This window comes from Raphanus sativus, chromosome 9, assembly GCF_000801105.2.
Source record: "Raphanus sativus cultivar WK10039 chromosome 9, ASM80110v3, whole genome shotgun sequence".
NCBI classification, from domain to species: domain Eukaryota; kingdom Viridiplantae; phylum Streptophyta; class Magnoliopsida; order Brassicales; family Brassicaceae; genus Raphanus; species Raphanus sativus.
In genome coordinates, this window is record NC_079519.1 from 6,597,528 (window position 1) to 6,741,706 (window position 144,179).

General features: G+C 32.7%; 13 protein-coding genes, 4 long non-coding RNA genes and 1 pseudogene across 21 annotated transcripts; 11 read left to right on the top strand and 7 right to left on the bottom strand.

Annotated features, from left to right (window-relative positions):
- Positions 1-2,018: 2,018 nt before the first annotated feature.
- Positions 2,019-2,811, top strand: LOC108826384 (uncharacterized). The gene is made up of 2 exons (XM_056994686.1): positions 2,019-2,360; positions 2,662-2,811. The coding sequence occupies exons 1-2, from the start codon at positions 2,141-2,143 to the stop codon at positions 2,775-2,777; spliced, it is 336 nt and encodes a 111-aa protein (XP_056850666.1). The 5' UTR covers positions 2,019-2,140; the 3' UTR covers positions 2,778-2,811.
- A 271-nt stretch (positions 2,812-3,082) lies between these two features.
- LOC130499870 (uncharacterized) lies at positions 3,083-4,564 on the top strand. Its single transcript, XR_008938726.1, has 2 exons — positions 3,083-3,153; positions 3,330-4,564. It is a non-coding gene; the product is annotated as an uncharacterized LOC130499870 (long non-coding RNA).
- Positions 4,565-14,053: 9,489 nt separating this feature from the next.
- On the top strand, positions 14,054-14,756 carry LOC130499422 (uncharacterized). The gene has a single exon (XM_056993462.1). The coding sequence runs from the start codon at positions 14,322-14,324 to the stop codon at positions 14,541-14,543; it is 222 nt and encodes a 73-aa protein (XP_056849442.1). The 5' UTR covers positions 14,054-14,321; the 3' UTR covers positions 14,544-14,756.
- Positions 14,757-25,817: 11,061 nt separating this feature from the next.
- Positions 25,818-26,950, top strand: LOC108825715 (transcription factor IBH1-like 1). The gene is made up of 2 exons (XM_018599061.2): positions 25,818-26,047; positions 26,265-26,950. Exons 1-2 carry the CDS (start codon positions 25,833-25,835, stop codon positions 26,758-26,760), a joined length of 711 nt encoding a protein of 236 aa, XP_018454563.1. The 5' UTR covers positions 25,818-25,832; the 3' UTR covers positions 26,761-26,950.
- Positions 26,951-28,227: 1,277 nt separating this feature from the next.
- Positions 28,228-31,016, bottom strand: LOC130499999 (uncharacterized). Its single transcript, XM_056994687.1, has 9 exons — positions 30,865-31,016; positions 29,904-30,035; positions 29,480-29,604; positions 29,295-29,376; positions 29,108-29,225; positions 28,853-28,953; positions 28,660-28,774; positions 28,405-28,569; positions 28,228-28,329 (listed from the first exon to the last, which is right to left on the bottom strand). The coding sequence occupies exons 1-9, from the start codon at positions 31,014-31,016 to the stop codon at positions 28,228-28,230; spliced, it is 1,092 nt and encodes a 363-aa protein (XP_056850667.1).
- A 2,336-nt stretch (positions 31,017-33,352) lies between these two features.
- On the bottom strand, positions 33,353-36,192 carry LOC130500000 (uncharacterized). The gene is made up of 6 exons (XM_056994688.1): positions 35,663-36,192; positions 34,923-35,548; positions 34,287-34,830; positions 34,111-34,210; positions 33,868-34,033; positions 33,353-33,456 (listed from the first exon to the last, which is right to left on the bottom strand). Exons 1-6 carry the CDS (start codon positions 36,190-36,192, stop codon positions 33,353-33,355), a joined length of 2,070 nt encoding a protein of 689 aa, XP_056850668.1.
- Positions 36,193-41,598: 5,406 nt separating this feature from the next.
- LOC108825638 (VAN3-binding protein) lies at positions 41,599-44,044 on the top strand. 2 transcript variants are annotated; one of them, XM_056993723.1, is made up of 9 exons: positions 41,599-41,688; positions 41,833-42,029; positions 42,122-42,199; positions 42,562-42,630; positions 42,716-43,073; positions 43,163-43,333; positions 43,425-43,474; positions 43,552-43,600; positions 43,701-44,044. In XM_056993723.1, the coding sequence occupies exons 2-9, from the start codon at positions 41,889-41,891 to the stop codon at positions 43,934-43,936; spliced, it is 1,152 nt and encodes a 383-aa protein (XP_056849703.1). In that variant the 5' UTR covers positions 41,599-41,688; positions 41,833-41,888; the 3' UTR covers positions 43,937-44,044. The 2 variants fall into 2 exon arrangements, with proteins under 2 accessions (XP_056849703.1, XP_018454469.2); XM_018598967.2 differs by lacking the exon at positions 41,599-41,688 and having other exon boundaries at positions 41,702-42,029.
- LOC108825639 (uncharacterized) lies at positions 43,981-44,376 on the bottom strand. Its single transcript, XM_018598968.2, has one exon. It carries the CDS (start codon positions 44,284-44,286, stop codon positions 44,047-44,049), a length of 240 nt encoding a protein of 79 aa, XP_018454470.1. The 5' UTR covers positions 44,287-44,376; the 3' UTR covers positions 43,981-44,046.
- Positions 44,377-47,528: 3,152 nt separating this feature from the next.
- LOC108826567 (uncharacterized) lies at positions 47,529-49,214 on the top strand. Of its 4 annotated transcripts, none has more exons than XR_001945480.2 (6): positions 47,533-47,745; positions 47,843-47,956; positions 48,120-48,402; positions 48,475-48,567; positions 48,680-48,804; positions 48,995-49,214. It is a non-coding gene; the product is annotated as an uncharacterized LOC108826567 (long non-coding RNA). The 4 variants fall into 4 exon arrangements; XR_001945479.2 differs by having other exon boundaries at positions 47,843-47,907; XR_001945481.2 differs by having other exon boundaries at positions 47,529-47,745; positions 47,843-48,402; positions 49,003-49,214.
- Positions 49,215-49,639: 425 nt separating this feature from the next.
- Positions 49,640-60,348, bottom strand: LOC130500001 (uncharacterized). The gene is made up of 2 exons (XM_056994689.1): positions 59,641-60,348; positions 49,640-49,737 (listed from the first exon to the last, which is right to left on the bottom strand). Exons 1-2 carry the CDS (start codon positions 60,125-60,127, stop codon positions 49,640-49,642), a joined length of 585 nt encoding a protein of 194 aa, XP_056850669.1. The 5' UTR covers positions 60,128-60,348.
- A 283-nt stretch (positions 60,349-60,631) lies between these two features.
- On the bottom strand, positions 60,632-63,703 carry LOC130500002 (uncharacterized; the record flags this gene model as incomplete). Its single annotated transcript, XM_056994690.1, has 2 exons — positions 63,696-63,703; positions 60,632-61,442 (listed from the first exon to the last, which is right to left on the bottom strand). Coding segments are annotated over exons 1-2 (819 nt in total), but the record flags the coding sequence as incomplete, so codon positions are not given.
- Positions 63,704-63,807: 104 nt separating this feature from the next.
- Positions 63,808-66,676, top strand: LOC108823719 (E3 ubiquitin-protein ligase XBAT32). Its single transcript, XM_018596991.2, has 9 exons — positions 63,808-64,396; positions 64,500-64,559; positions 64,641-64,712; positions 64,788-64,960; positions 65,049-65,268; positions 65,344-65,390; positions 65,484-65,633; positions 65,776-65,867; positions 65,949-66,676. The coding sequence occupies exons 1-9, from the start codon at positions 64,202-64,204 to the stop codon at positions 66,497-66,499; spliced, it is 1,560 nt and encodes a 519-aa protein (XP_018452493.2). The 5' UTR covers positions 63,808-64,201; the 3' UTR covers positions 66,500-66,676.
- Positions 66,677-75,419: 8,743 nt separating this feature from the next.
- Positions 75,420-77,014, top strand: LOC108826023 (B3 domain-containing protein At5g57720-like; annotated as a pseudogene).
- A 3,909-nt stretch (positions 77,015-80,923) lies between these two features.
- LOC108826787 (uncharacterized) lies at positions 80,924-82,568 on the bottom strand. Its single transcript, XR_001945538.2, has 3 exons — positions 82,083-82,568; positions 81,921-81,977; positions 80,924-81,330 (listed from the first exon to the last, which is right to left on the bottom strand). It is a non-coding gene; the product is annotated as an uncharacterized LOC108826787 (long non-coding RNA).
- Positions 82,569-82,653: 85 nt separating this feature from the next.
- Positions 82,654-84,512, top strand: LOC108824618 (B3 domain-containing protein At5g57720-like). The gene is made up of 4 exons (XM_056993862.1): positions 82,654-82,798; positions 83,384-83,810; positions 83,901-84,013; positions 84,110-84,512. The coding sequence occupies exons 1-4, from the start codon at positions 82,727-82,729 to the stop codon at positions 84,353-84,355; spliced, it is 858 nt and encodes a 285-aa protein (XP_056849842.1). The 5' UTR covers positions 82,654-82,726; the 3' UTR covers positions 84,356-84,512.
- A 4,387-nt stretch (positions 84,513-88,899) lies between these two features.
- On the bottom strand, positions 88,900-92,665 carry LOC108827689 (protein SUPPRESSOR OF MAX2 1). The gene is made up of 3 exons (XM_018601152.2): positions 90,901-92,665; positions 90,520-90,819; positions 88,900-90,398 (listed from the first exon to the last, which is right to left on the bottom strand). The coding sequence occupies exons 1-3, from the start codon at positions 92,314-92,316 to the stop codon at positions 89,145-89,147; spliced, it is 2,970 nt and encodes a 989-aa protein (XP_018456654.2). The 5' UTR covers positions 92,317-92,665; the 3' UTR covers positions 88,900-89,144.
- A 40,873-nt stretch (positions 92,666-133,538) lies between these two features.
- Positions 133,539-134,293, top strand: LOC108825917 (protein GLUTAMINE DUMPER 3). Its single transcript, XM_018599276.2, has one exon. The coding sequence runs from the start codon at positions 133,629-133,631 to the stop codon at positions 134,055-134,057; it is 429 nt and encodes a 142-aa protein (XP_018454778.2). The 5' UTR covers positions 133,539-133,628; the 3' UTR covers positions 134,058-134,293.
- Positions 134,294-137,234: 2,941 nt separating this feature from the next.
- On the top strand, positions 137,235-138,048 carry LOC130499918 (uncharacterized). Its single transcript, XR_008938779.1, has 3 exons — positions 137,235-137,451; positions 137,612-137,664; positions 137,948-138,048. It is a non-coding gene; the product is annotated as an uncharacterized LOC130499918 (long non-coding RNA).
- Positions 138,049-144,179: the final 6,131 nt, after the last annotated feature.

The window sequence follows — 144,179 nt, forward strand, 5'->3', positions numbered from 1 at the left end:
AAATTAGAAACTATAATATAACTATATATAATGTGATTTAATATAAAAAGGAAAACTCAGAAAATAATCTTGATATTAAGAAAAGAAATCATCTTCCTTTTAAAACATAATTTGGCAATATAAAATATAATTAGAAAAGAATAATGTGGTTTCATGAAAAGGGAAATTTTTAAAAAATAATATTGATATTAATAAATAAAAACAATTCCCTTTAAGCACACAATTTTAAACAACATAGAATATAATTCAAAATAATATAAATATTTTATTTATATCTATTGATTTACTAATATGATTGCATAAAATAATTAAATAGCATAAAACTGAAATATATATATATATATATATTAAAGTAATTTATAATTCGTATTATTGAGATTTTTTATTTATTACTTGCATAGTCTTTAGTTGACTATATATATACATATATATCTTACAACTACAACAAAAATAAAATATCTATTAAAATATAATTTTTTCTTATTTATAAGATTTCTCAAAAGAAAACATAACTAAAATTTGGTATTTATTTTGTCAGTTATTAAAAAGGAAAATAAAATATTTTTTACTGTAACCATATTTTAATCAAATAATTACATATATTACAAAGGTATACTTAAACATCTAAGATAAGAACTAACCTAATGTTTTAAATAAAAATAATATGATTTTAATTAATTAGATTAAAATTTATTTTACTTTAACTTGACTTTGAATTTAAATGAATATATGTTACTCAATGTACTCACAAAATAAACAATTGAACTAAATTCAATTTCTTATATCTAAAATAGCAACATATTATTTTTATAATAGTAATATTTTTATACATATAAATTATGGGATTACTATATACATATATTAATTATAAAAATAAATATTAACCAATTGTTACAATTTAATTCTTTTTAAAATTATATATATTAATATTCTTGTTACATTCAATTATTAATTTTGAATCAAACATTTTAGTTTATCTTTTCTATTTCATCCTCAAAGATAATATATATTAAGTTACACATAACACTACTAAAATATATATTTACCTATCTAAAACAATAAAAAAACTAAATGTCTCTTAAAGAGTTTGGTTGAGTATGGAGACAATTACCAGACATATTTATAAATCCATTTATAATATGATTCCGCCTCTGAAGTATGCAGGGAACTATAAGCTAGCAGGTCTACTCTGAAGATGGTTTGAAGTATATTCAAGATGACAAGAATTGATCTTGAGGGTTTCTTTTATTCTTTGACCAAATAGTTTTTTCAGATTTTTAGCTACTTTACATTTCCTTGTAACTTCCCATTCATTTATAGATTAATAAATATAAAATTTAATCAAAAAATAAACAACATAAATGCAAATAAAAAAATTGATTATTCTTTTATCTATTTAGAAAAAATATTATAGTCAAGTTTGAAGAAGTAGATGCTATCAAATATACCAAAATAATACCAAACCAACTATTCATTTTATAAATTCAATTTTTTATAAAATATTTATTTTATAAATTCTTATATCCGTACATAAGCACGGAAATCTCCTAGTAATATTAATATTCTATGTGGAATTTAATATATAAAAAAATAGGAAGAAAATATTAACTTGAGGACATATGCAAAATATATTTTAAAATTATTTTATGTTTCTCAAATAATATATTTTGTCATTTTCTCTTCGCTGTTTCCAATTTATATTAGTTTTTACCATGAGAAACTTTAATTTTAGCAATATGCAAAGGAAATTATCCATTTTACTTTGTAATAATAGTTTCATTTCAGTATTAATAAAATTAAGCTCCATATATATAACTCTTTTCATGGGGTTCAAAATGAGAAGTGATAACAAAATAAATAGCTGAGAACAATAAACCAAATGTTTTTAATTATGGGCTTACCCTAGGCCCATAGAGATCCGAACACTTACAAAACATCTCTGTTTATTATATCCAGATAGTTCGGAAAGACACACGTCGCTTCGTTCAGCACCCATGTGTCAAAGAATCGTAAGACGTGACAACACGTGTAATGAGACGGCCTTTAAACCCTTACTCGTGAAACAAGTCCTCATCCTCTCTCGGTCGTTCGTCGGTGGTATCACTTTCGTTCATCGTTTTGCCGAAGCACAAGAGATTGAATGAACATGGAAGGCGCAAATAGAACTCTACTGGTCGCGAGAAAGAAACCCAAGAGAAAAATAAGCAAAAGACTTGTCAGGAGTATCGCCACCTACCTCAAGTCCGATGCATACTTGTATGCTCCTCCGTTTTCCGATTTGTCACCCCTCCCGCCGAAGATACATACGCTTCCACCGTGTCACTCCGAGTCTTCCAAGGCTGAAGACTTACCTTGTGCAGGTAATGTAAGATGGTCCTTGAGTTATTATTGTAGATTGTATAATGTGATGTTGATATGGTAGGACAATAACTGTTGATGGGTATCATCAATATTATGAATCTTTTATATGTACAGACCGATGATCTCACTTGGTAATTAGCCTAAAAATGTCAGAATTTTGTAACTAGGCAGAGAGAGTATAAAAACAACCACCGTAGTGTTAGTCTATAGATAGGAGGTATATATAAAATTCTGCATTGGCTCTTAGATAGATTAGACTGTGGAGCAGACCGAAAATCACGAACTTGGCTACGATGGAAGATAGCAGGAATCCCAGGTCAGACATTGCAGAGCATACATTGCATAACGGAAGGATCAGCTCTTCTAAACGATCACTTGTCATCTTAGACGGACAACGAACTGAAGTAAGCCGTTAAACTGGTCTTTCACCACCCTTTTCCTCTCTTACAGGTATGTTGTTCGATTACCCCAGTCATGTTATGTTAATGGAACTTTATACATATATAGGACTACTGCTTAGTAACACTCATAGTCTAATCATTCCCCAGTGAGACTTCTAGTGAAATATTTTATGTTCTGAAGACATATAAGCTTAGACTAGGATAAGACCTATGTAATTTCTCCAAATTTTGTTCCGCATCTAACTAGATAAAGCTGCTTGTCAAAAATTCTGTCAAGGCTAATGAGAGTAGCACTAAATTTTTTTTTCGTTGTTTATATGACAGAAGAAAAGACCGAAGCCAGATCCAAGGAGAGTTCCAATCGAGTGAATGTGTAAACATAATAATCAATGTAAGCATTGTAAAATCCAAATTTAATTAATTAGATGCAATATCACAACAGTTCTGAGGAGAGGAAAAGAAGAAGAATGGTTTTATTGTGTGATTTAGACCGGTTTTTTTTTTTTTTTTGTTTTTTCCTTTAAATTTTCTTTTATTTATAAACTAAATCCAACCTTACAAAACTAGTCCAACAGGACAAAGAAGCTAAACACAAACTAAAAATGAGTAAACCACGATGAGAGAAGCGATATTGGAGGAGCACGACCTGTAGCACGACGAGTAATAATATCCAACTTGGCTCTAATCTGGAGGGAGATGTCTGCAACCAGAGCAGAAGCTGGGCGAGTGTTATCAGAATGTATTCTTGTGTTCCTCTCTTTCCAAATGAAGTAAAGGGAAGCTTGGAACGCAAGCTTGATGATTAAGGCCATATTAGCACAAGGCGATGGCCGTTTGACCCAACGAAGCGCAGCTTCAAAGGATGGAGGAGGAGTTAAATGACATCGAGAGTAGAAGTAAGACCAGACCTGAGAGCTGTAGTTACAATCGAAGAACAGGTGCTGGTGAGACTATGTATCTTGATTGCACAGGACACACATATTTGGAACTTGAAGGCCCCATGAGAGCATTCTGTCTCGAGTTGGTAATCTGTTCCGAGCCGAAACCCAAGTAAGGAAAGCATGCTTAGGTATCCTACCTTTGAACCAGACCGCCTCATACCAATCCACCTCTGGTGCCTGATTATACAGATGATTCCACGTTCTAGAGGTGGAGAAGGTTTCAGTAGGTACCCCGTCTCCTAACCTCCATAAATATTTATCATCTTGATCAGAGTTTATGATAGGTTGGGAAGGAGGGAGACACTGCTTGAGCATCAATAGAACAGGATTCCTACTCCTTGAGCGCGCAGTTCTCCAATCCCCATGAGAAAAAGCGTCTCCAACCATTGTGTATTGACTGATTCCTGAGATCCTGGGACCACTCTCACCAACTATATCTATAAGAGGACCCAACAAAGTCCAATTATCCTCCCAGAAGCTTGCTGTAGTACCCGACCCTACATCACAAACCACAAATTGCCTCGCATCCACTCTGAGAGAGCACAAAGCTTTTCAAACCCAACTGTCACTCTGAGCAGGAACAAGAGACCAGAAGTTTTGATTACCTATAAGGTGTATCCTTACCCACGAGCGGTTTTTGTTGATAAGCTTTTTAGGAAGTGATCTATGAATGAGGATGACAAAGATGTGTTCTGTCTGAACATATTGCCATGTTTTGTTTTGTTTTTTTTTCTGACTAAAACATATTGCCATGTTGCCCTGTCTTTTCATGAGTCGTTGTATGTCAAGGAAACTGGAAGTTTGATTTTGGAACAGATGATTTTAAATATATATATATATATAACTAATCAGAGTAGTGCATTTTTTTTAATTCAAGAAACTTTAAACCGAAACCATAATTTTTTTGGAGCACAGCAAAAAAATCGATTGTTAGATCTCATTTTTGCAACTGAACCTGGTACATCTATCTTTAGGCCATCTCTAATCCAATCCTAAAAGTACCCAATTCTAAAATGCTATGATTTTACACTATATTTCTTCAATCCAACACTAAAAATTACACTTGGTACAAACTATAATTTTGAACAAAATGCAAATTTTATTGCTGGGTTGGAGAGATTTAATGTGAAAATCAGGATAAATTAATTAGGGTAAATTATATTAAAATGGTGTTTTGGGTTTGAGTTGGAAAATAACATTTTCTTTTGTATTGAAATCACACTAAATAATGTGATTTTGATACTAAAATAGTGTTATTTACTGGAAATACTTTTAAGCGAAGGTTTACCAACATATTTACGAGGTCCAGCTTACAATTGATATTGATCTACCAAACACACATCAAGTGGAAACTAACATTTTTGAAGATAGAATATAGCTTTCTATTCTTAGATTCTGTTACAAAAAAAAATTCTTAGATTTTGAATGGAAAAAACGGATGTAGCAGTACAAGTGTGGTGGTACAAATGTGGTTCAAGCGGATCTAACGGTTTAAAATATATGTTTGAGTGGTGAAAGTGAATAAAACGGTCCAAAATACTGTAAAAAAATAAAAATAAAAATGTTATATTATTTATTATTTTCATAGTTAAAAGTATTTTTAATAATTTATAAATGTAATAAAATTAAATTTTTATTCACATTATAATATTTGTATAAGTGTTATTTATAAAATTTTATTAAATTAATTTTTTTTTTTTGTTTCTTGTCATAAAAACATTCATTTAGTATGTAGTCATGTTATTTAGTTTTAAATACATTATAAAATATCGATTTATTATAAATTAAAATAATATAATATATAAAGACACTTGTACTACTCCAAATTTAATATAATATATAAAGACACTTGTACTACTCCAAATTTAAAAGTGTTTATTAGTGGTTCTTACTAAATACATAAAAATAGTTTATACTATTATTTGTCTTATGTAAATACTAAAACCATCTCTAATAGTTCACTTTATTTTTTTTAATAGAATAACTGTATAATATAGTTGGATTATATTCTAATAATAATCTGTTTTAGAGTAAAAAGTAAAGTGATAAACAAAAATATTATAGCATATTGCAAAAATTGAATTACTATATATATATATATATATATTTTAAATACTAAATAAATTATAAAATATTTTTGTTTTTCAAATAGTAATAAAAAGTAGATAATGGATATATGTTAGTTTAAATAAAAAACTATTTAACATTAACAAATCATGATATTTCAAATAGATTTTTTTAAAAAGTTTGGACTGTCTATTATACTTCATTTGTCTTGTAAAAACAGCCTCCATTTATTTTGGCTAAAAGACAAAAAAAGTTTTGATACACTAATGTATTTTTTCATAAAATTGACATGTTTAAATAATTTTGCTGAATGAGATTAAGAAGTGGATGATCTACTAGAGGTTTATGACACACCATTTATTTCATCTTCCATTCATTGCTTTAAAGCATTAACAACCATATATAATGAGTGAGTTTCTCAAAAATATTATTTTAATTAATTTTATATTTTATATTTTGTTAATAATAAATGAACCATTCACTTACAAGTCTAACATACATGTTCAAATATGTGCTCTCAAAACCAAATGAGCTGCTTTTGGCAGAGAAGTGACCCTCTCACTTACTTTTTAATTAGTTATCATTACTTTTATTCTAAGAATATGTTTGAGAACATACTGATGCTGATGCTCTTATCTTCTAAAGAGTTGAATCTAAAACAGTAGGATCCAGAAGTGATTTTGTGAAAATGGTGAAAAGGACCGAAGCTGGAGAAGAGGAAAGGGTTACAAGTAATAATCGTGTGCACGTGTGATTCATTCAATTTCAGTGTCCCACATCGCAGACCCACCCTTCCCATCTGTCAACTCCACACACGCATGCAAGAAGGCTTTGTACTACTTTTATATTATGGGTTCGAATGGAAGGGTAGAACAAAGTCAGTTCTTCCGCACAAACAGTTCTTCCACATTTAAATCACCATTCACGTTTTTTCTGTTTTAAAATACAGTTAGCGGAAAATCTGCATACAGTTTAATATTTTTCATCTTTTTATGGAAAAAGCGAGAGATCTAACATTTGATGGTGTTTGCGGGAGATCTGCAAATATTCAATTTTAAAATATTTTATTTGTTTTAATAAATACAATACTTTCATTATATTTTACTCACAACTTTATTAATACTAAAACTATCATTGATTATGTATTTATCTTCTATTTTCGTTATATAATTTTACATTTATTTAAATTATTATATTTACATAATGTGTGTTTAATTATATGTATTATGCAAATATAGTAATATAATTTAAATATATATACTAGTGAAAGATAATATATATATATATATATATATATATATATATCATTAATTTTAATATTTTCATAGTTGTAGTAACATGGATTTGGTGGAAGATTTATTTTGTTTATGTACTTTTTATATTATGTGTTTTGATATATTTTATTATAGTTTTTATTATTCAAACTTTTAATTTATTTTATTTGAACTATTTTTATCAATAAAAATTATAATAATTGTTTGATCTGCCAGCATGATCCATTTGATTTGCATCTCTCCTGCACGATTCGCTTGATCTGCACTTGTCCAGCTTGATCTGCATGATCTGCTTGTACTGCTTTTACTATTCAAAACCTATGTATGCGTTGCGTGTATGCATTACATTATTCATTACTGCAATCAAAATCAGAGTAACATCAGATCTGTCAATGTTACAAAGTCCCAGTCTAGCTAGTTTTGAAATTATGCAAAGCTAGTAGGCAGAGTAATCTGAATAGATAGGAAATATATCTATCTATTATAGCATCTCCGACTCATTATTATTTTCACCTCTATAACAATATCTAGAAGTAAAATTGCTCCAACTCACCTCTATTTCTTCCTCTATCATGGAGATCTCTATTTTCCTCTATTTATGGAAGAAGAAATAACATTAATCTATTTTTACTCTATAAAATAAGGATTTCTATTTAAAAGAAACACATTGGAGTATATCTCACATCTATTATATAGTTTCTCTATTTTAGAAGTGGAAATAGCAAAATACACTGGAGATAATCTTAGACGATTTCCAACTCATCTCTATAATAGCAATCTCTATTTGTAAACTAAAAAAATAGAAGAATGTTATTTCTTCCTCTACAAATAGATGAAAAAGAGATCTATATTTAAATGCTATTATAGAAGTGAAAATAGCATTCATTTATTTATAGAGACAAATATAGCATTCCTCTATTATAGAGAAACACATTGGAGCAAAAACCTCATCTCTATTTTTTCCTATATTTTATAGAGATCTCTATTATAGAGATAGGGGTGGGCACTTTAACCGATACCCGAAGTGGCATCCGAACCCGACCCAAAAAACCCGAACCAAAATCTGAACCGAAGTAGTAAAATATCCGAATGGATACTAAATTAGGAGAGATTGGATATCCGAACCCGAACGGGTAATACCCGAACCCGAATTGATATCCGAAAATAACCAAACATATGTATATTTACCCTTATTTTTCTAGTTTACACCTCTCATTTTATTTAAAATATTTATATTGATGTTACACATACTTTAATGTCATATAGTATATATATAATTATGAAGAAAATAATTTGATATTCATTTAAAATGCATGTCAAACTTTTTATTTCATGTATTAACAAAAGTTACATCCAAAGTTTAAATATAATAGCCAAATTAATATTTTTTTTTGAAATTTTATCTCCATATCTATTAATCATTCAATCTATAAAAAATAAAAAAATCAGTTAACTGAAATCTATATTTTTAAATATAAGAAACTTAAAAAATTGAAAATTTTATTTTTATTTCTTCTAAAATCTAAATATCCGAACCCGATCCAAAATATCCGAACCCGAACTAAAAATACCCGAACCCGACCCGAAGTACAAAAATACCCGAACGGGTTCTATATCCCTATACCGAAATACCCGAAAATCCGAAATATCCGATCCGAACCCGAACGGGTACCCGAACGCCGACCCCTATATAGAGATGAGTTGGAGATGCTCTTAGTACACTAACGGATCTTAAAGCATGGACTCATATCCGCATTAAATGAATAGAATAATAATGTGAATTAGTTTTGCGTATCAGAAAGATCGAACCTAAAACATATTAGTATTCTAGATCTGTCCACTGCCACTTGACCACAAACCCGTTATATTCCCCTATTATATTACACAATACAGGAATATGCCATGGTTAGGGGTCGAGCCTGAGCTGGCTTCGACTACAAGCTAGTCAAGCGTGTACTTGGAGTGATTTAACAATTTTTTTTATCAAAAGGAGAAATTTAACAATTTAAGGGTCAAAATTTTGACAAAAATACTTGTGATTCTACTGGTTGTTCTTTTTTTTCCTACTGGTTGTTGCATTACTTGACATGTTCGAAGGTCACCGATTCAATTTTATATGAACGGATTTTGAACTTTTTTCAAAAACTAATAAATAACCGACCAAAAACATTTTCTGTTTGGAGGCCCAAGAAAGTTAAGACCGGCTGTGGATCGATTCAGAATTTTTCGAGAGTTCTAAAATAATTTAGTGAAGAACTTAATACAAATTTCTTTTGATAATTTGGAAGCTTTATGTTTATAGATTTTTTTACTCACTAGGACATTTTTTGTCTTATGAATTACTCAGTAAGATACTTCATACTTGCCACACACATTATGGTTGTTGAAAGTCCTTCATGTCCTTATTTCTTACTAGACCACACTAACCTAGCCAAAGACAAATAACCATAGTTCTCTTTTTTTAATTAAAATTCATTTTCTGTCTCAAAACAAAACACGCCATTTCATAGATCCAGTTTCACTTTCCCAATTTCAAAACCTTATTTTTGTTTGCTAAGTTGTGATTTGACTCCCTTTCGATTCACGCCGGTGTTTGGCCACACGCCGGTAGCCTATTCTCCCTTCTCCTCCTCATCGTGGAATGTCGCCGGTGAGCCAGGCCATGGATTCCGAGCTCAAAAGTGTCGTGGATGTTGTGGAGGTGAAGAAGGAACTCGATCTCGTGCCTTCAAGTCTGCAACTTTTCACGTCTTGACATATGTACTCCCTTGAATGTGAAGCCACAGTGACTGAACAGATCAAGTAAGCTTCTTTTCAAATTTTCTCTGTTGTATGTCTTATGTAAGAAGCTTTATTATTTGATAAAGTTTGTGTTTTTCTGGGTTTGTTCCTCTGTTTCTTGTTCACCACAGCCACCATCTCAATGTTCTCCATCCTCAAGTCCACCTCCATCGTATCCACCACCACCTTTGTATCATGTCTTATGTAAGAAGCTTTATTATTTGATAAAGTTTGTGTTTTTCCCTTGATTACTCTGTTGATAAAGTTCTTTTCTTTTCTCTGTTGAGCAAGTTTGTTTTATTTATTTTCTTGAAGTTTTGTGGATGATGTGGTGTTTGCTGACTTTGATGTATATGGCTGTTGTATTAGCTTCTTGTTGCGTATATGGAGGTGATCCTTACCAGTTTCATGAGTAAAAGACGAAACCTTGTTGAGACATCGTAATTGGAACATCTGGTGGCATCAAGGTATGTCTTAAACCAAATAATTCGTTTTTTTTGTTTGTTTATGGACTCTCTTGACATTGTATTGTTATTCATTGTAGGATCATACTGAAAGACGAAACCTTGACTTGACTAATCTATAATTTCATGTTGTGGATGTTTTTTTTTAACATGAATTCATGTTTCTTCTCTTGTCCAAATAAGTCATTGTCCACAATAGTTTCTTGATGTTCTATCAGTTATCCACATCCACAAATGGCAACAGTGAACTTTCGTCCACATCCACAAATAACAACTATTTTCAGTATCCAACAAACATGTATACACATATGTATATCAGAGAGACTGTTTCAATACGGTAACTCATAGACATATTGTCTTTTGTCAAGGTTCAAATACTCAAAAAACGATCTTAGTTAATTTAGTTAATATGAAACCACATTTCTCAAATCAACACTAAGTCATGTTCAATTTTTGTATACATTTACGGTGTCCATGTCCACAATTTTTTCATATTCAAATTACAAAAATATACCAAAATAGATCTTAAAATGTAGAGAACAAAAAGACATAATTTATGATAACAAATTTATTTATTTATATATTTTAAATATGTTAAAATAATCACATAAAGAAATAGAAGAGATTGATAAAAAATATATTGTTATAATCACTAATTCAAGTCAACAATCGACTAACTCAAGAGGAGGGGTACGCGGGTAATAACAAAGGGGGTGAAATGGTGAGAAGTGTGCCTCATGTAGAAAGTGACTTATCATGTCAAAAAAAAGAAAATTGTGTCCCTTGGAGTAAGTCACTCATGTTTATATATCATTTCTTAAAATTTTGTAGGTCGTACAATATTTCACTTTTACATGTGCACATGAACGATCATGCACATGGTCCCAAGAAAACGGAGATTATTGTATTATGGGGGTTAGAGATATAGACGTGGACATAGCACACGTGTATGTACGCTCGCAAGATCGTAATCTCATATTATTATTATGAATGTGAGTGAGAAAGAGAGCGTGGAAACAACTCAGCCAAGAAAAAGACGTAATATGTCTTTTTATATGTAAAAGAGACATGCATGCATGGGCTTCACTTCACCCACCCTCTTCTCCTTTACAAACACGGCCGTATACGGCAGTTTTTGAATATGGTCATTATTAATAGAGTTATTAAGATCTAGGAAACTTTAAAACTAGCTAGATTTTGAAGAGCGGGATTTATTCCTTAAAAAAAAAATTATAAGAGATAAAGATATATGTATAAACGCACCTGGTTCAAGTATCTATTAACCCAATCGTTCCAGTTTGCTTAAGTTTTAAACCAAACTAAAATACCAAAATGATTTTAATTAGATTAATTATGTATACTAATAATATTAAATTTAATATATGCAAGCATTTAACCTAAATAACTAAATATAATTTATATATTTTACTTTAAATAAATAGAATAAACGCAACTAAACGGCAAAACCGAAATGATTTTATTTAGATTAATTATGTATACTAAATATTAAATTTAATATATTTAAGCATTTAACTTAAAACCTAAATATAATTTACACATAAAATTATCTATGATATTTATATTAGATTTGAAGATAATAACATAAGATTATTGGATTACATCTTCTACGATTTAATTGTGATGTTTAACTTTATATTTAAATATTAAAATAATGATTTCGTATCAAATGATTATTTGCTTATGTTTTTATAAATTATATTTTTGTAATTGAACTATAAAAAAATCAATTCAAATGAATTGACTCGAATGAACTGAACAAACACAAACAATATATTATTGTTTATAATTATATGCATAATTATTTGAAAAATTAAAATTAAAAATTAAAATTAAATATATTAATTATTTTGTGTATTTTCAGATAAAATATGATAGTTTGTATAGAAATACTCAAAAAATCGTGTCTAATGAGTAATTTTAGTTATTTTTGGTACATTTGGGTAGTTTGGATACAAAATATCCGAACCGAATTGGGTAATATAGTTACTTTGAGTATGAACCAGTTTCAGATATATTAGTTATTCGGTTATTTTAAGGTTCTTTTACATCAAACCGAACCTACTAGAATCTGGGAGGATTCGACTCGAATCCGACTCAGAATTTTGTAATACCCGAACGAGACTTAATTTTCAAATCCGAGAAACCTGATATCTGAAAGAACCGACGGATATCTGAATATTCATACCTATTAAAAAAAAAACAAAATCAATAATCTCATTCCGTGCGAGGCACGGATTATTACCTAATTATATATATTGAACGAACCATATTTGAGCATACAATTAAATTCGTTTTGTCTCTTGTAGGTTCATCCAAATTAGTTAGAGAAATAGTAGGTTCATCGAAATTAATCGCTAAAATCAACTATATATTCAAAAGATTCGTTTGCAAGCATTTACATTTTTGGTAAACAAAATCTAAAATGAAATTATGCTATAAAATAATAGAAAATAGTTAGAAAAATATAAGGTAAGGTCAAATATAATAATTAGCTAATGAAACGGTCCAACAGCCTTGTATAAATAGATTTTTTCAGAATATTTCCCTTTTAATAATATAAATTTGGGTAAATTAGACCAACACTAAATGAATGCATAGAGAAAATAACTTTACTTCACATTTCTACAGTGGCATTTACTTTAGATTATATTTAAGGTTTTTTGAAACGGGACTTTTAAAATGCATAAGGCAAATTATCTGCAGTGGACTAAGTTTAGTTGAGTAGACCCTAGAGCGGACGAATTATCTGCAGTTCTACCACGTATAAAACATCCAAACACAAGCCTTAAAGTTAATGACCAAATGGTCCACGCATTTGCTCGCAATAGTACAAAACTTAGGTTATAACAATTTACACATGTATCCATATATCTAAAACCCATTCAACAACGCATGATTAAACAATGGCTTAGATGTCTACATAAAGGCCTGGCATACTTAGATGTAATTAACATGATAAGATCGATACTGGACTTAAGCGTAGCTCTTTTATTTCTTAATAAATGTGATTAAGCCACTTTCAGATTAATTGCTGACTACATATTCCGAATGATCCATGAAGATTAGTGCAGCCACTTGTTGCAAAACTGTTCACATTCGGATGTTTTATGGTCCCTCTCAATTTCATTTATAATCATAAATATAAATAGCTTTCGGACAATGAAGAAAGAAGTCGAGTTTTGATTGGTTATGGGGATAAACCATTTAATTGCAATACTTTACAACGTTATCCGCTAGTCACTACTGACTACTACAGTCTCTACTATGCATACAATACTATTTGAAGAGAAATCTACCCATCAAACATAGTTTGTCGTTGAAATAATAATCAATAATGTGAGAATTTTATAGTCTATTAGAATTATTTGTTGGTTGGCCTGTGGAGGCAAAGCTTATAACGTGGATCGACTCATAGTCTTCCGAATTTGCTATCCACTTATGGATGTGTTTTGGTCAATACGGTTGCCTTGTTTGTCGTATATGTATGACCAATTAATTACCCATTAATTATTTCGTGTATTATTTGATCAGCCGAGCAACAACAATTTATACAATCAGCATTCACATGTTTCCAAGACACAACTTCATGTAGCTACCATCACCATTGTCTATATATAATAAAACTTCAATTCACATGCATATTTATATAGTTTTTGAGAAAATATTCTAGAATATACTATATAGATATGATCAGCCAGTGCCCTAGGTAATTTTATCTGCGTATACCATGGTGCGTTTAATTCCATCAATTTTGGTTATATCATCCGGGCTACGAATATAAATGTATAACTAATGTCTCACACGTGTACATACGAGGACTGATCGTATATCAAGCGTGAGAGAGTTGATCATGTCTTTTTTCGTTGAGAAAAAAGAAAAAAAAACATCAAATTTATCTATAAAAGCACATCGTCTCATGTTCTTTTAATCCACAGATAATTTCTCTAGCTCTCTCTCTAGTTTTGTTGGGATACAGTATACGTACGAAGACGACCGTTCGTGTGCAAAAAGATGAGGTGTAGAGCACTTCACGTTGGCAGAAGAAAGAGAGTAACGGTTAATGTGAGCTCGAGGAAGCTCATGAGCCGTCTCCGTCGGATGGTTGCTCCAGAAACGAGTTTTTCCGATGAATTTGACGGTGACACACTTTATCGTCTCACGGCTGATCACATTTTGCTTCTCCAAGCAAGAGTCCAACTTCTTCGTCGTATTTCTTCTCTATATGGTCTCTAGATCGAAGATCCATGGCCACCCACACACACACACGTGTGGCTAAAATAACCGAAGCACGGTATAATTGTGGAATAAACGTTTATGTTCTCTATTTATTTCTTCAATTAAACATATTGGTAAGTCATATATTAAGATGACGAAGCAGTAATTTAATGTAATGATGATGTGCATTTATGTTTGTGTTTATTTTATTGTGATTGGTCTTTTTAATTACATGCATGCAGCTTCAACAAAATCTTATATAACCCCGCTACACAATTCTTATTTTATATTAATTCGCATTTGGTGCATATCCAGATTTGATTAAACGTCCGACTAATTAAAAGATGAGCATTTGGTAAATCGTTTCCTACAAATCCTACACAGGTAAAGCACTCGAACAGAAAGCCAAGTCTTTTACACATGAAGTTTGCGACACAACTTCTTTCTCTTTATAGTTACTAATACATAGTTAATTATGAGGGTTGGTTTTTACCAAAAAAAAAAAATTATGAGGGTTGGTGGTTTTTTTTTTTTTTTGTCAACTTTAGTCACTTTGGACCTTTAATCCTCAAACTGAGGTAAGGAGGGGTCGAACCCCTCACGCCAGGGCCCGAAGACAGAGCTCAATAACCACTTGGCTACGAACGACCCGGGAAGGTTGGTGGTCATAATCGACTTGACTGACGGGTAATCTGTGTATGACACATATGGATGTATATGAGGTCCAATGGGTGAATCATATTCCATGTTTCTCTCAATCATATTAGATGTTATCTATATTATTATATATTTTTGATAAAACAATTTTGAAGGCATTTACCAACCAGTCTATAACAATAATAGCTAATTATAGGACAAGACATGTCCCTAATTATATATACTCAAATAAATAAGACTGCAACACTACTCCATACCACGGGCTTCATTTAATTTAAGACATGACTAGATTCTAATCCGCGCTGGGCAGCGTGGATATTGTTTTATCTATTTTAAATCAATTATTAGTAGTATATGATAAATTTGTATTGTATTTTTATGATTATGGATGGATAAATAATAAGTTAATAAACATATATTGAATTGTGACGTTGTTACATAATATTGTTTGTATGGTGTTTTTTCCAGTGTCCATAGATTTTTAATGTTGTAAATAGTGTTATTTTCCGTATAATGTTAGATGTTTTGTTTCTAATATTTGATAATAAAAATGTGATTGTTAATTTATTTTCTTATAAATATATTTATATCTTATTAAATATATATTATCAACATATTCCATTCAAATATTTTATGGATATATTTTAAGATAATAAGTTTGAGGGGGAAAATTAAGATATAGTTTCATATGTTTTTTAAATTAAAATCTTGCATATATTTTAAGATTAATATGGATAACCCACTAATAATTTTTGAATTATTATTTCCATTTAATAATTGTGGTTGGAAATTCTAACAACCATATTCTGTTGAAGTTGTATCAAACGCTAATATATGATAGATTATGAATGTAGATGGATTACTAGGTATTAGGGAGTTGCGAAAATAAAGAGGATATTCTTTTTGGAAAAGAAAATAAACTTTCAAATATATAGGAGATTTCGTCTATTTAATTATTGTGATTTATTAAAAAATTGCGCAAATTGTTATTGATTAACTGGTGTGCAAGTCAAGTTAGTATAGATTTGATTTTGGAAAATAAAATTAACTTTCAAATATATATATGAGATCTCGTCTATCTAATTATGGTGATTTTAAATTATATTTGCGCAAATTATAGTGATAATATCTTTTTAAAATTTCTTGTATTTAAAAATGATATATCAAAAACAATTGTTTTAATATTATTTAAACAAATGTAACATGTTGTTTCTAACTTCTACTCTATTTTAAAAAAAGAAATTTAGAAATCAATATAAAATTTTGTGCCCAATTGATATTATATGATCGGAGTTTATAAAATAACATATTATGTTCATAATGGCAGGTAGGGGTGGGACGTACCGGGTATCCGAGGTATATCAGGATACTCGGATCAGTAAAATTGATATCACAATCCGGATTCGAGCCTTCCGGATATCCGAGGTTCGGATATTCAGACTAAAATCCGAATACATGCGGATACCCGGATCCGACTTAAAAAAAAATTAAAAATTAAAAATTAGCTAATTAACCATTATTTAGTCTATTTAAAATTATTAAAAATAAATAAAATTGAAAAATTATTGAAATTTAATAAATTAAAAAATTTAGTTATTTTATATATAAACTATATATGATATACATATATATATAATTATATTTTAAATATTTTAAATATATAATAGGTCCGGATCTGGATTTCTGGACCTAAAATTTCACTACCCTGATTCGGATCTGGATCCACCGGATCTGTAGAAGCACTACCCGAACCTGGATACGAGCTCTCTGGATATCCGTTTTTCAGACTGGATCAGAGCGGATACCCGATCGAGTCGCGGATTCGGATTTTAATTCTGAGGCCTAATGACAGGTATTTACAAAACTGAGGTTTATAGAAAGAAAGAAGAAGAACCAAACTTATATAGTTTCTGTGTGTTCGATACAATGAAATAAAATTATTGTATAAGTGTATGTATACAATTGGTCTATTTCAATTGTAATAGACCTTAATTCAATATATTTTGTGACGTTTTGGTTTAATTAGAGTAGGTCTCATTTCATTGGTTTAATATAAGTGAACCGATATAAATTGAAATGTAGTGTCTATAATATTTATTTGATATGGCCCATAAAATATGTAATACACTAATAAAAATGAAATAGTCCAAAACTTAAATGAAAACATTTATGGTAGATAAAAATTAGGACTCTGTATTAATAGATTAGATATTTTGTTTTTATGAAGCATATATATATGGGGTTAATTGTAGAATAACCAAAAAAACAAAATTAGTTTTTTTTAGAGAAAGGGTACAGAGAGACATGAAGAAAAAATAGGACAGAGAATGAGATTTTGGTTAGTTTGTTGGTTTTATTTTTTTGGATCACTAAATGCAATTTCTGTATATACAGTAAAATCTTTGTAAATTAATATTCGATAAGTTAATAATTTCTATAAATTAATAATTTTTTTTGGTTTCCAAGTTGGGTTGGTTCAAAATATGACACAAATCGTTAAAACAATAAATTAATATTTTTTAAGAAAATTCTATGTAAATATATGGTCCCATTAAAATCATAAATTAATAATACATCTATATATATATTTCATATAAATACAAACTAAATATTATATTGTTGGTTTTATATTCACAACGAAAAACCTTTATTTTTTCTTAACATTTCAATATACTTTGATAATTTTTAGTAAAATTATATCGAAAAACTATATATAAGTTATATGAAACATAAAATATAAACCAATTAATATAATAAAATAATACGAAAGCTAAAATTTTAAAATCTTATAATCGTATATACAGTAAAATCAAATATATATATTTATTTTATAAATAAAAAATAGAAAAATAGAAAAATATCTTTAAAAAGAAACTTTATGTAAATTAATATTTCTATAAATTAATAAAATTTCAAAGTTTCAATATTATTAATTTATAAAGGTTCTACCATATTAGAGAGACTCTGGTAATTAATCATTTGTGCTGCATGAGTGTCATATCCTAATTGTAAGCGTGTGGTTCGAAGTCTTCCCCTTACTATTATAAAAAGAATAAGCATGTTAATAGTAAATACAACTATTTAAAATGAAAATAATACATTACAAAATGACCAAAATGTTGCTTTTTATTTGTGTTTAAAGTCAAAAACGAATTAATGATTAGCTTTCCTCCACATGCGATAGGTGGTGTTATACTGAGAGGGGAAAACATTTTGCTAATATATAAAAGGTGGAAAGGAATAAATAAGAGCACCTCTGACTAGGCCTAGAATTAAAATCTCGATCCGCGATTCGATTCGGTATTCAGTCCGATCCAGTCCAAAAAAACGGGTATCTGGGGAGCCCTGATCCGGATCCGGGTAATGTTTTTATAGATCCGTCGGATTCGGATACGGATCCGGATCCAGATAATGAAATTTTAGGTCCAGATACCCGGATCCAGATCTATTATATATTAAAAACATTTTAAATATAATTATATTTATATATGTACATCATATATAGTTTATATATAAAATAACGAAAATTTTAATTTTATTAAATTTTAATAACTTTTCAATTTTATTTTTTTTTAAATAGACTAAATAAATGGTTAATTAGTTAATTTTTAATTTTTTTAAAAAAAATTATTTTTAAAATGTTCGGATCCGGGTATATGCGGGTATTCGAATTTTAGTCCGGATATCCGAACCTCGGATATCCGAAAGGCACGAATCCGGATCCGAATAATAACTTTAAAGATCCGGCGGATCCGGATATCCTAATATACCCCAGATACCCGATCCGTCCCACCCATACCTCCGACTACTAAAATTAATTAGAATTCTGTACAATATAAAATTAATAATTTATTTAGTTTCCATCCAAAAAACAAGAGAGATAAAGAGAGAGAATTTTCTTTCTCTCTCCCGCAAACCCTTGTAACCTTAGCATCGTCAACATCTGACCTTTGCTCTGGTGGAGGAGATCGACAGCAAACTTGTTGTACTATTTTTCTTCGCCATCCCATATTTTCTTTCTTCTTCTCTTTTGCCTCTCTTTTGCATTCTTTTTCACTCCTCTGAATTTCTCTAACTTTCCGATGACTTAACAATAGAAAGGCTGGCGTTCGTCAAACCACTGGAGGAGAAACGAGGTGTAGCAAGCTGAAATGATTGGTAGAGTCAGTAGGAGATCTCTCGCAACATACAATCCTTTTTTAGATCTGGGTCATATTTAGGGGTTCATGCTTTGTCGGAACTGGAGAGTGTCGCCTCGCGTGGAGCCTTCTTTACCATCTTCCAGACCTTTTGTCGTCGATTTGCTATCTTCTGGTCTGTGTGAGTTCCTCTTCTCCGTTTCCCGCAGATACACAGTGTAAAGGTCATTGTGGATGTTTACTCTGTCGCTAGATCTGTCTCTTTGCACAGCAGTGCGTTGGATGCTTTCGGTTCGGTGAGCTCCTCCTCTTTGCAGATAGAGAAGATATCTCAGGATGTCCCATAGTTAAGCCGTCGTGGCGTCTGGAGTCTCTCACTTTCGTCTTAGCTCTGGCCTGTTTCGAGAACTCTGCCTCTCCCTGTCCTAAAACCATTTGATTGTTTATGGCTGCCTAAAGATGTTAGCTGCCTTTTTCTGAGTCTCGTGGAGCCTTCTGACTTGGTCTGTGGCCGGTTTCTGCTGTTTCCTTACCGCCTGCTTCCACACTGAAGCTCAAGAGTCTCTCAAGGTATGCTGTTGGTGAGTGACGTTGTTGATTATAATTATAGACAGAATTTAAAAAATAATTATTTGCAATGCATCACATAATAAAATCCACACAATACAATTATTTACCACATATTTATTCATATAATATGAAATTTATGTTACTGTAAAATAGTATGGAATTTATGTTAGTGTTGATAAACGTATAGTATACAAGATTAGTAAATTGGAACATTGTATACAAATGAAAATACAAATAAATTAAAGAATAATATATAATATATTACACTGTGTTCAGCAAATGTGTGGATAAAGATAGAAAACTCCTGCAATAATTGTTGTATTACATTTACTTCTCACAGTTAAACCGGAGTGTTCAATTTTATATCACCAAAATAGTGTAATACATCAAATCCATCTCAACCCCTAAATATTCAACCCTATTCAATCCCACCCCTAACCCTTAAATACTAAACCCTAAACCCTATTTACGAAATCCTAAACCCAAATATAAATCTTAGAAATTTATGTGAAATTTACACTATGGATGTGGTTGGTTAACTAAAATTTAAAATGGAATTTGTCAATGTTTATACATAAACCAATATACATAAACCAATATTCATATTAATGCTACACAACAGATAATGCATTCTTATATATTGTAGTATAGCATTTCTATTATACGTTCGTCAAATAGAATAGAAAAATAAATAAGTAGTACACTGCAATAATTAGGCAAAGAAATGTACGGGATCCAATCTATAATACTCACACAAATCAAGTTTCGTACATTTTTTGAATATTCCTAAATTTTTATTACAAATTTGAGAACTCTTAAATTTTAAGAGCACAACAAACTGATCTATTTCATAGATATAGTATATAAATATGTGATTTGATCAAAAAAAAATGTGGATAAAAGTAGACTATATTTTAAATAGTACAGTAACCTTACAAAAATATGTAAGTATTTCCTTCCTCGACCGCGATTGATCAATCATATTCCCCTTGACTTTGTTGTCCTCCTCGATTTCATCATCTTCTTCGTCTTCGTCAATATTGCTTCTTCATCCACTTCTTCATTTTCTTCATCCTTTGGAAAATATCTTCTCCTCCGCAAAGAAAGGCGGGAATAGGGACGGTGGGAAATGCAGTGATATAATTTGAGAAGAAGACAATTCACTTTCTACAAAATTACCAAGACAGAGTAAATATGAGACGATGTGTGATTTTTGAGAGGCCACAATTTATGTTTCATTGTTATTATTATTAATTTTATTTTGTTTTTCCCTGCAGGCTTTACTGGTTGTGTATGAGAATAATATAAAAATATTAAATTGAAGAAAAAAGTTGTATAGGTGATTTATGGCTTTTGGTTAGACCTTGAATTATAATTAGTTTGAAGGGTATACAATGCAATTTCCCTATATATATTATATCCTAGCTTTTTGTTTGATATGGTTATTTGATGAATTTTAGTTTTCTAATGGTTATAGGATCAAATTTCCAACATCTATTAACATTCCCTATAAGGCTGGGTATTTTTCCGGTAATTTTGTTTCCATATGATATGAAAATTCTGATATCAGTAAGTCTTTAAATCAAAGCAAATATTTAAAACCAATATACATTAAAACAAAATAAATCAAAAACTAAAAAATTTGGATTCAGATATCTGTTCTGTTCTGATTTTTATATAAATAGATATATATCTATAATTAAATATAGTATTTTAAATGTATAATTTATATAATTATTATTTTAACATATAATCTAATTTATAAAATTACTCATAAATATTAAATTAAGAAAGGAATATAAAATCTTTGTAGAATTACATTTTTCTAAACTTTTATGCTTTATAAAAGAGTTAAATATTTTTAAAATTTTATGGAACATATAGTTTCACTAATATTTATTTTTTATTTTATACTATGTAAAATATATTTTTGAAAACAAAATACAGTTTCTCTAATCTTGTGTTTTCTAAATTTTGTTTGTATTGAACAAAGTGGATAAAATATCTGTAAATATTCGCAAATGTGTATAATTTTTTGGATATCCAAAAATCGGATACCCGTACTTTTCGAAGCAAAAAAATACTGATAATCATGGTATTATTCGATATGTGTCCACCCCTGTTTCTCTACATTTTAAATATCTAACTTCCAAAAAAATCATACCTTCCTTAATTATGTGAGAGAGAGAGGGAGATTAATACAATTTGTTGAATCTAATTCACAATATAAAATATATGCATGGGTTTTGTTTTGATCTTTAATCACTACTTCTAATTTATTTTTGTTATTCATCAGAATATTCTCAGTATTCTCTTTTTATTATTCACGATATTCTCAATATTCTCAGAATCAAAATATTTGACGCTTTCATTTTTCACCTAATATTTTCCTATTCAACAATCAAACGAAAATATAGACAATCAATTTGAGTAAACATCCAAAATCTCATTTTATTTTAGGTACTATTGGAAAAGAGTAATCATAGAACGGAGGAAGCAGTGGGCTGACTAGTGAGAAAGAAGTAGGCTTTGAAAGAGTATTACGGGCCCATGCACGTGTCTATGGCCGCTTCGTCGGCCGGCGCGTGCTACATAATTCCTAAATCATATACTCCTTTGAAAACTACCCGATTAATAATTGGGGCCCTTAATAATTTTCATCTATCTTGTGCACAAAAAAAAAATTCATCTATTTACGAAGAAAATGATTTAGGGTTTAGGGGTAAACACTTTAGAACTTGTATCTTAAAATAACATGTTTTAAGAATCTCCTTAAATCTTAATAAGACATATGTCATGCTTTTAGTGATTAATTTTGTTGTAAAAATTTAAAAGTAAATACAATAATAGTAAATATTAAAGATAACAGTATGTTGTTGTTAAGTAAGATACTCAGATGACTATTCCCACCATTCTAAACTAAAAAAAAAAAACAACTAGATTCTGATCCGCCATTCAAAGAACGAATATATTTTTTGTTTTAAATTTTTAAAATTTATATTTATTTTCATATTTATGTATGTTATAATTATATTTTTATTTTTCTTTCTAATTATATTTGTGTAAAATAATTTTTTAAAATTATTAGTAAGAAATTTTAATAATTGTACTAAAAATAGTTGGAGTAAACCTATATTAATAGGTCATGTTCCTAATTTAATAGAATATATATCCTATAAACCTTGTTGACCAATAATCAGTGTGATATTTTTATGATACCTCTAAACTTCAAATTTTAAAGGTCTAGATAATCTCAAAATGCAATATAAAATCGGTTAGTGACGGTTTAACTGAATATCCAAAACAAGGAATTTAAACTGTATATTTTTAGTGAGCTGAGGTTGCGCCAAATTCAAGTAACATGTTTTCGTTTTCACAGAAAATAAAACTGTATATTAATCCAGTAATTATATACTACTATTATTATACCTTCTAATATAATAAAACATGATTTTCTTATGTAATGTGATAATACATGATTTTGAGAATCGTTTCATTTAGGGGCGTATCTAAAAAAACATTTAATGTGTGGCACTATAAATAATATATATATATAACAATAATAACATATATATATATATATATATATATATGTTAAATTATTAAGTGAGACTTTTTTAAATTACAATAGAAACTAAAATTTTACATTTTTTTTTAATGAACCATATAAAGAAATAATAATTTTCTTAATTTTATATCTACATTTTAAGTAAGTGTTATCAATTATATACTGCATACAATAGTTAAGAACCTTGATTCCTTTTAGTTTTATTATCTGAGTATTGAGAATTAAAATAATGGAAATAATTATTAGAGGGAATTAGAGTAAATTTATAATTTTATCATAGATAATTTAGTATTAAAAATAAATATTATGAAAAATAAGAATCATTTATGTAAAAAGAAAAGAGAAAAATATTTTATGAAATAGTAACTAAAAGTGTGTAGAAAATTCGAGAAAACAAGAAACAATTTTAGGTAACAAAAATAAGGGGAAAAGAAAAATATTTTATAGAATAGTATTTAAAAGTGTGTAGAAACAAATAATCCAAAAGACAGTTTACGAAGGATGAACTTAATTTGGGTGTGGCACAGTGTAGTCATTAAGACCAAAAGAGCTAAGTATTTTTGTTGGGAAAATCGCATAATTTTTTTTAAAGTGACAATCACTTACACTTTAGATCGTGAACTAATTTAACAAGCATTTAAAATTTTTAAAATGACACTTGTATCATAAAAAAAACTTTTGTTTTAATTTATTTGTACATTAAATCAAAACTGTAATCAATACTATTCAAATGATGTGTCGGTTCACTATATTTTTAATTAAATTATTTTATTAATAAATTAAGAATACACAAACTATGAAAATTCATTAAAAATAAAAAAAAAATCAGAAAAATAAACAAAATAAAAATCATAAAAATTTAGAAATATTAAAAATTACAAAATATTTATATTATTTTATTAATAAAATAAGTATAAAATGTAGAAAATACTAAAATATAAAAAACACAAAAATCTTAAAAATCATAAAATTGACAAAACTCAAAAAACTATTATATTATTTTATTTATTAAATAAAAATATAAAAAATTAAAAAACTCAAAACAAATCATATTATTTTATTCATAAAATAAATATAAAAATATAGAAAATAGAAAATTCATAAAAAATCAAAAGAAATCATAAAAATTGAAAAAAAAATTCAGCAAAATCAAGTATAAAAATTATATTTGTTTTATAAAAAATCGAAAAATTGTATTTTAGTGTTTATTAATTGGGGATTTTCTGGATTTTTACAGCTAGATTTATATAGCGTAAGAGGAATGCGTGCATTAGGGCCATAAAATGGATACTTTCAAGCTATCATTAGTATATATCCTTCCCTTTGTTTCACAAACCTGAACTTTCCCAAATCTAACCAACACACACAAAACATAACATATAAGAAAATCGTAATTTTCAAATGATTCTCGTGAACCAAATCAAAGCAAAGAAATTAAACTCCAAATCTAGCTATAAAAGTAAACCGATACATTATTAATTTTGGACAGTACTGGTTACAATTTTGATTTGTGTATAAATAAGTCAAATTGAAAGTTTAAAATGTTTCAATATTTTAAATGTAAATGGCTGCCACTTCGAGAGATTTTTATGCGATTTTCGCCATTTTATCTGTACTTATAGTAATAAGTTCTTTTCCAAGGTTGATCCGTCCCTGATTGCATTCGTCTTTTAATTTTTTAACTTGACGGGAGCCAATACGTCGCATTTTTGGCACCTATTTTCTCTCCATGTACTTCTCTACTAATAACAATCATTCATCGATTTGAAACAATATTATATTCATTAGGCAGTAAAACAAACAGTGTATACGTGCATTGGTAAAAATCTAGATATTATTCACACACCATACAGAAAGAAATGATCCAAGTATGAAGTCAACCGAATTGAATATAAATAGACGTCCATCGAAGCCACGTGCAGACTAATGACACGTATTTAAGTTGGATCACCGTTTTTCCTGAGAGTAGGTCCATTGTATGAAAAGTCTTGAGAGTTTACCACATATCCCGGGCTCATGCTCATTCGTGAAAAGCATGGAATTCAAACTCGTGGTAAGTATCTTAAATAATTTAACGTTACAATGATATATCGTTATCCAAAGATATCATCAAGTCACCAGCACTTTTGTTGTAATTATGGTCCGTTCTATGCAACTTTGATAGTCCATGTGATATAACCATATGTTGGACTTTTTTTTTTGTCACAAACCATATGTTGGACTAAACTACCGTTTTATGGGTTTGTGAATAGTGTACATATAAGATATGGAAAATGGCTATGAGTCTAAAAAGGGTCCAAAATAATTGAAGCTTAAATGATGGTGAGTATATATGGAATTTAGGGTTGGAGAGAAAGTGGGGTATGTTAAGCCATGTGCGTCCATGTGGTATGTCTTTCTCTCTTTAGCCCCACTCTTTACTTCTCTTCTTTTTCCTTTGATCTATTAAATGACTCCACACTCTCATTTCCTCTATTAATTCTCCACTTCATCAATCTAATCTCTTTCCCTCTCTCTCATTCCTTCCTAGCTAGGGTTTCAGATACAATCGAGCTACTTGGATATTCAAAAACAGAAACAAGCGTAAGGTAAGTATTTATTGCTAACATGCATTAAGGTATGACCGGTCATAAATCAGAAGTGTGACAGATGAAATATTCCGACGAAGCTAGGTGCAGTTATATATATATTTATAATATGCTGATGAGTGATGAATATACAACATATACTTTCTGTTTAGATCATGTTCTTGTTGTTCATTACTATACAATATACCATCCAATAATTTCTGTTTAAATATATTAGGATGAACACGTATGATATGGTAAAGCAAGAATTTATCAAGAAATGGATAACAACTCTCCACATGTTGGATTCTTCCGTTGAACATTCCATGAACGTAACCGAGAGGAAAAACGCGATAAGACTATCATCGGACATAGCAATAGCAGCCACAAGAAGCGGCGCAACCATATGGAGCCGTGCTCTCATTTCTAGGACCGGAAAGCACACGACAACCTGCAAACCCGTGGCTCATAGAATACTTAAGAAAGCTCGGAACCGGATTAAGAATCGTTGTACCACTATTACACGAAATGGCCAATTTGGGGCGAAAATGAGAGTGAGAAAACGTACGGAATTGCTCAAGAGTCTAGTACCAGGAGGCGAGTTGATAGACGGAAAAGACTGTTTGATAAGAGAGACACTTGATTACATTGTTTATCTCCAAGCACAAGTGGACGTTATGCGAACCGTTGCTGCCGTCGATTCAGTCACCATGGACTTGTCGAAAAACAAGTAAATGTGTGTATGTGCATGCATTTCGCACACTTGTAGTTATGAAGTAGCTAATGATTAATATGTAAGTCCATGTACATAAATAGGATAACAGACTATCATCTACAGCTTGTGTTCCAAAAAAAAAAAATCTACAGCTTTCGAAGTGTACATGTTTAAATCTATGGCTTAATCTCAAAAATATTTTGAAGGCCCTTGAATCCTGTAGAATCATTTTATTATCTTACAACATATGAATATCTCGTTCAAATCTCCCCAGCTTCATATTTTAGTGTATTCACGATTTTTTAAAATAAATGGGCCCAAAAAAATCCTCTAAAAAAACATATGGTATACCAATAGTACAACGGATATGTTTTTAGGTCATACAATAATTAGATTTACCGATTCGTAAAATTATACATCTAATATCTCGTTCAAATATTCGTTTTATAATTTTTTACAAACCAGCACCTCGTACATAATTGTTGTGTGAAAAGTCTCGTACATATATGTACTAGGGGCATAGCCCCCGCGCAAGCGCGGGGCTGGTTTCTTTTGTAATACGTTGTGTAATTTGCTTAACGGGGTGTTGTCTGACGGGTTTGTTCTTATTGCGGTGTGTCTATGGTCGTATGCGATGTTATTGTTTGTTGTTTTTAACGTTTGTATGAGCGGCTTCTCTTTAGTTGTGATGAAAAGAAAACTGGTTGTAACAGACATTCAATGGATGGGTAGAAGAATGAAGCGTGAATTCATATGGGTTGATATATATTTTTTGTATATTTTAATGAAACCATCGACCATTGGCATTATAAGCGGAATCGTATTCAAATATTATGGGGTTATGTAGTGAGTTAGTGTCAAATTTTAATTATATGAAGTTGACTATACGAACATTTATTTGACAGTATGAAAAGTTGGGAACTAAATTTAAATTATATGAAGTTAATTTTATGTCTTTGTCCTAAAGATGGAATTTTGGGTTTCTTAAAACAGACGTGCTGCTTGAGAGAAGAAGGATTTTTTAAAAGAGTTCCAACTGTAAAATAGTGTTTGCTTGTCAAGCACGTTACCTGCGTCACAATATTTATGCATAACGGTTGTGTTATTTCTTTTTTTTTTGGTAAATTACGATTGTGTTTAATCTTTGTAGGAAGTAAAAGGACATCTTTAATTTAATAAAAAATATGCCAAAATATGCGACTGAGATGATGTGCCAGAAAATATACGACATGTTACGGAATTATGAATCAAGTGTAACCCGTCAACGATTAATTAATAATTCAAAGCGCAGATAAAATATCTTTGGATATAAAAAGACATAAAAGGGAAGAAAACCAAGTCGCTACAGAGAAACAGCTATTAGAAGCTTTTGTAAAAACATAGATAGAGGTGTTGACGGGATGATAGGAATAGATTCTCCCATCTACTCACTGCCACGCTTGCATTTCTTCTGAGCGGTTGCATTCTCAGGAGGAGTTGCCGAATCTTATCCCTCACTAATCTTGTCTCCTATGATAGGAGGGCCAGAAGAAGAAGCTGCCAGTTCGACGTTGTCCTCACTGTTTGAAGGGAGCCCCTCAAAGTGTTCCTGAGTAACACAAACAGACAGTCTTTAAAAAGGATGTAATTAGCAAAAAAATATAACCATGTTTAGTTAGTGAACCTTGACATGGTTCGCTATGGTGACATCTTCAGTGATGGTGGAGACAGTGAAGGTACGGTGATTAGGAGTGAAGTTGAAAGGTGTGACTCGGATCTGGAACACAAACTCCTTCCCTTCTAGCTCTTCAAGGCAACCTGGGAGACGCTCCTCTCCACCCTCATGCACCTACAGCAAATTAGCAATACTCGGAAGTTATGACGCCTGGGGAAAAATTCTAAAACTAATCTAAATGTTCTTGCAAAGCAAAGAAAGTACCATATCGAGAGCAAGAACAGCAGCGTCCTGCTTGGTTAGTTTTGACATCTCCTTATCGAGGACAACAAATGTAACGCTATCTTTGCCATCATCAACAGCTAGCTCAACACGAAATCTAAGATTGTGAAATGAAAGTATTAGTAAACGTCTACTTGAAATGTTTTAACCATTCTTAAAGTGTAGAGAAACCTACCTGAGGACACCAGCCAGGTCAGAAGTCACACATCGGGTGCAGTTCAGGGAAGTTCCATGTCTCTCCAATTTTTTGTGGCAACCAGTGCATGACACAAATGACTACCCATTTTCTTGATTGACAGTTTGACAAAAACAATCTGGGCCTTGCAGAGGAAATCAGCCTCTTGGGTCTGCCACAACGTAATATTTTAGGCAGTCGAAACAAAAAAAAAACTAAAGAAACTATATTGGAGTAGTAAAATCAGACAACAACCTGCTCACTGGAGTTGGATATGAAGGTGTTGAGATCCCCTATCGAGACAAGTTCCTTTTTCTTGATCCCTTCGAGAGTGTCAATACATGTATAACCCTGAATGGCAGTGGCCCCGACACTGCGTATAATATGATGAAACATTAGATAACATATAATTCTGCAATAACTTCAGAATGATAATTTTTACCTGCTTACAAACTCTGCTACTTCAGGGATGTTGGTGTCAAAGAAGAACCTAGTTCCTTGTGTGGAGTTCAAATACAGGTTCCCTGATTAGGAAGAAACAATTGTGAGCGGAAAACAACAAATAAAAAGAGCAAAGCCAAAGACTATACGAAAACATCAACTGTTTCAGAGAGGAGATGATTTTACCTCCGAACACTTTAGGATTAACTGAGGTCACCAACAGCACGGACTGGGATCTATCCCCTGCATTCAGAAGTCCCCGAAAGGTTGATGCAGCCTCGTACCACAGAGACAGGTAAACGGTTACAGTCCTGTCAGAGGAGCGGAACCAATCATGTTTCAATCATAAAGTCAAACCTCACACAATATAATTATATACGGAGACATGTTTCACAGGGAAAAAATATAAAATCTCACAAGACAATTAATTTCCATTAAAACATGCTTCACTACTTGACCAATCAAGATTCGTAAATAGTTTTAACTATCTACAATCGAACCTGCGAAAGACTGGCAATGGTTTGAACCGTAGCGGTTTTGCTACACTGCACTTCGTGGGATCTGACTATGAACTTCTCCTTATACAATAAGCCATCCTCCATCAAGCTACCCAACATGATGCCTCTTTCCACGGCCAAATAGACATCTGTGGCGAGCATCCACCCTTAGAAAACGAATCCTCTGCTCCTCTGCCGTCACCACATCGCTCCACTGGTTCGTCTTCACCCTTCGATTCTTCAACCTGCAACTAAATCAAAGCCACACAGAGATGATGAGAGAATTAATTATTTGTAGACCTAAAATGGAGGAGATGGAGAGACATGAGATCTCAAGAAGGTGGAGATACATGGAGTAGAGATCTGAGAAAGAAAAAAACAGATTCGTATGAGGAAGCGTCTCGTCGCCAGAGACGTGCGTAGAGACTTTAAAGTTCGATCAAAACAGTTGAGAACGGGAAGAAGGATCACTACAAGAAAACATATTATTTACCAGGGCGCAATTCGTTGTAAATTCGTTGTAAAAAGGGAATTACGACGACTTTACCTCGAAACCCGATTCGTTGTTAATCGTCCGTCGTAAAAGAAGATTCGTCGTAAACGCCATGTAATGGTTACGAGTTAATGAATTCATCGTAAAGGAGAAAGAAAGAATTCGTCGTAATCTCCACGTAAAGCCTCGTTGTAAGTAACTCGTAAAGTTTCGTCGTAAAGGACTTGTAAATATTTCGATGTAAAATACACGTAAAATTTCGATGTAAATTCGTTGTAAAATTTACGACGACTTTACATCTCCGTCGTTGTAAACTCGATGTAATTGTTTACATCGTATTTACGAGTTCTTCGATGTAAATTCGTTGTAAACTTTACGACGAATTTACATCGTTGTTTTATTTATTATATTAATTATATTAATTTCATTCATTATTTTATTTTTATTTATAATAAAATTGGAAATTATAAAAATTAAAATTTCAAATAATAAAGAAACAATTGTTTAGAAAATAAATATTCCATAAATAAAATTTAAGTTTTAATATTTTACAAAACGAAATTATAAAAATAAAAATCTACGGGAGCGATACATCATCAAAGTAGTTGGTCTCGCTCGGTCCCTCTCCGCTCGTTCCCCCTCCCACTGGATCGGTAGAATCGGGATCCCGTTGTTGCATCCCGAGAGCTTGTCGTCTGGCCGCCAACGCTCTCTGCATGGTCGGGTTCCCCATCGCCATAATATCTAACAGGTTCTCGAGAGAGTCTAAACGCTCCTGCTGGGTATCCAATCGAGCCTGCATCTGAGAAGTCTCTTGGGCCCGTCTAGAAGAGTAAGACGAAGTCGCCCTTGCGACTTCGTTGACAGAACCGATTCCCACCGTCCGGCCCTTCTTTCTTGGAGCGACCTACAAAAAATAATATTAAATAATTAATATTGTTGAAATAATAAAATTAATTTAAACTAGCTTTTAAATTTTACCTCCTCGAAGATCCTGTCGACCTCTTCCGTCGTCAATTTGACGGGTAATCCATCCGGAGACTGCTGGGTGAGTTGCGTCTCCCGCTCATCGACCCGAGCAGCAACAGTGTTGAAGAGCTTCTCGGATGCAGGATCAACAAAAGTCCCGTCCGGTTTGGCGTGAGTTATCTTGAAAAGGTCGGACAAAGATGGCATGACTCCGGTCTTCTCAAACTACAAAAACCAATAATAAAATATTAAATATTGAAATTCAAATTTATTAATAAAATAAATATTACAACTAAAACTTACAGCGTCGAGACGGATCCCGGCATGAGGTTTTTGCCCGGTGGTATGAAGCATAGGCAAATTCCCGTCTTTATCCTTGGTCCTACGGGAAGCAGAGCAGGAGTTGGCCTTCCGGATTGAGCTGGGTAGCTTCCAAAAGGCGATGAGGCCATCCCATACATCCTTGGTGACCCCAGTGGGCTTCCCGTCATAGCCGTAGATCTCCCACTTATCCTTCCAATCCGAGACCGTGTTGGTAAGGCGAGTCTTCGCCTTTGCCTCGAATTCCTTCTTCACCATTTCGGTGATTCCTAAGGACCAATTCCACCTTTGCTGAAACAAACAAAATTATGAAACCATTAATAATTAATAATTAATAATTAATAAAAATAATAAAATTAAATATTAAAAAGAAAATTGAAAAATTACCGCAAACTGTTTAAACCAAGTGGTCTTGACGTGATCTGGAGTCAAGCTCCAGTTTGGATAAGCTCCGTCTAAGTATCCCTTCATCGTCCTTGAAACGCTCCGGGAAACACGGTTGTTGGCCCCAAACCTGCAAATTGAACCAACTTGTTAATAAAATATATAAAAATGATTTGAAAATTTTAAATTATAATTTTACTTACCAATAAGTACCCGGCGGTCTATCGGGGTCCAAAACGTCCATACCCTCCCGTCCAGGCGCGGAAAGCAAATCCTCCACCGTATATCTTGCGTATGGTGCATGAGGAGGCACCCGCAAGTCTGGATGAACTTCTGGCCCTGGAATGGGCTCCTGCGGAGCTGCTGGTGGAGGAGGTGGAGCCATCTGAGCTGCTGGTGGCGGAGGTGGAGCCATGTGAGGTGCGGGAGGAGGACTCCAAACTCTCTGAGATGTCTGAGAGTCCGGAATGGCATCAGAAGATGCTCGGCCGCCGGAAGAAGAAGACGTCCCGACACCGTCGCCAAACATCTCCTCATAAGTCGGTGGTGGTTTTTTCCTAGGAGCCATGATCTACATTATTTTAAAAAAAATAAAAATAAAAATCACAACACCATTAATTAATTATTTTTAAAAAATTTCTCTATACTAACCACCTAAACTAATTCCCTAAACTAATTCCCTAAACTAATTCTCTAAACTAATTCCCTATACTAACCACCTAAACTAATTATAAAAAAAAAAATTAACTAGAGAGAGAGAGAGGAGTTACCTTAGAGAGAGAGAGAGTTTTGTGAGGAATGAACGAGGAAGCCTCGTTCAGGTGTTGCATATATAAAGAAAACACGTTCCTCGTAAATTCGTCGTAATTTTACGAGGAATATACCAGGCCCGCGTTTTTGGGTTTACGAGGAAAGTACCAGGCCCGCTATTTTGGTTTACGAGGAAAGTACCAGGCCCGTGTTTCTGTTTACGACGAATTTACAAGGACACGTGCTTTCAGGAATTACGACGAAAGTACCAGGCCCGCGTTTTTTTCTTTACAACGTGTTTACAACGACTCTTTGAAACCACAAATCAAATCCCTAAACTCCGATTCATGGTTTACAACGAAGTTACGACGAACCTAAACTTTACGAGGAAAGTACCAGGCCCGCGTTTTTTTTACAACGAAATTACAACGAAATATGTGAAACCCCGAAAATCAAAATCCCTAAACCCAAAACTTACATATCTATACTATCATATCTTTTACACATTCAACCTCTTTTTTCAACTGAAACCATAAACTCCAATTTTTTTTTTTAAATGCATATTATATAGCAAATAGAATTTGATACACATATAAAAATAAGATCTTCTAATAAAAATCAACATTTGTTACATATTTTTTTACATCATGAAGAATCATTTGAGTTCTCATCAACATCACTACAATGATCATCATCGCTTCTATCGAACTCATCTTCACGTGCTTCATCCGTCACATCTTCGGGAAGATCTTCATATTGACGGTTATCCGGGTCGATCAAAAGAATTTCATCAGTTTGTTGATCAGGTACCTCAACTTCATTGATTGCATCTTCTTCTTGCAAAGGTGGTTCTTCTCCAGCAACAATCCGTCCACGAGGTGTTATTTTGATAGCAGTTAACCAATTTATCCCAGAACTTCGAAGGCGAGGGTATGGAAGGAAGCTAACTTGTTCGGCTTGGGAAGCTAAGATGAAAGGCTCGAATTTGTTATATCTTCTCCCAGAATGGATATCCACAACACCAAATTTGTTAAACCGAACACCACGGTTCTCCACGGGGTCGAACCACTCGCATTTGAAGAGGACACATTTTAGCTTCAACAACCCTGGAAATTCCACTTCAATAATCTCTTGCAAGATCCCGTAAAAGTCTGTTTCACCTTTCACACATATTCCGTAGTTGCTTGTTGCCCGACGTCTCCCATACTCATATGTATGAAAAGTGAAACCTCGTGTGAAGTACATAGATGATGTGGTGACCTTTGCTACTGGACCTTGGATCAAATCATGAAACCATACAGGATAATATGGATCGTCATAATCAACCTACAAATTAATACATCACTGTTAGAATTTACATTATCAATAATAGTACCAAAGATTACTTAATATGTTAATATTACCTGTCCTTTTAACCACTTGACAAAGTGCTTATCTTTCCTTGCATCCACCTCGGTTCCGGATATTCCTGGTATTGCTTCTTCAACTTGAGATACAAACAAGCTGCAAATTAAACAAATGCATCATATCATATAATTAATTAACATCATATCGTATAATACACACGAATATTATTTACCTTTCAAAAGAACGCATCACAACATCCTCGCAGTTGAGCAGAATATAAGTGTGGGCACTATGCTTATCCTCATCACTGGACCACCATACTTCTCTCAGTTTACCACCAAACCGTCCAATTTGGCAGAAAATGTCAGGAACACCGTCTACTGCATAAGATTGCGGTACTCCACCATCATCATATCTTCTAGGAACTCTTTTCCTCGTACGAACCGTTGAAGCAAAGTAGTATGATGTGAAGTTAGATGTTTCTGCTGTCAAACTTCCAGCCACAATCGAACCTTCCACCTTTGCAAGATTTCTTGCTTTCCCCTTCAAATGTTTCATAGAGCGCTCATATGGATACATCCATCCATTGTGAACAGGTCCGCGAAGTAATGCTTCGTACGGGAGGTGGACAACTAGATGTTCCATGACGTCAAAAAATGATGGAGGAAATATCTTCTCTAGGTTGCACACTATGATCGGGATGTTCTCATGAAGTTGTTCGATGACTTCTTCCTTGAACGTACGTGTGCTAAGGTCTCTGAAGAAAGCTCCGATCGCTGTATATTGCAAATATAACTCAAATTAGTAACATTTCATAATATATATATATATATATATATATATATGTATATTATTAATTAATATTTACCTGCAAGTGCTTCATGTACATTTGTTGGAAGGAGCTCAGCAAAAGCGAATGGAAGTAGTCGTTGCATAAACACATGACAATCATGACTCTTCATTCCTGAGAACTTTTGACCTCGTTCAACACATCTTGACAGATTTGAAACGTAACCATCAGGAAACTTCACTTCTGATGCAACCCAGTCAAACAAAGTTGACTTCGCTTCTGATGACAATCGAAAGATGGGAACAGGAACATTTCCATTGCTCTTGATATGTAACTCACTTCTTGAGCAAATATCGGGTAAGTCCATCCTTGACTTTTTGTTATCTTTTGTCTTCCCTGGGACGTTCAGTATTGTATTCATGATGTTGTCAAAAAAGTTCTTCTCTATATGCATCACATCCAGGTTGTGGCGTAAAAGAAGATCTTTCCAGTAAGTTAGCTCCCAAAATATACTTTTCTTATGCCAATTGTGAGATATCCCATACCCATCAGGCATATTACCAGGAACATGCCAGTTTCCTCCTTTCTTCACAGTTTTCTGAGCTCCGTAATAATCAATATCCTCCTCGATCTGCTGGCCTGTGAGATATGGAGGAGGACTGTCTCTGACAACTTTGTTTTTCCTAAACAATGTCTTATTTCTTCTGTAGGGATGAGCAATAGGAAGAAATCGACGATGACAATCAAACCAACAACTCTTTCTACCATTCTTCAGTTGAAAAGCATCCGTAGATCCATGACAATATGGACAAGATAACCTTCCATGAGTTGTCCAGCCAGACAACATTCCATAAGCAGGAAAGTCACTTATCGTCCACAGCAGAACTGCTCGCATCGTAAAATTGGTTTTCGTGGAACAATCATAAGTTCTTACCCCTTCTGACCACAACTCCTTTAGCTCCTGTATCAGTGGTTGAAGAAATACATCCAACGACCGTTTTGGATGCTTCGACCCAGGGATTAATATGGTTAAGAATAGAAATTCTTGTTCCATACACATGTCCGGCGGCAGGTTGTACGGCGTAAGAATAACTGGCCACAAAGAATACTGTCTCCCAGACATACCAAATGGACTAAATCCATCGGTGCATAACCCAAGATAGACATTCCGAATATTTTCAGCGAAATCTGGGTATACCTTGTTGAAATGTTTCCACGCCCTTGCATCTGATGGGTGAGCGACCTCGCCATCCTTCTGGACATGTTCAGCATGCCACCTCATCCATGCAGCAGTCCTCTCCGATTGGTATAATCTTTTTAACCTGTCTTTAATGGGTAGGTACCACATCCTTTGGTACGGTACCCTATTCCTCCCACGTCCTTGCGGCTTGAATCGTGGTTTCTTGCAGAATCGACACTCTTCTAACTTCTCATCATCCTTCCAGTAGATCATGCAGTTGTCGATGCAAACATCTATCATCTCCGAAGGCAACCCAAGACTATAAACCAATTTCTGAATCTCATAATAAGATTCAGCTGACACGTTGTCTTCTGGCAAATACTCTTTGAACAACTCCGCCCAAGCATCCATGCAATTCTCAGGTAAATTATGATCCGTTTTAATGTTCATCATCCTAGCTGCTAGAGACAATTTAGAGAGACCTTCTCTACAACCAGTGTAGATTGGTTGATTTGCAGCATCTAACATTTCATAAAACCTTTTTGCATCCAAATTAGGTTCTTCTACATTTCCAGTTTCATGAGCTATTGTTGTAGTTGTTTCTAAAAATGCATCAGTAATCATGTCTTGAACCCTATCATGATCTACCATCTGCTCCTCCTGATGATAACTAGATTCATTATGCAAATGATTCTGTTCTTCACTATTACCAGCATCTTCAAAATTATTACTACTACTAGCTTCATTTCCACCATAACCCTCCCCATGTTGATACCAAATATAATATTGTGGTGTAAATCCTCTATTTAGTAAGTGCTTCCATACAGTTTCACTACGAGCAAATTTTGAATTCTTGCATTTCCGACAAGGGCAGAACATCTTACCGCTTTCCTGCGTGATCGGTGTACAGCCCGCCTGGTGCATGAATGTCTCTAGCCCGCTTAGAAATGCATCCGTCACTCTACCGGAATCATCTTTATGCGAATACATCCAACTTCGTAACTCGTAAATATTGAAGCCATCAGCCATTTGTTTTTCTTTTTTCTGGTTTTTTTTCTTTGATTTCGTTTGTGTGTTATTTGAATTGAGAAATGATCATATATATAGACGATTTTCGAAAGTGGTAGGTGAAGGTATAACATGGATTTTACAACGAAAAGCTTTACTATGCTTTTACATCATTTTTACATGTTATTTACAATGAATTTACAACGAAGTTAGTTTATTTTGAACCTCATTATATGCACGTTTTCACCAAAATTAACGGTTACATGATTCGTCGTAAATGGCTTGTATATTTACAATGAGTTTACGACGAATTGGGCTTTTCACGTAAAGCACACGTAAATTTACAATGATTTTACAACGAGGTTAGTTACTTTAAACCACACTATATGCACGTTTTCACCAAAAGTAACAGTTACATGATTCGTCGTAAATGGCTTGTATATTTACAATGAGTTTACGAGGAATTGGATTTTCCACGTAAAAGCCTTGTAAAATTACATTGTGTTTACGACGAAACTGTTTCGTTGTAACTTTACAACGAATTTACGACGAATATTTACTTACTCGTAACGTCGTCGTAAACACCATGTAAATTTACGAGGAAATAATTTCCTCGTAACGCGTCGTTGTTATAGACGCGTTTTCTTGTAGTGGATCGCCACATCAATCTCTCTAATCTACATGAAGACGGTGAAACCCTAATCTATAACATCGCGATGGCTGCTGATTAAAGATGGACCAATAAAGCCTAGTAAAAAGACAAAACAAAACAAAGACGGAAGGCCTGTTTCGTTTTTTTCTAAATGAGGTGAGGACCACTCAAAAATTGGACACGTGTCCTTTATACAGGAGTGATACTCCCTCGTTATAATATAGATTCATTACAATTAAATTTTGTAAATTTTTAAACTTCTAGACTGGGCATTGATTATCAAATGAATATAATCCATAAATTAGATTAGTTGAGTTATATATGCACATACATTTATTTATTTCACAATATGTAATTGATTGGTGGGGATGACCTCCCGAACCATTAATTATTAATCAGGAAAACTAGAATTCTATTATTGCGTTCGGACTCCCAAAGAAATGGACGGTTTCAAGTAAACAATATTTTTGAGGCGTAGACCTTCCAAACAAAATTGATCTAGGTCATGCCCATTGAAAAGTTGGTCTTTACAAGAAGCCAGATGTGTGCAGACTTTTTCTCTAAACCATAACAGTTTAAAATGGTTTACTTTTTAAAACATTTAACATTTGATAATTATGTTGTTACAGACTAAAAAATATTACATATAATTTTACAACTGAATCTTATACTTACTTTATAGAGTTCGCGTCTCCTAGCACTTATAAGTCTTTTTTTTTATTAATTTACATACATAATTATGTTTTCTCTATGACTCAAAACTCAGACTTCCTATATAAAACATCAATGAATTTTTTGGACAAAGGGTTCTCGGTTTATTGTAATTTATATGCTTTTTTTTAACAATTTGTAATTTATAAGCCCATTTTTATAATTAGGCTTGTAAGAACACCATTAACGGGATTACTTATTTGTTTTTTTTTGTTTTGTTTTTTTTTGTATGATAATTATTTTTTTAAAAAATAAAACCAATCGTGGACCGCTGCGTGTCGGTAGGTTATGCTTACAATAAACTAGTGTTTTTAAAATTTTGTGGGACCCACCCTGAAACCCACATACTATTATATTTTGATAAGAACCCTTCCAATAAACACTCCCGTTAATTAATGGTGCTCTAATCGGCGTAATGAATGGCTTATGTTTGGCCTATTTTGGTTGTTGTTTTCCTTATACAACTCAAAAATGACAATAGAACGGGCCTGATGTGAAGCCCAATCGATTGAGATGTACAAATCTATTGGTTTATCCATTTCGATCATACTCGATACTCTATATAAAAGAAACTAGCATTGAGATTTGCGTTATTTTTTTTTGCCAAACTGTAAATATTATAAAAGCTAGAAGAAACTTACAAGAGAATCAACTTAGTTTTTGAGCCATCTTGGCAAAAAGAATAAAAACAAGATGGATCAACACAAAAACTAGAGACTAAGGACAAGCTTTTAACGGAGCCACATAGTCATCAGTTTCCCGAACGTTTTGTTCTTCCTCCTCGCTGAGATAATGTTCTTCACCTCTCTGTCAATGCTTCTGAAAACGACGGGGGCCGGAACCACAATCTGATTATGCATCAAATTGTTACGCTGCTTCCATATAAAGTAAACCACTGTGTGCAAAGCTATTTTCCTCAACAGGGACATCTTCTTTGATTGTGCTGCTCGGATCCATGATAGGATTTCGGACCAGTCTGTGAGTCTCGGTGGGGATGGCCTGCATCTCCTGAAAACTTCACTCCATATCTGCCTGCTAAACTCACAAGACAGCAGCAAGTGATCTCTGGTTTCTGGTTCTTTGGTACATAGTGCGCAGGACGGAGCTAATGGAAGACCCCATGATGCTAGCCTGGATCTCGTTGGCAGCCTGTCGTAGTTTGCTATCCACATGGTGAATGCATGCTTAGGAACCGCTCCCTTGAACCACACCACATCACACCAGTCCTTAGTCCCCTGCCTTGGCCTCAATATCTCCCAAGTGGTGGAGGACCTGAAAACAAAAACAGGAGAATCACCAGCTTAGATTTGCGTTATGATGTTGCGTTATGATGTTTTATAGTTTGTACACAAATTCTGTTTAGGTTTGGCACAAATGTACTCGAGTGGTTTTGTATCGGCCAGTTAGATTCAGTGACCCTAAATAAATTTGCTTTAAAGTAAGTTGAAGACATCGTGATATGCTCAATTTGTCACTAATTGTTTAACCCGTCAATATAATTTTTTAATCCACTCTCCTTCTGTCGGTACACACATACAAATCTCTTGGCAGTTGGCATTTAAAGTAAGACTCACATGCTCAAATGATAACCTCTTTAGTTAAATCCACCTTTGATTTGATCAACACGCGATTTTGATTATTAATTACTAAACATTTACTGAATACATGATTAATTAGTGTTTAAAGATACTCGTCTTTGATTAAAAAGTGGTATCGACCATATTGTCCTTTTTTGTTTGTTAGCCTAAAGACCCATTGCATGCTTATGTATGATTAGTCCCTCTTATCTATATATATACAATGTCGTTTTCCTTACTAAAAATTATAATTGACACTTTTAGATCTATGATCATCATTATCCGTCTTTTGTTCTTCACCCAGGAATTTTATCATTCATCTCTCCTTAGAGCATTTTTATCTCTAAAACTCTTTAGGATTTTTTAATTTTTTTGATTAAAAAAACAAAAAAAAATTAAAATCGTACCAATCGCAGATCGCCACGTGTCGATAGAGCCTGCGAATAGTGCAAAAAATCCACCGCAAACGCCTCTTATCTGGCGACTTCTTCTATTGTGGGTTTCACCCCTAAAAACCCACTAAAAACCCCCTCCCCTCTCTGATAAAGATGCTTTTAGATCCGAAGTATTCTCGGTTAGAAAGGTCTATACCAAGAAAACCAATGTCCCAATTTTAATTTGTTTAAATCACCTTTCAGTATATGAGCTTTATTCTTATACATTCAAATCAATATTGTATACTAACTATATAGCCTATTTATGTGTGTATAAATATCACTAACATTATCATCAACAGATAATAATGTGGAGTATAAATATTTTTTTTTTTGATCAAATGTGGAGTATAAATATCTGATCTTGTTGTTGTGTGATTAGCTTGAACCTATGGTTTCAATTTAAAGATATGTGAAAAGAGATGCAGGAGGGTCCAATCCAGTGTTGTCAATAATTTGGGTCCCACAATGGTTCACAAGTTAGCATCTAATGTATATTCCTCTACGTTCAATTCATTTAAGTAAAATGGTTAACGCAACTCATACCACATCAAATTTTCACTCCTTTTCAACAAATACACAAAGTATTATCAATTAAGCATAGCATATCTCATGAATAAGAATAAAGCCTCCACAAATTGCCACCTCTTTGACATATATAAAGTATGTGAGGATTTTAATAGGATGAACAATTTATTATCTTATTTCAAACAAGATAATCACAAAAACAACCAAAATCATTTATATTTTTTTTTCTCGAACATTAAGTTCTCATTGTGTTTAAATTCAACTAAATTAATTTTATTACAACTATCGGCTTTTTATTTTACTTTTATTGAATTGTTTAATTATAATCACTTATGCTAATCTACTTTAAACTAAACGATTTTAAAATAAAGTAATACACTATGATCCTAAGCACTATCAAATGGATAAGAAAAAATATTTATCTTTCAACTTATTTTCATCTTTATACTTTTGAACATAATCTTTTTACTGAAACCAAAAAATAAATCGTAAAGTCATTTTAAAATAACACATATGAATTCGGTCCGTAGCGACAGAACACCACTAATTACTACATAAACGACATTATTACAGTTATCAAATTCCATTTCGACAGAAAGTTAAGACTATACCCCTCCACATCCTTTGTGATATAAATAAAGAAAATATCTTCCAATAATATTCACTTTCTTTGATCATGGCCCAAATCATTCCCACCCATGGAAATGATGTTCATCATCAACTTTTTTTTAAGAAAAGAATGCTAATAATAAAGGTATACCCACATCAAAATTAACTATTAATTTCCTTCTTTCATAGCAATAACATAAATATTTGATCAATCAACAAATTCTCAAAGTCACAATCTTTGAATTAAACAAAAACACTATGGAACTATCACTAACATTATCATCAGCAGATCATCATCATCGGTTGAGCAATAACCCATCGCCTTCAGAGGCCCATCCAGACACTATGGACTTTCTATCTCGAGAATGGTGTAATTTTGCGGTTCAATCGCTTCAGCCTGACCATATCATCTACGACCGTTCCATTGTCCCCGTAGAGACATCGATCGCCAAGTTTCACGGCGACTCAAGTCCTGTTTCTTGTGCTGTAAGTAACCAGATATCGTTTTGTTTATACGTGATTCTTTCTTCAGGTTGTTTTGGTTAGTGTTTAATTAATGAAGAAGATTGTGAAAGTAGAAGATGGATAAGAGTCTGAAGATGGACGATCCAGATTTTAAGCCCTCGATGCCTTCATGGAAAACCAATGATGTCAAGGTGAACATATTATGTTGAACTTAAAAAAAAATTTCTATAAAATTCATTCAATTTTTCTCTTCTAATATGGTTTGTTTCTAGCAATATTTTTCGACATATCATTTACTTCTAAAACTAGTTACAATATTTAGTTTTGTTTCATGCACATATAGATTGATGATCTATGAATATTCGGTTTTAATGTTTTGATTTGCAACACCATTGAATATTGAAAACATATAGAAACTAAACAAATTTACGTTATAGAAATCTAGAATGACATAATAAAGAAAAAAAGAAACTTGAGAGGTTATCTTTTTTTTTTTTTTGAAACACAAAGGTTATCTTATATTCACAATACTTTTGTTGAATGATGTGAACAGTCATGGATATGGATGCAACAAGCAATGCACCCGGAACTGAGCTACGAAGGCTTCTTCCGCAAGAAACTTGTAAACCATATTTAACTATTTCGTTTAATTTTTATTTTTAAATAAACATATTTTTTCTCTAAATCAAACAATAATGGAACTGTAGAAACTTCCATGGAAGATTACGCCGTCGCTAAAGAAATGGTGGAAAGAGATTAAAGCGAAACGAAAGGAGGAAGTGAGGCTACAGAAAGCTGAAGTCCACGCCGCCGTTTCATTAGCCGGTCTGGCCGCTGCTCTTGCCGCTGTAGCTTCCGAGAACGCTGGAAAAGAAGGTAGTAATAATCGACTAAACACGAGAGAGACAGCCGTGGCTTCTGCGGCCGCTGTGGTGGCCGCGCAATGTGCTCAGATGGCAGAGACAATGGGAGCAAACAGAGACCAGCTCAGTACAGTGATTGGTTCCTCCATGACTGGGACAAGTGTCAGTGAGATACTCGCTCTCACTGCCTCAGCTACAACTTGTAAGAAGAAGATTTAGGGTTTTGTTATATGTGTTTCTAGAAGGATGTTCTGCTTCTGAGTCATTGTTTTTTTATTTTTGGTACATAAGCTTTGAGAGGTGCTGCGACGCTAAAAGCAAGAAGAAGTTGCAATATCAATAGATTGAACGGCTCTGAACCTGTGTTACCTATTGAAGGATCCTCTGATTTGCCTCCCGAATTTGACAAGAACACATACCTTCTTGCTCAAGGAACCGATCTCTTTGTTGAGACACCAGATGGTAAAAACAAATCCTCAATCTTTGATAGTTAACTCTTCTGTTTCATGGAGAAACTAAATAGATCGATATGGTTATGTTCGGATTGGAGCAGGGGATTTCAAGGCTAGGACAGTGTCAGTGGTCTTAAACAAGGAAGGGAAGGTCTGGATTTGGCTCTAATACTCATAACTAATAACCACTAATGGTAATATCAATGATCTTGGGTTTGTTTTCCACAGGTGATTCTTAAAATGAAGAAACATAACTTACTCAGGACTAAGAAAGAATGTACGGACCTAGCTTCTTGATCCCTTGTGTTTTTAACTTGATCTTCAAGCTAAGATTTCAAAACATTTAAGTGTGATTGTTTGTGATGTGTGCTAATTAGGTATTGTGACGAATGTTCATGTGGAACTTTATAAAGACTCGGAGAGCGAAGACAACAACATAGAAGACACTTGTTATCTCATTGTCTTGAAGACGAACAGAGGAGCTATGAAACTAGACATGGCTGATGATTACAGTCGTTACAAGACATGGATCACAACAATCCAACACATGCTCACTCTCTCCTCTTCTTCCTTCCGTTCAAAATACGATCTCACTTTCTACAACAAAAACTGAAATTTTCTACACTTGTTCTTCACTTTTTATATTTAATTACCATGTTTATTTTGCCTCCCTCCCTTTGTTATTATAATATAATGAATAACAAGTTGAGAACTTACGTTCTTTTAGACTCCACAAACATCAGCTAGCTTTCTAAGTAAAGTAACCTGAGATTTGAGAAGAATGACATGCTGAATTGACTTGAGGATCAAGGCTTCCTCCTCTTCTACTTCTTCACAACCTGGTATAATCTTACGGAGAATCCCTAGGTTTCTTCGCATACAAGTTTCAAGAAACCTCGGTTTCCCCTTTCGTCCCCTACGACCATGGTGCTTGACCTTCTTGCACCTCAGCACCTTCATCATATCTTACACTCCAGACATATTTAGATACCAAGGCGTTATATATAAAGAAATTGTGAGGGTGGCGAGAACATAACAAGTTGTCTGGAATAGACGACAGGAGACAAGGAACCCATATCAAGGCCATAACCACTGAACCTGTCCCTGCCAATCAGTCCTTTAGTGTTCAATGTATCTGTCTGTGGTCCTCATGTTTTGAATTATGCAATTATTGTTTTATAATTTCCAGAACAGTTTCTTTTGGTATGTGTGTGTATAAGAGTTATTTGAAAAAGAAAGTGGGCCGAGTAATAACAAGAATACAGGCTTCACGATAACTCAATTAAGCCCATCATCACTTGAGATACTTCAATAGCCTTCACAGACTAATTCAATTTCTTCAAGCATAAGTAATTTGTGGAAGCCCCTTGGTCTAATAGTTTAATTAAGGGTTCATTAATGCTTCTACATCAAAAGATCTGGTTTCGAGTTCTAGTGAAGACGAAATTATGTGAATTAAGGGAGAGAAGGCTTACAAGTTCTGCAGTATGGCGCAAGGAGTAACGTTCTCATAGTTTGTAATAGCATAATTATCCAGAGTTAAAAAAAAAAAAGTAATTTGTTTCTTCTCGAAGCAGATAACACAAAAATTTGCCAAGTAAAATTTGTTAGCCAAGTTTTCGATGATGATTTGCCTCTTCGACGAATACCGGTCAAAGGCCGAGGAGGAAGTTGTGTCTACACGAAGGACAGGTTGATGAATTAGCCATTCGTAGCTAACGATAAGTTGTGATGAGCGCCCCTGTGTCTTCTCTGGGTCTCCAGCGAATCAGCGGCCCACTGTTCCTTGCCAGGGATCATTTGGCTCGGGAGGGTGGCTTTCGTTAGGTTCTCAGGAACTCCATGCTGTGTCTTTTGTATCAATCCCCTGTTTTTTTTTTACTTTCTTTTTGTCAGGATATTGTTTTGTGTAAGGTTAATTACTCTTGTACACTAATCTTCATCATTTATGATATTTACATTCTTAGCAAAACAAAGGTGTTATTGTCAACAATCTATATATCACATACTTAGTAGCTATATCTCGTTGAGGTAAAAACCAAAAAGAAAGAAAAGAAAATCTAATCAGATTCAAGCTAAGAGCTACCTTGCAAAAAATGAAGAAAAAATCAAGTTGCATCGTATGACAAATCCATAATCAAAAGCTTGTCGATCTTCATCATAGATGGTATAAATTTTGAACACAAAAAAATTCAATATGGTCGAAGAATCATTTTCCTATTTGAGATCTATATTTCTGAGCCTTTAAAGCATCAGCAGTGTTCAAAAACAATATCATTTTTTTTCAAAAAATAAATTTTAATACTAAATAGAAAAACCAATAATTTTGTGACCGGTATGCTTTTTTTTTTTTTTTTGCCATCTGAAAGTTTTATATTAAACATAAACCAAATATACAAGGTTCAAAGACCGGCCCAAACGAAAAACCCAAACTGGATATACACAAAAGCCCACAACCAACGAACTCCAAACCCAAAAGAAAAAAACCGCGACCCAAGCCCGCCACCGCTCACCGCTCCGCACACCTCCACGTGTTGAAACCGCGGCAGTACAGAAGACGCGTGGCAGATAGAAGAGCTTCGTCATCACGAGCAACTGGAGATCGCCGCCGGAGCCAGAAACCGAGAACTTCGCCGAAATCGCGATCACCAACTTCTTTCAACGAGAGGTCGACGCTGTAATCAATCGAGACATAGACTACCGGATACACCGGGAGAAGACACACGGCCATCGAGATCCACCCCCAACAACAATATTGAGGGTAAAGGATTCGAGGTCAGACACGTACGGCCTGAGCCTAAGAGAGAAACGATCTCCTCCTATCTCGGCCACCACCACCGAAAGGAACCCCTTTCCACACAGCTCAAAACCTTCTCCGAGAAACAGAAGCCGGCGACCGCTACCGAAGAAGAGACGGCACGGCCCCAGAGTCAGGCGCCGGCGAGAAGCGGTGGTGGAACCACCCTTTCCCGGAAACCAAAGTCGTAAAACACCCCGAATGAATGTACGACGCCGATAACGAAACTAAAAAACGAAAAAACGAGAAATAGAAACAGAAGCCGGACCGACGGTGATGGCTAAGGAAGCCATTCCGTCGGCCGGAAGCGACAATCTCAAAGTTGAATTCTAGTGAGAAGGCAGAGCTCTGGTTCTAGAGAAAGAAATATTGTTAGAAATGTGGATGACCAATATGCTTTCTTATTTATTCTTTTCTTTTTATAATTTTTGTTTTATTTTCAAAAAAACTTTTAAAGAACTTTTCTTTAAATGGTCTCAGACATTGATGACAAAAAAGATGATCTAAAACCACCTCCAATAGGGTTCTATCCATTAGAATTCTAAAATTGTATATATGTTATATGTATATACTTTATTTTTAGAACTTTTGATATGGTTCTAAAGAAAATAATGGAGCCCACAAATATATATACATATGCAATCAGGGGCAATCCCAGAAATTATTCTTTATGGTTCAAAATATATATAAAATGTGTTTCAGGTAGATCGAACCCGGATTTGGGGGTTCATGCAAGTACATCTCAACCAAATTGCCACAGTAAATTAATGTAAATAGCTTACAAAATCTGAGTTATATTATTTTTGGGGGGGTGTCAAGTGACACCACAACCTAACATGTGGGTCCACCCCTGTATGCAATATATACATATAACATATATATAATTTTAGAACTCCAATGGATAGAACCACCATCGGAGGTGGTCTATTAGTCATTAGCAAATGCATACATGGACGCCAATACTACCTCTTATTTCATTTGTGTAGTATTGCGATAGCTTCTAATGTTCAATAATGTATTCAATATAATGTTTGCTTCTCTTGAAAATTATGGAAAGTGATTATGTACATTGAATGGTTTTATCTTTCCAAAATAATCCTGATGGTATCACTCCAGACAACCATATATTTTTCTTTCAAATCTCCCTTAACCAAAGTTTAACATATTTTGATCAGTATCTATTATTATAAAGAAGAGACTCTCTCCTTCTAAAGAGTGCCACGTCAGAAATTAAGCTCACTAGACGTCGACACGTGTCTAAACGCACATCCAATCTGCGTTTCATTTAAATCTTCAGTCTGATGGGCTTTGATTGTTACCAGGGTATCTAATGTGTTTGGGCTTTTATGTTCATTCTGTCTTCTTTAATTTGTTACAGACGAACCGTTTATCAGGTCCGTGAGATGAGACGCCGCGTTTCAATCTAGGGTAAAACCAGTGTTCTTTTACTGCAGACCTCATGACGATTAGGTCATACTATTGCTCTTTCATCTTCTTCCTCACAGTATGAACGTATACAATCACTGAATAATCCTCTTAAACCCCTCCATTAATCTATCACCCACAATCTCCATTCAATTCGAGTTCTGGTTATGCACGGCAGTGAAGGTTCATCTATAAAAGGGGTAAGCTTTCGTACTTTCACAATCAACCTTTCATTCGTTATAAACTAATTATCTGTGAGCTATGGTTAATGTTTCGGTCTTCCTCTATGATTTGCAGGCGGGCCGTTCCTCTTCCACTGTTGAAGTCCGGTTGCTGCGTTTCTGGGAGGCCAGGAATGTACGGTATGGTGGAGAGTTAGGCTGAGTTGATATGCTCCTACTGGATTCTCATGTATCTTATTTAGCTCTGCCTTTTGTTCAGAGACAGATTTGTTTCTCCATGAGTCCTTTTTCAAAGTTTTTAGACACTTCTGCCGTTGTCAATCCATATTACAAAGTTATTTTCTAAAAAAGCTTTTGTTCAATATTTTTGACTGATTGTTGTGTTTATTTAGTGTATGTTCAGACGACCATGATGGCGGCCGCCGTGAATGTCAACCAACTTGCGACTCACAGGCCTAATATGAAAGCGGGTTCGGTTTATTCCCTAACCGGGTTCGATGTTACTCGATGTAACCAGAATTATATGCTATCGGACTCTTCCCTGCCAATCCGTTTTAGCATCTCGACCTCTTTCAGTGAGCACCGAATCCGCCATTCCAATATCTGTTGAATCTTTCCTGTTCCGTAATCACAATGAGATGCTTGGTCTTGCCAACACAAACACTCAGCTTCTAGGTAATGCTGCTCTTAAGTCTTATATGTTCTTTTGACTACCGGATTAGATATATGATAAACTTCTTCCTACAGACCTTATTGGTGAGATAACTGCTCTGAAAAGAGTACTGTCACTGACCCTCCTCATGACAAGAATCATTTTATCACAATCATTAAGATGGACAAGTAAGTTATTTGGACTTTATTAAGGTGGACAAGAATTTCCTATTTTATATGCTTGATTGTTTTAACTTAATAACTACATTTTGCTCACCAATACATCTTCGTGTGTTATCAGTGACATGTCTGTGACAATGTGTCTCTACGACTCTCAGTCTGTTAAGCTCCACAATTAACTAGAAAGGATGCGAGGTGATCCAAGGGTTGTGGTTGCAACCAGCGTCATCCCCAAGATGGTGGGAGGTAAGCAACCAAACTGAAACCTACATGGCCAGTCGTTTTGTGATGGTCATAGCATTGGCCCCCTATTCATTATGCACCCTGTCTGTTTTTTTTCTACAAGTAACTTCTTGAGAATCGTTGTCTCTATACATTTACTAATTCGGTGAGATTCAAAAATGTATATCACTAAGCCTAACAACTTAATATTCAGTTATGCAGGTTGGTCGCGCAAGACACTGGACTTGCACAAGCAGCTCCACTGCTAAGGGGCTTTGCTAAGGTGGAATCTCTGAGAATAGCGGAGCTCAATGATTTTGTCATCACTGCTCCCTCTCAGACATGTCAACCAGAATTAAAATATTTTAGTACAGGATGTGTAAGTTTCTGTGTGTAATTCTGGTTCTCCGACAATATAGGAAATTGATTTTATTTGTACCGGTTCCTGCTCAAACTGTGGCAAGAAACTTTAGCTCACTGTCTCATCTTCACATGTGTTACAAATAAAAACATATTAAAGTAACAGGCTCACAAATCTGGTATAAAAATTCAGCGATTACTTGACTAACAAGCTATTACTAACACCATCCGAACATAAAAAATATGATTCACCAACATAAGTTTCCACTACAAACGGCGAGTGGTACAAAAAGGTTCACACACGATTCAAATAATAACACTTTAACAAAGTACAAAATACAAAACTTGGAGAAGTTTTATAATACAATATAAAATTCGTTTTCTCAAACCACAATGCAAAAATGAAGAGACAAACTCAAGCAAAAAACAAAAATCAAGTTTATAGATTTGTCAAAACATTTCACAGACCAGCAGAGAGAATTTAAATAGACCAATACTTTTATTTCTTAAGCTCCATTCCATCTGGTGAAGTGCTCTCCACTTGCTTTAGTCTCAACCTCTTTCCAGTTTGGATAGCAACGTCCTGTTCGAATCTTCCTGTCAAACCAAAACCACCTAAAAAGGTATATCTTTTGTAAGAAGAATAAATAAATTCTGAAACCAAAAGAGAGATTGATCAGCTATTCAGCTCACAAATGGGATCGATACGACCAGTGGCAGATGTACGGGTGTGTTATCTAACAATATTCACAACCACCGAGGAATGTCATTCACAATATTGCTTTTGGTGAAATGTTATACATTAATTAGTTTATTAATCCCTTTAAATTTGCTAAACATCTACTTGAACCAATAATTTTTAAAATAATTCCCATTTCCCTTCATTCTCCACTATATATTATTAAAATTATTCAGTTATTAATTTTTTTCTTATTTTCAGAAACTTTTTCCATTTTCTGAACTTTAAATACAATTTTCTTTACATAAGCTTATAAATATCTAAAACATTTTCATTTTACGAACATTATCTTTAGAAACTAATTATATGGTTTTGTTTAGTAAACATTTAAATGTATATTTTTAAGAAATTAAAAACAGTTTTATATAAAAATAAACAAATAGTAAATTTAATAAACCCACGTCTTCATCATCTACATCTATATGTATGCTAAATCATTATAATTTAAATGTGTATAAAAATTAAAATATAAAAATATCTAATAAAAATAAATAATTTTATTTAAAATTGTTGTAAGGATTATATTATATAAGTTAGACAATAATATTTATTCAAAAATTCTATTAAACTATTCTGATAACATGGTTAACTCAGTTTTCATATATGATAAAACATATAAGATTCTAAAACATGTATTTGTATACCCTTTCTCAAAAAAGAATCATGTACAGTTAACGATAGTTTCATATTATCTATTTATGTGTCTGAAAAATTTTTTAGTCATAAAGAATAAATTATTTCTTTTACGTCGTGAAATCATTAGTTTTTTTAATGTACAAAGAAAAGAAAAAAATAAATTTAGTTTTACAATTTTATAATAATTAAACAATTTTTTTTCCTGCAACAGGCAAGTACATACTTTCTAAAATGAATAGTTAAAATTGTTGTAAAAAATCATGAGATTTACTACCATTTTAGGTATAAGTAAATTAAACATTTAAAACAGTTTTGTACTGTTTGTCTTTTAAAAATACAGCCCTCTACATACGTCCAATACACTCTGTAAAATGATCTTTTAGACTCTGTCGACTTAATTTTAAATTATTTTTATAAAACTAATATTTAATAAATTAAACGAAATAATAATGATAGGTATGTTAATAGCTACTAATTCGAGAACGTTCAAAATGAAAGAATCATAAATTAGTAACTGAACTGTACAGTAATTCAAAAATAATTGACAATTATTACACCATCCACAGGAGTAGAACCCTTAAGGTAAGGATTCATCAAGTAAAGTTTGAAATAGTAGTCTTTGTGAAAACTATGTCTATAAGATTGAAATCATGGTATTTTGTGAAAAAGAATTTTCAAATGGATTAAGCAAGTATGCTTCACGTTTTTTTGTCTCAATTCAAGGAGTGTCCCATTTGTTGATATTCAAATATTTTAGATCACTTATGCATGTTTTGTGGAAAATATGTTTCCCAAATTGAATCAGTAAAATATGATACATTTTTTATCGGTTTTAACTTTTAAAGCGTCCTTTTTGATGATAATTGAAATATATTAGATCCCTTATGCAAATTATTATATTTTGACTAATTCGCTTGATTTTTCTTTTATTAGATATTTAGTGTATGATAACAAGTTTACTTTTTAATTAAGATCATTGTGAGTTGATGAGATGTGATGACTACATTATCAATGTGTAACTCCTTTCAAAATGTAAGAACATAGTATATATTATTATATTTTACATGAAATAACGTATATTCATACAAAAAGTTATAAAATATTATTCTCTAATTAGTTAATTAATTTATTCACTTTCCTTACAGTAATTTCAGGACCAATGATATAGAAAGTGAAATAAATTATATCTACATACTTTTCAAAAATATCTTATTATTTAAGATGAAAAAACTAAATTTATAAAACTACAATATAATATATATATACAACTAACCATATATTTAAAATTATTGTAGCAAAACAATTAAAATAAATAAAAATATTAAAATCCGGCGCGTAGCGCCGGCTTACCCTAGTTTTCTATATAAGAAAGTAGAGTTTTGAGAGTGGAGTGACAGAGGGAGGAATCATTCGTGTACATATACATACAAGAGATTTGAGGATACACCAGCTCATCAATGTTTTTTTTTGATTAGTTGAAATTTGATGTCATTAATGTGAGGGTTGCAAACTTGCAATCATACCCATAACGTGACACGATCCACATGCTCTTCCACATTTCATTATTGTAAGCTTTGTTTTCATTAAGCTCATGTTACTCTTGAAGAGTTTATAAACGGATCATTTGTTAACAGGAAAAGACCATTAATTTATGTAAGTATAAGATAATTTGATATGAAAGAAAAGGTTTGACCAAAAAAAAAAAGATAATTTGATATGAAAAAAGGGGAAAAGCTTTAGTTCTGGTTGGTGCTAAAAAAAGGCTTTACTTCTGGTTGGTGTTAAAAAAAAAGTTTAAACCGGCGTCTATGGTCTAGTGGTGATTAACTTGGTGATTAACTTGAAGCAAAACCCAATACGGTAAAATCATTAAAGTTCGAGTCTCGACTACTGAAAAATTAAAATTTCAGCATTTCCAGAGAAAGAGACTCGACATATGAGCCACAAAATCTATGTATAATTAAAAAAAAAGTTTTACTTTTGGTTAGTGTTTTTAAAACCGAACCGGTTAACGAACCATAAATATTTTGAATCATAGGTTATTGTGGTTTGAACCGGTTTGATCGGGTTTGTTAGATTAAACTAAACTTAATAATATTTTATAAATAATATGCATATTTTAAAAGGATAGATAATATTAATAAAATGTTTCAATATGCGTAATATTTAGAAAAACTTAAAAATAACAAATAAAATGTAACAAAAGTAACAAAATAATTTTTCTTTTTAATTTTAAAATCAATACGAAAAGTATATTTAAAATTGGGCTTATTGCAAAAGTGACTCAAAACTTGAATTCAAACAGAAAACTAACCTTTTCTTTTGACTCATTTTTTTTTTGAGTTTTTAACCCCACATCTGCATTTTATCTACGAAAATGCCATTAACCCTTTTTTTTTTTTTTTTTCGAAAATGGCTTCTTTACTGTCTCAACCTCATTTTCTTCAAGTATTTACAATATTGCCACTGCCATGAATAGTGGGAACAACCTTGTACGAACTGTTTGGAGCTTTTAATGCCCTTTAATGCACGTAAATCTCTTTACACTCTCTCTGTTTCAATTGTTATGAACTAAAAACAACATTTCTTTCACTTTCTCTCCATATTCATCCAAAAAACTGAAGCTTTTGATTCAAAATTGTTTGGAGCCATATTTCTTTCGTTTTGACTTACGGTTGCTTTCGTTTGAGGTTCTGGGTGGTTGGAGAAGACCCTGTGTGCAAACAAAGTCATCTCACCTAGTTGAAGGTACGAATTTGAATTTTTTTCAAAATCTGTTCGCGTAGAAGACTTACAAGTAAGTCATCTGTATGTAGAAGACTTACTGATGAGTCTTCTGGTCAAACGGACGACTTAAACTAAGTCGTCCAGCTTTGTTTGGTGAAAAAAAACAGTCCAGACGACTTATATATAAGTCGTCTACGAGAAACAGGCTAGTTTTGCATTTGACCGAATCGTGTCAGATCTTTGACTATTTCTGGACGACTTATAATTCAGTCGTCTCTCGGAAAGTTAAAATTTCAATATTTTATTAGACTAGACGACTTACGTGTAAGTCGTCTTAGGTTAGTTTTGTAGTTGAAAAATAAAACTTCATAATTTAATTTTTACCAGACGACATAATATAAAGTCGTCCCGTCAGAAGACTTAATTTAAAGTCGTCCGGGGAAAGCAAAGTCGTCCAGAATTTTTCCCAATTAAGTCGTCCAAACCTTGCTTATCCCGGACGACCTTAAATTAAGTCGTCTAGCTGGACGACTTTTAGTTAAGTCGTCTGGAGAAAGTTAAATTTCAAGTTTTATTTTTCAATTACAAAACTAACCTGGGACGACTTACGTGTAAGTCGTCTAGTTTGAATAAAATATTGAAATTTTTACTTTCCAGAGACGACTGATTTATAAGTCGTCCAGAAATAGTCAAAGATCTGACACGATTCGGTCAAATGCAAAACTAGCCCGTTTTTCGTAGACGACTTATATATATAAGTCGTCTGAATTTTTTTTTTTAACAAACAAAGCCGGACGACTTAGAATTAAGTCGTCCCTTTTAATTTTCAATTGCAAAAGTGACCTCTTTAGACGACTTACCTTTAAGTCTTCTGGACGACTTAAATCTAAGTCGTCTGCGATAATGTTTGTTGAACTTCTTCATTTTCTCTATGTTTACTAATGTGTTTTATTTTGAATATTTGCAGATGATTTTTAAGTTACATGCAGTGTATGGAGAATGGTTGTTGAGAGATTTCCGTTGGGATTTTGTGGTTGATGATCTCAAAGGAGCAAGATTGTTTTTATTGAATGAAGATTCAACACATGCTGAACTTGTTGCAATGGCTCAAGAAGATTATAACCTGGACATGAGATCAGTGACTGTGGAGATTAGCTACTCATTACCAGCAGAAATGATGATGACTCCAAGCAGTCCTCCCATTCATGTTACAAGTGATAGACAAGTTCGAAACTTGCTCGAGATACTCAAAACGCATAGAGTATGTCTTTGTGTATCAAGCCGCAGCAAGGTGGAAACGGTTTCAGAGAAAAGAGAAGAAGCTGGTGATAATGATGAAGCTGGTGAATGGGAAGAAGATGTTGGTGATAATGATGAAGCTGGTGAATGGGAAGAAGATGTTGGTGATAATGATGAGGCTGATGAATGTTTTGAAGATGTTGGTGATAATGAGTCTGTTGAAGATGAAAATCAAGATGGGGAGGAGGAAAATGGGGAGGAGGAAAATGGGGAGGAGGATGCTGATAACACTATTGTTGGTGAAACGGATCAGAATGGTGGGGATTACAGTCTTTATGGAAAGGTTCTAGATGAGGACGAGGAAGATGATGATAATATTTGTTTTGAAGAAATTGAAAAGACATATGCTAAGACAAATGCTATTGAAGGAGGAAAATCGGATTGTACCAGCATCTATGTCAACCAGAGTTTTGTTAGCAAGGATGCACTGCTTTCAGAGCTGCGGTTGACAGCAGTGAGGGGTAGGTTTTCTTTCAGAATATACAAATCAACAAAAACTCTCCTTGTGGCAATATGTCGGGTTAGCGGTTGTGGATGGAAGATCAGAGCGAGTGTGAAACATGGGTCAAACACGTTTTGGGTAACAAAGTATGTGGAAAAACATTTATGCTCAATTGGAGACCGAATCGCTCAGCGGAGACACTGTACTCCAAAGTATGTTGGTAGTCTTTTCATTGATCGTGTTGGGATCATTGATGGGATAACTCCACAGCATATCACTGATGCAATGAAGAACATGTTTGGCATGACGCTTGATTACACCACTTCATACAGAGCACTGTTATATGCACAGAAATTGGTGAGAGGATCAGCAGAAGAAGGGTATTCGCGTCTGCCTTCATATCTCGAGCAAATCTCCATTGCAAATCCTGATTCTATCACGGCTATAGAACTTGATTCTGAGAAAAGATTTAAGTATCTATTTCTCTCTTTTGGAGCTTCTATCAAAGGTTTTAAGTATCAGAGAAGGGTCATTGTGGTGGATGGAACTCACCTAAGTGGAAAGTATGGAGGTGTTATGTTAGTTGCAGCCGCACAAGATGGCAATTTTCAGATATTCCCATTGGCTTTTGGGATCGTGGATGCTGAAGATGAACCTTCTTGGGAATGGTTTTTCACAAAATTGGCTAGTTGTATATCTCATGACAAGCCTCTGGTGATAGTCTCTGACCGGCACGCGGCCATTAAAAGTGCGTGTGAGAAGGTGTTTCCTTGGGCAACCCGAGGAATATGTTATTATCACCTTCAAGATAACATTGTCAAAAAGTTTAAAGGGAAACATCTCATGTACTTGGTGAAAGGGGCTGCTTATGCGCACACGGTTCACGATTTTAACCGGTACATGGCTGAGATACGGAGTGCAAACCCGGAACTTGCAACGTATTTGGAGAAGGCCGACGCCAAGCTATGGTCAAGGGTTTATTGTAAGGGGAACAGGTTCAACATAAAAACAAGCAACATCGCTGAATCTATTAATTCCGCACTGAAGCGAGCAAGAGGATTTCCGATTCCGTTCCTGCTGGAGTTCATAAGGCAGAAGTTAGGAAAATGGTATTGGAAAAGGAGACAAGATGCTTTGAGTCTCCCAACTGTACATAGCCGGGGTGTTGAATACTTGCTTGCTGTTCGATCAGAGATAGCGGATACGATGACGGTCGAACCAATTGATGGATGGCGTTTCTTTGTCAAAGGTGGCAAAATGGACTGTGCGGTTGATTTGGAACATGTAAAGTGTGGTTGTGGTGTCTATGGAGTGGAGAAAATACCTTGCTCTCATGCTATAGCAGCTGGAACACATGCTGGTGTGCATATCGACACACTTGTATGTCCACTTTACTCAAAGAATCATCTGTATGCAGGATACTCAGAGAATATATATCCTATCGTGTCACAACATATTGAGGAACGAGAATGCTTTCCTCCAAACGTAAAGCGTGGTCCGGGGAGACAGAAGAAATCAAGATGGCAATCTTGGTTGGAGCTATCTAGGATGAGGGGACACAAACCCAGGAAGAAACACAGGGCACGGAGATGCTCAAACTGCAAGGAAACTGGCCATACGAAACCACAATGTACACAACCAGTTGACTAGTTGTCCAGACGACCTAAATATAAGTCGTCCAGTCTTGATTACCCGTCCAGACGACTAATTTCTAAGTCGTCCAGTGTTTCGTCTACCTTCTACGAAGTCGTCCAGTGTATTAGACTACCTTCTACTATCCCTTCAAGTGTATTTTTTTAGACGACCTTTTACGAAGTCGTCCAGTGTATTTAAGTCGTCCAGTGTATTTAAGTCGTCCAGTGTTTAGACTACCTTCTACTATCCCTTCAAGTGTATTTTTTTTTAGACGACCTTTTACGAAGTCGTCCAGTGTATTTTATTTTTAGACTACCTTATTTTTTTTAGACGACCTTATTTGTAAGTCGTCCAGTGTATTTTATTTTTAGACTACCTTATTTTTTTTAGACGACCTTATTTGTAAGTCGTCCAGCTGGAAAACCTTCCAGACGACTTATTTGTAAGTCGTCCAGCTGGAAAACCTTCCAGACGACTTATTTGTAAGTCGTCCAGCTGGAAAACCTTCCAGACGACTTATTTGTAAGTCGTCCAGCTGGAAAACCTTCCAGACGACTTATTTGTAAGTCGTCCAGCTGGAAAACCTTCCAGACGACTTATTTGTAAGTTAGAAAATCTATACAAGTTAGAAAATCAAATAAATCATACATGCCCACAAACATACAAATAGATTTGTGTAAACAAATAGTTCAAATATACAAATAGATTTGTGTATACAAATAGTTCAAATATACAAATTGATTTGTGTATCTATACAAGTTAAAAAATCTATACAAGTTAAAAAATCTATACAAGTTAAAAAATCTATACAAATTGATTTGTGTATCTAATCATACATGCCTACAAACATACCACCATCCTCATTATCTTTCAGATGCTGATCAACAAGCTCCGTCCATATAGCCAAAGCCATAGTATCCCTCATAGTCTTCGCATTGGACCTAGCAAAGTCTTTAGGGCTAAAGGGGACCCCAAGAGCATGACATTCAATGTACTTTGCAGCGTACACGCCACAATCACCATTGTTGGCCGTGGGTACATCTTTGAGGAGTCTCTCATAAGTGTATCGCTCCAACCCATGCATCTGGTCTCCGCACTCCACAATCAGATAAGGGACCATCTCGAGAAAAGGCTCCATTATCTCATCCCATCTTTCTGGTATGGTAGTTGAAGGTATGCTGTCCCAGACGACTATGTGCCTCTTAGGGATCGATATCCAAATAGCCACCCAATGTTTGTTGTCCAAGTTCAGTGGCGCATAGATATCATCAATGTCCTCCCCCCACTTCTTGTTTGATTGGCAAAATGAAGGCATTGATCCGTCATACAAACTCGCCGCCCCACTAGGTAGCATTTTTCCTAAACCATTGTGATCAGACGACGATGTTTTGAAGACCAGATACTGTTCTCTCCAAGACTGGGTAAAGTTGTGATCCAGGAAGCACATTCGCTCGCTCCGGAAACATTGTGGGTTCTCCTTATACCTCTGCCTCAGCACATTCATCCAAGCATCTATATGCTGCATATAAAATAATACAAGTTAGAACCTTCCAGACGACTTACAAATAAGTCGTCTGGAAGGTTTTCCAGCTGGACGACTTACAAATAAGTCGTCTGGAAGGTTTTCCAGCTCGAAAACCTTCCAGACGACTTATTTGTAAGTCGTCCAGCTGGAAAACCTTCCAGACGACTTATATATTTACAAATCTATACAAAGACAAGTTACCAGACGACTTATTTGTAAGTCTTCTGGAAGGTTTTCCAGCTGGACGACTTACAAATAAGTCGTCCAGCTGGAAAACCTTCCAGACGACTTATATATTTACAAATCTATACAAAGACAAGTTACCAGACGACTTAAAGATAAGCAGAAGACTTACTACGTCTTCCAGCCATGCTTTGGATGTCCGGAGTTTTTGATACCACCAAGTTGGTGATGTACGTGGTTTGTCCTCTTCCTTAGTGAAATAATCACTGCAAACAAAAAAGCAATCAGTTTTGGTAGACTAAATCAAGCTATTATGGGTAAAGCAATCACTTACGGATCAGTTTTCAACCAATCAGCGAGCTCCTTCATCTTAGGTCTGTTTAGTGTGGGAAATGGATTATACTTTCCCACTCTAAGGAGTTTCCTTCTCTCTGCCGTATAAGGAGATATCTGCGTGGGAGCAGGTTTCTTCGTTCGTTCACTCCTTGCACGCACAGAAGCAGTGGGAGCTGTTTGGTCCAATACAACCAGGCTCGGTTCTGAAGCTGAAGCTGGATCGGTGGAAGCGAAGCTCGGTTGTTGATCGTTGGAAGCGAAGCTCGGTTGGTCAGTGGAAGTGAGAGGAACAATCTCTTTGGAGGTGACACCATCTGCTTTATCCTCCGGCAAGATCTTATATACCGAGATCGCCTCATCTGCTGTATCCTCCGGCAACAATCTCTGCAATAAAAGAGAACAAGTTAACCCTGGACGACTTAAATAAAAGTTGGGAGAGGATTTGGTTCCAGCTGGAGTTCAGACGACTTATTTGTAAGTCTTCTGGAAGGTTTTCCAGCTGGACGACTTACAAATAAGTCGTCTGGAAGGTTTTCCAGCTGGAAAACCTTCCAGACGACTTATTTGTAAGTCGTCCAGCTGGAAAACCTTCCAGACGACTTATATATTTACAAATCTATACAAAGACCAGACGACTTAAAGATTTGATATTAACCTCTTTGGGCAGAGGAGAAGGCTGTTTCTTTTGTGGAGAAGGCTTTTTCGTTTGAGGAGCAGGCTGTTTCGTCTGAGGAGCAGGCTGTTTAGTTTGAGGAGCAGGCTGTTTCGTTTGAGGAGCAGGCTGTTTAGTTTGAGGAGCAGGCTGTTTAGTTTGAGGAGCAGGCTGTTTCGCCTTTTGAGGAGTAGGCTTTGCCTTTTGAGGAGCAGGCTGTCTGGTGGGAGGAGTAGGATGATTGGTTTGAAGTGGAGGCTGATCCTTTTGAGGAGTAGTCTGTTTGTTACTAGCCCCGGTTTCTGGGGCTTGTGGGGTAGGGTGTTTTTTACTAACCCCGGTTTCTGGGGCTTGAGGGGTAGCCTGATTGGTGACACCAACCTTCTTCTCCACAGCTTCCAATCTATCGGAGATCTTCCTAATCTCCCTGATGCACTTCTTAAACCCCTCTTTCATCATGTCACCTAAGTCCTTGAACATGTTTTCTAACTCCTCTCTGGTCACCCAACTAGCCTCTTCTCTAGCCTCTTCTGTAGCCTCTTCTGTAGCCTCTGTAGGAGCCTCTTCTCTAGCCTCTTTAGGAGCCTCTTTAGGAGCCTCTTTACGAGCTTTCTTCCGAGGTCTCTGATTGTCTTCCTCCACCTCCTCCACAACCATCTCTTTGGCTCTTTTCGATGGAGTCACAAACTTGGGTTTTGTACCAGTGACTTCCCAGCAATCCATGGTCCACTTCCACGGTCTCCGATCATACATCACTTTAATGATGTTCTCCGCGGGCACGTCATCAACCTCAGAGTCCCATTTTGGCCACATTTCACTAATGTCCTTCTCAACAAAGTTGATCACGCGGGTCTGCAGTAAATAGAAGAAGAATCGAGTTAGATATTTGAAACAAAATACTAAATAGACGACTTAATTATAAGTCGTCAACTAAGTCGTCCAGCTGGACGACCTTCCAGACGACTTATTATAAGTCGTCTACTAAGTCGTCCAGCTGGACGACCTTCCAGACGACTTATAATAAGTCGTCTACTAAGTCGTCCAGCTGGAAGACCTTCCAGACGACTTATAATAAGTCGTCTACTAAGTCGTCCAGCTGGAAGACCTTCCAGACGACTTATAATAAGTCGTCTACTAAGTCGTCCAGCTGGAAGACCTTCCAGACGACTTATAATAAGTCGTCTACTAAGTCGTCCAGCTGGAAGACCTTCCAGACGACTTATAATAAGTCGTCTACTAAGTCGTCCAGCTGGAAGACCTTCCGGACGACTTAATTAAGTGAAGATGGAAAGGTACCTGACTCAAGATAGCAGCTTTCATGAATCTGCGGCCTCTGCTGCCGTCGTAAGCCAGAATCGGTGGAGACGGACTGTTTGCTCTGGGTAGACCAATACTAGCACCCAATCCCGGAATAGCTTCGTACGCCCAGACCTGAAGAACTTGTATAAAGCCATCCACGGTGTAACAGCCAGTAATATCTTTGTTCCACAAAGAGTCCATCAGCACCTTAAACGCGACTCTCCCCCATGGATAATTCTCAAACCTTTCTAAATCCATCACTAGCCTTGCGAGAGTAGCTCGTGTAGCGCTTGAGAACTTTTTCCCTTCAATGAATCCAGTGAAGATGGAAAGGTACGCGAGTCGCTTGCGATCTTCCCTGGACCAATCCCCGCATCTCTTCAGTGCTGCTATTATCTGATCAGTACTTGGCCCAGCTTCCCGATGAACTCCCATCATCTCCCAGAAAGAAACCATCTGTGGGGTAACTTCACATTCTGGTGTCTCAAGGTCCTCGATGTAGTCGCAGTTTAGACCAGTGATGTTTTCAAACTCTAACAGTGAAAACCTCGCAGGTTCTGGACCAACGAGACACCACATCTCGTACTTCTTCTTAATGTCCAGCTTTAAACCGAGCAAGTGGTGAACCAGCCTTGAAGCCCAACCAAATCCCTGCTCCTTGAACTTGATGAAAACTCCCAATCTCGACTCCTTGAGCTCTTCAAATTCAGCATCAGTGAGAGCTTCCCTAAGAGCAGTATGCAACTTCGTGTTATCCGTATGATACGAAATGCTATTGTGGGGTTCTGGCTCTTCCCCTAATGTGTATAACCTACGGGGGAGTTCTGGAATATCCATCCTTTTTGTCTGCAAAATAATCAAAGACAACAATAGAAGTCAGAACACAAGCTAAATCAATCACGCCTTAATTGTTACTCCAGACGACTTAGTAGACGACTTAAATATAAGTCGTCTAGAAAGTCGTCCAACTGGACGACTTAGTTGACGACTTATATTTAAGTCGTCTGGAAAGTCTTCCAAATGGACGTACTAAGTCGTCCAGGTTGAAGACTTTCCAGACGACTTACTTACAAGTCTTCCAGTAGAAAAATTTCAAGCGGACCTGATTAGTCGCAGAAGGAGTTCGAGTACTCGTCATTGTGGTTATAGATCTGAAAAAATAAACGTGAAACGGTGAGAATGAGTAAATTGAAAGAGACAACGTTTTATGTTCATCTTTTCCACGAGTTTGATGACTTACCGGCGTTAGGGTTTACAGAGAAACGGCGCTACGGTTTACAGAGAAGAAGCGGCGGCGCTAGGGTTTAGAAGAAGCGGCGGCGCTAGGGTTTAGAAGAAACGGCGGTGCTAGCTAGTGTTTAGAGTAAGCGGCGGTGAGAACGTTGGTGAGCACGGTGGCGAGGGCGACGGTTTGTTCGGAAATAGTGGAAGCGGGGGCGCTAGGGTTTAGAGGAATCGGCGGCGCTAGGGTTAGAAGAAGCTGCGGCGACAACGGTGAGAATGAAGTGAGATAGATAGCCGACGTTGAGAACGATGGTTGTTCGGAAATAGTGGGAATTCGAATCGCCTTTGATATCGCCGGTGAGAGAGAACTGTTAGGGTTTCTGTTCGCGGAAAATGAAAAAAAAAAAAAAAAAAATCACCTTATATATTGGGTAAATAATCCGGTTAGCTTTAAAAGTACATTGGTAAACTTTAAGGTTTGGTCCGGTTTAGACGACTTATTCTGGCTGATAATGTACATCAGACGACCTAATATTTAGTCGTCTGGGAACAGAAGACTAAATATTAAGTCGTCCAATACCCTAAAATGAACCCCTAAACTAAAATGACTAAATTAACTTACTAACCACGTTATAAAATCAAATTATACTTCAATAGTGTTTACTATACACAGAAACGAACACGCCTAGGTAATTTTAAAAATTTTCAAAAACGGTTTTAATGCTTTCCAAAATCTAACCCTAAGAACACATACAATACTACAACATATGTTGATGAAACATAAACTAAAGAATATCATGACTCACTACTTTCACTCATCTGGGCTGAAAACAATTGAAATTTGTTATATATTAATTTATATCTCTTAAGACATATGTTAATTACATAATTCCAATTTTTCACTTATCAAAATATTTTTTACAAAATTTTTAAATTATGTTTAAGAATAACTGTCCAGACGACTTAACTTAAAGTCGTCTGGACGACTTATTTTCAAGTCGTCTGTTTACAGACGACTTGCGAGGGGTAGAAACGTAAAAAAAAATCCGTTTTTTTGTTTGTTCACAAGGAGATAGTTGTAATTTCAATAGCCTTTTAAGTTACTTTTGCCTTTGACCCAAGTTGGGGTACTCTTTTGGGTTTGACTCCAAGTTTTGAGTCACAATTGGTAATTCTCCCTTTAAAATTTATTCTACAGATCTTTATCGGTCTAAATTTTCATCACCTTTTAAAAAATTTATATACATTATTTAAAAATTATATTTTGAATAAAATAAGTGTTTTATTCTTTTATAAATTATACAAATTTTAAAAACATAAATGTTTCAATTATTAAAGCTTTCAATACAAGTAATAATGAAATAAAATTTAAACAAAGTGAGAACTAGACAAAACAATATCTTGACATGAAAATTAAATTTTATAAATTTTGTAATTTATGAGTTATCTAGACGTAGAAAAATGAGAGATAATATTTTGTTAATCTTTCATAAATCATATATTATTTTAAAAGAAAAATTTAATTATTTAATTAACACAATTTTGGTTTATATAAACCGAGGTTTGGACGGTTCATAGATCACCAATTTTCGAATTTTTGATGGGTTGATATAAGCTTTTAATCGATTCAACTAGTTGGATTTTTAAATTAATCTAATCTAAATTATTATCCGGTTCATGGTTGAACCCGGATCAACCGTAGATTCGATCCATGTCTAAAAACACTGATTCTCGTGAATGAAGATGAGCGAATGTCTTTTTTTTTCAGTTAAAACGATACGCGCGAATTTAGGCGATTACTTTTTTTCTTCTGAAAATTACGAAGTCAATTAAATTGTCACCATCAAATATTATTAACAAGTTCATCCACGGTCAAAAAAAGATTCATTCTTTTCCATTTTTGGGTTGCAATAAATAATCGCCAATTTGTTTGTTGTTTTTGTAATAAGAAAAAAAGAAATAAACATTTTCAATGACTTTCTCCATTCTTTAATGTTGGCCCCCTGGATCAACCAATCCTCATAGAAGTTTTCTTCTCAATTGATTTTCCTCCAAAAGTTTTTTTTCTCAAATTTATTGGTAAATTATCTTCTTTCAAAAAGCCGGTGATGATCATCATCTGTGCATGACAGAATTAAAGAACAACAATCCAAAAAAAAAGAAAAAAAATTCCCTTTTTCAATCATTTGAATTTCTTCCAATTTGTTATTATTTTTATATAATAACTAAATAATAACTAAAGAATCAATCAATCGAGCTGATTTTGCGAACTGGGTTCCTCTCAAAATTTCAAATTGGTGAATGATCGGTTAGGGTTCTTACATCTTCAATCGGATCAAGATTTCACCTTTATATCGAAAAACGATGAGGTTCCTGAGCCTCGTCGGAAACTCGTTCGGTTGCTCCGCGTCCGGCGAACGATTAGTATCGGCCGCGAGAGACGGCGATCTACAAGAAGCCAAGGCTCTGTTGGATTACAACCCGAGGCTCGCTCGCTACTCCACCTTCGGCGTTCGTAACTCTCCTCTCCATTACTCCGCCGCTCAAGGCCACCACGAGGTAATTAATAATAATAATAAAAAGGAATCATCTTTTATTAGTATTACCACTCCTCATAGATTCCAAAAGGTCGTGACTTTTTTTTTATGGTTTGTATCGACAGATTGTTTCTCTGTTGGTGGAATCAGGTGTTGATATTAATCTCCGGAATTACCGTGGACAGGTTGGTTAATAATTATTAGCTCTCTTTTTTATTGGTCTCATCAAAAGTAATAATCTGAATTATTATATTTAATGGAAACAGACGGCTTTGATGCAAGCTTGTCAACATGGTCATTGGGAGGTTGTTTTGATTCTCATTCTTTTTGGTGCCAATGTAAGAGACATGTTTGTGATTCTTCTTTGTGATTTGTAAGATAGTGATTGTTGTTTTTTTGGTTGGGTGGTTTAGATTCACAGAACAGATTACCTAAACGGTGGGACTGCTCTGCATCTGGCGGCTCTTAATGGACACCCTCGGTGTATCAGGATCTTGCTTTCCGAGTATATACCAAGTCTCCCCAATTGCTGGAGCTTGTTGAAGAGTAGTAACAAATCCTCCTCTGTTTCTGGATTTGATCGAAGGTTAGTTTTGAAAAAGCTTTATGGCTTCAGGTGTGGCGCATGATGATGAGCTGAAAGATGTTTTTTTTTTTTGGTGAAATGTGTGTAGTGTAATTCAGGAAGTGGTAAACAGAGCAGCAGATGGAGGAATCACTCCTCTTCATGTGGCGGCTTTGAACGGACACATAGAGACGGTTCAGTTACTCTTGGATTTGGGAGCTTCTGTTACTCAGGTCACTGTGGAAGATGGGACCACTATAGATCTTATAGGTGCTGGGAGTACTCCTCTTCATTACGCTTCATGTGGAGGAAACACTCAGTGTTGCCAGGTAATACATATAATACTTTTGCCTTATGAAAAGTTTTGTTCATGAACTCATTTGACATTTTGTTTTTTTAATCAGCTTTTGATCGGCAAGGGTGCCTCTTTGGCTGCTGTAAACTCTAACGGGTTAGAACCTCTCTTCTCTCTGTTTTTTTATGCCTACAAATAACACAATACCTCCAGTGTTTTTATTCGTTTGGTTGTATTGGTTTTTTTTAGATGGACGCCATTGATGGTTGCTCGCTCATGGCACCGGGACTGGCTCGAAGAAGTCCTGAACCCAACCACAGATCAGCCACAAAGCCATCCACCAAAAGTCCCTTCTCCTTTCCTCTGTCTTCCTCTAATGAGCATTGTCAAGATCGCCCAGTAAGTAAAAACCTTTCACCTAACTGAAACACCCATCAATGAATCTTTAAAATTTGATGCTCTTTCTAGAGGTCATTAGCACTTGAAAGGACTTATGAGCTTTGGTCCCAAACCTGCCTGCTGATATGTAGTTTTATTTCAGAGAATGTGGCTGGCGAGAAAACGATTGTCTAACACCATGTCGTGACCCTTGCGCCGTTTGTTTGGAAAGAAAATGCACCGTAGCTGCAGATGGTAAATGTTTTTGATTCTTCTTTAATCTGCTTTAGTTACAGCATTGAATTTGATTGTGTGTGTGTGACGTAATTAACACAGGATGTGGTCATGAGTTCTGCACAAACTGTGCGTTATACCTAAGCACCACCACAACCATAACATCCTCAAAGACAACATCACAAGCCACACCAGGCTCGGTCCCATGCCCTCTCTGTCGCTACGGCATTGTCTCTTTCACCAGACTCCCCGATACAACAGCAATAACTACTACAGCAACATCGTCGAGAACAAGCATCTCTTTGTCCTCCTTCTGCACTTGCTCCTCCTCCTCTGATGTGTTAGATACAGCTCTTCTTACCAACGCTCAACAGTTCAGTTGCAATAAACCGGTTGTTTCAAGAACCGGTTCTCGGATCTCACAGTCCGTTGGATCATCATCGTCGTTTCGGTCCCTTAGCTGCCATAGGTTTCCTCCAAGTCTCTGCCTCGGCGGTGGCTCGGATGTTGATGAACCGCAAAGACGGTTAATGAATGGATCGTATTCAAGATCCGGTTTAGGGTTCAGGCGGTCCTCGTCTCAGGTTGAAGGCAAACGTTCTTGGTTTTCTGCGTTTAACCATTGTGTTACTGCCGGTGGAAGTGCTTGCTAAACACAAACGCAATCGCTATTTTTTTTTCTTTCTTATTTTTTGACAAATCTTTACTCCTATTTTTGAGGAGAAAAAAATGTGCTAATTGGTTCTGTATGTGAATGGTGTGGTTATTATTTATTTTGTAACAATTGAAAAATGTTGTAATAAATATAATTAATTTGGCTTTACGGTTTACATTAGTATGTGTGAGAGTACTTATTCTGAACCTCATGAACATTAACGTCATTAGTACCACGGGTTAACATATACAGTAGCTTTACAGATTAAAGAAAAAACATACATTAAAAATGATGGGATTATAGCAAACTTACAGAAAGCTCAGGAGGAATAGATAAGAGAAAACAACAAAAATGAAAACACAAAAAGAAACAAAAGATCAGAGAAGACAAAAGAACAATACAAAACTAGTAAGCCTTGCAAGGTCAAGAAAAAGAAAACTACAAAAGAAAAAACATAATAGAACTTATCAATTATTTAGTAGAAATAAAACAATTTTTTTTGTTTTTTTTTGTTTGAAAAAAAGCTCAGCAAGGATAATGCCAGTAGAACACTAATATCCAAGAAATCTTCTTCTCCGTAAGATGCTTCTGCGTTCCAAAGTAGATTCATGGTCAAATGGAGAAACAAAACATCGTTGACAGAGAGAAATGATCATGGTTATGATCATAAATACCATGCTAATTATGATAATGATGATCATCTCATGATATAAAATGAGGAATAATGGTATGATGCTTTTTCTCTGAAGTGATGATGTGAGAGGGCAAGGGCAGGTCAGTTGCGTTTATATAGGGAAACAAGAGTAGGATGAAACTAACGGAACGGAGTAGACCTCTATTTTTTTTTTTTTAAGTATATATGTACATATAGAAGCTAGGCTTTTAATTGAGAGACAATGGAGGCGAGAGAGATAATTTAAAAAAAAAAAACTAATTTCTATAAACAATTTGTATAGAAAAATTAAAATCACAACAAAATAAAATAAAAAGTCCCCATAGAAACGATCAAGGAAAGTTGACAAGAAAGAAGCACTTTAAACCCGTAAAGACTGTGGTTTGCAAAGCACATATGGATTATAGTTATGCTACTCGTTTATTTAACTTCTAATTTTGCAAGGGATTATTATTACGTTAGTGTTTTAAGAGGTTTCACGGTGATATTTTGAAGAAAAATATATATCTTTTCAAAAATAAGTTGGCTCGTTTTTCTTATCAAGATATGCGCCTCTGTTTAAAGATTTTCCTTCCAGCTGAGTCTGAGACTGTTGATTTCTGTCACATTTCTTTTACCGTCTGACTTACGAAATTTGGGTGGAAAACCTTTAGATATCTCACCTTTTTAACCTTTTGAAATTTCATCTGTTCTCGTGTTACGTACTATTTAAGAAAATTAGGGTTTCCCATTCTCAGAAAACAAAGTAAAACATTAAAATTTAAACCTCTAACTCTCTAAGCATTAAATTAAAACTTCTAATTTATATAAAGCTAGACAGGACATTCATTGTGTTTTCATTTTGTCCTTCTCTACCTTCTCTCGTGTAATATAATCAATAAACACATCAATCATATATCCTCAAGTAACTTAGTATTTTATACTGCATAACTAAATTCAAACGGAAAGGCACAGGTAGATGAAAATTGTGTAAATACCATGCTAATTATGATAATGATGATCATCTCATGATATAAAAGAGGAATAATGGTATGATGCTTTTCCTCTGAAGTGATGATGTGAGAGGGCAAGGGCAGGTGAGTTGCGTTTATATAGGGAAGCAAGAGTAGGATGAAACTAACGGAACGGAGTAGACCTCTATTTTTTTGAAAAAAGTATAAATGTACATTAGAAGCTAGGCTTTTAACTGAGAAACTTAATGGAGGCGAGAAAGAATAAAAAAACTAATATTCTATAAACAATTTGTAAAGAAAAATAAAAGAAAAAATTGCCAAAAGGAAACAAAAAAACAACTACATTGTCCATTTGCCATAAATCACTTTTTGGTCTATTTTGGACTCAGATATCCTTAGATAACTTTAAAAAATCATATCAATTATTTTAACAGTCAAAAAAATATGGAAAATAATCAAACTGTACATAAACAAGTAACTATCATATGAAAAATAATTTTGTAGACTAAATATTAGTATATCAAAATTTCATATTTTGATCTACGGACAGCAGAAAACTTAATCTACCAACTACGGGCCGTAGATAGTATATTCGTTAAATAACTTAGTTATCTACATCTGGTAGAACTATTATATCTACCATTGTACACTTCTCTACCATCGTAGAAATATTCAGCTGCCAATATATTGGTTTCTACAATGGTAGATTTATTCAGTTGCCATTTCCCTTATTTCTGGATTTCAGTTGATTTCATTAACTATGTTTTCTAATATATCTACGAATGTATGTTTGGTATTTTCTACCAAAGTACTCTACTCTACTGTCGCTGGATTATGCAACCTACTGTTTTGTCTACTTTCTACGGCAGTAGAAGGTATATTCTACCAAGTGCGAAATGTATATTTTCCTAAAATTTCTCTAAAATCTGTTGAGAATATATTCTAAATCAATATTTTCCATAATTTTCGTATTTCCTAAGTTATTTTTTTTCAAAAAACGTGTTCTCTTCTTCATCCCCATTGATCTCTATTTTTTCTTTTGAAACCATCAATTTTTTTTTGAATCTCTTGTTGAAGAAGATGCATATTTATGCTTCTTATGGGTTGTGGAAGTTTGATCCCCTAAAAGGGTGGGGATTTGATGTTGATATGAAAAAACTAGTGGAATTGACAACCATTTAATAATGCTATGCTCTTAAATTATATTCATGTCTTGGCTACGGGCTCGTGAGAGAGAAACTAAAACCGAACTAAATTTACAAACTGTGACACTTCCTTCAGCATGAAAGTATTAAAATTCCTTTTCTGAATAAGATGTGATGATCTCAAATTAGAAAACCAGTGAATACAACTTTGAAAGTAGGGTTAAGATTTACATCCAAGATGCTGCAGTTTTCTGGGAAACAGAAAGACAATCAGGAGCAAGAGAACAAACAAGAGTGGAGTTTGTGTCGTAAACCGTAAAGCCATGTCTAAGACGAGCAACAATAACTTGATGAAGCATTTCTGTATGTGCTGGGTTTTGTTTGAAGATGTTCTTCTTTCCTCCAGACGAACCTTCAACAGTAAGACTCAGCGTTTCCAAAATCTGCAGATAAATAAATGTTAAATACTTAAACGAACATACCCATCCTCAGCATAGCATTATTAAATAGTTGTCTATATGATTATGTTTATAATAGGGGTTTAATGGGGTTTACACAAAAAATTATGGTGTTGGAACAACTTTATGTTCAGTATATGGTATAGGGACAATGTAGTAGTTTATTTGTTCCATATTTCCAATTTTCCCAAAATAAAAGAAAAATCACAACAAAAATAAAATAAAAAGTCTCCGTAGAAACGATCAAGGAAAGTTGACAAGAAAGAAGCACTTTAGACCCGTAAAGACACTGGTTTGTAAAGCACATATGGATTATGTTATGCTACTCGTTTATTTAACTTTTAATTTTGCAGGGGTTATTACGTTAGTATTCTAAGAGGTTTCACGGTGATATGCTTAAGAAAAATATATATCTTTTCAAAAAATAAGTTGGCTCGTTTTTCTTATCAAGATATGCGCCTCTGTTTAAAGATTTTCCTTCCAGCTGAGACTGTTGATTTCTGTCACATTTCTTTTACCGTCTGACTTACGAAATTTGGGTGGAAAAACTTTAGATATCTCACCTTTTTAACCTTTTGAAAATTCATCTGTTCTCGTGTTACGTCCTATTTAAGAAAATTAGGGTTTCCCTTTCTCAGAAAACAAAGGAAAACATTAAAATTTAAACCTCTAAGCATTAAATTAAAACTTCTAATTTATATAAAGCTAGACAGGACATTCATTGTGTTTTCATTTTGTCCTTCTCTACCTTCTCTCGTGTAATATAATCAATAAACACATCAATCATATATCCTCAAGTAACTTAGTATTTTATACTGCATAACTAAATTCAAACGGAAAGGCACAGGTAGATGAAAATTGTGTACAAGAATATACACACATGTATATTATACGATTTAGTTGATGAGATCAAATACTAGTGCATAGTTAGTTGTAGACTATTTTAATCATCCAATAAATACTAGTTGGCATCGTTTAGGTCCGAGCATCATTACTCGTTATTCACCTTAAATCCATTATTCGACTTGTACCCGTCATGAAAATTCAAATACTCTGATGTTGTCAAGACAAATAACTAGTCAATAATTTATTTGCAAAACCAAATCAAGTATTAAATATAATTATTATTTTAGTATTTGACTCGTTACTTGTCCTATTACTTATTATTTATTATATAATCTATTAAATATTTATTCTTTGCATTTAGGATCGACAAAAATACTTATTACTCTTTTTATACTTTTTACTTATTTCCTATCTTTCTTGATTTTTAAATACTCGTTATCATTTAATCAAATATTAAATAGTAATATGTATTAAAAATTTGTCTACATGCCTTGTTATTACCTGTTACTTTCTTATAAAATATATTTTTGTAATCGTGAAAATTATACAATATTTATATATCGAAATACTCATATAAATTTTATTTGTCATCTTCTTTATAATATGAATAAATATTTTGTTTAAAGTAAAGAATAAACAAAACAAGCTTTTATGTAATTTTAAGTAAAGAATAAACAAAATAAACTTTCATGTCTATTTCTAATATAATATTATTTAGTAAATAATTCTTAAATATTCATAAAAGCTCGTAAATAATTCATAAGTACTCGTAAATAACAAGTAATAGAACAAGGCAAGTAACTTGCAAATAATTTATTTTTGATCAAATACTCGAAATAGCAAGTACTCATTTTTAACAAGTCAAGTACAAATAAAAATAGCAAGTATTGGGGGCCAATTGTCATGCTCTCGGGTTCGACGCCAGTCGGAGGCGCACTGCCTCTTCCATGCCATTAATGGTACTGGGCCTCGGTCCAGATTAATGCCCTCCCGAGTGAAGTGGACTACTGTCTGACCGGGTCCAGGGAATGATCCGCGAAGCGGAGAACTCTGGATTATAAAAAAAAAAGTAAAATGATGTTATTTTTTAACACATAACAAACACACACATTTGAAATGTGAAATAAAGAAGTCAAATGTGAGAGACGGGTGAGTAACTGTTTAATGGCATTTTATATGTAAGAGGAGAACAAACAAAAAAGCTGCAAATGTATAAATAGGTGTAATCATCACAAACTATGGGATGTGACAATACATTGTCAAGCTTCTGTCTTTTTCTCTGTTCTTCTCTCTGATGGCTTTTAATATTGTTATTAGTTCTTGATTATTTTCAGAAACAAGGGAAAAAGGTAACTTTTCAAAATTGAAGTAGTAGCTCTATGCATGCTATTACCGATTCTTCAACGTTCAGATTGTCTAAGTCCAAAAATATCTTATACCAATATAGAAAGTGGGACAGACGACTTTGATCGTCAACTTTATTTACTCGGAAACAACTCTTTTTGTCAATTTGAAAAATTTATTACTCGTGCAACTAGTTTATGTTGAAGATTCGAGGAAATATATGGACGACCCAAGTAACATTTCTTATTCCTTCGTCGTTAGGTAAGAGACTTGGCTTGCTAAGCTCAAGACCCTTCAAAATGTTTTTTTTTTTTTTAAACTCGACCCTTCCAGATGTTTCTCTATGTTGCTCTTTTTCTTTTTGTTAATACTTAGAAGATTTTAAATTGAAATTATTAATCTCTCGGGTCCGAAACCACATAATTTACATAAGTTTTGTTCCGAGTGTTATTCGATAATGTGACTTTTAAGCTTTGCTTAAAATATTTTTCAGTTGAGCTAAAGACACTGTTTATATGTATGAATTGCTTAACTTGTGTGTCCCCATGCCGAGTATATTTTCATTGAGACAAAACTTTATAATTGAAATTCAAATTACATCCTTTGTATATTATTTGAGGATTTTTTTTTAACGTCAAGGACTTTTTTAAATATATTTTTTTTTGTATTAATTATATAATAAACTTTGAGATGTCAACACCAAACATTTTTTGCTTATTTAGCAGCCTCACAAAAACTTAGATCAAATGTTAGACTAAAAATTCACACTCTAGATAAATTAAATAACTTACATGTTTCTCTTGTTTTCTTTGCCCCAAAGTCTCTGAAACTTTCTCGACTTTCTCAAAAGAAAACTTTAACATAAAAGTGGTCTCCGTCTGTACACTGTTACATAAGAAACTATACTAACTATCCATTATAAAAAAATTGTCATGCCATTGTATAATCAATATACGGCCACCTCTAATATGATCACCTAATCACTAATATTCTCAATTTTTCAAATAACCGGTTCAACTAATAACATTTTTTTTGCTTATTTAGGAGCCTTACAGGAACTTTGAGCAAATCTTAGACTAAAAGTCCACTCTCTAGATAAATTAAATAACTTAACATAAAAAGTGGTCTCCGTCTGTACATTACTCTTGTTACATAGGAAGTTATACTTTATCCATTATAAAAAATTTGTCATGCCATTGTATAATCAATATACAACCACCTCTGATAGATATGATCACCCCTAATCACTAATATTCTCAATTTTTCAAATAATCGGTTCAAACAAATAAATTTGCAGCAAGTACACTTTTCTCTTACAAACTATAGGTAGTGATTCGTGACATATATTAACCAGGACCGAATATATCAAAGGTCCATATAAAGTAAAGTATTAATATCATTTTAATTATTTTCTAGATAGGTTAAACTTATATTTTTGTTTATTATATCTGAATTATTTTAAATTTATTGTGTATATATTTTGCGTTTTCCAAAAACAAAAGAACGTACTTGCAGAAAATGTTAAAATATGCCAAATTTATTCCGTATTGTGTATACCATAATAATTTTGGAAATAAGAAAATGAAAAATAACTCAAATTCTGTAAAGTATCAATTTTCTTGGAAAGAAACAACTATACAGCTTATGATTTTTGTCTGAATATATATATGGTATTAAACGCTATTGCGGCTTTATATAGTCATAAAATCGGTAGATTTTGAATTTCTATATACAGTAAATTAATATCTGATAAATTAATAAACACGTTAAATTAATAAATTATCCCGCTTTTAAGTTGGACCAGTGTAAAATATGGTATCATTCAATAAAATAATAATATAATAATATTTAGAAACCTCTTATCTAAATATATGGTTCTGTTACAATCATAAATTAATAATTACGATATATAAATTTTATATATACATAAATAAAATATTTTATTGTTTTTAATCTTTCAAAATGAATTGCATCTCTAATTTTTATTTTCATTTCAATATTTTGGTGTTATTTTATTGAATTACATATAAAAATCATTGGTATATTTCCATATGTATTCAACATACATAAAATTTATCAAATAATATCATAAAATAGATGAAATTCAAATCTATAAAAATTTTAACTAATATATAATATTACTAAATAAAATATTCTTCCTTCTTTTAAATAAAAATATTTTCAAAAATATAAATCTTAAAAAAAATTCTTTAAATTAATAACTCTATAAATAAATAAATTATCATAGTCCTAACATTATTAATTTATAGAGTTTTTACATCATAAATTTTATTTAGTACACATAAAAAATAAATTTATTCACAGATTTAATAGTTTAGGCTTATTGCCAGAGCCTAAAATATATTCATTTTTAAAGAATATATGATTTAACCAATACTTTCATACTAAATTTTTGGAGGGTCTGTCAGTGGAAAAAAATTCAAGGGTCTATTCAAATTTCAGAGATTTAATACTTTAAGTTTATTGCGATTTCAGGTGTTTATTCAAGTTTTAAGAATATATGAATTAATCAATATTTTCATTCTAAATTTTATATCCATTATATAAAATATATCTCAAATAATTTCAAAATAATAGTAAAAGATCTACATGTTGAAGTGTAAATATAAAATAACAATAATTTTATTTTTAAAATTATGTATAAAATCATAATAATATAAAACACGTTAATATTTATTCTCATATTTGTATATGTTTGTAATCATTTTTTCCTTTTATCAATATTTACTATGTTTAATATAATAATATTGTATACATAATGTTTATTTTTTAAACGGGGACTCCACAAAGTGGGAACATTATTCAAATGTTTTATGTTACTAGGGTCAAGTCTGCCTCTACGGCTCTACCTATTGTCGACAATGCTTTTGGTCCATTCTCGAAAAAACTCAACATAAAAGGAAAAAACCTCATCATAGAGATTGGGCTGGATTGTTAGAAAACAAATTATTAAATTACCAAAAATAGAAAAAAACAAACCAATTTGATAGGGCCACAAATATTTGTTCGATCAGATATAAAATTTTAATACAATATTTTGAAAAAATTATTCATATAAACTCATCCGCGCAAGGTGTGAATCTCATCTTAGTAGTATGTTATATCATAGATTTACCAAAAATAACCTTTCAAACAAAAAATAATTAAATATCTTCAGTTTTGAAAAGTCTCATTATTAATTTAAAACGGTGAACAAGAAAAAAAAAACGGTGAACAAATAAACTATTCTATAAACTGGCTTTATTTTATTTTCCGTAGTTTATTACTTTATATAGATTATATTTTCTGGTCCTACTATTGGAATTTCTTTCGGCCCATATAGTTATATATATTCACCGTTTATGATAGGCCTCGCTTTTCAACTAATAGCCTACTAACTATATATATATATATTCTCGTGAACTTGTTACTAAAATATCATATGATTCGGAAATTATATTTTGGGACTGTCTGGTCCAGAACTTGCAGAGCTTCTTCAATGCCCAGTATGCCATTGCCATGTTATTCATAACTTGACCGGATAGGGGCATTTTAGTAATATTCAGCTTCATCCTCAAGAACTTTATACGGTCCACTCCACTTTATACACACTGACAAGTCACAACCAAAAAGCTTTTGTGTTTATATGCTTCTTCAAAAGCAAAGCTTGAAGATTGCAGAAAATAAAAAAGCTAAAGTTTCTTTATCTCCCCCAGAAAGAGAAAAAGATGGTTTTTACTCCATACCCAGATTTCCTCATAATTTACAACTCCCATGATCTTCCTTTTTCTTAAAGTTTGGTAATGAACTCTATCTCTCTTTTCTTTTTGTGGTTTTCTGGAAAAGATTTGTAGTTTTATTCTCCAAACTCTGTTTTCTCGATAGACTGTTGAACAATGTAGATAATCTTGATGAGATAACTGGTGTCTAGTTTGCGTTTTCATGTACATTGTTTCTTCAATCCTTCATCTCTGAGAGGGCTTGTGTCTGTTGCTGACTTATTAGAGTTTGGTTGTGTTTCCTCTGTTCTTGCTATCTGTTCGTCAGTAAGTAGGGCGTGAGACTTCTAGTATGTTGTTGTCAACTTGTAGGTACTCCCAAGTGACAACAGAAAGTACTACCCAACGCCTCTCCCTCAGGCATCTGTTCTCCGGAAGCCAGAAGGAAACTTCTGGACTGTCAAATGGACAATAAGCCAAGATGACACGATTAGCTTCGAAGATGGTTGGACTAAGTTCATCACAGACACCGCTCCCTTGGACAGAGACTTCCTCTTGTTCTCCTACGATGGTTCCCGAACCTTCTTGGTAAGCATTTTCCGGGATGGCTTGCCTGTGAAGCCAAAAGATCCTGTCAATATTCAAGAAATTTCAGATGAGGATGATGATGGTGATCAAGACATGGAGAAAGAAGAGGATAACAATCTGAACATGATTAATTCTCGTTCCTTGGGAAGCAGCGACAAAGACGATGCTGATACAACGGGTGGTGAAGCTAACAAAGCTCATGGACGTTCAAGGAAAGGTACAACAACTAACCTTTTATCTTGGTTTCGTTTTCAACAGAAAGTATTGTTCGTAAGAATACTAAGCTGAGTGATCTTTCTTTAGGATGGTCTTTGCGAAAGAAACGTGCTGAAGCTATTGGTGATCCAGAAATGTATCTTGATGATCCCTCTAACCCTTGCTTTATCGTAACTTCGTCGAGTAGTCATATGTTGGTAAAAATCTCCATCTTAAAGTTACATGAACTATATATCTTTTTGATACAATAATCTGTTTTTGTATTGCTTCTAGTTTATTTCTATGCAAGTAATTAACGACTATGGCTTGAAGTTTGGTGGCACAATCAAGTTCATTGATGGATTTGGTGAACTAAAGGCAAATATTGGAAACGGGAAAGGTCGTGTTGTGGTTTACAAGTGGAAAGAAATCTATAAAAGAAATGGTGCAAAGCCTGAAGATGTAATCATATGTTAGATTTTATGTGAAGGTTGCATTGTTCGATCCATCAAGGTTCATTTCGTTAAGAAAAGATGTGTAACCTAGCATCTTATGCAAACCTTAAATCTTTTATTTTAGAGGCTCTTGTGTTCTCCTTATGTATTAGGTTCTTATGTTGAAACTTGATGTCTGAGTTTGAGTCTGAAGTTGTGATCATTTTAATATCGTGTCACATGTGTAACAGAAACAATGGAGTGTAACTGATCAATTTTCTTCATGTTACATTTTTAAACTGCATTTGGTCACAAAAGTACATTTTAAATTTGTTTGTTTCTAATTATTATTTAATAATAAATTTAATCAGTATTTTGTTATTAAACTCCCGTAATAATATATTACTATCATTTAAAATTATACTTTATTTACATATTATAATTTATTTTTGAAAAGCTTTAAAGAAAAAGGAGTCGAATCTCATGTGTATTCAACATGGTTGAAAGTATTTAACATTGTTGAATCTTTGAGGATAAGACAAAGTGATTTGTTTTGTTCTTCTCAATTATTTGGATCAATTATCTATTAAATTTGTATTTGAAAAAAATTTACATCAAATTTTTTTTTCATACTCTATAAATAGAGATTTGTTAACTAATCTCTTTCTACTATAATTTTTTTCTCATTTAGTCTACAAAAAATCCTTGCTTTTATATTTTTCTTCTTTTTCAAGTGAAATAAATCCCAATAATAAATATTTTAATTTAATTTTGTGTGTTTTAAAAATTATTTAAATATTTTAAATAACATAAATATTATTGGTAACAACCAATTGTCACTAAATCATTGGTAAATAAAATTTCTGATTTGTTTTGTTCTTCTCAATTATTTGGATCAATTATCTATTAAATTTGTATTTGAAAAAAATTTACATCAAATTTTTTTTTCATACTCTATAAATAGAGATTTGTTAACTAATCTCTTTCTACTATAATTTTTTTCTCATTTAGTCTACAAAAAATCCTTGCTTTTATATTTTTCTTCTTTTTCAAGTGAAATAAATCCCAATAATAAATATTTTTATTTAATTTTGTGTGTTTTAAAAATTATTTAAATATTTTAAATAACATAAATATTATTTACATATCACATTTTAAATAACAGTAAACTTTGATAATTTATAAAAATCATTAATATAAATTATTTAGTTGATAAAAATAATTATTATATATACATAAAATTTTTTTATTTTGAAATATCTACAGCATATAGCTTACAGCTACAAAAAATTTAACTACAGCAAAATTCTCTACAGAAAAATCTACAGGAACAACTCTACATCTACAACCAACTTACCTACAACTAAATTTTTACAACTAATGTTTTACAGCCATGGTCAAACCAATCATCACCATGTATAACTAAAATAGCAAGAAGGGAAATAATAAATGTTTTCTCACCTTTTATACTCCATGTTTCTAATTGTAAGTAGTTTTACCAAAAATAGTTTGTTTCACATTATAAGTAGTTTACATATTTTAATGCAACCTTTTTGTTTATTGAATATTGTGTGACCATTGAAATAATAATTTTTATAATTGGTTGAACTAACTGATTAATTGATAATTTTTTTTAAATAACAACTTTCTAAATATTTGTGTTTTAAGCAAACTACTTATAATTGGAAATCCAAGGAGTATAAACTAATAGATATTTTGAAACACAAATTCAGCAATTTAATTAATGCAACGTATGTGTTAAAAGAAGAGTTGAATCATTGGTGGATTAAATGTAGTCGAATCTTTTCAATCCGTGTTAGTTGTTAGAGCATGTCCATTGACAGATTCTAAGTGAATATCTTAGTTAAAAATTAAACAAAAAGGAAAAAACAGAAGAGAGATGAGAAGAAAAGTTCTAAAACAGACTATGTATTTGTAAGAACCTTTTTGATAGCTTTTGAGACATGTGTCATTTTTCCATTCATTATAGCATTTAAAGTAAAATAAAATGTAGTTAAATAAATAAATTATCAAAAATATTAATATTCATTTGTTTAGAACTCTTTTTCAAGAACTCCACCAATAAAAATGTTCTTAAATCTATCATGAGAGAAGAGATATAGAATATATGGCATGTTATCATTGGGTTTAAGAATTAAATTTAATTAAATTTAATAAAATATTAAATTCATTTATCTTGAACTTTTTTCAAGAACTCCACCAATAAGAATGCTTTTAAATCTATCATGGAAGGAGAGAGAGAGATAGAATATGTGGCTTGTTATCATTGAGTTTCAAAATTGAATTCAATAACTAACAAAAAAATTTATATTAAGTAGATACCTAAATTGTTTTTCTTTCTTCCTATTTATCTCTACTTTCTCTTCACAAAACTATTTTTTTTCTTTTAGTCATTCAACAAATTAACCCATTATTTAGTATCATTTATTTAATACTAAATTATTTATTTTATATATATTTTATAACAAAACACATCACTTTTAATACTCTGTAATAGAGATTTGTTTCATTTTTGGATATTAAAAATTATGTTTTTCTCTATTATAGACAACATTCTATTATTTAGTTTTCTTTTAATTTCTGATTTTTATTAATATGTAATCATAAAATATATAGAAAAATATAACAATGATACATATTGTTAAATTTTATTAAACAAAGTATTGTGGAGTGTAAAAATACAATGGATGTTAAATTAATAGGTGGAATATAGATGAGATGATGTGGAATGTAAGAATGTAAAAATCAGAATGTTGAATTGAGTAACTATTGTGTTTCAGTTGTCCATATCAACAATGTCATCTAATTTATAGCCTGAAATCTTTCTCATATTTATTGAGCATGCATTCTTTAGTCTTCGGATGGTAACATGTAGGACAACTACGAAATAAGTACAGTTGTAATTGTAACGAAAAATATATATGTAAAAATTTTTGTTAATATTTACGGCAGTACGATGCAGTACGGTTTATTGGAAGCTTTAACTAGTGCAAAATATCCGACAACTATTAAAGCTCTATGACCCTTATCTAACTTCGAACCTAGATTAACACAAATTTTGATCAATTATAATACAAATGGGTTTATTATAAACTCATTAAAACTAATATATTATAAACTGGTTTTATGCTAATGAGCTTATAATATTGCTATTAGTTTTATAGATTTGTATATTCGAATTTTCCAACAAAGTCGCATTTGTAATTTACTCCCTTTACAATTTACAAAAACCTTTTATAACATAAAGTTTTCAACTTGAAATGATTGGTAGCTGATCTAGGTTCTCTGGATAGCTAAAATTACTTTACAGCCACGAAATTTTATCAATCAAACTTTGTCTTTTTTTGTTTTCTAAAAACTATATGTGAATTTAGAAACTAAGTTCTAGATTTTTTTTTTCATTTTAGCTCTAGAAATTTTTAAAAGATCTGTGATTCTTATAACATACTGTATAAATAATTTTCACTAATTAAATTTTCATTAAAAATCAAGGCAAAAAACTCTAGCTACAAAAAATTATACAATTTAAACTCTAAAACAAAAAAAAAACTAAAAGCTACTGCCTCAACCAGTGAGATCCTTATTTATACTTTTTTGGTTTTACTGTTGGGGTTTCTTTCGGCCCATATAACTTATATGACAAAGGCCCTTATTGGTTAACGAACATGTCTATGGTTGGCATCGCTTTCTACTAACTATTTATTCACGTGAACTTATTATTAAACTATCGTATGCTTACGTACAGTTTCCCCTTTTGGATTGTCTGTTACAAAACTTACAGAGCTTCAATGACCAGTGCCAGTATGCTATAGTATTTATTCAGAAATGACGTTTCAAAAGGAACGCTTTACGACCATGACTTGACCCGGTTAGGGGCACTTTGGTAAATGTCCAGTGCCTCACCCTCAAGGATTTTATAATTAGTTAGAGCATCCACAATGGTGGATTCACCACGGGAATCCTTAGGAATTTTAAACTATTTTTTTAAGTTAATTTTGTTTTGTTTGAATAATGAAGGACTCAGAATCAAAATATATCTCCAATGGTGTATTTCAATTTAAAGTCCTTAATATATACAAAATTGCTTTTGTCAAAGCACTTGTATTTGAAGTATTACAAAATTGAAGTAAGCTTGCTGCAAATTTAAACCATTTATTCACATAAACACCATCAACTTAACCGAAACTGAATGTGAGAAGGCAAGTAAGAAGACATCTGAACCTCGATAGCTCAAAGACCTTAGTCTATTGTAGTCTTCTTGTCATGTTTCATCCAGAGTCCAAAACAAATAAACAAACGACTCACTCTCTCTCTGCAGAGCAAAATATTCAGAAAGAGAATGATGAAATGAAAAGGTAGCTTGCCTGCAGTATCCCACAATCCCAAGTTGATAGTGTTTCCATCCACAATCACATTGGCGCTGAAAATTATCAAACACAGTAGGCACATAGTCCTGTCACACCCCAAAATCAACTAACATTAGCTATAAAGTGTCCTTCCAGAATAATAAATAACACATTCTTTATAAGATCAACAAACAGAATAACTCATCTCAGAAAAACATGACTCGTATATGAATCTAAGATCCTCAAACCCTACAAAGATCACTACAGTAACATTGAGATTCCACTCACACTAGCCTATCATAGAGTTATTTAACACACTTTATATAATCATAATACAGATTAACAGATCGTAGAGAAACATGAATATGGTCAATGAATACCTGAGACTGAGTTAAAGGTCCTCAGAAGTGAGAACTAACACTCTCACCAGCTTACTCAAAAAAGTACAAGCCTTTGAGTAACTGTCATAGCAAATCTTATACTAAAGTACAATCACTCTGCTAAAGATCCTCCAAACTAACATACTCACTAGATTACCCAAAACAACCAAGCCTTTGAGTGACTTTCATAGCAAATATCAAGATTATTTATACATATATATAAAATAAAAAACCAGATCATAAAGATCAAACTACTATTCTGCAACGATCAGAATCATAACACAAACTAAAGAAGCAGGCAAGGGAACGGGACTAACCAAGAGGATTAGAGAGCTTGAATGAGTTCTTAGCCATGGTGATGATTCGATCAGTACCTGCGATCATTAAAAAAAAGAACAAGTCTTTAGCTTTTTTAACCAAATCGGGATAAAACCCAGAATCCTCAAACAGAATCGAACAGAGGAGAGATCAAAACGAACCTTAAAGAGGAAGAAAGCGATGACCCTGGTTGAGCTGATCGGATGGAGGGTTGAGCTGAGTTTTGACCCTGGTGAAGTGATCGGAGATGTTGAGCATCACGAGAGGGTGGAGCTTGAAGGTGAGGCCGCTTGAACGAAGCAGAAAAGGCATGGTTCGTGGATTCCGTTGAGCCGATCGGAGTAAGGTTTCTGGAACCGGACGGCGACGAACGTGGGGCTGGGAGTGGGGTTTCTGAGGAAGAGGAGTTTCTTAGAGGCGGAGGGGAGTGTCAATCGGTGGTTAAAGGATCAGTGAAGCTGCGGCGCGATACGTGTAGCTGGAGTGATCACCGTCAGTGACAAAAAAGGGGAGGAGAATCTATTGAAAAAAATGAAGAATGATGCCACGTCCTCAAGGACTGAATCCTTAAAACCCTTGAACAAGGATTCATCCTTAGCTGTTTCGTCTATTATATTGTTAAAATAATCAAATGACACTAAGGATTTGGGCTAAGGATTTGTCTACATCCCGCGTTGCGGATGGTCTTATACACACTCACACACGTCAAAACCAAACATCTTCTGTGTTTGAAGATTTTGAAAAAGCTAAAGCTTCTCCATCTTCCAAATTGAGACACAAACAAGAGGCTCTTGTAGTGACAAAGATGATTTTTACTCCATACCCAGATCTCCTCATAATCTACAACTCCCTGGATGTTTCTCTTTCTCAACGTTTGGTAATACATTTTTCTCTCAGTCTCTCTTTTTTTTCTTTTGTGATTTCCTGAAAAAAATGTAACTTTCTGTAGAACAATGTAGTTAATCTTCATGAGATAACACTGTACATATTTTAGCATCGATCTTCAATCCTTCATCTCTCTTGGTTCTCCTCTGTTCAAATTATTTTATTTTAGTGCTCTGTTTAACTCGTAATCTTAGTCCACTCTTCTTGATGTCTCTTGATTATGTATGCTCAACATTTATGTTTTTGATATCTTAAGGTTTGGTTATGTTCTTGATGTTCCTCATCTCTTAGGGTTTGTGTCTGTTGCTGACTTAGTTCGTTCCTGATTTTGAAGGGTTTAGTTATGTGTTCAGTCTCTTAGGTTTTGGTCCTGTTACTTCTCTCTTAGGGTTTGGTTTTATGTCCGGCTTCTTAGGGTTTAATTCTACTCTGTTAGGGTTTGGCTTTGTTCCTGACTTCTAAGGTTTTGGTTTATGTTAGATCTCTTAGGGTTTGTGGTAAAATAAAAGAAACTTTGCTCTCTTCTAATCAAACTTTGATTCCTCTGTTTTTTTGTCTGTTGTCAATTTTTTTGTAGGTGCTCCCAAGTGATTACAGAAAGTACTACCCAACCCCTCTCCCTCAGACAGCTGTTCTCCGGAAGCCAGAAGGAAACTTTTGGACTGTCAAATGGACAATAAGCCAAGACGAGACGATTAGCTTCGAAGATGGTTGGTCTAAGTTCATCACAGACAACGCTCCCTTGGACAGAGATTTCCTCTTGTTCTCATACGATGGTTCACGAACCTTCTTGGTAAGCATTTTCCGGGATGGCTTGCCTGTGAAGCCAAAAGATCCTGTCAATATTCAAGAAATTTCAGATGAGGATGATGATGAAATAGCTGGTGACGACGACGGTGACGATCAGAATATAATCATTTCTCTTTCTCTTGGAAGCAGCGACGAAGACGATGTTGATACAACGGGTGGTGAAGTTAACAACGCTCATGGACGTTCAAGGAGAGGTACAACTAACCTCTTATCTTGATTTCGTTTTTGATCAGACTATGCTGATACCTATGAGAGTACTTATCTGAGTGACGTTTCAATATTAGTTACGTCTTCGCAAAGGAAACGTGCTGAAGCTATTGGTGATCCGCAGATGTATCTTGATGATCCCTCTAACCCTGACTTTATCGCACTTTCGACGTGTGGGCGTACTGTGTTGGTAAGAATCTTATCTTAAGTTCTGTTTTTTCTTCTTATAATTCAACTATCTTTTTGATATACTAATCTGTTTTTTTTTGTATTTTGTTGCTTGAAGGTTTTTCCTAAGCAAGTAATAAAGGACTATGACTTAAAGTTTGATGGCAGAATCAAGTTCATCGATGGATTTGGTGAATTAGAGGCAAAGTTTGGAGACCGGAAAGATCGTTTGGTGGTTCACAAGTGGAAAGAATTATATGAAAGAAATGATGCAACGCCTGAAGATGTAATCACATGTGAGATTCTACGTGAAGGAGATGTTGTTCGATCCATCAAGACTCACTTCTTAAGAAATGATGTTTAAATTTAGGATTGATCTTAACCTTAATTAGTATTTTCTTTTGGAGGCTCTTGTATTATCCTTTTGTTATTAGGATCTTGATGTTTGGTTTTGGAACTTGATGTTTGGTTTTGGATTTGCAGTTGTGTTCACTTAAATCTTGTGTCGCATGTGTAACAGAAACAATGGAGTATGACTCAGTTTTCTTCTAGAATCTTGAGTTAAACTTAGTCCTTTTAGAGGCATTTGTGTTGTCGTTTTGTCTAATAATTAGGATCTTAGGTTGAAACTCGATGTTTGGTTTTGAGTTTTATGTTGTGATCATTTAAATCTTGTGTTGCATGTGTGTAACATAAACAATGGAGTGTGACTCAAATTTCTTCATGTTATTTTTAAACTGCATGTGGTCAAACATAAGTAAAACAGATGGGGTGCAACTTTTTTTTTTTGCCATCTTATGATAATATTATTAAGGCTTAAAGCCAAGAAAAAAACAAAGTCCAAACACAAGGCCTTTAAACCAGAGCCCAAATACACAAACCATTCAGAGCAAAGCCCAGTAGGCCACCTAAGTTTCAAGCCAAAAAAAAAAAAAAAAAAAAAAACAGTGACAAGGCCCAACCTCCACCGATCTCTTCGACCACGTAGCAAGAACGCGTCATCCACTGAGACACATGGCGAAAGGTGGTCAACTCCACCGTTCACGACTTGAAACCGCCGCCTGGGACTGCAAACCGAAAACTTCACCGGAGACAGGTATCACCACCACCGTCACCGATTGAAATGTCGTCGTTGGATCAAAACAAGTCACTTTAACACCAGAATCAACCGGGAAACTTACAACAAATATCGGAATCCACCTCCAACAACAGTATTGGAGATATAGGAAATCCGATAGCTTCTACCCATACGCCTAAGCTTCAGAGAGCATCCATCGGTCTCACCGAGATCTCCTCCAAACTAGGCCACCACACACGAGACGAAACACCACACAGCACGAGCACTTCCAATGGTTCGGTAGCCGGCGACCACCACCGACAGAGATACGGCGCAGCCGCAGAGTCAAAACGCCGGTCATCCATCCGAAATACATTTTGTAGTTTCCGAAATAAAATTAATATACTAAAATAACATGTTATCAGGTCCAATATTTTTAAATATCCTTAAAAACTTATGTGCACGTATTTTATTCAATGGTTTGTAAAAATAATTTTACTAAGTCGATTTTATAAACAGATATTACCTATCATAAACGGGGTATTTTTTCCAAACAAAATATACTAATAAACAGAATAATATTCATTTAACAATAATTTTAATCATTATTTTACTAAATAAACTATAATTAATGCTAAAATTTAGAAATATTACTATTTATAACAACTTATACTTTATTTACATATTAAAATTTAGAAAATCTTACTTTTTGTAGCTATCTCAAATTTAGTTACGTTATTTACATGATTTTCAATCTCCATGATCTTTTTGCGACTATATGGACCTAATCTCCATGATCTTTCATAGGCTTTTCCCAAGTTCTGCCTTGAGATGGATCTTTCTTGGCCTTAAAAATATGGACAGTTACACTAAAATCTATCTTATATATATAAAATTGAAATAGCAAGAATGAAAAAAAAAAAAATTTAATAGCTTCTTCTATGTGAACGAATATATTTCGTGAGGGCTCGGAAGTATACAGACAGTTTACTTTCCTCTTCAATAAGTTGAGTTGTCCAAATCATTGGCGTCATCTAATTTATTGTGCTATCTTTCTCATATTTATTGAGCATGCATTATTTAATTGTTTCTGAATGTCATACATGATACAACTATTAAAGTCTTATCTAACATTGAGGGACGAACTGCAAGCTATAAATTGATTCGGTTAGTGTCGGTTAAAATTTGAAAGTACTGAAAAGGTAAAAACTGTGATTAGGCAAGTTAATCTATCTACTTTATTATAAGCAAGGAAGATGAAACAAGGGAAAACGCTCATGTTTAGTACTCCCTCCATTTCAAAATAGATGAAGTTTTAAGAAGTTTTGATGTTTCAAAATAGATGATGTTTTCATTTTTTAATGTGACTTTTTACTTTATCAAAAACTATGTGACCAATGATATTCTATAATGTCTTTTGTAATTGGTTAACTAGTTTTAAATTTATATTTTAATCATATTTTTAAAAATAATAAACAATAATAAATAAGTTTCTTAAAATTTGTGCATATCCTAAACCTTCAAGTATATTGAAACAGAGGGACGACTAAACATTCTGACATCACAACACCAAATCACTCTTATCTTAACGCAAACATATAATAGGTCTTACATCTAATCTATTAATTTAGGGTTCTATTTTTATCTACTATTAACAAGTCATAGTAGGACCACTTAAAGAATTAGTCAATATGACATATTTGATTATTTGTATTAACAATAAACCAACTATAAATATATTAACAATAAACCAACTATAAATTTAATTTTTTTAATTATAATAAAATCTGTTGAGAAAGAATCTAACAAAATCTTAGTTTAAAATTTAAATATTTTTTTATAAATAACACATTAATATATTTCGAAATTAGTAATATAATATTATTATAAGTAAATTTAACTAAAACTTATTATAAAAAAGAAAATAAAAAATTCTTTATACTAACTTTTTATAGATTCTATGATATATTCCGTATTATATAAAAATAGAAGTGCTATATGAATTAAATATTAAAAATATATTAAATAGGTAAATTAACAAAAAAATATTTTATTTTTTAACTTAAATAAATTATTGATCATCATTATAAGGGATTAAACTTCTAAAACTATATAATACTTTTATATTAAAATAAATGTATTAACATAAGTTAAAATTTTATATTTACAGCCATACATTATCTTTTTATTTATTTTGAAACTATTAGCAATATAGTGCTTAAAAATGTTTATATACAAAAATATAATAGTATATAATAACCTTTAGTTCATATACTATTTAAAAATATGTTATTAGTAAAATATGAAATTTCAGTAATTCATTTAAAATATTAGTGACAAAAATCAAATTTTAATTATAAATTTTGTTTTATTTTAATTGTAACAAAATTTGTTGATAAAAGAATTAAAAATATCACCAAAAATTCAAATATTTTATAAAATGATACAGTAATGTACTACCAAAACAAATTCAAAATTCATGTATTATTCCAAACTCAAATAGTTGTGTAATTTTCCAAAGTTGTCTCGAAAAAATATATTATTTTGAAAATAAATATTCAAACTCAAAATGATAATATTTCAAATTTTACAAAAGACAAAATCATGGATAATAAAGATTAACTTTTTGAAATGTACCTGAAAAAAACTAACTATATATGTTGTAAAAATTTAAAGTAACCTAATGTTTTGACGTCTTAATTTAAAAAAAAAAATAGAACTTAATATCATAACATCCAAAACAAATATCCTATATAATAAATTTAATAAAATAGTATGATAGATACTACTATGTATAAAGTTTACTAAAACAATAGGATTATATTATTTAAAATAAATAAATCCCGTAAAATACTAAAATGAGATATGTTAAAGTATATTTTCTTAAACACAACATGTAAATATAATTATTTTAGTCATATTTATTTTCTATAATATAAATAAATAAAATTTAAAAATGTATTATATGCAAAATGTTTAAATTAAAGAAAACAACATAATTTGAATGGGGTTCTCTATTTGAGTATTTCATATTTTTATTTTATTTTACCTAACTCGAAAATATATTAGTAAGTAATAAAAATCAATAACAAAGTAATTTTTTTTTAAAAAACCATTATATATTAATAATACTTAATAAGAAATATAAACAATAATATGATATAGTAATACAATATATAACACTAAAATAGAAATTATATATTTAAAACATTTTTAATAATATAAAATATATTTTAAAAATATAAATATATCCGCACGAACGTGCGGGTTAAAATCTAGTTGTTTTTAAAAAAAGTCTTTTTCAAGAATGCGATGACGCAAATAAAAACTGTTTTTTCAAGTATGCGATACTTTTGCGTCATATACCTTTTCATAGTTGTAACAGGTAAGCTCAAAGGATAAAGTAATAATTTAATATTAGTTTTTATTTGTACTAGAAAACAAAACAAAAAAAGATGAGGAAAAGGTCAAAATGCAAACAATAATTGAATAAACATATAATTAAACGACGAAAACACATGCAATGTTCATCATTCATTGAACCAAAAACCTTATTTTAATTTAATATTTGTTGGCGTCTTCCTTTAGCTGCTCAACTTTTTAAAGTGTGTTGTTATCTTTCTTTTTCTGGAAACTTTTGTTATTCCTTTTCCATTTTTGTCTTTTTCTTTAATATTTTTTCCGTTTTGTATAGAAAATTGTAATAAAGCTAAGTAATTACAGAATTTTTTGCGATTAGAACTGCTTTTAGCCTTTTATACTCTTCTTAACTCGAGAATCAATGGTCCCCTAGTTTAGATTCATGGATACGAAAGAAGATGACTAAAAATACAATTTTTAATTGACAAAAAGACTTAAAAATTTATTAATCTTCATTATTTATCTATCAAATAAATCGCTATAATTTGCTACAGAAATCACCCCTCCCGTACCGCGTACATAAACACAAAAACTATAAGTAAATAAAAAGAACAAAAAAAACTATTAACACCTTTTTTATACTGTTTTTACCATCCCCCGCCAAAACCAGTTGAGACATATTTACTTTTCTACCATTCCAATAATAATAACAAAAACTCCATCTCTGTTTTCTTCCTCAAACAGCCAACGTAACACTAGTCGGCAGTAATTCACCACCGCTCCGTTCACCGGAATCTTCATCTAGCTCAAGCCGAGCAACTGTACGGTCACCGTAAGTACCGGAAGACGACAAACGAGCCTTGAGCTGGCTCAGAACCGGAACAATCGCCTTCTCAACCCACTCCTCTAACTCCATGTCACCTAACCACACTCCACTCAAGATTCTCTGAAGCACATCTTCCTCCACTTCTATCGATAAAGATTCACCTACAACCGTAGCGAACCTCTCCGACAACGTGTCCGAAACTCTCTGCCTCACAGCTCCGAAATCAACAGCACGAAACGCCACCGCGTCGTCTACACCACTCACCAGCTCATGGAACGCAAAAGGAACGCATTGCAAAGATAACTTCCCGCTGAACTCTTCTTGATCGTTGTTATCTGTTAGCTCGCTCGTATTGGTATTGTTCGAACCATCATCAGCCGTATCAGCCGCTTGGTTTAAATCAAACGTTAAACCGGAACCATGTTCTTTCTTCGGTTTAGTCAACCTCTCTTCACTCATCAGCCAGCTAGCTCTCCGTTTACCAAACTTCTCACGCATACACAACCTCAACCGCCAGTTTTCACTCGCCAAATCCCTCATCTTCGCCTCGTTGTCTGAGAAACAAGTCTTCGTTGAACGATGCCAGCTCGCTGTCATAACAAAGATCACGTTCCCTAAACTGATCTCACGTCCGTGAGAATCAGAGATCCTTCCTCTATCCATCGCTCGTTTTATACTCCCACGCAACAACAGATCCGCTTCGTCGATGTCTTCAAGCAAGATAACAGAGAAGGGACTCCTCTTAACCGTTTCCGCAATCCTGTCCAACACGGTCTTACCACGGACTCCACCAGCTTCTTGTCTCGACGACGAACCGAGTGAGATCATTATAGGACTGGTCCCGTATACTAGAGAAGACAGAGCCGACACCATTTTTCTCTTGCCAACTCTGTCCGGTCCTGAGAACAGTAACCACACGTCTCCTTTCGATACCACGCCGCGTCGTTTCCTGGCGCCTAGCTTGCATTGACTAACCGTGGCGGCGACGGCCGAGGCTGCGTCGTGCTGCCACCATACTTTCTCTGTCATTCCCTTTAGAAGCTTCTTAAACAAATCAATGTCTAAAGAGTTGTGCAGAACACTGATCTTATCGTTGTTGTTGTTCTGTACTACTGATTCAGACGATATGCAACCAAGAAAGTCTCTCACTCTCGTCTCCGAATCCTGAATAAACCCAATACATTTTAGGTTTTTGAATAGAACATCTTAATGCGCAAAATATTCAAAAAAAAAAATATATATATGTTTTGAATTGAATGTTAAATTTAATTCATAAAAGACAAACCTCTGTTCTTCCAAGAACAAGATCGGTCTGAACCGGACTCCCGGGAGGACTCTTCTTCTTGGCTTGTTCTGTTACCAAAGGGGTGATAGGTTTCAAATGCACCCTCTCACGCAACTCTCTATTGGGCTGGAACTTTGGCTGTAACGGCTGACGGAGAAGCATATTGGGAACGTAGGAGCTTGTCGTCAACGGTATAGGTGTTGGAATCGGAACGATCCTCTCCTTCTTGTTATGGAAGCTAGGATGAAGACGCACACACGCATCATTCCATTTCTTCTTCACTTCTTCAATCTTCGCCTGCTGTTATATAAAATAAAATATTTTAATTAATCTATTGCAATCGCAGAAGAGAAGAAAATTCAAAACAATAATTAAACTAACCGGTACACGATTGACCGGTTTAGCATTCAATAGCCATTGTGGCAACTGTTTCGTCTGAGCTACTACTCCTTCTGTTTTAACCTCTTGAGACACCGACTCGGTTTCAGACAGCTCTAGCTCGCAGCTCTTTGAACACTCCGGACAACATTTCAACGTCATGTTCGCACCACCAGGCACGAAGCTCTTCAACGTCGGCGTGAATGATCCCAAACCGTTCCCAAACCTCGAGAAAACGCCGGACGCCGGAGCTTTAGCCGCCACCGACACAGCTTGGAGATCCCAATCATTCTCCATCGATGGATGATACACTTGGCACCGTAGATAAGTCTCGCACGTGGCGGTTCCGATAAACCACAGCCTTCCTCGGAACTTCTCCAAAAGCCTCCTCAGCTCCGCCACCGTCGTCCTCCCTACCTCCACCGCCACCGGCTGCGGTTGCTCCACGAGCCACTTCAAGTCTCCGAGATCGAGAATCACTCCAGGATCCGAATCCTTCATCCGGGTCTCCAGCAACCCGTCTAACATCTTGATTCTCTCCGCGTTATCCGAACTGATCTCCTCGAAGTGAACAACAACAACAACCTTTGAGTTCTTAACTGCCGCTTCTCCGGATTTGATTCTGTTAAGGATCTCGCGGATCACCCGACCCGGCTCCGAGTCCCCGACCAAAACCGGGTTTCTCTTCTTCCCCCGGCCCAATATATCCATCACCCGCTCCTCCACGTCATCGTTTTTACTAACCCCTGGTTGCTGCCCCGACGCGGGGCCGTTATGCTGCTGCAAACGCGGGTTGAGATACGTGTTCCGGGTCATCGGACCTCCTCCACCGGGTCGGAAATTTAACCCGACTGACGAAACGCTCGGAACCGACGTCGTATTGGACGGACTATTATTATTATTATTATTACTACTCAACGACTGTTCTATCGTGGCCTTGACGGCTGGACTAGAGAAGCTAGCCTCTCGCATGACCCGGCTCACACTCGGATCATCCAATATCGATATAATCAGCTGCTCCAGCTCCACTTTAACCGCCAACAACGGCTGCTGCTGCTGCTCCGGGCATCCACGGCGTTGATGAGCTTGAGCTCGCTTCAGCGCCGCCATAAGCGCGTTCGAGATCGGAGGATCGTTCGCCGGAGCCGTCGTCGTCGAGGTGGTGGTGGGGAGACGCTCTAGGGCGACGCTGAAGCAGAGCTCGAGGGCTCGACACTGGAGCGGGTGGGAGGAGTTGGGATGGGATCGGATGCAGGCTCGTCGGAGGTAACCCGAGGAAGAAGCGAGGAGAGTGGCTGCGACATGTAGCGGCGTTGTTTGTCCGTGGTTGCGACGCGCCGCTTCGGAGATTGATTGGTTTAGAACGGTTGCGGCCTCAGGCGTTAGAGTCTGTTGGATCGTGCTTAGACCAGCTCTCATCGTTCTTGTTCTTCCACTTTGTGTGTTCTCTCTCTCTCTTTCCTCTTTCTTCAATTATCTAGTCGAAAAGATCGAATCTTTTTTTTTTCTTTGGTGAGTGAAATAAAAAAATTGAATCTTTTGAGCTGGGTTGTCAATTATTCAGACAGGTTTTATGAACTGGGTTAACTCAATTTCCCCGGTCGGAAGAAAGAAAGAAAGAAGGAATAATGAATGATATAGGATTTGCCTCGGAACAGAATATCCACCGGCTAAAAAAATGAGACGGCTTTAGATAGGTTTTATAAGACAAGGAAGAAAAGGTTAGTCTTTTCATCTCTGATTTAAAAGGGATTTATTGGGAGATGCAGACAAATTGGGATTTCAAATGGATCACAGAAAATAGCTTTTTAGATAGATTAAAAATAATAATAATAAAATAAAAGAAGGAACTTTCGGATCCAATAAATTGAAGATAAAAAGTAAATATAGAAAGGTGGGGAAGTTGCAGCAGAGTGAAGAAAATTCAAAGAGAAAAGGATAGAAGAAAGAAGAAGTGAATAATACTTCTTTATCGCTTTTGCCCCTTTTAATTGTAAAAGCTAGGCCTGCGATTTCGGTTTTCCGAAACCGAACCGAACCGAATTTTCGGTTCTCGGTTAACCGGGATTTTTAAAACTGATTCCGAAGAAAACCGAAATTAAATTCGGTTCGGTTCGGTTCGGAAGTCGGTAATTTTCGGTTTTCAGATTATTTCCGAAAATAACCGAGATTTTATATTATTTGCTAGAAAACCAAATTTTTTTTATTACACTCGGTTATTTTTGGGTTTTTCGGTTATCTTCGGTTATCTAATTATTTTTGAATTTTTCGGATATGACCTGAAAAATCCACATTTACCAGCAAAACAAACATATTCAACAAAACCGAAAAAGACCAACCCCAGATTGACCAAACAAAACAATACAAGGGACAAAACAAAACAATAGAAAACTAAAGGTCTCCACGACGCTTGAGAACTCCACCAACCTGCAACTTATTAAACTCAGAAAATCAGTGGAAAAAAAAAACAGAACAAAAACACAAGACACACAAAGCAGTTGAAACAGATTAACATTACCTCTATTTCTAATGATGAGATTCTCTTGAAATTTGCAGATTCTCTACACAATGAAAAGAAAGTCGATCTTTTCTTTCTATTAGCATTATTTGCTCCTGGTAGTAAGATAAAAAAATCAAGTTAAAGAGAGACTGTATCGACAGACAAACACAAGACACTCATAATCGAGCAAACCCTTCGACCTGAACCCACCCTAAACGTCTAACCCCAAATCGATTTCGACCCAAACCCTAGATCTCAAATCCATCCGAACTCATCATTCAATTAAATCAAACACTTAGAGACACTCTCACACTGATAAACGACCCATCATTCAAGCCAAAACCGAAACCCCTAATTGATTTCGACAGAAACCCTAACTCTTAAATCAATCATAAACTCAAATACTACACAGAACTAGAAAAGAGAGTGAAGAACCTACCTAGTGGTCCGAAATATGTGAGAATCAGACGAAAGAGACGAGTTGCTAGGGTTGAGAATCGACTAGAAGCGGCTCGAGTTTGAGGAAGAAAAGAGAAAATGATTTAGGGCTGTTTAGGTTAAAAAAGATATATATAGGTAGGTTAAATTTCGGTTAACCGATCGGAAATCATGAACCGAACCGAACCGAGGCACTAACCGAATAATTTTTAACATCTTCCGATCGGTTTACTCTTGATAACCGAACACTAACCGAACGTCATAATGGTCGGTTCGGTCCGGTTCGGACCGTTCGGTTCGGGTCGGAATCCCAGGCCTAGTAAAAGCTGTACGCGTGTTTCCGCCTCTTTACACACATCCATCTTCTTATTATTTGTGAAATGAGTTTTTTTTTTTTAAATTGTTAATTTGTTGTTACCAAATTTATTCTAAAAAAGAATTATATGGTTTACTGAAAATATGTTATGTCTTACTTCTTTTTAATTTTAATGTATTTTGATAATATGCTTGAAATATAATAATAACTTATATGTATTACAATTAATGAAAAGTTTGAACTAATATCAAATATATAAGAGAAATTTTCTAAAATAGTCTTTTTTAACACTTAAAATCAGTGGCGGAGTTACGGGGATAGAATTTCAAAATTATAACAATAAAAAGATTAGAATCAAAATTTTCAAAATAAAATGAGCTTTTTGATCATTTTCATAATTATTTTGGTGACAAAAACTTAAAAAGAGATATTTGATAGAATTGTCCAATATATAAACCTAAACACTGAAAATAATTTTTTCAAATGTTGTTTATGTGTTATGACATATTTGATTTCTTATTAAGACATGTCAATTTTCATTCAAAAATTTTACATTTTCATTAAGATTCTTTAAATATAAAAATTACCATTAGTAAAAAATTTGAACAAATAACATTAGTGTAAATATATAAAATTTCATATTACAGTATAACCTCTTTAAATTAATATTCGATAAATTAATATACACTAAAATTTCTATAAATTAATATAATTTTATAGTCCCAAATTAATTTTGATTTAATTAGTATATCGATAAATTAGTAATCACTATAAATTAATAAAAATTATAGTTTTGGTGTAGTCCAACATTATTAATTTATAGAGATTTCACTGTTTTATAATTGAAGAAACAAAAAACTATGTAAGTATTTATATGTTGGTAAGTTAATTTTAAGCATATTTTTAATTAGGTATTCAAATTATGTTTACATCATTTATCGATATGAAAGCAAACTACTCAAATTATTTAAATTAGTTATGTATAATTACCTCAAAAATGTCTGAAACTGTGAGTTAATTAATTAAACTAATTAATTAATTATTTTTATCATTTAGAGTAATTGATAATTATTTGAAATAGTTAATTTAGTAATTATTTATTTGTAATAATATATGATAACTATTAATAATTATTAATTAATTAATAATTAAATAATTAATTCATTTATCTTAAAAAACCAAAAACTAAATTTATACATTTAAGTATTTGTAGATATTAAAATAAATTAATCATTAATACAACACAATATCAATACATTTTTATTTTCTAAAATTTAAATTTAAGGAAAGTTAAACAAAAAAAACTGATAACCTAAACACCAAAATAACTCAGATTTTATTTTATATTAAAATTTTCATTACAGTATATGGGAAAAAGTTCAATTAAAATATTATATTTTTATAATATTATCACTGCATATGATGTAGGAAATCTCTTAGTCAAACTGAAAATAGCAAACGACATAACAAGGTTAAATCTCTCTTTAAAAATTTCGCTGACCTCTTTCTACATCAAACCTCCGCCGTGGATTTCGACTCCGGCCGGCGGGTGGGCTTTCATAGCCACCGCCGGTCCGGTTTGTGTTTGTTTGTGTTTTTTTCTCTTTTTTCATGTTTAATAGTAATATCGGCTATGATGTTTACCGACAACTTTGACTCCGGCGGTGGGCTTTTCCTTCGGCGGCCGTCCGACTTTTGACTCTGGCGTCGCTCCTCTCTTCTCGGGTGACGACGGCCGGCTTTAGGTGGTTTCTATAGAGGTATGTTGGCCTCGTGTCCATGAAGAGCTCTCATTTCGTTTCGATGGTGCTCTCCGGTGGAAGAGGTGGTGGTGATGAAGATGCATGCGTAATAGACGCATGTTCCTGATGTGGTCCGGTGAAGCGTCGATCTGTTTCCGGCGGTCTTCTCTGGAGGTTTGTAGCTGATGAAACCCTATACATCCAATACAGTCGTTGGCGGTGGGTTTTCGTCGAAAAAGATGGTGGAGACGGGAGGTTCTCCGATGTGGATCTGTTCGTGATAAGGGGGAATGGTGACCGGAATCCTTCTCCGGTGTCGTGGTCTCTAAGCGGTTAAACGGTGGCTGTCAACATGTGTCCCCTCATAGATGAGGATCTATACACGTGTTGCGTTAGTGCGGCCACGCGTTTCGAAGCGACCCTTAGTGTAGGGTTTGTTGTTCTTGGGCTTGGGCCCATTTGCTATCGTTTTTCGCCCTTTGTTTGTTGGACTTTTATATAGTTTGTATGTGTTGTTTGGGTCTGGTCAATGGGCTGGGTTCTTTTAATAAAATAAATTTAGATGGAAAAAAAAGAAAAAAAAAGGAAATCTCTTAGTCAAACATTTATGCTCAAAATTGGTCAAAACTTAGTAATAAAAATAATAATGTTTATAGATATGTGTTTTTTTCCTATTGCTTCATTCCATTTTTTATTAGTGCCGAATTTTTTAAGGCTGAATCTTTAAATTGAAGGGTTTGATTAAATATAGCAGGTGTGGTTAGTGTTCTTAGAAATGGGATTATAGTTTTAGATATTAATAAGTGGTTTATATATAACTAGTGAGTTGGTTAAAACAAAAGTGTATTGAATATTTATAATTAATTAACCAATAGATACATCAGCGATTCAAAATAAAGTAGTAGTTTAATTTACTATGTACCTAAAAAATATATTTAAAACTATGTTATTATGAAAAGATATAAACTATTAGTTAAGTATGATTAGAATAAAAACTATGTATTATAATTTTATTTTTTATTTATAAATTGAATAAAATTAAGAACATATTGCTTTGTGGTAGTTAATGTTAGACTTAAAACATTTAGTTCATTAAATTTATATATATACATATATTAGTGATCATTGAAAATTTCATAAAATAGTTTAAAATTAATAACTATAAATTTATGATAAATAATTAGAAAGTATCAAGTTTATTCATATATTTCATAATTATAGTATTCGAATATCAACTTATTAATTATATTATACTTCTCTGATTTTAAATGTATTGTATTACAATTTTTTAAAAAAATTTAATTATTATTCAATTGTAACTATTAGTAACCGAAACATTTGGAGACAAATATTTTGAAACGTCATATGTAAGTGTTGAAGATATTTTCATGATTATTGTTACATCAATAGTTATTTTCATCCGTAAATATTGTGTTTTAGTGGAAGAACTAATTAATTCCTACATCTAGCGAAGTTTTTTCAGAAAAAAAAAAGCTTTACTTTGTTTATAGAGAAACGGGCTTATTTTTTCACTCCATTAAATTAGTTTAGATCCAGGACTTACATTTACAACCATTTTTAATTTTTTCCACCATCTAGAATAAGGGTTTAGTAAACTCTTTGTGATTCTAAACTAAAGCTGTATCTGGAAGCATGGCTTTAACCAATGTTTCTTTCTATTTTATCAACTTTTCAGAATTCAACATTTTCTCCGTGATATATATATTTCTCCGTGATACATATAATTATATAAAAATAACAAAATATATCATAGGAAGCCTGCCGCATGTAGTTTTGCATAGGTCTAAAACAGGGAACTTTGTTCATGAGATGTCCATGGCAATTCAATTCACGTGATACATCACATATAGCTACACCTTTCCAACAAAATTATTTGGTGGAAGCAGATAGAAATAATATCATCGCAACAAAAATCTCTGCGGTGGAGATGTTTGCGGGGGGGGGGGGGGGGGGGGGGGGGGGTGATCTGGTTTCTATAGGTCTCGATAGGTTCAGAAAGTTAATTATCCTGGTCTTCGGTTCATAATTTGTTCGATTACATGTAAACAACAAAGACTGCATGACTGATAAAACTTCAAAACATGTACAAGTTTTATTTTCAAAAAAACATGTACAAGTTTTCTTCACTGAAAGTCGTTAACAAGAATCTGCAAGGAGACTAAACAAAGTCAATACGCGTTTTAAAAGTAGACGTTATATGCGTTTATTCGGTTTAAATAAAAATTAAATTTACTTTCAGTGATTTTTTCACACTTTAACTAAACGTTGACTACCTTTTCTCTATTCAAAAGTATTAACTGAAATTAAAAGGTAATTAACGGTCTCTCCCACACACATAGACTACTTTTCATTTTTTAATTTACTGAGATTACTGTGTTATTTATACAAATATTTCATCCTTTTCAAAATAATATATGTTTTTGAAAAAAATTCAAAAAAATATATTTACATTTTATTAATAATAATTAATTTAAAATTTTGAATAAATTAATTATGTTTATTAAATTTTGAGTGAATAAAAATTATGGAAATATTTAATTACAAAAGATATATTTATAATTAAAATTTAAGATGTTTTTTTAATATCGGTGAACATCCAAAGCCTACATTCTTTTGAAATTGAGGAAGCAGCTGTGAAAAAAAAACAGAAAACAAAACACAAACATAAAATCTTTCACGATTCAAAAACAATGCTATAATAAAAAAGGTGAAAACATGAAAATCAAATGTTTTATGGCTAAATATAGTCATTGAAAATTATTATCAAGTGTTTGGTCGCGCTAAGCCGGTTATACAGACAGAGTTAATTACTTTAGCAAATACATGTCTCGTAGTATAAAGTTATTAAGAGACCGAATTTGAACACAATCTAATGAAATATTAGTTTTCATTTTAAAAATTTCTGAAGGTTTTTATGTAGACATAGACCTCAAATTTTTTTTCTTCGAGCTTTCTTACTAGAACTTTTAAAGATAATTCAAATCTCTAAAATTTAAGATTCGACCATGATTACTAATACAACTACGGTAGCCTGTAAATTATTAATAGTGATGGATATTTACTTTCTTTGGTATGAGTTGCTAGTAAAAGAAAGAAAAATAAATCTACTTTATATTAAGCTAATAAATTAATCAAGAAACACTTTAATTAGTTAATAGAAATACCTTAAAGGCCACAAAAATCATGATGTCCCCTTTTGGTAACGCATGCTCTACCTTCCCTTTTCCTTTACGCATTTTATATATTTGATTTATTGATGACCAGTTTTGCAAACTGATGTATCAATTTACTCTCGTTTGTCATGAATGTATGTATTGAAACAAAACTCATACGATAAACAGCATGAAATAGAACGTTATCATAAAAAGAAGGGAAAAACAGCATGAATCGGCGTGGAATAAAAAAGCCGATCCAAATGTTAAAAGGTAAATTAAAGGTACGGATATTACGTATTTTTGCTAATCCGAATAGCAAAAAAAAAGCAAGTTATTAGCAGTGACGGATCTAGGAAATTTTTTAATTGGGAACACAATGTTATAAACAACAAAAAAACCAAATTTTAATGGGGGCACTTTTACAAATTTATTCACTGAACTACTAATATTTGATAAACTAAATTAAATTATTAAGAAAAAAATAAAAATTATTAGGGGACACATGACCCTATACCGCTTCATTTTCCGCTTTATGTCCATCCGCCCCTGGTTATTAGTTCAATTGGATTTACATATGATTTTTGTATATAAGTATGTTATTAAAAATGACAGCAGCTACATCCAATATTTTACTTAATCTGCTTGTTTTTTTATGATTGAAGATTTTGAGTCTATCACTTGGTACATCCTTTCAAAATGAGGCTTACATGATGTAATTTAATTTTTAGAGTAGATTTCTTTCTAATATATATAGAATCTATAATATCTATAATCTTCGCGTTTTTGGTAATTAATAGGCTTACCTACTAGGTCAACAGACTAATGGTTTGTTACCTAATTTGCTTTCTTGCACATAAGTGCAGTATCAGAATCACACGATAAATGGGAAAGGAGATGACTCTGTTTAGAGTATCTCCAAAAGCACTCTATATTTTAAAGTTTTTTAAATTTTATATTTGAAATTTTAAAGTGTTTGTTTTCCAAAAAAATTTCAAAACTAATTTTAAAATTATCTGTATTTTGCATTTATGATCTTTATATTTGTTATAAGTTATAACTAATATAAATTCATAAAAATTATAAATAACTAATACATATATAAAAATATTACAGAAATATTAATTAATAAAAACTTACATTAAAATATAAACCTAGAAATCAAAATACATAATTAAATATTAACCTATAAGCAAAATACAACATAATTCCACAAAATTATTTATGTAATGCTCCCATATGTGATCAACTAGTGCATTTTGAAGTAAGAAATGACTCTATTTATTTTTAATTTGTAGATTATAAGCTAAAAATTGTTGATTATTAGTGTTGTTGTAATATTTAAATTTCTATAATAATTATGTTTTTATGTACCTTAAGTTTTTTTTGTAATATTCTTGTTGTCTAATTTTACTTTTAAAATAATATAAAGCTTGTTTAAAAAATTTATTTAATTCTATGTGTAAAATTTAAATTTATAGAAATTAATCTGAGATTTAAGAAATATAAATTTTTTTAAGATTAAAATGAGATAGAAAAAATATTTAAGAGTCATAAATAAAATATGTAATTGCAGGACCAAAATGCAAGTAAAAAGATAAAATTACAAATTTGAAATTTTACTTTTCAAAAACTTCAGATTTGAAGTTTTGAAGTTTTTTTTTTGAGAACAAAAAAAAATTATATTTGAAACTATAGAGTGCTTTTTTTTTGAGATGCTCTTGGTAAGTAGTGCTTAACGAAAGAGTGCTCAAAAGAGTTACCGTAAGCGCACTCCCAGTTAATAGCCTCAACGGAAAAGGTGTATGTGGTGATCCTTGGTTTATAAACTAGTGTATTTAAGTTGTTAAACCCTACAAAAAAGGTAATCGAAGATAAGATTTCGGTGGTGTCACGGTGTGGGTGAAAGGGTAACCCGTGATATTGCTTCTTCGACAATCACCTTTTTCCTAATTATTAGCATTATTTTCTAAGTTTACTTTATCTTTCGGTTCATTACAATGTGAAAAGGGACTTTTTATCTCCAATTTTGTTTCTCTAAACAAGAAAAAGGTCAAACTAACCTTTTATGCACGCTACAACTTTGAATATAGGTTTTGTATATCATATAATTTCCATGCGTGTGCATGTGTATTTTATTGTGTGAAACATGTTAACTTCAAGTTAAGTTGCATTGGCTATTTTTTACAACGAGATATCTTTTTGAATTGGGTGATAAAAACTTATTTTTAAAAGTTACGTAACCGTATGATTCTTTTGGAAGCAATATTTGGATTCTATGATTATAGGAATACATACATACACATTATAAACACCAGAGCAGAAAGAAAAAAAAGAAAAAGAGAAGAATCTTGCTTTTCACACACGAGTTCTACTTTTGTTTTCGAAGTCAAAAACGTTGTCGGTGCGCATTGAGAAAGGTGGAGAAAATGGTTTGATCAAAAAGATGAAAACTTTTTATTGTCTTTTAAAAACTTTCTAACGTTCTTACAAAGTCTAATGATAAATGAATGGAAGAATGATGGGAAAGTAAAGGAAAAAAAACAATCATTTTTGCTTATTTTAATTGCTTTACTTACACATGCACTTGTGTAATGTGTTTGAACAATTTGAGCACCATCGTGTCATCTTCTAGGTCAAGCTTTTACCCAACACAACCAATCACTTAAAACAAAAGTGTTCTTTTCATTTCTCACCCACCTCTTTCATTTCTTTATATCTATCGCCTATTATTCTAGTTTATCAAGCAAGTCAATATCCGGACGTTATAAATTCGAGATATTGTTCATAATGATTAAGATTAGCAAACAATTATGAACTGGTAAGACGTCGGACGTATTATAAGGCTATAATTAAGTAGTTTAAGTAATTCTTCTTTTCTTTTTATGTTTCATTCAACTCAGTGCCGGTCCTGGAATAAAACACATGAAGCATCTATATTATTAAAGTTGAAGTACAAAATTGGAGTGTTTGGAGACATAAATTGCAGTTTAAAAAGGAGGTTTGTTTGGAAACATGGATAACAGTATTAAATGAGAATTGTTTGGAAACATTGATAACAGTATATTTACTTCTTTTTATTTACACATTTAGTCATTGCATTTATAAAAAATTAGGTATTTCCTTTTTGTAATTTTTTTATTTACAGATTTTACCACTACAATTAAAATCAATTTAAATTAATTATAATTCCAAACTTATCTAAACAAATTGATGTCTCCATATATTGATCATTATTAATATGTAAAATTACTACTAAAAAAATATTTCACTTATTTTAGCCAAACACATAAAAATATTTTTTTTATTTTTTCACAAAATCAGTTAGGCATAAACATTCAGATACCCATTTAGGTACGAATCGTTTCTTTCGGGTATAGATTTTTTGGGTTTTGAAATTTTTTTTAGTACTTCCTTTTTATTTATTTTTTATTTATAGATTCTACCATTGCATTTAAAATCAATTTAAATTAATTAATTAAAATTTCAAAAATTATCTAAACAAATCGATATTCATATATTGATCATTATTAATATTGTAAAAATATTAGTAAATAAAAAATTTCTATTTAACTTCATTTAGCCAAACACATAAAAATATTTTCTATTTGTTTAAAAAATCATTTAGGCATATACATTCATGTATCCATTTAGGTACTGGTCGTTTCTTTCGGGTATATATTTTTTGGTTTTGATATTTCTTTTTAGGTAGTTCTTTTTTTTTTACAGATTCTACCACTGCATTTCAAATCAATTTAAATTCATTAATTACAATTCCAAAACTTAGTGAAACAAATCGATATTCATATATTGATCATTATTAATATTTTACAAATATTACTGAATCAAATTTTATATTTCACTTAATTTAGCCAAACACATAAAATATTTTTTTATTTGTTTACGAAATCCGTTAGAAATAAATATTTGGGTACCCATTTAGGTACTGGTCAATTTTTTCGGATATTGATTTTTTTGGTTTTGATATTAGGCCATGTTTGGATATATATTTATGTGTGAGTTTCAAATTGAATCCCTCGGGTCTGTATGAATTTTGTTCTGATGTATACGAAACTAAAAATATTCAAAAAACGAAAGTATTTGAAATTGATTTATATTTGAACAAAAAATATTGGCTGCACATAACAAAAAGTCAAAATAAAAATTACCGTACATTTGCATTCAAAATCATTTTTTTAACAACAAACTACACAAATATGTTTATTTGTATAAAAAATTAAACTACAATGTAAATATTCAATTAATATAGAAATATGTCACATTGTTTAAACAAAATATCAATATAAAAGTATTATACATTTGCGTTCTGAAATTATTTATTTTAACAACAAGCCAAATAAATATAATTATTAGGGAGAAAATAAAACAAAGCCAAAAAACACATAGTTTACTAGACAGACTCAATATGTCAAACTTATTATAAGAAGATTTTAGTAAGATAAATACATTCAATTATTACAAACAAATAATATATTTCATAAAAGTGAAAATAATACCCGCCCTTTCAAGGGCGGGTCAAAATCTAGTAGGTTTTAAGTGCCAAACGTTATAAGAAGATTGTGGGGCGCCATTTAAAGAGAGTTCATTTAGTATAGATGGTCGAGGGTTTATATATGCTCTAGAGGTACGAAGGTTCGATGCCTCTAAAAGGCAGTTTTTTAATTTGTGCTTTATGCGTTGAGTTGTTGTGGACCGGCACTGAATCCAGATAAAGCTTCTAAACCAAACAGCCTCTTGACGAGTTTATCAAACATTCTGAGACGTGATTGGAGATGATATATACCAGGACATTCGGGAGTTCTTTAACTTCATGTTTTTGTACACGAAACAAAACGAAACTCATCTCAGGTATATCCTGAAGAGGACATGATCAAAAAGTCTTTGCCTACATACCTATCGCGTTGTGCAACATCCATTACAAGATAATCGTAAAAATTTTGTCAAAAAGTTTACATCTGCTTCTTCATACTCTGATCTCAATCTCAGTCTGTCTTTGTTCTCGGGAGAGCGATTTCTGATAACGTGTTGATCACACACGAGGTTTTCCATTATCTAAGGCAATCAAGAGTAAAAAACGGATTTCAATAACTGTGAAAACGGGCATGAGCAAAACTTACGATGGAATTGAGTGGAGTTTTCTGAAGGAGATCTTAAGGCGAATGGGTTTCCATGATATTTGGATAGCTTGGATAATGGAATACGTATCGTCGGTATCATATTCATTCTTCATCAATGGAAGACCGCAAAGAAAAGTATATCCATCTCGAGGTCTACGGCAGGGGGACCCTCTCTTTCCCTATCTCTTCATCATGTGTATGGAGGTGTTATCGGGTTTGTGTAACAAAGCACTTAAGAATTGGAATCTTCCAGGTGTTAAAGTAGGCCGCAACTAGCTGCCCATAAACCATCTCTTGTACGCCAACAACACGATATTTTTTGGGAAATAAAATGCTGCCAGATTCGCTACTTTGCTCTCCATTTTGACGAAATATAAGATGGCTTCTGCACAGTGTATAAACCGGTCTAAATCAGCGATAACCTTTTCCTCCAAAATGAGCAAATAATGCAAGATTCGAGTGAAAAGGGAGCTAAATATCAGCAGTGAATGAGGTATTGGAAAATGCCTTAGTTTACAAGAGCACATTGGACGAATACAAAAGTACATATTTGCATCGATTGTGGACCGGATAAGGCATCAAACTCAGAGTTGAACTAGCAGATACTTATCAGGTGCTGCCAAGATGGTGTTGCTAAAAACAATCCTCGCATCAATGCCAACATACGCCATGTCGTGCTTTAAGCTTCCAGTCTTACTGTGCAAACGAATTCAATCGGTCTTAACTCATTTCTGGTGGGACATTAAACCGGAGTTAAGGAATATGAGCTGGATCTCATGGAATAGATTGACATATCCAAAGAGCATTAGGGGGGCGTACTTTAGAGAGATAGAAGTGTTCAATGATTCCCTCCTAGCGAAACACACTTGGAGACTGCTTAAAATCCGTCCTCTTTGCTAGGACACACCTTTCTCAACAAATATTGTCTAAATTCTGACATGCTAGCCTGCTGAGTGCCAAACACTCATGGTTGGAGAAGAATCTTGGCGAGTCAAGAATTTGTCAAAAAGGGTATGGGCTGGTGTGTGGGCAATGGTGAAAATATCAGGGTTTGGAGTGATAATTGGCTCTCGACAGAACATCAATTATCTCCCATAGAAACACCGACAGAGCAAAACCAAAATATAAGAGTTAAGGATCTCATGATACCCAACTTGACGACATGGAATGTTGATGAGATTATGCTCCACCTTCCCTAATATAAACCGTAGATCATGCGACTGGTTCCGAGTGCATACCAAGTAGACGATAAGCTTGTTTGGTTATCAGAGAAGTCTGGTAACTACTCGACAAAATCAGGTTACGTTCTGGAAAAAATCCACAATGGGAACCATCAAAATACCTTCAACTGGAAACATTACGTTTGGAATGTTGAATGCTCCCCAAAACTTAGATAGTTTCTATGGAAGCTCAAAAATAACGTTTTGGCAGTAGGAGAAGCTCTTCCAAGAAGAGAGATGCAAGTTGATGGAAAGTGTAAAAGATGTGGTGAAATTGAATCAACTTTCCATGTAATGTTTGCTTGATCTGTGGCTAAGAAAGTCTGGGACTTAGTTCCATCAATGGCGATTCCAGCGAGGAATGTCTGCAACTCGATGGAGGATTTTCTCAAGGCATGTGTTCGAATGTAAAACTTACCGCCGTCAGGTATGTCTACTCGCTTATATCCATGGATTTTCTTAGTTTTGTGGACTAGCTGGATTCAAATGATGTATGAGGATAAGTATTTCTTAGAAACATAGATGTTGGTTAAAGCAATAAAAGCGACAAATGAGTGGCATGCATCCCTACCACCACGAAAACAAGCTTCTGTTTCAAAGAAAGATAATTGATCCTCAAATATTCCGAACATACTCTCTCAGGTCCTGGAAAATATTGATATTACTCTTCGGATGCTGCTTGGAATAGTACTACTCTCGCAGGTGGTCTAAGCTGGATTTGCACAGACTCAGTAGGACACAACGCTTCCAAAGAACGGATTCAAACGCTATATAGCTTTAGTCTTAGCAGCAGAAGTATAGGCGTTAAAGACAGTTTTTTCGAAAACTGTTTTGTCAGAAATTAAAAACGTGATCTGTATATCAGAATCTTAAAATTTTATTGTTATGATTATATGGAACAAATCTGTGGTTACTCTCTAAGGACTACTCATGATATTGGCGTATTGAATCAATCCTTCAATAACATCTCTCGAGACTGTAATAAATCGGTTGATAGATTGGTTAAGAATTGTTTCAACATTCAAACAATCTCTCTAAGATTGAGCATAATGTTGTTTAAATTTTAATGGAGTGAAATGTTTGACCAAAAAAATATTACTCTGTTGGTTTCAATGTTTTTTAGAAACTATCGTAATTTTCTTATGTGTGGGTTTGGAACTTTTTCGTATAACTGATTGGTTGTTTATTTTTTTATCGCCATCAGACAATGGGAAAGGGTTAGTCCTCAAAACCTCACACACATGCCAGTCAGAGTTATATATCTATATTAAGCCAGAAAAGATAGATATTGGCTCCTTTCCTTTCACATTATAATAACGTGTCATCCATTGACCTATTTGTTTTTGTTTTTCTGTTAACTATAAAATAATTTTCAAACCTTCACATTCGATGAAAACATAATTTGGAATACATATTTTCAAAACATATATACACACATATACATATACATATTCTTCCTAAATGATTGATCTCATGCTACTTCGATCAATCAATAAGGCGGGGATTTAGGTGTGTTATTTATGAAATTTAGAGGTGGACATTCGGGTATTCATTCGGATTCGGTTCAAATTTATTCAGATTTTGGATTTTCGGGGTCAAAGGTTTCAGTCTCATTCGGGTATTTTTAAATTCCGGTTCGGTTTTTTTGCGGATAAAGTTCGGGTTTAGATAACTTATTTAAATTATTTTTAAAATTTTAAAATTCATTATATAATGTAAATTTCTCAAAATCTATAAATAAAATAACATATTATAAATAAATTTGAATAACAAATGTCAAAATATATTGGTGTTTTGAGTATAGTTTAGCTATTTTGGACATTTACTTTTTAAATATTTGTATATATTTTTAAGTATTTTGGAAAAATAAAAAGTATCTTATATATTTTGGATATTTTTAATATACATTAAATCTAAAAATAATTAATATATTTAGGTATATATATCTATTTCGGATACATTTGGGTACCCAAAATATTTCGGTTCGGGTCGGATTTGGTTTTATAAATACCAAAATTTTGAATCCATTCGGACAATTTAATAAATTTCTATTCGGGTTTGGTACTACTTTTTCGGATCGGATTCGGTTCGGTTTTTCAGATCCGGATTTTTTGCCCAGCCATAATGAAATTAGTAATCGGACTTTGAATTAAATGTAATTATTGAAGTACCCGGTTAGCATCATTAACAAAATTATATAATATAAGCAATACTATGTAATTTTTCGTCAAGCTTGTATATCATCAATGTTCTCTCCACTAGTAAAAAGCAGCTTGCGCGTTGATAATGGCCGGTTATGCAAGTGACGCACAAGTGACAAATCATCTCTTATTATTTTGAATGTCTATGAAATTTTGGGCTCGAAGTCTCTTACATCTTTATAGAGAGATTCATGTTAAATTAACACTCCCTAAAAGTTTTTCTTAACAAAAACCGGATATTCAACCCCTTAAACCTAACGTTTTCTTATGGAATTTGGATTCAACGGAAGAAGCCTCGTTTATACGATCAAACTACCATATCTGAATCATAAAACGCGTATAAAGAATGGTTTGACTGGGGTCATACTATGATATTCTCGTCTTAGAACTTTCTAGAAGTTAGTCCGTTTTAGTTAATGGGTCGCTCGCAAAAGAGAAAAAATGGAATCAAAGGAGGCAACGTTTTTTCGCATCATGAACTAGTGGAGAAGTCTTACTCGTCTTCTGTCCACCACAAAATCCTCCATTGTCATATTGACCCTCGCCACTTTAATTTTGTAATAACCAAATTTTGGAACATTATTTTTCATACACTTTCAAATCATATATTAATCGAGTTATGAAAAAAAATATTTGCCAAATGACAGTTTTCCTTTTGTTTTACCTTTTTTTATTGAAATTGTATGCATATATGCTTAACAACTTAAAATACGTTATATGGTGGAAAACTGCCTTATTCGTTTGTGTGGTCAGTTGTATACTTGTATACGTAAAGAGCAAGTCGGCCAGGAAATTGCTTACGCACATGTACACGCATTTGACCAAAACAAAATTAAATCAGCTTATGGCTTTCATGATGTATATGCTAGATACAGTATCGGGATATAAATTAATGTCAATGAATAAATAATAATGCAGAAATAAATAAGGCTAAATGTAAAGTTGATTTGTTTGGAACATATGGCCTTCCTTGATGCTTATCTTTAGACACATTCATTACATGAAACAAAAACTTAGGTGATAATGTATTTAGTGCCCAATGGAGTAAGGGACCATCGCAACCACGGACAAAAATCTACCCACATTTCCTTTTCAATTTAATAAAAGTCCTTTATCACAAGTCCCCTATACAGCTCGAGACATTTATGTATATATTTATCGACCAAAGTCTAGTCATACATTGATACAAATGAAGATATCAGCTATTCAGCATATATGTAGATTCATTTACAGAAGAAAAAAATGATCTATACTTTCTTTTGTTATGCTAAAGAGAATGATCTAATACTTTAAGCAATAATTGGTTCCATCATGGCTCTTGCACAATTGTCTCCCTTTCTATAGAGCTGGGACATGTCTAAAAATTTATATTATTCGTATATCTAACTGAACTTGTTTGTACTTATTGAATATATAAATAAGCAAGAATGAGAGTAACACTTTTTGTTGTTGTTTTCTGGTCATCAATACATGTGGGCTTATCTTAGGTGCAATAAGATGTATCAGTAAAAGAAACAAAAGAAGTGTTGCTTCGATCATCTATCAAAGTTATACCTCCCGAAATTCCCGCTGGGCATGTTACACCTTGCATTCATCCATATAATATTAATTTTTTGAAAAGATTTTTCAAATTAAAAATGGGAATTCGGCCAAAAAAATCATGAACTTTGCACGAATTGCCAAATTAAATACACCGTTACAGAATGATTAAACGACGTTTGCAAAGATCGTTAAGTAAAACGACGTCGTTTTGAGATGCAATGAAACGACGTCGTTTTACCTATTTTTATTATCAAAAATATGTTGTTCGCGTGGATCGAATCTGAGAACTCATGGCCAAATGACGAGGTCTCTTGCCACTAGACTACTGTCATTTTTTAGAATATCCATAACATGTTTTCTTTTATTGAGTATCAAAGAAATCTCAAAAATCTAAATTCTTTTCAAAAAAATTCCAAAAAATCTTAAAAATTCAAGAAAATTCTGAAAAGTAAAATTATAATTGAAATTACAAATAAGTTTTTTTTAAAAAAAATATCAATACACTAAAAATTTCAAAAAAAAATCTAAAATAATTCAAAAATGCAACGAATTAAATTTAATGATTAAAAAAACTTGAAACATATTTTTAAATAAATTAACTTATGTAATATAAAATAAAATGATATTTATCACACTATAGATTTTAATATGAATAATGTATTTAAGATAAAATAGACAAATGATAATTAAGATACAATAAACAAATGGTATTATCACTAATTTTTTTTCTAAAATATGATAATAATTAAATGAAAAACATATATAGGGTGATAAATATCATTTTTTCTATTTTATCACAAATATATTCATTTATAAAAAAAATTGTATGATTAATGTATTTAAGATAAAATGCTCAAATGATCTTAGATACATTAATTTTTATAAAAAAATTAATGTTTTGATTTTTTTTTAATATTTATAATTTCAATTTTAATTTTACTTTTCAGAATTTTTTTGAATTTTTAAGATTTTTTGGAATTTTTTAAAAAAGAATTTAGATTTTTCTAGATTTGTTTGATACTCAATAAAAGAAAACATGTTATGGATATTCTTAAAAGTGACAGTAGTCTAGTGGCAAGAAACCTCGTCATTTGGCCATGAGTTCTCAGGTTCGACCCACGCGAACAACATATTTTTGATGATAAAAGTAGGTAAAACGACGTCGTTTCATTCCATCTCAAAACGACGTCGTTTTACTTAACGATTGATTAACCACTGTCTTAACTGTTGGTTAACGGTGTCTCAATCTGGTCGGTCAATCAAAGTTTCTTAATAAACTGATAAAAGTCAACAAAAGTTCAGGCTTTTTTTGGCCAGTTTCGAGTCCATGTTTCTTTTGGTCATTCTCGCCATCTTCAATGTTTTTTTGGTCGAATTCCCAATTAAAAATCCATATAATTTCTCTAAAAGTTTTATCTTTTATTACATTTCTCCAATATCATTATTTTCATCATTTTGTGTGTGAATAAGATTAATCTACCGTATTTACGAATATCTGCTACTATCCAAACGCGGCACATACATTATATAATACATAAAATAGTAAAATACACACTTCGTCTTGAACACTCACTCACACCACCACTACTTTTTTTTTGTATAGACACACACACCACACATATATATAGAGCTGGGTTCACGGATCAACCCGCCCCGACCCGCTCCGCGACCAGCGGATCGAGTTATTTTTTCTACTAAAAATTCCAACCCGCATGACCCGCAAATCAATAATCTCATATCCGCATCCGCTCCGCTAAAACCTGCGGGTAAACCGTCCGACCCGCGGATAATAATAATTATATTAAAAATAATTATTTTAATTATATATTATTTATTTTTTAAAAATAATATTAAAATAAGGTGTTTCTAATTAAAATTATATAAATATTTTATATATTTTACGAAAATGGTTGTTTTAGATAAAATATTTTTTTTTCTGAAAAAAATAATTTTTAAAATAAAAATTCATTTAAAAAAAATCATTTTTTTAAAATTTCCGGGTTGGCGAGTACCCGGGATTCATATTCGGCTGACTCGTACTCGCCCCGTTTAAATTAATCACGACCCGCACGCACATCCGCATATCAAAATTTTGAAATCGTTCGATCCGTATCCGCTCCGCAGCGGGTCAAACGGAGCGAGATCCGCAGGTTATGATTAAAATTCCCAGCACTACATATATATAAACGTTTAGCGGGAATACAAACAAAAGCAAAGTTGTGTATTGAAAGAATAAAAAGGAATGCCGTTATAGTCTGCAGTGTACCTAGACACATACTTATTAAACTATCAAATGTGGGGCTCGTATTATACACAAGCCATGGTATTTTCTGCATTCTGTATGCGGCAAGGCGGTTTTAACAGAAATCGTGATTTTCTTTTAAATATTTTAAAATTTAAATCTCACATGTTTACATTTTTAAAAAATGTTTCTTGGATATGATACATGATGTAGTACGACATGATTATAGAATCATTTTTAGGAGTAACTGTAAAAAATGATATACTAAATCATTTGAGTTAGAATAGTTTTTAAGAGGTTCGACACCTAGACGGTTACACCTTATGGCCTATGACAGAACATATATGAGTGTTTTATATATATAAACGATAAACTTGATACCATAGAGTCCAGTACTATTGATGAGTCAGGATAACCTATCCCCTGGGGGAGATTCAGGATCGTACATTTTCTAGTGACGTTTTTAGCTAATACTCCCTCCGTTTCATATTATTTGTCGTTCTAAGTTTTTGCACACAGATTAAGAAAACATTTAATTTTACATATTTCCAAAATAAAAATATTATTACCAATACGCATCGACCAATATAAAAATAGAATAGAGGATATCTTCAATAAATTTTGCATTGAAAACCGAAAATGACACTTATTTTGAAACAAAAATTTTGCTCTAGAACGACACATAATTTGAAACGGAGGGAGTATCTATTTTTCAATCCCGCCTTAAGTATTGATCACAAATAGATACATAATGTGAACGCTACAGATGACAGAGAGATGATAATTAATGATATCTTCTTAATTTGGAAGTTGGAAATCGATATGGTCTGTCACTTTTTAGTTATTATCTGTTTTTAAAAATAAATAAATTCCATCAATCAAGTTTAATACAACTCAACTATACCGACAATGAAGTATTTCCGTTCATTATTATTTTTGGACCATAGTCTACAATTATTTAAATAACTCTTGCATAAATCCGTAGAACGATATTTTTATTATCAAAGAAGTTAATTTCTTACATATCATTTTACTGTTGACTGTTATGGTGGTTTATTATGTTGGTATCCTTATTGAATTAAATCTATATTATTAAAAAAAAAGTATCATTTTAAATTATTTTTTAATATTAAATGTTTGTTTTTCCATTTGTATTAATGTTTTTCCTTTAATCAATTAGAGCTCAATTGCAACCCATATAATTATCATTCCCTACAATCGTATATCGAACAAATATGACTCCATTTATTATTATTGTTCCCTATTATCCTACATCCAACAACATTTAAAAAAAACTCAAAAACACAAAAGACTAAACCCATAAACTAACATAAATAATCAACTCGAATACTGATATAACTATGAACAAGAATGTATATGTGCCATGAACAATGATGTACTACGCAGTGTCGGCCGACGAATATGAAGGCCGAGAATCCAACATAATCTAAAGGTCACGTATAAATATGTGTGAACAAGTTTTAATAGAATTTGGAGGATGTAGGGTTCGGGTTCGTTACCTCTAACTTAGACAAACGTCTTAACCACTATGCTAGAGATATATTTAATATATTATTAAGATAAATATGTAGTTATAAGTTACATATAATCAATTACTATTATTAACTAATAAACACATTGGCAAAATTCATATATAAGAAGTAAACTCAAAATAGTTTTTGTACTCTGTCTCTTTTGTTTGTTAATTTTACTTTGTCACCATTGACAACTCTAATTTGTTCTTAACTATTCTTGAATTGAGTGTACACTTGAAAACTTATATTATGAAAGTTGCCGATGATGACCATTTTACTCGTTACAGTGACCTTATTGAAAAAGAATTTAACAAGTCTGAACTTCAAGTTGCTTCAATTGTGTTAAATCTTTCTCATCCTGTGGTTTATGAAAGGGGTTATATTAGATTTAGAACTCACATTCTTCGCCAACCGTTGTTAAGAAAATCAACTCAGCCACACATATTTCCGGTTATAGATGTAACTAATTTTGTATACATATAATAATTTTAACCTAATTGCTGAAATTGTTTTGTTAATATAACATATAGCATAAATTTATGGCTAAGAAAAAAGGTTTTTCATTTCTGTAATGAAACATGCAGTTTCAGCACATCAAAGAATATTTAGAAAAGCTTTACATAGAAGAACTGCTATACTTAGATCCAAGAGGCTTAAGTTTCTCTCTAGTCAGAAGAAAACTTTGTTTCTTGACTCATCCTCTTAAGAATATTCTTATTTTTTCTTATATATATCAACTAACTTGTTGACCGTAAACAGCACCGGCCTGACGAATATGAAGGCAGGAAACCCAACAGAAACTAAAGGTCACTTATAAATATGTGTGAAAAAGTTTTAAAAAAGTTTGGTGGATGTAAGGTTCGAGCTCGTTACGTCTAAGACACAAACCAACGTCTTAACCATTACACTATTGATATATTTGGTATATTATTAAGATAAATATATATTTGTAACCTAGATATTATCAATTACTATTATTAGCTGATAAACACGTTGGCAAAATTCATATATAAGAAGTAAACCTAAAAATATTTTTTGTACTTTCTATCTCTTTTGTTTGTCAATTTGACTTTGTCACCATTGATAACTCTAATTTGTTCTTAGCTATTCTTGAATTGAGTGTCCACTTGAAAACGTGTATTATGAAAGTTGTCGATGACCATTGTACTCGTTATAGTAACCTTATTGAAAAAGAAATTAACAAGTTTAAACTTGAAGTTGCTTTAGTTATGTTGAATCTTTCTCATCATGTGGTTTATAAAAGGGGATCTAATAGACTTAGGACTCACACTCTTCGAAAACCATGGTTAAGAAAATCAATGCAGCCACACATATTTCCGGTTATAGATGTAAGTAATTTTTAGGGGTGGGCATTTCGGTTTAGTTTCGGGTTCGGTTTGGGTTCGGTTTGGTTTGGATAATTTGGGTTTTATAAAACTCAAACCAATTAAAACCAAAGTAGCTTTGGTTTGGGTTCGGTTTGGGTTTAATTCGGTTCGGTTTAGTTCGGTTTGGTTTACATTTAGTTCGGTTTACATTATTATGGTCTAGTTTGGTTTGGTGTAGTTCGGGTTGGTTATAAAATATGAAAACATCAGTTTTATACTTTTATTAAAAAAATAATCAACTCATAAACAATAGACTGAGAATATAAAAACTTATGTTACATGATTTTATATATAATAGTATTATTTGAATCGTATTAATAATTTTTTTTAAAAACATAGAAGTTATGAAAAAATGAAAAACGAAACTTTAACTAAAACTTACAATATGTTAATACATATATATATAATATATATTTTTACTATATATATATTGGATTATCGGTTTGGTTCGGTTTGGTTCGGTTTAAACCCAAACCAAACCAAACCGTTCGGGTTGAGTAAAACATGAACCAATTGGGTTACATAAAGAGCACGGTTTGGTTTGGTTCGGTTTCACTTCGGTTTGGTTGGTTCGGTTCGGTTCGGTTTGGGTTTTTTGCCCACCCCTAGTAATTTTGTTTATACATATAATAATTTTAACCTAATTGCTGAATTTTGTTTTGTTAACATAACATATAAAATAAACTTTTGGCTAAGAAAAAAGGTTTTCCATTCCTGTAATGGAGCAAGTAGTTTCAGCATGTCAAAAAATATTTAGAAAAGCTATACAGAAAAGAATTGTCATACTTAGATCCAAGAGGCTCAAGCTTCTCTCACACGAGAAGAAAACTTTGTTTCTTCACTCATTCTGTTAATATCAACTGATCATATATGTATCAAGCGGATATTCTTGATTTTTCTTATATATTTCAACTAACTTGTTCACAGTGAACAGTACCGCACGACAAATATGAAGGCCGATAGCCCAACAGAAATTAAAAGCCACTTATGAATATGTTGAAAAAGTTTTGATTTAATTTGGAGGATGTAGGGTTCGAGCTCGTTGCCTCTAAGACTCAAACCAACGTCTTAACCATTGTGCTAATTGAACAAAAGAAGGCTGATAGATTATATATTCTATCATAGGCCGGAAGCACAAGCTTCCATCGCTTGGTGTCAGGGCCGCTACTGTACCTACGAATAGAAATTCCAAAAAAAATGTTATCGGTGCATTCTACGTTTCTTTTTTTTTTTTTTTTTTTTTTTTTTTTTTTTTCTATATAAGCCATGAAGGCATGAACAATGATGTACCTGTATTAAAATCAGTGGAAATAAGTTAAATCAACAAACCAATCATCTAAACCTATCGAGTTCCTAAACCATTCTATAGATTTCGGTTTATGCTACAATCATAGGTAAATTCTTGGGTTCCCCCTAGGGTGAACATGTAGGTTCACCAACCAATAAAATTTAGTTATTTTAGATTCATTATCTTTTCAAAAAGGAAACAAAATAATAACAAAATTTGTCAAATTATATTATGTTTTTTAAATAAATAAAAATAGTAGTAATAACAAAAATTTCCTTTTAATATTTTAAACCCATCAACAAAACCCTAAACTTTAAATCTTAAACCCTTGGGTAAACCCTAAATCTTTGGATAAATTTCTAAACTTTAAATCATAAATATTATAAACTAAATCTTAATAACACCAAACTCCTCACTCCACATCATCAGTGCAGTTCTCACCTAGATCTCCTCATGATCACTCTTGTTTTTACATTAAAAATTCAGACTTTGGTTGTGTTTCCTTTGGGAGCATTTTTATATTCGGAATCCTGAGGCTATTAAGAACAATGCTTTCCTTTCACCTCATGATATGATGAGTTTACTATTTTTGTTGCAGCTCTTTCTAAGGTCAAGGTTTGGTGACTTGGGCCAAGTCAGAGAAACTGTGATGAAGCAACCATAAGGATGTACAAAACGAAGTTGACATAGACAAAGTAAGTGAAATAGTTTTGTTTTCACACCTTTTTAATGGAAGTTGCAGTGGAGAAGCATGTTAGTAGAAATTTGGAAATGGAGTAGCATCACATTGCAACTTCTATTCTTAAGTAATTTCGATGTTGTTAGTAAGCATCTTCGGCTGTTACATATCTGATGACCCACATTTCAACTCATATTCTTAAGTACTGGGGCCAGCCTGACGATATCGCTGAACACTCCGGTACCATAGCTGTTTGGGTCATCCCTATACATTTGCATTTTCCTTCGTTTTCCCTCTCAACCGCTCCTCCAAAGCCAGCTTAGGAGCATGGTATATATATAACATGTTTTAGCCTAATTCTGTTTTCATTTAGATAATAATCAGTCAGTCACAGTGACAGTTAATTATCATTTGGCAGCTTGTCCTAGCATTTTCTAGCATGTATTTATATGTTATTGATACTATTGTTGATACATATGATGTTTGGTTAATAGTGTCTTACGTTACCACCAAGTGATAGTATAACATCTGGAATGGCACTTGTAGTTCACATATTTATGTGTTGGCTTTTTGTGTACGTTCTTGAACTTGGAGTCACTGGGACTATGGCTACTGTTAACGGGGCATGGTGGTTCAATGTACTAATCCTAATTACTAACACCACTTGCGTTGCTTGTTCGCTCAATTGGACCGGTTTCTCCATTGAAGCTTTCACAGGACTTTGGGAATTCGATAAGCTCTCTGTCTCCTTTGGAATCATGATTTTGAAAACTTAGATTGGTATTATATATATATGTTTTTTTGAACACTTCTTTTTTTTGAACAAATGAGAATTGGTATTGTAAGATTTTAATTCTCATGACTGGAAATCTGAAGGATACAAAAATTGCTGTCATCTCCCTGTCTATATGGTACGTCATTGAAGATTACTATACTAAATATGAAAAAAATTCATGTCATATTTAATTATTTAATAACTATAGTTGTATAATGACAATACATGTTCATTGGTAGCACGTCGATACATGGAATGGAGCTGATTCCAACTGCCTTCCTTGCTGGGACCGGGTATAGCCACTCTTTCGTATCATGACAACCTCGAGCATAAAATATAACACCCTCCTTTATCGTTTAAATCCCAATCACCTTGCCGGTAAAGAGAAACTCAGTTGGATGTGATGAATGAGAGAACAGTGACAATCCAATGGATCAATTTACAGTTCTTAGAATTGTAAACTTGCTTTTGGCACATGGTTTTTCAAAAATATTTGGCTACAACCTTGGCATGAGGAACTTCGCCACTATGTTCTTGCTTTTGGCACATGGTTTTTCAAAAATATTTGGCTACAACCTTGGCATGAGGAACTTCGCCACTATGTATTTCACGCTCCATCCCGTCGTAGTCGTATTCGTCATTGTCATCCATGTCACACTCAGATAGCATATGCTGTAAATGTAACCACAAATCAAAGGGTGAGTTTAAAAAAGTCCAGTAGAAGATGGAAAGGGAAAAGAATTCACCTTTTCCTGAGAGTGCCATTGATCAGCTCTTTGATCTTCTCCTTAGAAGGAGGCTCAACATGGCCTTTGAAGCCCCTTAGTATCCATGAAACTGGAGTTATCATTATGCAAAATCAACTGAACAGGGGCAAAAAGAAAAGTTATGAAATTTAATTCTGCAGCTCAACTATAAAAGCAAAACGCAACATTGAACTAATCAGCTATCAAGCAGTAGACTTGTGTTAATTTTCAGGCAAAATCTAACATAAAAAGCACAGTGTAAGACTTTACCAACATGCTTCACAATTTGAGATCATAACACAAGTTTGAAAGAAAGCTTACGGTCATAAATAGAAAGCACAACACTCCCTGGTCCAAGACGAGAGTGTTCTTATAGTAGATTGCTCACAGTTTCTGGTCCCTCTTTAATGATAAGATCTTCTAAATTCTTGGCTAATCTGATTGAGAAATCCTCTTTATTTTTGCATGCACAAAATATTCCAAGGTTAAAATCAAAGATCAATAATGAGGGCAGTCTGTGTGAAACACAAATGGTGCAGGTAAATCAAAGTTTTGATGCAGCACTGGGAGACTGTAAGAAGAGAGGATCAACATTGATGCATTTATTATGAAAAAGTAAAGAATAATTGAGAAACTATATTCGTTCTATCTGGACAAACTTGCTCAAATCGTATTTAATTACTATACTGCCTTGAGCATTAACACATACATGAAACAGCAGCAAACTGTAGATAAAACACTATAAACGCTTCCACAATCCTCATTAAAAATCAGACTCGGTAAGAAAAGACGCGTATGCATGCTTGCATCAAGACATCAAAAGTCATTCATGTGTAAACTTATGCAAGTAAGTAAATGGCCTGTGAATTGAAACTTACACAGAATCAAGATCCTATTCTCGATTTGGTTGATGATGTGTTGTTCATCGGTGGGAGGTCGGAGATTTATAGTTGAACCTTTCATCGGTTACGCTGGGAGAGGATGTGTCCGATTGAGTGCTTGAGAGTGGGATGAGCGGGGTGATGAAGTTAAAACTCGAAATGAAGGACTTATTAATGCAAAACTGGAAACGTTATGTTAAGCTGGTCGGGGGAGTTGCTCGGAGGAGTCTGGAGGTTCCAGCAAACGTTTTTCAGAAATTCAGAAGGTGCTCTAAATTTTTATGGGCCAGCAATGAATACAAATGGCCCAACACAGAATAATGAAAATGAATAACCAAGTCAGAAAAAGGAAATAAAACGCAGATTGGTTTGTCTTTGGGAGTGCCACGTGTCCAAATATAATTCCTTCTTTGATGACGTGTATGCAGGAGGAGAGAAGCAATCAAAATTGATTATTATACATAATCTTGTCAAAATAGCAGTCGACCAGATTACTTTTACTCTGAATTTTGACTTATTTTACTTTTTATTATAAGTGGTGTTCTTACAATTCTAAATAAAATTTGATGTTATTCGAAAATTTGTAACCAATTAGAAAAATTTTAACTTTTTATTGGTTGAACTAGTTTTATTTAATATTACTTTTATATAACCATGATAAATTACATAAAAATCTATATTTTATTAGTTTTAATACAAAAATCTTAAACACCGCTTAAAATGATACAAAATGAATATTATTGATGATTGTAAAATATAATCTTGCAGGTTTTTAGGAGTCAATATAAGATCACGTGTGGGTTCGTATATTGACTCTTGATGCTTCAGATAATCATATTACAGCGTAAAATTGGTTGTAAGCTGGGTGGCAAGGTACATAAAACCCGTAGCTTATATATATAATTATATACAGCCTAAATATAAACTAATCATGCTGAATGATTGATATTGTAATCAAGAAATCAGAAGCTTGATGCTAGCCTTATGTGAAATCTCTCTTTCGAAATTCTTTCACAGTTGCTTCGACGATCCTCGGCATCTCCTCCTCTAGTGATAGCAGGTAACATTCTTTAACCTGAGTGATCTCATTCTTGCTGTCTTTTGAGATCGATGAAATATGAGCTGAAATTATATCCTTAAGTTTCATGTTTATTCTCACAACATCTCCTGTGAAACCTTTTGTCTTTGCAGCTTTTCCTATGAGCTCCATCTGAAGACAATATCTCTTCACCATAGCCTTGTACCCTTCGTAGTAAGCTTCTCAAAACCTTATATTGTTTGTTTTGATAGTGAAGATCCATAACACAACCACTCTCTCTGTATTCTCCGACACCATTGTTCTGAAATTTTAAGTAATCATTGGAACTCTAACGTCTATGTTTCCGACTTTCTAGAATTTCCTTTTTGGAACCATAAAACACTAACATGTGTTCTTCTCTGACGTTCGCCTTGGTCTTCTCCGCTATTCTGATGATTCCATGGTAATCTTGCTACCCTTACTCACCTCCTCCATGCTTTGTCTCTTCCGTTTCTTTGAGACCCTTGCAGTTTCTCCGATGATCAGTCGAAGTTCCTTTGCTTCTTTGATCTTCCTGAGATTTTATACTTTGGATCCTGAAAATTCTGTTTCATCCTTGCAGCCTTTTATCAGCGATTCACTACATCTCTTTGATCATATCTGTATTATTCGAGTAACTCTTCAACCTCTGATTCATCTTTGTCGACAGGTTAATCCATCTCATGTGCACTAAGTTTTGGATTGAAACTTTCCTGGAATTAATTTTCAGTTACTCCAACTGAAGTTAACCATCCCATTAAAATCCTCTTAATTTAACTTCTCACAGTTTCAATCTTATTTTTATTGGAGTTTCTCCAACGAACACCGATCTTGTGTTCTTCTGCCATTCCTCTAACGAACATCAATCTTGTGTTCTTCCACAGTTCCTCCAGCAGCTCCACCTGGAATCAAAGTCTTTACACCACGACTAATGATTCATATATGTAACACCTTGAACCATACATGTTTTAACCTGAAACAGTCCCTGATTCAACACACTTGTGCCTTAAACAGCATAGGCTTTGACTCCTCTTTGTACCGCCGTTATCATGAATAGAACACGCCATCAAGCTAACCTGCTAAATAGACTTTCGACACAAACCTCAGTCCAAACTTCTTGTTTAACCTAATACTTTCTAACCGTTTAACACTGCTCTGCTCCGGAAACGTTCTTGACATTTTTCTTTTAACAGCTCCTTTTTTATATCAGTTTTAGACCCCATGATACCATACTTAGCTAAAAAATCATTCCACGCAATACTTATTGTTTGTATCGCTATCATATCAATGCTTTGATGCCTGCATCACCACAATTCCATAGATCACATAACCTTGACCTCTCCTTCAGCAAAGAGAACATGTACCTCATCTTGTACCGTCGTTTAGTCATAATCAGGACACGCCATCTAACCATCTTGTTAAAAGGACTTTCGAAACAATTCTGTAACATGCTATCTTGGGAGATTACATTGAAGATTTCACTAACATGCAGTCTCCTTAACCTCCTTTTGGCTATCATTACGGCTTCTCCATTGTCGACTTCTTCTTCTTCTGACGTTTCCTGAAACACAGAAGATCATGAAACACTACCATCTTTCTGAGGCTCTAACATCATCTCCACCTTGATCTAGACTCCCTTGAAACATCAGAAATAACTTCATGTTTCAATAGATCAGTCTTAAATACACTTAGTCCCGCCATGAGTAATGAATCTGCCGCCTAACTTTCAATCTTGTTAGGAAGATTTCCGATACAGACCTTGTCACTTTGGTTTTTGATCTTCAAATTTGTGTTTCCACCATTTGGAGATAACAATTCACACTCTCCTTGAAGAATAGATATGCCCCTTTATCTTTCTTATTTGCAATTTTGTTTAGATTCCTAGATCTCTTTTACACCCATAATCAAAACCCGGATTGCTCTGATACCATTTGTTGGAAATTTTGAATCGTTAGATTGCTTAATTTTTAGAGACATAGAATTTGATCACCGAGTTTCCAGTCTCCTACAACTTCCACTATCAATCAAAGAGTTTAAAACAAACGCTCTAAACCCTCAAAAGAAAAATACAACAAATTATAAGAAAGATCAGAGAAACTTTACCTCCGAACGACATTACTCGAACAATGTCTCCTAAAATTTCTCCTACACGATCTCTCTCAACTCCCTCTTTGTTCTTATACTTGTGTTTTGGATGTCCCAGTCACTATCTTCGATTTTCATGTTCCTGATTGTCTTAGTAATGACCGTCGTTAACCAGTAAAAGGAAAACTTATTTAGTGACGGTGTTTGTTCGGTTTCCTACCAATCAAACGGACAGCTATTTGATCCAAAATTAGTGGGCTGTAATTGGGCCTAACTACCCACAGCTTGTATATCTTAGGAAAAAAATCCGAAGCTTTGAAACTGTGTTAAAAACTATTTATTTCTATCTGTAGATTAACCGATTAACAAAAAACACAACTTATATTTTATATTTACATGTGTATCAGTGTATATTATATTACATGTGGGGGTCAAAACTAAGTTGTTCCAGAAAGATTGATATCATATCAAATTATTAAGACTTGGGACTATATTTCTTTTTTTTTTTGGTTAAAATGTTAGGGACTATATTTCTTGTAAGAAAACAATCAAACTATTCATGTCTCCCAAATAATTGTACTTGCATCTCTCAAAAGAAGGACACGCTTTTTCATCTTTTTGTTTTCTATTATTACACATCTTCCCTCCTTTTCTTGCGAGCAGCGAATCCATATCCTTTGTTAACTACGTTACTAATATTCTCTGCGCTAAAGCATTTATCAACCTAAAAACAAATACCTGGAAAAAATGGAATATGAACCTTTCTTTGTCCCCAAAGAATATATATATCGTTCTGTTACCATACCACCAAATTGACTTAGAAACTTCTATATCCCTAAGTTACTTTTCTACATTATCTACGCTTTAGATATGTCTGTTTTAGTGATAGTTAGACTCCACATGATTCATTTATAACAAAACTATTTGGCGAATACTTACTGAACTCATGTTAGGAATAGACCCCCGGTCCACATAACTCTTATTGTTTTATATATGCTTAATTATATATAATTTATAGTTATGAATGGTCCTAACCACTGTTAATATGGTTTGGGATAATACACCCATCGGATCCAGAACCTATGGATTAATATTCGCATATAAAACTAGTAGTGAGAATAATCCCAATAGATTAGTGAAGGAGTGGGATTTGGTTGGAATCTTTGTCAGAACATTGTTTGCTTTGTCAGCTTTTAATATATAAATATTGTTCCATTCTATAGAGTATAGACAATCATATTAAATCGAGGAAGATTATTAACAAAATATAAGTAGTGGAATCATTAAATATAGGGTTTTTTCAAATTTGGCATAAAATTTCAAGTTACACAAAATAATCCATATTTATTTTAAAACTTTTATTTTCTCTATTCTTCTAATAAAGGTTGAGCTATTCTCCAAAATGCTATTATTTTTCCGTAAACGAATCTTTTACCTTATCATTCTCATATTCACCAAATATTTACAATATTGTCATTGCCATCAATATCTTAACCACACATGAACAGTCAATTTGAAATTCTTAATACACCAAAATTTTGATTTTTACTCTTCGTAACTCATTACTTATGCACACAAATCATATCTTATTACTTATTTACACAAATCATATCTCTTTTATTTTCACTTTAAATTCATCCAAAAAACTAAGATTTTGATTTCAAACTTTATAAGGTTTATAGAGACATTGAATCTCACGATTCTTGGTCACTAACGACTTGGTAGCTTTTGTAGTGAAGTTATGAATGTTTGGAGAAGCTAAACAATTCATCTCACAGGTTCAAGGTATAAAATCGGTTTTTCAGATTTGTTCGTAAAGACTTTCAGAAGACTTCATTAGATGTGTTCTCCATCGAGAAGACTTCCCTTCAAGTCTTTTAACTTTCTTTTGTTAAGAAAAAAAAAACAAAAAATCCTAGAGAAAAATTCTCGAGAAGTCTTCTCAAATAAACAAGTTAGTTTTTCAATTGACCGAAGTTTGTCAGAAATTTGACTTCTTATATAAGACTTATCGGCAAATCTTCTGAATTTTATTCTGAAGTCTTCTCCCTGCCCAAGAAGTCTGCGTGGTTTAGTTTTGCAATGAAAAATAATAGTAAATAATGAGAAGTCAGAAGTCTTCTAAAATATTATTCCGGGTTTTTGATCAAACATTTAGTTACGAGATAAGACTTTTAGAGAAGTATTCTTTGAAAAATTAAATATAATCAATTGCAAAAGTATCCCAGGTAGATTTCTTGCGACATTGAGAAGACTTTGGAAAGACTTCTATAGAAGTCTCTCCCGAAGTCTTTTCGGATAAATATGTTAATTTTGCAATCGACCGAGAAGTCTCTCCTGAAGTCTTTTCAAATAAACATGTTAGTTTTGCAATCGACCGAAGTATGTCAAAAAATTTGACTTTTCATAAAAAACTTCTTGAGGGATACTTCGAGAAGTTTTCTCTGGCATTTTTGAGAATTATTCAAATTCAAAAGTAAGCTAATATTTATAAAGAAATACTTTTCAGGATGTCTTCTGTAGAATAGACTTCTTAAAAAGTCTTTATTCGTAAAAATTTGCAATTAAAAAACGTCCTAAATAGAAGACTTCTTAATAATTCTTCTCGGAGAAGACTTCTTAAGAAGTCTTATACGTTAATCTTTATTAAACTTCAATTTCCTCCAAACTTAAAATAAAATTTTAACATTTCTTGTTAATTCATGTTTATTAGTTAATATTGGGACCCCTGAGTGGAATTCGTAACTTAATTTGTGATAATTATGAGGTTATAGACATTCATTTTTATTAATGTTTCATAACTTTTGGAGAAGTCTTCTACGTTAGTTTTTAAAAATTTATATTTTCAAGAGTGGTAAGTAATTTCAAGATATACATATATATATATATATATATATATATATATATTTAAAGTGTTAAGTAACTTCAAGAATATCAAATTATGTGGTTTGATTTGTTTTCTTAGATTATAAAATATACTTTTTAACTTTCATGAAATTTAAAATTTAAGTTTTCCGTTTAAATTTTTCACTTAAATTATAGTTTCCCGCTTAATTTACGTTAAGTCTACGGAAGAGACTTCTTGAGAAGTTTCTGGAGTAGTCTTCCGAGAAAATCTCTGAAAGAAGACTTAACTTGTTCTTCCATTAATTTTTTTTTAATCTTAAGAAATCTTCTGTTATTGATCGTATTAAAGGAAGACTTTCTGTAAGATTTTTAGTAAAATCTTCCGAAAATTCTTCTAATGAGACTTATGTATTGTTTGATCTTTTGTGTGTTTGACTAAGTTTTTTGTGAGAAGCCTTCCCTTTTAGTTTTAGTAAATTGACTAAATTTTTGTGTTTTTTCTGTTTTGCTAGAAGTGGGTATAATAGTTAAAATGTATTTGGCTATCTAGTATCAATAACTCTAATAATATTGTCGAAATCAACATATTTAACATCTTTCCAAATTTACAAAATAACTCATAACTATAAGAATATACATAACAATCATAAAGCATACCATAAAAACAATTACAATTGGATCTTGAGACCATTCCTCGACATAGATAAGCTTGGATTTTACTTAAGTGGCAAAAAAATTAAGAAGGCTTCGTAAGATTTCAGAAGGTTTCAGAAGACTTCACTTTAGCTTCGAAAGATTTTAAAAGGCTTCAGAAGATTTCAGAAAACTTCGGAAGACTTACTCCCAATATGTCTTCCGAGAAGTCTTCCAAAATTTGACTCAGGTCTAAAAAACCTTCATATTCAAAAACGTTCAAATGACATCAAATTTTTTAAAAAACTTTATAAATAAATTTTTGTATTCGTAAATAATAAATAAAACATTCACATTATGTTGAACCTATAATTAACTTCTTAGAATCAAACATATAAAACACACAAATACATATTCAAAATTTATACATCTACTTTTAAATAGTGAAAGATAAAAACCATGTAATGAAAAACCTGCAAAAAAAAATAGTGAGAAAGACATAAGAAAAATTAGAAATTGAAATATAGTTTGGAAATTTTCCAAAATTGACTTGTGAAGACTACAAAAGACTTTGGAAGACTTCGTAAAATTTCTGAAGACTATAGAAGACTTCGTAAGATTTCAGAAGACTTTGCAGTTAGTCTTCCGATATCTTCCAAAGTCTTACTTAGATTTTGAAAAAACCTACAAATTCAAAAACGTTCAAATGGCATCGAAACAAAGAAAAATTTCAAAAATAACTTTTTTATGTTTAAATAATAAATAAAACAGCCTTATTATGTTGAATTTACAACTTTTAAAAATCTAACATATTAATACACACAAATACATATTCAAAATTTATAGATCTATCTTTAAATTAGAAAAATGAGAACAATGTAATGAAAAACCTGCAAAACAAGATAAATTAGTGAGAAAGACATAAAAAAAAAGAAACAAGTTTAATGTTTTCAAGTTCTAAGAGATTAGAAAGATGTTAGAGAGTTTTAGAGTGAGAAACATTAGATTTTTGTTGCAGCTATTTGAGAAAAAAAAGAGAATGTGTAAATTTTCTTTATATATGGAGATAAAAATTTCATTAGATTAAATATTATCGATTCACAAAACTTCAGAGAAGTCTTCTAAAACCTAAATTTACAATTCGCTGAGAAGACTTTCCTAGATGTCTTCTAGTGCATTATTCTCATGGAAGACTTTGATTTATGCGGAAATTCTACTTTCTGTAAGTCTTCTAGAGGTTTTCTTTTAGTCTTAAGCATGTCTACTTCTCTATAAGTATTTTGTAATTTTTTGTAGTTCTTCTAAACATACATATGTCAACTTAAAAAAATTAAAAAGATGAGATTCAAATTCTAAATCTAAAAATATCAACAATACTATAACATATGTTACAAAACTATAAACCAAAGACTATCATGACTCAATCTACATCCACTCATCTATGTTAAAAATACTTTAATTTTAGTAAAACTAAGTTTTTATCATTTAAAAGGTCTAGTAATACATAAATTCGATTTTTCACTTTCAAAATATTTTTATAAATTTAATTAATTACATTTAAGATCTAATGCATGAGAAAACTTCTAGAACACTTCTAGAACACTTCTGGAAAACTTCGATTTAGACGGAAAACCTATTTTCTAAAATTTAAGCGGAAACTCTAAATTCTACTAAAATTTAGGCGGGATATGTCAGAAGACTTTCCAAGAAAGTCTTCTGTGAGTCTTCCAAACCTTATAATCAAATAACTAAGCAAAAAACAAATCTTTAGACTTAAAAGATACTTAGTATTTATATCAAGTTATTAGATAGTCGCTAAACATCTATAAGTCAAATTTAAAAAAAAAAAATCAAAATTTAACCCTAAAAATACTAACAATATTATAACATATGTTGTCGTGCACATGAATGAAGAGCTACCAGTTTGGTTTACAGAGTCTGTCTAAGTCTGTATAAGTCGATGACAAAAAAAAACTATAACATATGTTACCAAACCCTAAACCAAAGACTATCATAAATCAATCTACATTCAATCAACTATGTTAAAATAATTCAATTTTAGTAAAACTAAATTTCCATCATTTAGCAATTTTTATTAATACATGATTTCGATTTTTCCCTTTCAAAATATTTTTTTTATAAAAATTATTAGTTACTTTTAAAATTTAATAAATGAAAATAATTCTCATGGAAGACTTCTCGAAGACTTCGATTTAGGCGGAAAATCTAAATTCTTCTAAAATTTAGGCGAAACCCCTAAATTGTACTAAAAATTAGGTGGTCTCTGAAAACTTCTTGGAAAGTCTTTTGTGAGTCTTCGTGACTCTGTAATCAAATAACTAAGCAAAAAAAAAATTCCTAAACTCAAAAGATACTTAAAAGTGTGTAAATCAAGTTTTTAGATAATCACTAAATACATATATGTCAAATTAAAAAAGAAAGCTAAGATATCAAAATCTAACCCTAAAAATACGAAAAATACTATAACATATGTTACCAAACCCTAAACCAATGACTATCATAACGTAATCCACATTCACTCATCTATGTTTATTATTACTTGATTTCATTTTTTTCCCACCAAAATATTTTTTATAAAACTTTTAAATTATTTTAAACATCTTTATAAGTCTTCTCGGAGAAGACTTGGTTCTAAATCTTCTACGTGGAGAATTATAATGGTAAAATTCAGTACATATTTTTTGTTTAGTCATAAGGAAGTTGGTGTAATTTCACTAGTTTAAAGTTATTTTTGTATTTGATTGAATCTGAGATACACTTTTTGTATTCAAAATCAAGCTTTGAGTTATTCTGGCAATCTACCCTTAATATAACGTTTATCTCTATCATTGTTTATCTCTATCATTGATGATGAAACTAAATTAAAAGAATGATAGTGTGGAAATGAGGACGTAACGTAAGTTATTGGAATACATAATCTCTAAAAAGTTTTAAGTGATTGGAGATGGAAGTATCGTTTCTCCTTGACGTGTACCTCTAAGTGGGAGCTGACGCTGAGAAAGGGACCCTTTAGTCAATTATTTATTCAAATAATTCCAACAAATCATTATTCTGTTACATATTTATTCATACGAATAGTACGAAATTTCTCTCGGCGACAAGAATAAACACAACAAACATTCCTTTAAAATTCACTGCTAGGAGACCTCGAGAAGATTGTATGGCTTGGATTATTTTTATATGTAACAAATAAAAGAGGAATGATAGTATCATAAACAAAATTTTAATCTGTATAACAAAAATATCTTAGTTGAATTGAAAAATTCAATTTTAACTAATATATCTAAATAATAATCAAACTGTTGTGATATTATATATCCAAAATTATACGTCTAATTAAAATAACATAGTTTTATTTAAAATAAACCATACATATTGATTACAATATAAAATATCAGAATAACTAAAATTTAAAAATAATATATTAATAAATTATTATAATACATTTACTTTATAAATATTTATATCAGTGCATGAGCACGGAAAAATCATCTAGTAGTATCATAATAGAGGAATGATTTACCAAAAAAGTAATTAAAGAGAATAGTTTTTATTCTCGAGCAAAGACAGATACTACTGTGAGTGAATCTGGGTGGTCAAAATATTGTTTTGTTCACAATCACATGGTTTCCGCTATATGTGGGAATGTGAGTGCATCTGCTGTGAATAACCTCAAAATATAGAAAATCCAAAAAGGTTTGCAACTACTTATTTGTCATCTGTATGATTTATATTGGACGAATTTGTTTTTTTTTTCTTAAATTGAGAATAAAAAAACACAGATGATTATGCTGGTTTTAGATGAGGATTTTGAATGTGAGTGGAGAAATATAATTTCATGTTAAAATTTTAAAATATTCTATTGTAAGTTGGTATTAGAGCATCTCCAATCTATGATATATTCACTTCTAAATGCTATAATAAGAGAAAAAAATTCAAACTTATCTCTATTTTTTCTTCTAGAATAAAGATTGCTATTTTTCTCTATTTATAGAAGAATAAACAATATTTTAACTTTCAAAATGTTATAAATATAATTATTTGATAAAAAGAATTGTAATTAAAACAATTACTTTATAAAGAAATACTGTTTTTATAAAAATAGAATCACACTGTTTATTTAAAGCATCTCCAAAAAATACTCTATCACTTCAAATATGGATGTTTTGTTCTTCAAAAAAAAATTCAAAACTTCAAATTTGAAACTTCAAATATTTCACTACTCAAAATTTCAAATTTAAAGTTTCATATTTTATTTGCATTTGGGTCCTTATTGCATATTATATTTATGATTCTTAAAATATTGGTTGTTTATCATTTTAATCCTTATAATTAATTTTATATCTCATAAATATTTCAAATTTGTTTTCATAAATTTATGTTTTACACATAAAATTAAATAAAAACCTTGAAATAAGATTTAAATATTTTAAAACTAGATTCATACAACAACAATATTACTAAAGAAACAAAACAAATGTATTAATTGATCATCTATGAGAGTATTACGGAAACATTTATACAGGTATTTTACTCATAATTTAACATTTAGTTGTGTATTTCTATGTAAAATTATATTTTATTGTAAAATTATATTAATTATTATTGATCTAATATTTTTATATATGTACTTGTTATTTATAAAGTCTTATAAATTTAAATTAATTATGATAAATATAAGGACCATAGTATAAAATATAAAATAACTGAAGTTTAGTTTAAAGTTTATTTTTGGAAAAGGACACATTTAAACTTCAAATATAAATTTTGGAAATTTCAAAATCAAATTTATTTTTGGAGATGCTCTTACCTAATAGTCTTTTAAATAATTTAGTTTAATCAAAGTCATAGTTTTATAAAAATAAATTTTAAAGATTAAAATTAAATAGAATTAATTTTTCAACTTTCATAAATAAAAAGTAGTTGTTTTTCGTTAATTTTCAACTTTCATTAATGTAAAATAAATAAAAACTTTTGAGAACATTTTTAGATGCAAAATTAGAAGAATGCATCGGAAAAAAATAAATCTCTTTTTCAAAGTTACTATTTTAGAAATAAAATAGAAAATAAATCGGAGATGATCTTAGTTGCTAATCCTTCGGTACAGGCGAAAGTAGTTGATTATTTTTAACTTTAGTACCAAACAATAAACACACAAATTTTCTTAAACATTTTTTCTTATAAATATACATTATTATATGATGTCTTAAAAGGAGTTGAGTAAAACTTGAACGCTAGCTTTTAACATTTGTTTAAACTGAAACAAGCTGATGATGTAGAAGATCTGAACATCTTTAACTCTGAGTTGTGTTGTTTTCAGTTGTTCTAATCGTTTTCTCAATGTGTTTGACTAAACAGGAAAAAGCAAATGATAGGAACTTGACCAAATAAAGTTTGATCCAAATAGACTGTGCAACAATGTGGGGGGACCCTTTTAGTTATCTTTCTCACATATATTTTTCAAGTTATATATATTTAGCATTGATGAGATAGTTAAGCCCTCAGGGATATGGTTTGAAATGTTGTTTCCAGCTTTCTCCGTTTGGTTTTACACTTTCCCCTTTTTCATGTATATATACTATATACTATACCTATATATTGTATTCCTAAAATAACACTAAAATAATATTACTTAAAATTTGGTAAGGTCTTTTATTTTCGAATATTAGGTATGTTCTTGTTAGAGTGATCATTCTGCTACATAGAATTTCCAATCATAAAACCGATAGTCACTTGTTCAAGCATACAATGGTGGTGGGTGAGCTACCACATGCTTTTTTCATCAACAAGATTTTTTTTTTTTGCTAAAATATTTTCTATTAGATTTTTGTTCTACTTGATCTATGATAACAAAAATATACAATGGGGAAAATTGGATGATTATCCGATACGTAAAAATAAATTTGTAATTAGGTTTGAATTCAGGTTGCTGGACATTACAAAAATAGTTTAATGAAGTTTTAATTCAATTCAGTTACAAAAAAAAAAAAAAAAGTTTTAATTCAATTTACATCATATTTGTTAGATTATATCGATTTGATTTGTAATTTAAAACAGATTCGTTCAGTCATTCTGTTTTTAGATTTAGATTGATGTGGCTTGAAGTAAACAATTTAAAATGCTTCAGCCATAACAGTTGAATAAATAAATTAAGGCTCGCTTTTGTCATGTTTATATTATATATACTTCTATTTTTGTTACAGAAAAAAATATCTACAAAAAAAGTCATGTGAGTGTTTGGTCTTTAGACAAGGTCTCATCCGTATTTCGTTTGATTGTGTTTTTTCCTTTTCCTTTCTCTGTAGAATCGTGCATATATTATTACGTATAAATTACTTCCACTTATAGAGTGATAGACTAAAAAAAAAGAAAAAAAAAAACAGTATGTTCAAAACTGCAATAATGTTTTTTTTTTTTTGCTAAATAAGCAATAATGTTGGTTATTACTTATCAATGTATAAGAAAAATTTAGACAAACGTCGTATTTTTAGGTTTTCAGAGGTAACGTTCACTTTATTGGTTTTCGTTACTGTTACAACTTACAACGTTTGTGGGCATCCCTTCACCTTTTTCATCGCTTATACAATATTAGCGGCTTTAAAGGGATCGTTTCTGGTCAATGGTCGGTCTCTTTTGCTTATCTAATTCCCCTTAATTGCCTCTCAAACACTCTATATAGCTCAGAGGATTACTAGTTATCTATAATCGATAACTGTTTTTCTCCTTCTAATTAGAATATATTTTCATGTCTCGCTGATTTTAAGCTGCTTAAACAGTGAGACTATTGTAGCATAACGTAAATACTAAGAAGATATTCGCATACAGTCATGCAATAGTTTATTCGAGGTTGTTTCAGTGGATTCGACACTATCTGAATGGTTGGTTACTATTTAAACAGTGTGTAAGTGTTACATACAATTAATGATTACTTATACTACAATTCCATTTTTTATCTTTAAAAGTAAGATTGATACTATAATATTTTCGAAAAAACATCCACTAGTCAAGCTGTAAAGCAGTAAGACTAAGGAATACTAATTAAGAAACACCACCTTATTTTGGGTCCCAACTAATCACCTAACTAACAAACGCAAACTCATAACTAGACGTCTATATACACATGCATAACCTTATCTATACGCATAAATTAGAATCTCTGCATACACTTTAGGTGTCACATGGAAATTTCTTATTGGATACGAATGTACAAATGTCAATATCTCGATGTCATAATTTTATTTATTTATTATTTATGTGAATTTTTCTTATAATCATATCTTATAACTTGTAACTCTAGAAAAAGAAACATTAACTTTTTTTTGGGTAAAAAAAAATAAGAAACATAAACATGTGATGTATATTATGCATGTAAGTAAATTTCGAAATCGTAAAATAGCAGCAGGTTTTTTGAGAAACTGACAAACTGTAAATGATTTTGAAATCTCTACAACCTCAAATGTTAAAGAAAAAATTACTACTCGATTAAGAGTGTTTGTTGATACATCAAACATTAATCTCCTTTTATAGCAAAACTTGTTTTATCTAAACTTCTTGAGTTAATGTAAAACAAAATAATAATAATATAAATTATTGTTGATGTATATACATACTCTTACATCGCCTCAATTACTTTAGCAAGCGGGACAGAAAATACAAAGCATGGTTATCACGTCACGATTCCACACAATCAACATATGATGATTGATAAACATAAACGGAATTCGTTGTTTTTCTTCATATCAAAGCATCTCCAACCCATTTCTTTCTTAGAAAAAAAATAATAATAAAGAAACTGTAAAATGAAATAGAGATGTGTTTTTGCTCAAATGCATTATGTACATTTACCAAAAAAAACTATATTATTTACTAAATAATGATATTTTCTTCTATAATATAGCATTATTTAGACATCTTTCAAAAAAAAAATACCATTATTTTATAATAGAAAAATATAGCAGTCTTCTATTTTAAGAAAATACATTGGAGTAAAGAAGATGTAAAAGATCTGTTTCTATTTTATAGTTTTTATTATTAAAGATGGTCTTCCAAAACACTACCAATAAAATAAAATAATTAACCAAAAAGAATCTAATACGCAAAATAATAAAATGAATTATACGTCACACACAATCCACAACGTTAATTCGCTTGCTTGCTTGCTCTCTCTTCTATAAATCATTTCGTCACATTTCTCCTCTCACAAAAACATTTTCTATTAGGGAAAAATAATAACCTCAAAACCACTTATTTTGTTCTTTCTTTCTCCTTCTCTCGGTGTAAGAAAATGGAAGGAAGACAATATTACGCTCCAAGAGAAAACATAGACGGGAACAGAACAGCCATGGGAGGACCTCACTCGCCGTGGCATTCACCGATTCCTTATCTCTTCGGTGGTCTAGCGGCGATGCTTGGTCTCATCGCGTTCGCTCTTCTAATCCTCGCTTGCTCCTATTGGCGTCTCTCCGGTTATCTCGACAGTGAGGAAAACCAGAGCAGGGACAGAGATCTTGAAGCCGGTGACGCGAAACCTGAGAAGGCTGTAGCTTTGCCGGAGAAGTTCTTGGTGATTATGGCCGGAGACGTGAACCCCACTTACTTGGCGACGCCGGTAGAAAAAACCTGTACTTCTGATGGTGAAGATGGTGATGATGAGGTAGACGGTAATGATCAGGTGGTGCAGAAGAGTAGTGATAGTAACAGTGCGACACATTGAGAAACAGAGGATGCGAAGGGACAAACAGAGGATCGTCTACTTTGAACAGTTCTGAAGAACTGGTCTGTATCTGACTCGGTTGCTTCTGGTTACCGGGTCGGGTCAGAGCTCTACATGATGGGTCTGACTCTTAAAGTGGTCAATAATTACTAAACAAACAAACAGATGGAATTGGGTTGTGTTCTGATTAACAATGTTATTTAATCTCAATTTTTGCATCATTAATTTTTTTAGCCTTTTTGATTGTAAGTATGTAACTAGATTTTGATCCGCGCTTCGAAAGCACGGGTATTATTTTTCACTTTTATGAAATATATAATTTTTTTTGTAATTATTGAATATATTTATCTTAGTAAAACATTTTTATAATAAATTTGACACATAGAGTGTTTCTGGTAAACTATGTATTTTTCTAACTTTGTTTTATTCCCTCTCTAATTAACATATTTATTTAGCTTATTGTTAAAATAAATGATTATAGACTTTGATCTAGGTGCGCGGATGCATATTTTGAAAAATATGATGATATTTGTTTTTTATGTAATTATTAGGATTTGGCAAGGAACATAACCGATATCGATCCGAAAATATAGTACCAAACCCGAACATAAATTGATTAAATACTCAAATTATTCAAAATTTTGTTATTTAAAAACCGAATTTAATCCGAACCGAAGGATTCGGGTACCTGAATTTATCTAAATAGATTTATATACTTATATATATATATATATATTAATTATTTTTAGATTTAACGTATATAAAACATCAAAATGATACTTTTAAATTGGTTTAAAATACTTAAAAATATATATAGATAGTCAAAAATAAATATCTGAAATAGTTAAAGCATATTCAAATCACCAAAAATACTTAAAATAATTATTGATTTTGTATTCATAATTTTAAATCAAGCCAATTGTTATGTTAAGCTTAGGTATTCTGACATATGTTATTTAAACTTATAGGTATTATATTATTTTATTTAATGATTTTGAGAAATTTAATATATATAGTGATTTAAAACTTTAAAAATAATTTAAATGGGTTATCCAAACCCGAACCAAACCCGCAAAGATCCGAATCAAACTCAAACAAAAATTTAAAAACATCCTAATAGGACTGAAATCTTTGTACTCGAAAAACGATCATAACCAAACCCGTATGGGTATCCGAAAACCCATCCTTAGTCATTATTATATATCGTATATTTTCATCATATAATTAATAGTATTTTATACGTACAATCATATAAGTAATCATATAATTAATAATATTTTATATTTACCATTATATAAATAATTACATATATTATATTTTTAGAACTTAATATGAAATATAAAAATTATATTTTGAGTTGGTATTTCAAATCGGGTTTTGTATTATATTTTTCTTATATATATTGACAACATTTTTTATAATGGACTTAATAACTTAAGCCCATTACTTTTTTTGTCTAATACTACTATCTTTGTTTCCAAACAAAACTAATTAAGGGGGGTGTATTCAATTTAACATTTGATGTGATTTGATTTTTAATGGAGTTTTAGATGATTTAAATAAGTTGCAGAGATTTAGGTGATTTTTGTTAAACTACTCTAGAATATCACCTAAAACCATGGGATTTGAGTTTTAATTTTTTTAACTAAGAAACTCCACCCAAACACTCTAAAATCACCTCAAAACTTTAAAACTCCACAACTTAAAATATTTTCAGTAACAGTGGATTTCAGAGTACTTTACGAGATGTCAAATTTAATAACAGTGGATTTTAAATGAGTTTTTAAAATTCATGTTTGGATAACAGTGGATTTGTCATTTTAATACAAATCACCTCAAACTCTCGGTTGAATACACCCCCCTAATTTTTAAAAAGACTACAATCCATGTTTCCAAACACTTTAATTTTTTTTAATACTCCTATCCTTGTATCCAAACATCTTCATTTTGTACTACAACTTTAATAATATAGATAGTATAATGTTATACAATTATATCATTAGGGGGTCTAAAAAGCTTTATGATTTGGACTGATTCATTTGAATGCAAAGGTTATATATTGACATATATACATCTCTTTTCCACGTTATTTGTTAGACCATGATATTTAGGAGACATATTTATGATAGACCAGATATGTCACATAAATTTTCTAAAAAGAAAACAAATATCTAACAGTTAGAATATTAATTATATTTCCTAAAATATTAGAGAAAGATCTTGGTAAGATGCGTTTGATATGCCGCCAAAAAAAGATACGTATGATTACATTTGGTTGTTATAATAGATTTGGTTATATGTTACATAGGTTGGAATAAAAAATAAAAGGGTCCAAACAACCTTGCATAGATAGATTTTTTCAGAATGTTTCTCTTTTAATAGAATATATTCACAAATTATGTTCCATTTCTAAGTTATTATGGAAAATCCGAAAAATGTAAAATTTCGTAGACTTTTAATGGAAACTTTATTTATATGTTTGTGATTTTTCTAACTACAAATGTAAACATAAAATAATATTGTGACAATATGATAAAAAGTGTACAGTTACGGTCAAGCCCACTTCATGTTTTCCGCGGGATTAATGTGACAAGTGGTTCGGAGAGTCTTCAAGGTTAGAAAATTGAAGGCAACTCCAAAAACACGTGTGAAGATAGACTGAAATAAATTCTCATAGGTGTCTCTGATGCGGCGAGGTGAAGCAGTTAGCTTCAATCAATGCCCTTTTACTAGTTGTGTAATTTATCTCATTTTAGCATATCTATTACTATAAAATATGGTTTTTTCTCTCCAGGTGACACGTAAGCGTCCACGTCAGAAATTCAGCGTCTGTCATCTCGACATGTGTCTGCCTGGTACTAAACGCACCGTTCCATTTATTCCTCATCACATTTCGTTTGGGCACTAATGTGTTACACGGGCTTTTAGGATGAAGCTTTGAGAAATCCAATAAGTTAGAAGACTTTAAACGCGTCGTTTTCTGCTTCAGTGATTGAACCACTGTTCTTCTCCGCCATCGCAATGAAACTCCAATTTTAGGGTTTCGATTCCTCTTTCTTCCGCAAATCCTGATTTCCACCGATTACGCATTCATCTTCTTAAAGTCTTCATTGATTCCCATCATCCACGATCTCCATTTATTGCATGTTTCGCTCTTGCAAGGCGGTGGGGAAATCTCTGTATAAATAGGTCAGAACCCTGTTCTCTTGAAATCATTCTGACGACCTATTCAAATATATATATCCCTTTGTTTTCTTGAGATCCTGATAGAAGTGTTGTTATTCTTCTGGCGATCTCAAATATGGACGTTGCTCATCCACCGTGGAGGTGCTGCTTTTCTGGTTTTGGGAAACCAGAAATCATGGGAATATATATGCTTCTTCTGGATTCTAAGGTGATTTCGTTTTTCAATTTCATGTTCATCATAGATTTGAACACATAACCTTTAGATTCATGTTTAACAGAATTATGATTCGATATTATTTATTTCCTCTTTGTGATATGGTTTTGAATCCAGTTTTAAATTGTGTTCTTCTGTTTTAAAACGTTTTCAGGCGACGCTCATGCCCGTGAACCGTCTTCCCACCTACCAGCGACACTTGAAGGGGTGGGTTCTATGTTCTCTTTGAGCGGCTTTGATGTCACTAGGTGTAATCAGAATTTAGACTTTCAGACTCTCCTTTGTTGATACGGTTCAATGATTCAACCCATTTTGATGAGACATACAATAATGTTCTATGAGTGAAATCAATTAAAAATGTTTGTTGATACATACAATAATTTTAAAGTTCTACAAGGCTATGGCTTGACTGAGCCGACGGCTATAATTGCTTTTATTTTAACTGAAGAAGAGTCTGAGAGGTACGAATCCTCTGGTTTGTTTTCTCCAGATGTGGAGGCTAAGATTGTGGATCCGGATACGGGTGTTGTCTAGGGGGTTGATCAGACTGGCATGGCGAGCTCTGGTTCCAGAGTCCTACCGTGATGAAAGGTGTTTGTTTCTTCTTGAAAAAGTGATTCTTTTGTGTTTGGTGTTTGATATAACACTGTGTTGAGTTGTTTTTAAAGGTTATTTCAAGAACGAAGAAGTTACTGCTTTTACTATTGATTCAAAAGGATGGTTGAGACTGGAGTTTTGTGTTACATTGACAGTGAAGGTTTTGTCTTTGTTGTTGATACTTGATAGATTAAAGGAGCTAATCTACTGCAATGCTTTTTTTTCTTTTATCTACTGTAATGCTTTTTTCTTTTCTTTTATCTACTGCAATGCTTATCAGGTAACAAACAAAAAATATATAATGAACATGTGTTTGATCTTCCTAATGTTTTAGAACTTATAAATTTGGTTAGGTTAGAAGCAGTGTTGCTAGCTCATCCTGTGATTGCTAATGCAGCAGTAATAGTGTAATACCGTGAGGACTTGCTTTTAAACATGACCCCATCACTAAGTTATTCTCTTTAATGACCTTTCTGGGGGAGGGATGTAGCTCTTACTTTTCTGTTTTATTGTTTTTGAAGTATCCCTGACAATAAAGCTGGGGCAATATCCAATGGAATATATCGTCAGAACAGCTGGAAACAACTTATCCGAAAGTGGAATCATGAGCTTAGTCGCATAGCAGGTTTTTTCAACCATGCAGACCATGTTTGTAACTAATCCAGTCGTGGTTCCTTATATTATTCTGAGTTTTGTTTGGATCACTTAGGTATAGAAGAGGATGCGTAAGGTCACATTTTTGTCTTCAAACCCCAAAAATCCCTCTGGCAAAATTATAAGAAGAGAACTTATAAAGCTCCAGCAGGAAGATGTGTCCATCAGCCTTACCTCACACTTCACCATTAGTTAATTCATTTATTTTAGTTAATTCATTTATTTGGTTAAAGAAAAATATAAATTATGTTTAATTTTTTTTATTAATATTATAATTTTTCTTTTTCTTATCAATATTTAATATAAATTTGATTTAATTAAACATAAAAGTTAATATAAAATAACTTTGTTTATTATAAATTATACATAAGAATATGCATGTATATATTTAAAATTATAATCTTAGATAGATTTTTTTATCTATTTATTTTAATTAAATATATTAAATAAATTGGCAAAAAATTGTATAATTATCAAAAATCAACATTAAACAATATTTGTAAAATATGTAAATATATAAGAAACTAATGATTTTAGAATAAATTTTTATAATTTTCTAAAAAAGTTGTATAAATTTTCAAAAAAATTAGAGATAAAATTGAATAATTTAAAATATATAATTAAATGATATTTCGAAATTTTAATGAAATATTTGAATATATATATATATATATATATGTAATGATGATTTATGAGTTATTACCATATTCTAAAAAAAATTGAAAAATATAAATCGACACTATATATAATATATGAGTTATTACCGTATTTTAAAAAGTTTCCAAAATTATAAATTAATATTAAATATAATTATTGTCAATATCATATTAAAGTATAATTCATGTCATCAATTTTAATAACTATGTCATATTATTTTTGCGAAAAATGATTGTAAATGATATATGGCAAAATTACTTTTCAAATGATATATAGGAAATTCCTCTATAGAAATCTCCATCAAAACTGAAGTATTGATATACAAACTTATCAAGGCTTATACAGAATCTATGTTTCTCTATATATACAAACATAATATATTATATAGATAAACAAAACACTACACTAACTATAAAATATAATCTAACAACCCCGAACCAGTTGGCTAGGGAGAATCTATAAATTATCAAAACTATATAAATTAGTGGAGGTCTTATAAAATATGGGCAAACACTTGGAGATATTTTATGAAATATTAAGACCAAGATCCACATAGTTTAAAGTATGTTAAATTTTAAAATATCCATTATAACTAATGATATTTTATGTAATTTTTGAATTTGTTATCCCGCCCGTAGGGCGGGCCGACCCTAGTTTTCTATATGTAAATTATAAAGGATATTTAGAGGTTTTGAGAAAGAGCTACCATCCCTAGGTTTCTTTTTTCCTATGTCATCTTATCTTGTAGCCCTAGTTCCCTAGCTAGGTTTCTACTTTCTTTTACTTTGAAACTATGCCTTCTTTAAATATACATTCGTTCGCATTTTCAAATCATGATTTTTTTTTTTTGACTAAATCAAATCATGATATTAAAATGGGTTACAAGCTATAATAATGAATTATCCATTTATTTTCATAGTTGAATTTATCAAATTTTAACTTTAAGGTTCAACATCACAAAGTATTGTAAGCTCAAGAATATTCAGCTTACTAAGAAACTGTTTGGATACGCAAGAGCAAGAAGATTGTGAATCTGTGATCGTTTCACATATGATGTGTCTGCGAAGATTAAAAAAGTATATCCAAGACTGTGGAGATCCTTGTGTATAAATGAGAAGAGATATATAGAAGATTAGGGCAGCCGTTAACAGAAAGAGAAGGAGCAGCCGACTTAGAGTGAGATAACGAAGTTAGGGTTCTTAAAGGTTTAAGACTTGTAAAAGAAACAACCGATGTTGTGGATATAGATTTTGGATAGTTAGAAATTGGTCAGTGGTGATATAAAAAATGTTTAGTCATGTAAATCTGATTGAATCTATCTTATTAAAATAGAAACATTACGTTGGACCTAACATTTATTTTGTAAGTTTTTAAATTAAATACACATTTATACTTTATAGTTAAACATACACTAAATCACTAATGTTCTTTTCTTTATACTACTATCCATGTTTCCAAACAATATACTTATTTCTTTATACTACTATCAACGTTTCCAAACAATATACTTATTTCTTTATACTACTATCAATGTTTCCAAATAATACAATAATTAATCTTAATTATTTTATATCTATCATTTTCTCTTTAAAATTTTGTAGAAACGTCATAATTTCATAAATTGCAAAATAGTGAACTTTAAAATTTCGATTCTAAGATTACAAATTATGAAACTATTACAATTTAAATCCAATTAGATTACATATCGGTCATCCATCAGTTCAATCGGTTAGTCTCGGGTTTAGTGATTTTTAATATGAATATTTTAAAAACATAAATTGAATTGTCAGATCTCCGGATTAACCGGTATAATCACAATCGGGTTGAATTTAAAAATACTGATTTAAATGCAAAAATAAATACATTTTTAAATACATTACTCTTTAAATTACCAAAATATTAGTGAAATTTTTCATGTTAAAATATTCCGCGCTTCAAAAGCGCGGGTCAAAATCTAGTAAGACTATTAAATTTGTTATTTTAATGAAAGTATTTGTTGAATAAGAAATTACCGAACCTAATTTCCTTGAGTATCCACGTTCTAGGTATTTCAAGTATCATCATAATATTTGGCTTAAAAATTGATATCTACACATGTTGAAGGTGTATGTTAGAAGTTGTAGTGTTTCTGAATCATCTTGTAATACATCACACTCAGGGGTGGTTATGAGATTTAAGAGGTTATAGGCGATTTGTTTAAGATTTCAACTAATTTTTTTATTACAAAACTGAAATCTAAAAAAAAAAAGTTTGGAGGACTAAAGTCAATGTTTCATTCGGCTTTGCATATGATGGGCTTTGATCACACTTATTTGGTTATTAGGTCGTGAAAAAAGTTGCTTTGAAATTATTTGTGGCTTCGGCTGTGACAGTTGAAAGTTGAAACTCTTGCGATTAAAGCTGCTCTCTTGGAGTCAGTATTTTTTTACTAAATGATCTAGATCTTTTTTATATTGCAGAAACTTTATCACCATGGTCAAGTATGGATCTGTGAAGAGTTTATGGACTTAAGCCTCTTCCTCTTAATGTTATGGGCCAAGTCATATGCAGGCCCACTCCAGCAGTCTTAACCTAGTCACACACACAACATATATAAGCTGAAGTTAGTGTTGTGATGAGATTAACGTAAGTACAAGGCAACAAAGGTTTACGGCAAGAAGAATCAAATCATCTGGTGAACAGCAAGAGGCAACAATACAAGATCAATCACTTAGGCTTAAGCATATTGTATCTAAGGCTATTGTTGGTTTCCTCTAGCTAGGAGTATTTGGTTCTTTGTAAACAATTACCTAGCACACTAATTTGGTGTTGCTAGTGTCTCTTTGATCTAGTGGATTTTGGGAGCAGGAGTTCTCCCACGAGACGTACCGCGCCGAGGGCCGGGAACTCGTTAAATTGGTTGTGTCATTTACTTTCAGTTTTGAACCTAGATCTAAGCTAACTTGAATCTTAAGTAACCTAACCTATAATCTTTACAAGTGGTATCAGAGCTTCCGGTTCTACACAGTAAGGTTACTTAGGAGAGAGAGAGAAGGTAATACTGAGTACCTGACTCTATGGTGAAGTCGAAGGACCGTGTCGAGATCGACAGGTTCGAAGGTGATGGGGACTTCGCCTTATGGAAAGTTAGGATGCTTGCTCACTTCGGAGTGCTCGGTTTGAAAGTGATTCTCACCGACGAGAAGCTCTTGAAGGATGATTCTGATTCAAAGGATGAGCCTGAGTCTGCCATGAAAGACACCGGAAAGGGACTGGCTGGTATTGTTAAATCTGCACCTGCAATGGATCCAGCCAAATTCGAAAAATCAGAGAAAGCTAAGGATTTGATTGTGCTCAACGTTGGGAATAAAGTCCTAAGGAAAATCCAACACTGTGAGACTGCTGCTGAAATGTGGAGCACATTAAACAAGCTTTACACAGAAACCTCTCTACCGAACAGGATTTACCTACAACTCAGGTTCTACACTTTCAAGATGAATGATTCAAAATCTATTGATGAAAACGTAGATGAGTTCCTAAAGCTAGTTGCAGACCTGAGTAATCTACAAGTCGAAGTATCAGAAGAAGTCCAGGCAATTTTACTGCTAAGTTCACTACCTAACAAGTATGATCAACTCAAGGAGACTCTAAAGTATGGAAGAGATACACTGAGCCTAGCTGAGGTTACTGGGGCCGCTAGGTCCAAAGAAAGAGAGTTGATTGAGAGTGGAAAATTTACCAGGTCTGGTGGAGAGGGACTGATGGTCGAGAGAGGAAGATCAGATCATCGCCGGGGTAAAGGAAATGGAAAAACCTCACATGGAAGATCCAACAGCAGATATGGGCGCTCGAAGTCACGCCCCAGAAACAACAAAAACTCAAAGGGGTGTTTCATTTGCGGTAAGGAGGGCCACTGGAAGCGAGAGTGCCCTGACAAGAAGCCATTTAAAGCACAGGATTCAGCTAATGTAGTAGCAGAGTCTAAGGAGCCACTGATACTTACCGTAAGCGCACAATATGCCAAGGATGAATGGGTAATGGACTCTGGTTGCTCCTTCCATATTACACCTGATAAAAGCTTTCTGTTTGACCTGGAAGAATTCAAAGGAGGAAAAGTGTTAATGGCAAATAACACACACTGCAACATTCAAGGAATTGGAAAGATTAAAATTCTAAATGAAGATGGTTCTACTGTGATCTTAACAGGCGTGAGATATATGCCTGACATGAGTAGAAATTTAATCTCTTATGGAATGTTGGAAACATCAGGATGTAGATATGAAGGCAAAGACCTTATGGTTAACTTCTACAAAGGTGACAAGCCGGTTATCTCAGGAAAATACAACCAGGGACTATACTATCTACAGGGAACAGTGTCCAGAGGAGAGGCTAATCTAACGAGGGTTGAGAGGAATATGACTAATATTTGGCACTCACGCCTCGGTCATATGAGTCTCAAGAATATGTCTGAACTTGTCAAGAGGGTTTCATTGTCGACAAGGAGGTAAAGGAGTTGGATTTCTGTGAACATTGCATTATTGGGAAGTCACACAAGCAGAGCTTTCCTAAGGCTAAACATGTGACTAAAGGAATTCTAGATTACATTCATTCTGATCTCTGGGGATCTCCATCCACACCAGATAGCCTGGCTGGGGCTAAGTATTTCGTCACATTCATTGATGACTATTCAAAGAAAGTATGGATATATTTCTTGAAGACTAAAGATGAATATTTTCTAAGTTCAGAGAGTGGAAAGCAGAGGTGGAGACAAAGACAGAAAAGAAAATCAAATGTTTAAGGACAGACAATGGCTTAGAGTTCTGTAATAAACAGTT

Excerpts from the sequence above, each read along its gene's own strand:
- LOC130500001 (XM_056994689.1), bottom strand. The coding sequence starts at position 60,127 with ATGTGGCCAAAATGGGACTCTGAGGTTGATGACGTGCCCGCGGAGAAC. Across the intron at positions 49,738-59,640 it reads AGAAACCGGGGTTAGTAAAA|GAAGATTCGAACAGGACGTT; the intron begins AACACCCTACCC and ends TTGGTTTGACAG.
- LOC108825639 (XM_018598968.2), bottom strand. The coding sequence starts at position 44,286 with ATGATGAAGGTGCTGAGGTGCAAGAAGGTCAAGCACCATGGTCGTAGG.
- LOC108824618 (XM_056993862.1), top strand. The coding sequence starts at position 82,727 with ATGATTTTTACTCCATACCCAGATCTCCTCATAATCTACAACTCCCTG. Across the intron at positions 82,799-83,383 it reads TTTCTCTTTCTCAACGTTTG|GTGCTCCCAAGTGATTACAG; the intron begins GTAATACATTTT and ends ATTTTTTTGTAG. Across the intron at positions 83,811-83,900 it reads TCATGGACGTTCAAGGAGAG|TTACGTCTTCGCAAAGGAAA; the intron begins GTACAACTAACC and ends TTTCAATATTAG.
- LOC108825638 (XM_018598967.2), top strand. The coding sequence starts at position 41,802 with ATGGAACTATCACTAACATTATCATCAGCAGATCATCATCATCGGTTG. Across the intron at positions 43,334-43,424 it reads CTTTGTTGAGACACCAGATG|GGGATTTCAAGGCTAGGACA; the intron begins GTAAAAACAAAT and ends GGATTGGAGCAG. Across the intron at positions 43,475-43,551 it reads TCTTAAACAAGGAAGGGAAG|GTGATTCTTAAAATGAAGAA; the intron begins GTCTGGATTTGG and ends TGTTTTCCACAG.
- LOC130499999 (XM_056994687.1), bottom strand. The coding sequence starts at position 31,016 with ATGGGGAACCCGACCATGCAGAGAGCGTTGGCGGCCAGACGACAAGCT. Across the intron at positions 30,036-30,864 it reads TTTGATGATGTATCGCTCCC|GTTGAAGAATCGAAGGGTGA; the intron begins GTAGATTTTTAT and ends ATTTAGTTGCAG. Across the intron at positions 28,954-29,107 it reads TATCCAACTCCAGTGAGCAG|TCATTTGTGTCATGCACTGG; the intron begins GTTGTTGTCTGA and ends GAAAATGGGTAG.
- LOC108823719 (XM_018596991.2), top strand. The coding sequence starts at position 64,202 with ATGAGGTTCCTGAGCCTCGTCGGAAACTCGTTCGGTTGCTCCGCGTCC. Across the intron at positions 65,269-65,343 it reads GAAACACTCAGTGTTGCCAG|CTTTTGATCGGCAAGGGTGC; the intron begins GTAATACATATA and ends TTTTTTAATCAG. Across the intron at positions 65,634-65,775 it reads AGCATTGTCAAGATCGCCCA|AGAATGTGGCTGGCGAGAAA; the intron begins GTAAGTAAAAAC and ends GTTTTATTTCAG.
- LOC130500000 (XM_056994688.1), bottom strand. The coding sequence starts at position 36,192 with ATGTGGTACCTACCCATTAAAGACAGGTTAAAAAGATTATACCAATCG. Across the intron at positions 35,549-35,662 it reads GGCTGGACAACTCATGGAAG|AAGAAATAAGACATTGTTTA; the intron begins GTTATCTTGTCC and ends TCATCCCTACAG. Across the intron at positions 34,034-34,110 it reads TCAAGTGGTTAAAAGGACAG|GTTGATTATGACGATCCATA; the intron begins GTAATATTAACA and ends ATTAATTTGTAG.
- LOC108825715 (XM_018599061.2), top strand. The coding sequence starts at position 25,833 with ATGTGCGTCCATGTGGTATGTCTTTCTCTCTTTAGCCCCACTCTTTAC. Across the intron at positions 26,048-26,264 it reads AAAACAGAAACAAGCGTAAG|GATGAACACGTATGATATGG; the intron begins GTAAGTATTTAT and ends TAAATATATTAG.
- LOC108826384 (XM_056994686.1), top strand. The coding sequence starts at position 2,141 with ATGAACATGGAAGGCGCAAATAGAACTCTACTGGTCGCGAGAAAGAAA. Across the intron at positions 2,361-2,661 it reads TGAAGACTTACCTTGTGCAG|ATAGCAGGAATCCCAGGTCA; the intron begins GTAATGTAAGAT and ends CTACGATGGAAG.
- LOC108827689 (XM_018601152.2), bottom strand. The coding sequence starts at position 92,316 with ATGAGAGCTGGTCTAAGCACGATCCAACAGACTCTAACGCCTGAGGCC. Across the intron at positions 90,820-90,900 it reads AACCGGTCAATCGTGTACCG|CAGGCGAAGATTGAAGAAGT; the intron begins GTTAGTTTAATT and ends TTTATATAACAG. Across the intron at positions 90,399-90,519 it reads TTGTTCTTGGAAGAACAGAG|GATTCGGAGACGAGAGTGAG; the intron begins GTTTGTCTTTTA and ends GGGTTTATTCAG.
- LOC130499422 (XM_056993462.1), top strand. The coding sequence starts at position 14,322 with ATGAGGTGTAGAGCACTTCACGTTGGCAGAAGAAAGAGAGTAACGGTT.
- LOC108825917 (XM_018599276.2), top strand. The coding sequence starts at position 133,629 with ATGGAAGGAAGACAATATTACGCTCCAAGAGAAAACATAGACGGGAAC.